Source organism: Gracilinanus agilis, chromosome 3 (genome assembly GCF_016433145.1).
Source record: "Gracilinanus agilis isolate LMUSP501 chromosome 3, AgileGrace, whole genome shotgun sequence".
NCBI classification, from domain to species: Eukaryota; Metazoa; Chordata; class Mammalia; order Didelphimorphia; family Didelphidae; genus Gracilinanus; species Gracilinanus agilis.
The window spans coordinates 75,795,691-75,936,670 of NC_058132.1; the positions used below are offsets into that span (position 1 = coordinate 75,795,691).

Genomic DNA, 140,980 nt, shown 5'->3' on the forward strand with positions numbered 1-140,980 from the left:
GAATGAGGAGTTTGGACTGGATGGTCTCTGAGGTCCCTCCTAGTTCTAGCTTTATGATTCTATGACTTGGAAGGAAAGACTATTGGAAGGAGTCACCTTTAGTTTTGATGTATAAAATGGCAGACCTTCCCAGACTCTTTTGGTCTCTTTTTACTTCATGGCTTCTTTTTGGAATATAATAAGGGGTGGGAGTGAGGGACAGGGAGGTAAAGGACAGCGAGGGACCATCGCCACAACATGAGGAAGTGGTCGATCAATATATAATCAGATCTAATCAGACTGTGTAAGTAATATAGGAAAGGGGGTTGCTTCTCTAGTGGGGTGTCCCAACCGTGGAGTACTGCTGGGTCAGAAGGATTTGAGGACTTTGGTGGAAAGAGAGAAAACCTTTCTTGCTCATGTGTGGGCTATTCTAACTTCTTTTCTGCATTTTCTACATTGGTTTATGAGCTGCTAGGATTCATTTATGGTCTCTACTTCTACGGAGTGGAACGCAAGCTGTCCTGGGCCTGATATGCATTTGTTGTCTCGCGTGCTTGTTTATAAACTAAGAACACATAATCCCCATTTGTGGAAACTTAACTCTTCACAGGTCTTAATGGGGACAATGAGTCAAAAGAGATATTGACCTTAGGGAGCCCTGGACAATTTGAAGGTCATCAGGAAACTGAGGCCTAGAAAGACAAAATGACTAGAAAGAATGAAAATCTTGAATCCAGGTCTTTTGAAGGACACCAAATTGGGAATCAGGAGACCTAATTCCAATTCCCAGCTCCTCTTCTAACTTGGCTGTGTGACCTGCAAGTTAATGCCCCACTCTGGGCTTTGGTTCTCCTCTATAAAAAATGAAAGAGGTGAACCAGAAGGCCTCTACGGATCTTCGAAGCTCTGATAACTTATGAATTTAGGACTTCCAAACTAGAGTTCCAGGATCCATCTCTGGTTCTACCCATAGCTTTGCCACATTTTTGTGCCAAGGGGAATGTCAAAATTGAACAGGCCCATTCCCCCGTTTTCTGACCACGAGAGTCTCTATCTCATTTACTCAATCCATCTCCAAACACCTGAAGGTGTGGAATTGGGGAACTAGACATCTGGGTCCCAGAACTCCCTGCTCCTCCCTGCAGCCTATCACCCCTCCTTTATTCCTCTGCTGAACTCAGCGCTTTCCCTATGACTGTGGCTGGGAACTGGTTCCTGAGGGCTGCCCTGAGGAGCACCGTGGTTGGGTTTCCACTGACTCAGCTCCCCCTAAGCCACTGTTTCAGGCTCCTCTTCACCCAGGGCTGGTCCTTTCTTCTTCCCATCTGGACTCCACCAGAGCCTCAACCACACAAATCAGCCTTAGGGTTCCAGGTTACTTCCCCCTCCCTGGTGCCACTGAGACTGCCTTCCCCTCTGGGGGTGGGAGATGGGCAGGATGACCTCATCATGGAGTCAAGGGGAGCCGGTACTCCCATTGGAATCCCCTTCTTCTTGCACACTATCTCGGATAGATGAGTGGTTTGAGAACTCCTCAATGGTTCCTCTGGGAAGATTTGGACCCCGGAGTTCATAGAACGAGCCCTCTCGGGGGAGAAGGGCTCCTGGATCCGGATTTGGGTTTGGGTCCTAACTTAGTCATTTCGTATCGATAGGCAGATTTCTTTCCTTTTTGAGCCTCAATTTCCTTACCTGCAAAATGGGAATAATAACAGACACTACCTACCTCAGGGGGCTCTTGTGGAGATAGCCTCGTAAACTCCAAAGTAATGCAGAAGCAAAATACAGAGACAATCTGCTATTATTACCACCGACACCCCCGTCCAGGCCCTCATTACCTCTAACCTAGCCTACTCCGTGGTCTCCTGATGATCTGTACAGATACGACTGTGTCATCAACTTAAAAAATTCTAGCGGCTTCCTATTGCCTCTCCGATCAAATGTCACCTCCTTTGTCTGGCGCTAGCAGCCTTCGCAGCCCGACTCCAGACAACATTTCCAGCTTTCCTTCCGGAACTCTTCAGCCCAACCAAGCTGGGCACTCTATTTCTCACACACAGCCTCCATCTCCCATCTCCGTGCTTTTGTCCCGGCCATGCCCCATGCCTAGAATGCACTTCCTTCCAAGAGGATTCCCCATTTCCTTTAAGATTTCGTTCTTATCATGGACGAGCCTTAGGCCTTCTACTTTTCCCTTCACCCCAACTTCCCCCATGCTTCCCCCATGGCTCCCTTGTGTTTCTTTGGGTTTCTTCAACTAGATTTGTATTCTTGTGCATTTCTGTATCTAGGTGGGCTGTATTTCGTCCCTGAGACTAGAGGCTGCTCCATTTTTGTCTGTCTGTGGATCGATCGGCGCCTTTGGGTGCCTTTGGGCAAGGCCCCTTCCCTCTCTGGGGCTCATCATTTTTTTAAACCTATAGGATGAGGCACTTGGCCCCCCCGGGGTGTTGAAGGCCCCTCTTGGCTCCAAATGGAGGGGGCTGGGACCTCTCTTGTCCCTGGTTTTGATCGGGGGCGTAGCAGACAGATAGAGGATTGGGAACGGGCTTGGGAGCCTTCGGGGAAAGAGTTTGTGGTTAGTTGCTGAGGTTGGAAAAACGCAGACCGAGGCGGCCAATGGCCACGTCATGGTTGGGGGGGGGCATAGAGCTAGAAATAGGGGCGGGGAATGGGGGGGTCTCCCCTGGAGACCGTCTTCTCGAGCCCTGGCCAGAGGAAGGGGGCAATCCTGGGAGCCAGCGGGAAGGAGGCGGGGAAAGAAAAGAGGGGGCCTGGGGATGACTTTCCAAGTTTCCTTCCCAAGTTCTTAAAAAGTCAGCACTCCCGCCGCCCTTGCAGGGAGCTGGGGGGGGGCCTTCCTGTGACGCTGTCTCCATGCAAAGTGAGACACGCCTGGAACTGTGGATGGGGATTCACCTGGCAGAGGAGGGGGAAGCTGGGGGGCAGGCTGGGGGGCAGGAGGGAAGGCAGGAGGAGAGCCCGGCCCCTTCCAGCTTGGCTTAGCCGGCCTCGGAGCCCCCCTCCTCGGCAGGCGGCCCCGCCACAGCTGGCTCCCATTAGCTGAGGGCCTGGCCAGGGGCCAGCCTCCACCCGCCTAGTCTTCCCCCTCTCAGCCGTGGGCCCGGCAGGCCCGCCAGTCCCAGACTCGCTCTAGAAGGGGACACAGCGAGAGCAGCAAGAGCGGGGCAGGAACCCCAGCCCCCAGGACAGATCGCGGGGGGGGGGGGACCCCTTGCCCACTACCTCCTGGTCCCCAAGGCCCAGGCTCTTGGCTTCCCTCCCAGCCTTCTCCCCACACCCGGCCTGGAAGCGGGTGCCCAGGCATCTGTCAGAACTCAGGCAGGTAAGTGGGGGACCCCCAGCCCCCAGCCCCAGCCCTTGCTGGGCCCCGGCAGCCGGACTCTTAGCTCTTTCTCAACTTTCTTCCTATGCTTGCTCTGGGGCTGGGAGTCCAGGCAGGAACAAGCCAGAGATTCCGTGGTTAAAGGGGGAGGGTCCTCCTCTCTGCTAGCGCCCCGTGGCCCTTCTCCCACCGTCCTTCAGGATCTGGGGGGATCTCCTCGTCCCCCCTCCCGGGCCCCCTCACCATCTATCCCTCCTCTGCCTCAAAGCCAGGCTTCGGGGTAAGGAAGGATTCTAGGACTCTGGGGAAGGCTGTGGGACAGGAAAGAGGCAGGAACTGGGAGGTGAAGGATGAGAAGAAAGGCTGCAGACAGGTAGGTGGAGAGGGTCCCCCCGAGGTCACGGCATCTTTCCATCGGCCAGGCACAGGCCAGAGGCCTCGCAAGCCCCCCAAGGGGCAGAGAGGGGCCCTGGAGGAGGTGAGAACCAGAGACAACCTGAGCCGGGCATGGGGACGGAGATAGCAGCTCAGAGGGCCTTAGGAAGAGAAAGCTCAGGAGGGGAGGAAGAGGAGGGAGAAAAATGATTTCTAGAGCCTTGGAGGAGAGGATGTCCCATCGCCCTCTGCCTCCCCCAGGGCTATCATGGAAAGCACATGGGTCCTTGGAGTCAGGAGACCTGGGTTCAAATCGGGACGCTAAAATGCGAGACTCTCCTTCTCTGAGCCTCAGTTTCTCTACCTGTAAAATTGGAGGGGGGAAAGATGTTTGGAGCAAAAGCTCTCCAGGGCGTCCTGCAGCAACGTGATCGTTCTAGGATTCTGAGAAGTGACTCCAGCCATAGGGGGTGAGATCAGACTTTGAGAAGGGCCCTCCCACAGCAGGACCTCTGCTCGGAAGGGGCCGGGTAGTTACTCTCCTCCTGGGCTGGCCGAGACCCAGGGGGTGAGACTTGATGACCTTTGCTGGAGCCGGGGAGCCGAGGGAGGGAGTCCAGGAGAGTGCTTTGGGTCAGTCCTGTTTGGAGGCTAAACTTAGGCTGATGATTTCCTCTCATCAATTTCCCTTTAATCAAATGACAAGGACCTTGTCTATTTCGGGACATTGACAGGTGGCCCATAGAGCGCCCCCTGGCGGCCCTGGGTCTGGGCCTGCTTCTCCCTGGCCTCACCTTGCCAACAGCTGGTGCTTCTATCGAGGCTGAGCCTGGCCCGATGGGCTCTCTCCTCTTGGGTGGTCACCGAGGGATGCCCGCATTCAGATCCACTGAAGCAGACCCAGGAGCTCCCCTCCTGGCTCTGGACCTGGAAGAACATAAAGTAGTGACACAGAAATAGAGGCATCTCTCTGGGAAGGACTCTCGGGGCCACTCAGACCCCAGCAACTTCCTCTTCTCTCTCTCATTCTAGACTTGTTTCCTTCTCAGGGGACGTCTGGAGACCAGCATGCGGGCAGCTTGGGCTCCGGGGCTGTGGCTGATTAGCCTCTGGGTCACCTGTGGCAGCCACGGAGCAGAGAGCGGCAAGGACTCAGGTGTGTCCATCCCCAATCCTCCAACAGAAGCGGGGCTGGCTCCCTGCTCCCACTGCATGAGATGTGTGGAAAATGCTCTGCAAACCATCAGGCACAACCTGAGGCAGCTCCGACAGGGACCTGAACATCTCTGGGTCCCTTTTGTGTGTGCATGGCTGTGCATGAAAGAGGCATCCCTGTGTGTCTGTACTTACAGGTGTACATGTACATTATATATCATATATTATAGGTAATATATTACATACAAAGAATATATAATAAACATATTTTAATATATAATATGATACATAGATTTAAATATACAATATATATAACAAATATATCTAAATATAATAATATATAATAAATATAGCTAAATACGATAATATATGATAAATATATTTTAATATACACTATTGAATGAATATATCTAAATATAATAATATAGGATAACTACATTTTAATATAACTAAATTTTAAGTGATATATAATAAATATATTTAAATATATGTATACACATACACTTAAAAAATTTTTTTAACCCTTCCCTTCTGCCTTAGAGTCAATACTGTATATGGGTTCCAAGGCAGAAGAGCAGGAAGGGCTAGGCAGTGAGGGTTAAGTGACTTGCCCAGGGTCACACAGCTAGGAAGGTCTGAGGTCAGATTTGAACCCAGGACCTCCCATCTCCAGACCTGGCTCTCAATCTACTGAGTCATCCAGCTGTCCCCTATATATATTTGTACATGTATGTGTGTGTGCATGCGTGTGTGCATGCATGTGTGTGTGTGTGTGTGTGTGTGTGTGTGTGAGAGAGAGAGAGAGAGAGAGAGAGAGAGAGAGAGAGAGAGAGAGTCTTTGGAAATGGGTCTGGGTGGGATTGGGTCTGGATCTCCTGCTGCATGGAAGTGAGTAGGGGAGAAAGCGGACCCTCCTGGCCCCCAGAGTGTGTCTGGGGCTGCCTGTGAGTGTGTCAGGGAGGGAATGGCCTTCTGCCAGCTCAGCCCAGCCCAGCCTCTCTGCAGCTGCAGACCAGTGCCAGTTGTCCATCGGGGGTGCAGGAGAAGCCTCACTACAGAGAGAATCTCAATCCAATGGGGACCTCCTTCTCCCCCTTCCTTTGCTCTCTGTGGGATATCAAGGGGGGGGCTGATCTAAGCAAAGCCTCCTGGGGAGGTCCTGTTGCCTCCTCAGCATGGCAGAACTCGGGGAAAGGAGGGGGGCTACAAAGGAGCCCAGACCTAGGACTAGACAGAAGGCTGGGCCATTCCCAGGGTCCGTGCCAGGGGAAATAGCTTTGGCATCATTCCTTTTGGGTGCCCGCCCAAGGGCCGGGAGAGAAGCTGCTCGGCTAGGGGATCCCCTAGTTTTCTGGGGGCCCCAGAGCCCTTGTGTCTCCCTGCCTCCAGGCCCAAGGAGCCCCTTGGGGCCAGCAACAAGAAGGCCGGGGAGTGGGCTGGCTCCATGTGACTGCATGCTGGTACCGAGCTTCACCGTCCTGGTGCCTGGGTGCGTGTGTGCTCCGAGATTCGTGTGGCTACATGTGCACACGTGTATGTGTGTGTTTCACCCATTCCCCTCTCCGTGAGTCTCCTCGGGGGCTGGGGCAGCAGATTTCAACATCTCTAAGGAATCCGGGCACTGTGCCAGGCGATGAGTCACACAGGCTGCCTGCCGCTGATGGAGATGGCCCCTCCGGCGGCATATGGATGTAGGGAGTGCCAGAGCTCCTGGGCCCAAAACCCAGGAGTCTCCTCTTCCGATTGAGCCCATTCCTCATCCAGGATGCCCTCCAACCAGTCTGGAACCCAGATTGGTCAGACTGGCCCAGACAGGGTTCTCTCACCCAAAGAGGCGAATGCCGTTCCTTGTAGCCATCCCTCTGAATCTGCTCTGAAGGGCTATCACACACGGCAGTTCTCCAACCCTATCCCTTCATAGGCTCACTGATTATGAGGAAACTGCTCTAAGCCTCTCCTTGTCCCACATCTCCAGCCTTCTACCACGCTTGCCAATGTCCAGGGGAAGAGCAAAAAGTGGGCTCCACAACTTCCCCTCATCGGGCCTTGGCATCCTCATCTGTCAAATGGGTCCAGTTACAATCTAACTGCTTAGTTTCTCCGATCTCTTCTGGTCTGCCTTTGCTCACCTCTGTGCCTGATTGAGGAAGGTCCTGTCTGGTTCTCCTGCGGCTATCAGGGCAGTGCCAAGGCTGGATTCCTATGTGCCTTCTGGGCACAATAAGCCTCCCAGGTGCCCAAGCTACTCAGAGCATGCCCGGAGCTCATGCCCGCTTTCTTCTAGGTGAACAATGCCCAACCCTGCAACAAGAGGGCCTGAGGCTAGAGGCCAGTGAAGAATCATCCACCAACATGACAGGTGAGTGCCGTGGCTCCCCCAGAATCCCCCAGTCTCCCTGTCCCTGGGCATCCAAGGCGTCTACTGGGCCACCCCTTCACTGAGCCACCTCGGTCCATCTTCCCTTCCCCAGGTTTCAATCTCATTAAGAGGTTTGCTCTCATGAAGACCTCCGCCATAAAGAGGATCCGGAATCCCAAAGGGCCCTTCATTCTGAGGCTGGGGAACGCCCAGCTTGCTCTCCCCACAGCGTGAGTGGCCCTGGGCGTCTCGGGAGGGATTCCGAAGAACGGAGGGTACCTCTGTAGGTCTTTACATCCATTTCCCCCGCCTCTGGGTGGCCTTTGCCACTGTCCCAGCCCCACAATGATTGGCTTGGACTTCAGTGCCCAGGAACAGGATGAATTTTCACAGAGTCAGAGCCACACACTGCCCAAGATGGCTATTGCAGGCTGGGCTCTCCTGGCCTCTCTAACTGTGCCCCCAGAAGATGGGTCCAGGCCTGGGAAAGCAAGAGAGATCAGAGTAAAATGGGGGTGCTATACTAGCAACAGGAGTGAGCTGGCACTTGGCTGGCACTGGAGGAATTGGCACTCGGTCAGCCCCAGACAGGGGAAGAGGCCCTAGGTTGACTAGTATGGGCATTCTCCTGGCACTTTGATGAGTTGGCTATCCTGAGGCTGGGGGGTAAGAGCATGTATCTGGCAGGCAATGGGGTAAGAGAAGACACAGGGGGTGTTCCATGGATTCTGGGAAGAAGCTGAGACCAGCAGGCCGAGCTTCGCACTACGGTAGAGCTCAGCTCTCTTTCTCACTCCTCCCTCCAGCCAGGTGTTCCCTGGGGGTCTTCCTGACCAGTTTGCAATAGTGCTGACCCTTCTGCTGAAGAAGCAGACAAGCAAGGACACCTGGTATTTATTGCAAGTGACTGACAAGGATGGGTACCCACAGGTGAGGCTCAGAACCTCCTCTTCCTGCTTCCCCTGGCCTCCCCCGCTTCTCCCCCCACCTCCTCATTCCTTCCACTTGGTCCTCTCATCTCCATTGTCTTTCTCTCTGCCCTAATCCTTCTCCCTGACCCTCCCTGCATCCTGCCCTGGCCCTCACCTTGACTTCTTGCCCCCCTCGCTTCCTTGGTTCCTTCTTCCCCTTCGATGGTCTTCATCCATCATGGAAAGCCTTCGCCTCTCAGTCTCGTCCCCATGCAGCCCTGGGAAGATTGTGGGATCTGGGGTCTGAGGACCTCATTTTGAATCCCACCTTTGCTGCTGACTCTCCGGGCAACCTGATCTGAGTCACTTCTCCTCTGGAGATCCCGGCTTCCTGATCTATAAAATGAGGGGGCAGACCACTAGTATCGGGGTTTCTGAGGGGACCCTTTGGCAATCTAGAAGCCTCGGGATGCATTTTCAGAAAAGTATTTTAAAAAATAATTTAAATGTCTACAAATAAAACATGTAAGATTACAAAAGAAACAATTATATGGAAATAGTTATCAAAATATTAAAAATGAAGTGAAGGCCTCCTTTCCTAGATGTTCTCTGAGGCCCCTCCCAACTTAAATCTATACGATTACATAGATGCGGGGCCAGCTAAGTGGCTCACTGGATTGATATCCAGGCCTAGAGACAAGGAGTCCTGGGTTCAAATCTGGCCTCCGATACTTCCTAATTGTGTGACACTGGACAAGTCACTTAACCCCCATTGCCCAGTTCTTACCGCTCTTCTGCCTTGGAACCATTACACAGTACTGATTCTAAGATGGAAGGTTAATATTAAAAATACATTAAATAGATTTTCCATCTCCTCCTTCCTCCTTGCCCTCTCTGCTCTACTTTTGGGCATAATTTTCAGCCTGTGTCCATAGTGGTGTTGGTGAACTTATGGCACAAGTCCTGGAGGAGGGGCTGCTCCCCTCCCCTTCTCCATGCATGCCTGAGGACATTCCTCACATCACCCACCCCTCTGCCCAGCAGCCCAATGGGAGTGCTTCCTCTCTCCCCTATCTGGAGTAAGTCGAGGGCTGACATGGGGCAGGAGGGGTTGCAATTTGGGCGCTCAGGGTCTAAAAGGTTCACCATCAGTCCATACACACCCCAAGACCTTGCCTTCCCTTGCCCTGTCCACCTCCTGTCTCCTCTGCCCCCCCCCAAACCTCACTATTTACCTGCCTGCTTTCCCTCCTCCTGAGAGTTCTCCAGATGTTGTCCTCTCTCATCATTGTGTCCTGACCCATGAGGGTCCTAAGGGGGGGGGGGCCTTCAGGATATCCCTGACCAACAGGGCCACCAGCTCTCTAGGTACTGCCCATCATGGGTCACGACAGCTTCTCTCTGTCCCCCTACTGGAGCATAGCCTGGAAGGAAGGGGATGTAGCTTGTGAAGGAACCTTAGGCTTGGCCAGTCCTGGGTACCTAGTGATGCCTGTTTCTTCTCTGGAAGATCCAAGGGGAAGAGCTTTCCCCTTTCATTCCTTTTTATACTTTTGGCCCCAACCCAAGCCCTGAGTCTTCTGGCCTTGCCATCCTCTGAGTCTGCTTGGCCCCTAGCTCTCAGACACCAGCAGGACCCTGATCAACAATTATCTCCACCCCCTTCTAGAAGCCACTGGCCATGGCTGCCTCTGCTGGGTCTCTGCTTCCCCTACACACCCTCCCAAAATGATTGCAATTATTAGAACTAGAAGGGAAATTTAGGGACCATCTGGGCTAATCCTCTCGTTTACTGATAAGGTGGTGAAGACACAGGAAAGGAAAGGACTTGCCCAAGGTCATATAGAGAGGAACTAGGACTCCTCCCGGGGCCTATTGACTCTTAGTGCAGCATCCCTCTGACAGATGAGGCAGCTGCTCTCTCCACCCATTCCCGGCCTTCTGCCTGCCTTTAAGGGGTTTATTTACAAGGGCAAAGAGAACATCCACATTCAGAAACGGCGCACCAGGGAAGGCCATCAGCTGTGTGAATAATAGAAAATTCCCCAGTCCCAGGCTGGTGAGAGCATTTAATTCCCTAACTCTCCTAGAGCCTTTCCTTCTCTTATGTCCCCAAAGACAATGGCATCTTCCACTCGAAACAGCCTTAGATTGGCTGCCAGGGCCTGCTGGTCCAAGCCTATTGGTTCAGTCTACTGGACCAGGCTCGTTTTCGGCCAACCAGGAGTGACCTCCACATCCGGTCCTCTGTAATTGCTGTCTGGTGGCAGGTAGTGAAAAGGGTGATTGAATCAGGACTAATAATATCTCAGAATCTAGATCCACGAGAGCCCTCGTTTTATGGCAGAACCCAGGTCTAGGAGGGGAAAGGACTTGACCAAAGGTCACTTGGGAGCGGGATTTAAATTTGAATTTGACTTCCGATCCAGCCCTCTTTCTCGTATAACTTCTGCCCCCCAGAAGCCAAGAGATAGGAGGCAATATGGCATAGGTAGAGCCTGAGACTGGCCTCTGGAGTCGAGGAGATCTGAATTTAAATCCTGCCTCCCACATATATCCTGCCTGAGTGATTCTGGGAGTGAAGCCGAGGCAGTTCTCTAAAACTATGATTTGTAGAGTAGATGCTAAACTGTGTTGGTAATTTATGAAATCCCAAGTCCAGGCCCCACACCCACTCTCACTTCTACCTCTCTCACCCCCTGTTCCCCCCCCACACACACAAAAGGGTTCAACAGGTCTAGCTTTGAGCCTCAACACTTAATGGACCTTGGTCAAGTCACTTAACCTCGTTTTGCCTCAATTTCCTCAACTGTAAACTGGGGATGGTGACAGCAATTTCCTCCCCATTGTGTTGTGAGGATGAAATGAAATGACATTTGTAGAGAGCCCTTAGCACAGTGCCTGGTATGGAGTAGGAGTTAAATAAATGCTTGTCTCCTTCCTTCCCCAAGAAATGGGAATTTTTGTGATCAATTATTAATCTTTCTTATGGTCACTGGCTAGATTACATAGTTCTCCTTCCTTTGCCCAAAGAGGGAGAGAGTAGAATGACTGCCATCGGGGTTCCTCATCACCCAGGTCCAAGTATTTGACTCGTATTGATATCCAAGTCCAGCCATTCTCAGAGATGGGGGGAAGACTGGAAACCAAGCCTTCCCTGTGAGCGATTAGTTTACAGGATTAGGAATGTGAAGACCACAGGAAGGAGAGCCTGGGAGGGGAGGGGGGCTGGGAACATGATAACAGCCTTCAGCCATTTGAAGGGCTGTCATGTGAAAAATGGACTGAACGTGTTCTGGCTGGCCCCAGAGGATGGAGCGAGGAACAATGGGCAGAAATCACAGAGAAACGGACGTAGATTCAGAGTCTAGAAAAACTTCTGATGCGAGCTATCCTAATGTAGAATGGGCTGCGTGGACAGGTAATGAGCTCCCCATTTCTAGAGGTTTCAGGCATTCATTGGGAGTGTTGGAGAGGCTATTCCTACTCAGATCTTGGCGGTCCCTCTTAACTCTGAGACTTGGCGAATTCCCATTTCTTCTCAGGATCTTGGTTTCCTTCTGTAAGATTAGGAAGTTGAGGGGCAGCTAGGTGGCTCAGTGGATAGAAAGTCATGCCTGGAGATGAGAGGTCCTGGGTTCAAATCTGACCTCAGGTACTTCCTAGCTGTGTGATCTTGGGCAAGTCACTAAACTCCAGTTGCCTAGCCCTTACCTCTCTTATGGCTTAGAATCCATACAAAGATAAAAAGAGTTAAAAACAGACAAAGATTAGGAAGTAAAGTCTCTTCTCTCTCAGTCCTATGATTCTACCATCTTGCCTCCTCAGATCTCCTTGGACGTGAACGGTCATGACAAGAACCTAGAGTTCCGGGCCCGTGGCTTGGACGGTGACTTTGTGTCCTGCATCTTCCCTGTGGCCCGGCTCTTCGACCTGCGCTGGCACAAGTTGGTGCTCAGCGTGGCTGGGCGTGTGGTCTCAGTCCATGTGGACTGCACGTCCGTCTCCTCCCAACCTGTGGGTCCCCGGCATGCCGTGCTTCCCGAGGGCCATGTCCTCCTGGGCATGGATGCTGAGCGGGGCAAGCCTGTCTTGGTAAGTGCCTGCTGGAGCTGGGGGCAGAGAGAAGCTCTCTCCAGCGCCAGGGTTGTAGCTGGCACCACCCAGCAGTGTGGCCTTCCAAGACTGGGGGTTCCCCTTGCTGCGACCCCCACCGTATTTCCTGTGTTCCTCTTACCTTTGTCTCCTTCCCTCCCAGTTTGATTTGCAGCAAGCTCACATCTACTGTGACCCTGCCCTGGTGATGGAGGAAGGGTGCTGCGAGGTATCACCAGCTGGGGTGAGTGTGGGAACCTTGGGAGTGCAGCCCCCTCAGAGGCTTGGGATCATCTCACCACCCCCAGGGCAAGGAACCTAGCCTAGTCGGGTGGGGGGAGAGGCATCCTGAGTCCTAAGGCCTAGTTCTTCCCTCTTCATTTGCCAAGCAGTGCCCTCAAGAGGCCTCCAAGGCCCGACGGGACACCCAGAACAATGAGCTCATCGAGATCAGCCCACAGGCTGAGGGCAAGGTCTACACTCGATGCTTCTGCCTGGAGGAGCCACAGGGCAGCAAGGTGAAGTTCCAACCCCATCCCCTACGTACTCCTCTTTATGTAGCATTCCTGCCAGATGCTACCTCCCCTACAGCCCCCCAGTGAGTTAGACTGAGCTGGCAGCTATCCCCGAGTTGTGAGGACCTCAGATGAGGGACCCAAGCGTGATGGAGAGGTGAAACCCTTAGGGTAAGTGGGGAGGGCACCTGATGGGCACCAGGTTAGATTCTCCTCTGAGAGTAGGACATCAGGAGCTGTGCCCATTATTATTATTTTTTAAAATTCCATCTTAGAATCAATATTTTTTCCTTCCATCCTTCCTTCCTTTCTTCCTTCCATCCTTCCATCCTTCTGTCCTTCCATCCATCCTTCCATCCTTCCTTCCATCCTTCCATCCTTCCTTCCATTCTTCTGTCCTTCATTCCTTCCTTCCATCCTTTCTTCCTTCCATCCTTCCATCTTTCCTTCTATCCTTCCTTCCATTCATCCTTTCTTACTTCCATTCATCCTTCCTTCCTTCCATCCTTCCATCCATCCTTTCTTCCTTCCTTCCTTCCTTCCTTCCTTCCTTCCTTCCTTCCTTCCTTCCTTCCTTCCTTCCTTCCTTCCTTCCTTCCTTCCTTCCCTTACTTTCCCTCTTAGAATCAATATCATATATTGATTCCAAGGCAAAAGAGCAGTAAGGACTAGGCAATGGGAATTAAGTGACTTGCCTAGGGTCACGCAGCTAGGAAGTGTCTGATGTCACATTTGAACCCAGGACCTCCCTTCTCTAGGCCTGGATTTCAGTCCACTGAGCCACCTAGCTACCCCCTAGTTGTGCCCATTATTCATTCATTCAAATATTCCACAAGCATCTAAGAAGCCCTGCTCTTAGGCTTGGGCTTTGTATCTTTGTCTTTAACCAGATACAAAATTCACTTAAGATTTGACAGTTCCTTCCCTCATAGAATTCAATCTAGTAAGGATAAGACACTAAGACAGAAAACTAGAATATACCATATCGCCCAATCAGTGCATTAGACCTGAGCAAACAAAGTGCTGAGGGAAGGAAGTGGGGAAGGAGGACTAGCCTAGTTCCATTGTGAAGAGAGAAGTCCTTTATCAGTTGGGGAATTCAGGAAGGCTTCTGGGAGAAGGAGGAGGAGGCAGAAGATCCGGCTTTCAGGATAAAGTAAGATTTTGCTTGGAAAAAAGGAAGGAGGAAATTTCAGGCACTGGGAATGGGATAAGCCAAGGAGCAGAGGCTGGACACCATAGGGTGAGTTCAGGAGACAAAGACTAGTTCCGTTTGGTTTGAAGCATCAGGTTCTCTGGGGCCATGACAGTCAGTTCTCTTCTCTAATCCCTCTCCCCAGTGGGTATGATTCATAGACTGGGTCAGGGGCTAGATGAGAATTGACTCCCCAAATAGGAAGACAGGCACCGCAGGAGGGTGCACCCCTAGGAAGGCAGGTGACCGGGGCCACCCTTAGCCCCTTGGCCTCTGGATCCTTCCCCAGTCCTTCTTGTTCCTTCTCCCTTCTCCTAGCCAGCCTTCTCTGATGGCTCCAGAAACATGGGGTCTTGTAGATTCTCCTCTCTCGCAGCCTCCTAGGGAGCAGGGAGGTGGTGAGCTGTGCCCCCTGGGTTTGCCATGCTGGTGGCACCCTGTGTGCCCTTGCCTATAGACAAAGAAGGGAGATGCCCATCTGTCTCTGGAGCTTCACGAACAGCCTGCTGATGCCTCCCAGAACCCAGCTGGGGAGGTGTACGTGTACGTGTGTGTGTTATGTGGCTCTATCTCTAACAAACACTCATTCATCAGGCATCAATAGTACCCATTGCTTCCCGAAGCCCCAGATTCACTCAGCTCTAGTGGATTTACTTGTCTAACCTAGGAAAAACAGTTTGACCCTGACCTGGTCACTAGATCCAAAGTCAGCAGAATTAGTGTTGGATCCAGACCTACCATGTAAAATCTGTAGGAGAGGGAAGCTGATTGGCTCAATGGATAAAGACGGGAGGTCCTGGGTTCAAAGCTGGCCTCAGATACTTCTTAGCTGTGTGTCCCTGAGCAAGTCACTTAACCCCCATTGCCTAGACCTTACTGCTCTTCTGCCTGGGAACTAATACATAGTATTAATTCTAAGATGGAAGGTAAAGGGTTTAATAAACAAAAAAATTTCTAAGTCTATAAGACCACTGGCAAGTCTCTCCCTGATTGTACATGTGCCCCCTGAGAGCCTTGGATTCCATCTTTGAAGTCGTCCATCTATGACATTCTCTGTTCTGTGCTCCCTGTGTTCTAATGCTCTGGGTTCTAAGCTCCTTCCAAGTTCCGACATCAGGGCTCTAAAGCCCCTCCAGGCTCCAACATTCTAGGATCCTGTGATGTCCTGCCCCAGGAATGCTAGAACATAGGCATCCCCATCCCATGGGTGCAGAAGCAGGAAGTGGCTTCCCCCCTTCCCCTTCCTGGGCCTCATTAAACTCCAAGGCTCCTCCACCCCTGCAGCATTGATCAGAGAGATCCAGGGACCAAAGGGGTTTGGGGGGAGGCCCCTGCCCCCCTTGCCCACTTTGGGCAGCCAGCCCAGGCTCTTACTCTGGAGAACACATGGCTCCATTCATTAGCTGGCTCCATTTTTCCAGCATCCTAGGGGCACAGGGAGGGGATTTGGGAAGGGAGAGGAGAGAGCAGAGGAGAGTAGGGGAAGGTGAATTTGGAAGACAAAAAATAGGGGGGACACAGGGAGTGAAGTTGTGGGGGGAGGGAAGAGGAGGAGCAGGACGGGTTAGTCATGTGGCCTGGGGGGTCCAGGGATGGAGAGTTTCTTTGGAGATAAAGGCTGTAAGTGTGAGGGGATAACTCCCAGCAGGGCTCATCATTCTGCCCTAAGCTGCCCCCCTTCCACGTTCCCGATGGTCTCCCTTCATGTCCAGGTCTCCCACTTTCAGGGGAAGGCTAAGACCACCATGGTAGATTTGATTAGCCTTAGAGGGACATTGGCCCCAGCACCCAACCCAGTGGGCAGCTCTGTGGAGAGACAGCTGTACTATCGTGGAGAACTTTGGAAAATTCTGCCATTGGATGCCCTTAGATAAGGCCTTTCCCCTCTTGAGGCCTCAGTTTCCAAATCTATCAAAATGGTAGTGTTGGACTAGACCTTCTCTTCCCCGTCCAATATGCTATGATCTTTGGCCCTCTTCCCCGAGTCCATTTTGATCTCTGTCTAGGTGAATGCTCAGCTGTCTGGAAGTTCTGGAGAAAAAAGAGAGAAAGGAAGCAAGGTAAGAGCTGAGTCAGTATGGTAGAACCCCCTTATGCCACCACCCCCTCACCCCCCGGCCTTTCCACTGTACCCAGGCCAAACTTTCCTAACCTGCTTCCAAGTATCCCAATACGCCAACTCCCTGGACTTAGGGAGCATTCTGGAAGGCAGCTGACATTGTCTTCTAGAGGGTGGGAGTAGTGTAGAGGCAAGACTGAGATTTAGAGTCAAGAGACCTGGTTTCAAATCCTGACACAATTTCTTGGCCATCTGACCTTTAGGAAGTTCCTCCTTCTCTACGGGCCTCAGTTTTTTCATTTGTAAGATGAGAGATCAGACTAGTTGGGTTCTGAGGACTTATCCACCTTGTCTCCTGAAAAAGTGTCAGGGTCCGTGGGCAGAGGGGTTGGGTCTACCAGGCTGGGAAGTCCTCACCAGAGGACTAAAACTATGATGCCCACACTGGCCTGGTATATGATATTGGGGTTCCATGAACCCCAAGTTCTAGATAAGGTAGACAACCCTAGGGCTTAGGGAGCTCCTATTTTCTATTCCTCCACCTCCCCTTCCATCCTCACAACCTATCCTTCTCTTTAGGATTCCTCCTGGGTACAGAAGGCTATGCCAGCCGATGAGGTAAGACTGCCTGGAGAGAAGGACAGAGAGAGGCCCATTGTGAAGGCAACCCCTGAAATAAGGCTCTGAGAATGCCTGGGGTTAGTAAAAGGGGAGCGGGGGCGGCCGGATGCCTGCCCGTCTCCCTGCATTCCTTGACAGGCCCTGGGCACTCTGCCCCTTCACACAGGGGTTACTGGTGTAACTCGGAGGCCTGTAGAGAAGCTGGCACATTGGCACTGAGAGGGCTACTGTGGGTACAGTGCAGAGCTTGGCCTCTCTGTCAGTGCCCGCACCATGAGGAGAGCTCTAGGTTCGGTGCGCATCTGAAGTTCTAATGAACCCCACAGAGGCAAGGAGGGTAGGGTCCCAGGCTCCCTTCCTTGGCTGTGCCCTCTCACCCTAGTGTTGGCAGAGTGGAAGCAGTCCTAAATTGGGAATGAGGAGGTCTGGGTTCAAATTCTGACTTAGGTACTAGCTATGTGACCTTGGGGAGGTCATATAATTGCCCTATGCTTCTGTTTCCCCACATGTAAAATTAGGGGATTGGGCATAGGCCTTGTTAAGATTCTTTTCATTCTAAATTCTACGATCCTATAATCTTGAATAAGTCTCTTCTCCCTGGACCCTGATCAGTTTCCTTGTCGGGGAAATGAGAAGTTAAGATTAGATAGACTTTGAGATCCATCCGTCCCTATGTTCTGTGATCCACTATGGAGCAAGCGACTGGGTTCCAATCGGGTGCTCCATGTCTGGGCGTCCCTTGCCTCCAAACATGCAACATTGGCCTGAGATTTTCTCTAAAGGGGAGTTCATGTAGGTGGGAGAGTCATGGAATGGTCCCCAAGGGAACACTAGCTGTGCCCAGCGGGCATATCCAAGGAGTCCTGCCCCTCTCTCAGCCCAGCAGGCTTTAAAAGAAGCTTCAAGCTGCCAGGATGGCTGCTCCCCGGAGGCTATTAAATGTTGAGGACATTGCAAGTTGGGGAGCCTGGGGGAGGGCTCACATGGGGCGTCCCCCAAGGCTGACTCAACTGGTGACTAGGCTTTCTTCCCCTAGTGCCCACCCTGTGCCAGCCGTGCCGTGGAGAACAATGTGAGTGACGACTGGGAGGCAGGGGTGCCAGGTGGGAGGGGAGGGCCCCAAAAGAGAGTCAGGGTGAAGATAGAGGGGGCCTGGGAGGAACACAAAGTCGCCCTTCCAAAGGCCCTTTTTGGATGTGGGCTGGCGGATGGGCATCCCACTTGGGCAAGTCCTCTCTAGGTTGGGCAAGTCCTCTCTAGGCTTCAGTCTTCTCTGTAAAATGAGTGGTGTGTCCTCAATGGCCTCTGAGGTCCCCTCCTAGGCACTGGCCATTCGTGGGCCTCCTGTTTCATAACTGAGAATGGGTCTGTCCATAGCTTGCTCTTCCCCTCCCGTCCCTCCTCCTTCCCTCTCTGTGGCTGCAGTGCCCCAAGCTCTGCTGTGTTGCAGCCCAGCCATGGCCAGAATGATTCTCTTTTGTCATATGTCAGTCTGGATCTTTTGGGGGAGAGGAGTATCTAGGACCACTTCTTTGTTCCCTTTAACATTCCCTCTTGGAAAAGACAGCCATAAATCAAAGATAGGGAAATGTAGCCAGGAAATGGGAATTCCTTCCTCAATCTGGTATGGAAACTAAGGGGGTTAAACAATCCCTGAAGTCCGTTCCGGCTAGAACCTTGGCTAAAGATGAGTCCTCTGACCAAATCTCAGCTCTGATCCCAGCCTGGGCAGCGGCCAGTCCCTTCTCAAGATTCTTGCCTGGAGGGGGCAGCTGGGTAGCTCAGTGGATTGAGAATTAGGCCTAGAAACAGGAGGTCCTGGGTTCAAATCTGAACTCAGACACTTCCCAGCTGGGTGACCCTGGGCAAGTCACTTGACCCCCATTGCCTACCCTTACCACTCTTCTGCCTTGGAACCAATACACAGTAATGACTGAAAAAAAAAAAAAAAAGATTCCTTCCTGGAGATCTGGCCTGATAAGGGGCAGTTCCATGAGTGAATGGCTGGGACCTTAGCCCGCTGCCCTGGGCAGGCAGCTCCTTGGGATTGGAGAGGAATAAAGGGGCCCCAGTGGGGTATACAGCTGGTGTACAACTGTGTCTCCAGCACTCCCACACCCACTTGTGGTTGGGTACCAGCCTGACTCATCCCTCTCCCACGGCTCTGATGTGCTCAGCTGGTCCACCCAGAATGCCCCCCGGCTCTGCCTCGGCTGAAGGGGCCCACAGGGAGGAGGGCTGGGCAGACCACCCCTAAACACACCCCAGCTAAACTCTCAGGGGATGATCCCTTCTCGGGCCCCTCCGTCAAAATCCAGGCCATTCTTCTGCCTCTGGATATCCCCTGAGCCCCCCGCTGTGGAGGGAGCTGGCTGGTGGGGTGCCTGGGTCCCTATTTATCCCCCTGACTTCTTCTGGAGCTCAGGGAGACTCGGCTTGGCTCCTGGCAGGTTATGGGGGTGGACGGTCCCATTAAGAAGGGCTCAGGGCCAGGACACACGAGGAGGGCCCAGGCACCCCCACACTCCCAACTTTCCATGACTCTGTCCCCCGTCTTTCCCGTCTGATTGTCTTTCCCCAATAGATTCTCAATTCCCTTCCCAGCCAAACCAGCCCTTAACATCTGGCAGGCCTACGGCTTCCAGATGTGTGTGAAGTTGCTATGGAAACGGCAGAATTACTATGGCAAATGAGCAGCTTGGGAAGGAGATAAATGGGAGAGGGGGGACCCAAGACTAGCCCCATTCTCGGTCCAGGGAAATAGAGACCCTGGAAGGGGAAGAGGGAATCCAGAGCCCAGGTTGATGCAAAGAGGAAGATGTAGGGGGTCGGTTTGTTTCCCTGCCTTGCCTCAGAATCCCCCTCTGGACGCTTGCTCCCCTTCTCCCCTTCTCTGCCTCCCTGTCCCCCTCGTGATCCGCGTCTGTGTCTCCTCAGGTCACGCTGGGTCCCCCTGGTCTCAAGGTGAGTCCTAAGCCCAGGGGACTTAGGGGGCGCTAGGGGACGGGGGACAGAATCTTCCCCACCTTCCCACCCCCAGCCACCCCGCTGCTGTCCTCGCCCTGCACGGTTCGGATTGTGCCCTCGACCCTCTGGGCAACCCTGCAACTGGCACATGGGAACATGTGTGTGTGTGTGTGTGCCTGCATGGCGGCGGGTGTGTGCGTGCAAATATCTGTGTCTATGGGGGGACGTGACGGCGGCCTGTCCATTCGTGTCTGCGTGGCGTGTGAGTGTGCATTTGTTGGGGGGCCGGCCTGCGGCTGTGGCGTGTCCATTCTCGGTTTACACATCTGTCCCTTCACTTAGAGGTCTGGGGCAGGAATCATTTCCCTGCTGGGGGTGAGTTGGGGGGCTATGCCCGTGCCCCCGTGTGAGGCGGGTTAGCCATCTCCCCCATTCTGGCTCGGCTTGGCTTCTGGCTGCCAGGCTGACTGCCGCTCTGCCCCCTGCCCACAGGGTGGAAAAGGTGAGCGGGGTCTCCCCGGCCCCGAAGGACTCAAGGGAGAGAAAGGAGCTCGGGTAAGTGGCCGTCTGTGTCTACCTCTTGTTCCCCTGACCCAGGCCAGTGCCCATGCCGGTGCCCACTGTTGCTCCTCAGGACAGTAGGGTAGTGGGGGGACCCCAAGACAATCCTCCTAAGGCCGAGGCAGCTGTCCTTCAGACACAGACTCGTGGAAGCCTGGAGCTGTCCGTCGCAGCCTCCTGGCTCTGAGAAATGGTGTCCTCTAGGTTCCCAGAATGCCCAAAATGTCCCCTTGTCTTCCAGGAAAGGAAGAGAGCCTTCTTTTCCCAGAAACTCCCACTTAATAGAACAGGGAAGATCTCTAACTCCCTCTGCAACTTGTCTCACCCTTGGTTCCTCCTCCCCCAAACCTTGGTCTCCATCCCCAGGACGGACTCCCCCCCACTCTGTCCCAGTCCTGGCCCCAGCTGGTCCTTTCCCCTGAACTCCCTCTTGCCCACAGGGTTCTGACTGTGTCCGTACCTCCCCGGAGGCCCCTCTCCAGGTAAGGCTCGGGGGAGCTGGATGGGAGTGGGGAGGTCCCCTCTCTGCCAGACGGGCTCATTGCCTAGGTAAGGCATGCGTCCCCCCGCTGCCTCCTTCATCCTTTCTCTTTCTCCCCTACCAACAGTGTGCCGAAGGTCCCAAGGGCGAAAAGGGAGACCGAGGAGACTCGGTGAGAGAGGAGCGCCTGGGGCTTGGGCAGGGCAGGAGGAGGACAATGGTGGAATGATAGCTGGGGCTGGCATCACAGGGCCCAGAGGCTCACCTCTTATCCTTCTCCCAGGGTCCCCCAGGAATTACTGGATCAACTGGGCAGAAGGTAAGCTTCCTCTGCCTTCTCTAGGGAAGAGAAGGCGTGCAATGAAGGTGGAGAAGCTCTGGCACTTTGTGACCTTGAGCAAATTCCTTCTCTTCTCCGAGTCTCAGTTTCCCTATCTGTAAAATTAAGAGACTGGACACAATGATCTCTGAGCTCCTTCCCAGGCATGACAGTCAAATGGAGGGGGGGGCAACAAGATCTTGAGTTCCAGAAACCCCAAGCTGTCAGGACCCCTAGGAGGTTCGGCCGCCCATGTCCCCTCTTTAACAACCATCCTCACCTCTGATCCAGCCTGAATAAAGAAGCATCAGCCTTGGATCTACTAAGAGCCTTCACTCTTCTCCCTCCCTTTCCACCACCCCAACCCTGCCCAGAGAGGGGGATTCCAGAGCCTTCTTCAGCCCTGGGGTTCAGTTTAGAAGTCCTTCCAGCTGTCTCCCCTCTCCCCATGCTGTGACTTAAGCCATCTTTTTTTCTGGGACATCATGACTCCATTGCTCCCAACTTTTTAACTCCCCCCCTACATTCAAGCAAAGGATGGCCTCAGTCCCATCTACCTTTCCTTTCAGCCACCCACCACCCCAACTCAGGGTTTGATGTAATAGATTTGGAGTTAAAAAGAACTCGAGTTCAAATCCAGACTCTACTGTTTCTTCATGACCTTGGACAAATTAGTTCCCCCTCTCAGCTTCCTTTTTTTTTTCATCTAGAAGATGAGAGGGTGGGCCTAGAATAGTGTTCTTGGGGTAGAAGGATGACTTCCAGCTCTAAGACCTATGACATAAATTCTTAAGTGGTTCCACTGAAGGAGCCCAGACCTGGGAATCAGAAGAACCAAGAGGTGGAATCTAAACTGTGTGACCTTGGGCAAGTCCCTTCCTTCTTGCAACCTCAATTCCTTCTTTCCTTCTTCCTCTACAATAGTAAAAACTGCCACTAATATAGCATTTGGAGGTTTGCAAAGTCCCATTTTTTTTCAGTATGCTTACTTTTTACCTCTGTTATCACTGAGCTAGGGACTGGCTTTCACTGATTTCACCAATATAGAAAACTCCCAGATGAGGAAACTCCCACCACTACTGTAAGTAAGCACTTTCTAGTCTTAGAGAATTGCTCGGAGCTCCCAGAAGTTGTCATTCACCCAAGGTCAGTCTGTACCAAAGGCAGAACTAGAACCCAGGCCTTCCTGGCTCTGAGGCCCCTCTCTATCCATCAGGACCCACCGCATCTTCTTTTGATCTCCATGAAATGAGCTCTCCTAAGATCCTACTATCTCTTCTTTTCTAGGGCCAGAAAGGAGAGAGAGGAGATGCAGGCTTCAAGGGTTCAGTGGGGAAGCCTGGCAGAGATGTAAGGGATGCTGGGAAATGGGGTGGGGGAGCCTGGGGGTGGCAGAGGGGGGAGGGACACTTGGGCTTCTGCTGCGGCTGCTGCCGCCTCTAGCATCAGTGCCCAGGGCTCAGAGGGGATGGCAGAAGAGCCCAGGCGGACGCCAGTCTCCCATCCTTCTCTCCCACTTTCTGTAGGGCCGACCTGGGGAGATCTGTGTCATTGGGCCCAAAGGGCAGAAGGTAAGGGGTCATAGAGTTCCTTCTGTGGGCTGGGGGCATGATGGGAAGAGTCTTCCCAGGTCCCACGTCAATTAGAATGAAGGCAGGGACTGGTTCACTTTTGTCCTTTACTTCTGTCGTCAAAACCTAGTGTGATGCCCTGCAAAAAGTAGGAGCCTAATAAATGCTTTTTTGGTGGATTGTGTTTGTCCCAGGGTGACCCCGGCTTTGTGGGACCAGAAGGACTGACTGGAGAGCCAGGGCCCCCAGGACTCCCAGGACCCCCCGGGATTGGACTACCAGGAAAACCTGTGAGTACCCTCAAACCTCTGTCCACCTCCTACGCCCACAGCATGGCCTTCATCACCAGTTCCTTCATTATGTCCCATAAATTTAGTGGGTTCCCATCACTCTAACCAGAGAGACCCTGAGAGCAAAGGACTGGGGCTGATGGGGAAGGAGGAGACGTAGCCCTGAGGAAGCCCCTAAGTCTGGCCTCAAGAACCCCAATTCTGAGTAGATAAAGCTCTGCTTTCAGGGACCCCTAGTTGGAAAGATAGACATGCCCCTGATCCCAGGACCTTCCATTTGAAGAGCCCCACTGCTCTGCCCCTGCTCTCAGAGACTCCTGGTCTAAGGGGAGACACAGCTCTGCCCTCCGAGTCCCCCAGCCTGAAGGACAGACATACCCTTAACATCAGAGAGCCTTCATGTGGGGAGACCCGACTCTGCCCTTGGGGACCTCCCTGCTCTCTGAGGAGTCACAGCTCTGCCCTTAGGAGGAGGCCTCCTGTCTCCTGGGGGAGATCAGGAGGAAAAGATCCGACAATGAGGGGAGGAGAATGGGCTTTAGGTGGGAGGTTGCTGAGCCTGATTTCTGCCTCTGCCTACAGGGGGATCCTGGCGGCCCAGCTGGTCCCAAGGGAGACAAGGTAAACTGAGGGGTTAAATTCAGGGCTAACCCAGCCACAGCTGGACACAGGAGGGAAAGGGTTGGAGACGTTTTTATGGAAACCCCAGACAGGCTTCTCAGTTGCTGCCCCCACTCCTGCCTCCCTCCCAGGAAAGAGGCCAAACCTCAGCCAGTCTCCGACTCAGGAGTCTGGAGATTAATCCGTAATAAGCTGGAGAAAATGGATTTTTCCTTCTCTTCTCTTCCCAGCTCCCGGCGCCTCTCAGCTGCCCCCAGGCCCCTGGCTCCCTTCCTATTCACAAAGCACGTGCCCAGGAAGCAGGGCATTGTTGGGAGAATATGGTCCAGGGCCCTGGACGGAGCTGAGGAGCCCCAACCAGCTCGTGCTGGGCCCTGACCCCGAGATGCTTCACGCAGTAACAGAGACTCTCCCTTCTCAGTCTTTCCATCTGAATCAGGAGGGTGGCTGACCCTGAGACGAGTGGCTATCTCTGGGGCTCACCCAGAACCCCCAGTCCTGCTGACACCGTCTCATGTACACATCACACAATTTTTGGCCGAGGGGGCCAAGATGATTATCTCCATTTTACAGATGTGGAAACTGAGACCCTGCCTGGAGTCCCCCATCTAGTGTGTGTCAAGAGACTGGATCCATTGCTCTTTCTATTCTAACACAGGGCTAAGGAGGCCACAGGCCACATTTGTCAATCAATCAATCAAGCAATCAATAATCAGCATAAATTGACTAAATGTCGGGCCGTGAGCTAAGTGCGGGGGGGATACAAAAGCAAAGCTACTCCTTGTCCTCAAGGGGCTTATATTCGAATGGGGGGAAGTAAGAATATACAATAAAAATAGAGAAGAGACAGAGCAGAACATTGGAGGGGATGAAACTAGCAGCTGGGGGAAAAAAAGGAATTAAGGAGAGGGGACACAGCCAGGGGTCTCAGTAGATAGTGCCAGGCCTGGAGTTGGGAGGTCCTGGGTTCAAATTTGACTTCAGACACTTCCTAGCTGTGGGACCCTGGGCAAGTCATTTAACCCCATTTGCCTCACCTTTGCCTTTCTATCCCAGAGTTATTACTGGATAGAAGGTCAGGGTTTAAAAAAAAAAAAAAAGGAATTAAGGGTTGACCCTAAGAAGGATGTATCAGAAACAGAAATGGAATCAAGTTGTGACCTTGATATTCACTGACAAATGAGGCAGACCCAAGAGGAGTGGCTAAGAGTGATGGACTTCAGAGTCAGGGAGACCTAGGAATCTTGCTTCCCTTAACAGTGTGGCCTTGGTCAAGTCATTTCTCTGTCTTTGTTTCCCTCTCTGAAAAATGAAGGAATTGGACTCCCTTATTAAAAATATTATATCATATCACTTAGGCTGCAGCAGGAGGGATCAAGGGAAGAACTTGCCAGTGGGGAGGGATGTTTGGTAAGGGAGCAAGGAGGAAGGGACTGGAGTGCTGAGCTCCCCCTGGAGTCAGTGCATCAAGGAGGACTCTCTGGAAGAAGAGGTTCAAGCCCTTGGCAAGTATATGGCACCATGGATAGAACCATGGACAGGAATCAGGGGGCCTGGATTTGAGTCCTGGTTCTGCCCTTCACTGGCCTTGTACCCTCTGGGCCTCAGTTTTCCCATCTGTATAATGGGGGAAGATGGGACCTGATGGTCTATGCTTTCCTCCTCACATTTCTCTCTCACATTTAATCCTTTACTTCTGGTTCTTCTCTGCAGGGAAGCTCTGGGACTCCAGGAAAGGAAGGTCCAGGGGGGAAGCCTGTAAGTGCTGCCTAGAAGGACATGGTGGGTGAAGGGAGGCCGGCTCTATCCATAGGAAAAACTGCTATAGATCTACCCTAGAGGGCTCTTCTTCCAGCCATGCCCACCTCCCTCTGCATGGACTGATGCTCATTATGCTTTTATTTTCCAACAGGGGAAACCAGGGACCCCAGGGCTGAAAGGAGAGAAGGTGAGGTCTCAGGGTGGAGGGTCCTCCTGAAGGCTGTCTGAATTGAGGGTCTGCCCACCCCGGGGACCAGGACTGCTGGCTTCTCCTATCTCCCTGGGGGTGGCGGGGGGTGGTGGGGGGTGTGTGAGGGTTGCTGAGCCTGGGGTGAGAGAAGAAGGTTGGGCAGGGCTGGATTGAGTGACTGTGTGAGCTCAGTAGGCTAGGTCTAGGGCTGTCTGGGTCCAGGATTCCCTCATCCTGTCTTTCCTCTTTCAGGGTGACCCCTGTGAGGTGTGTCCCACCCTGCCTGAGGGGCTCCAGAACTTCGTGGGACTGCCAGGAAAACCGGGCCCCAAGGGGGAGCCAGGAGAACCTGGCCTGCCCAAGGTGGGTCGGCACTTTGGACAAAACAGAGAATACACAGCTACTCACTGGCATGGCCATTTACACAGAGCGGCCTTAGAAAATGACTATTTGGGGGTCTGGGGCAGGAGTCAGTGGCAGCATGGATTTGAGGCATGGCCACCAGGGGAGGAGGAGGGCCTCAGGCTATCGGGAGGGTTCAAATCCACCTCCCACAGATGCCTCCTCCCTGGCCAGGACCCATTCATTGCTGTTGTGGGCATGGGCAGAGGAAGAAGGATGTCCCAGGAGAGTAAATTAGCACCTTCTCAATTTTGCACCCTGGGCAAAGCTCTGATGGCTTTTCCTGGGTGACTCAGCAGGGCCCTGGGCCTCCATTAGTCTCCAAGAATATGAAATAAATTCTATTCTAAACTAGTGGGGGCTATTTCCCCCCATTATTCCCCATGGACATATCCACTGATCTCCATGCTCTCATTTTCCATGGGTGGGGAACCACAGAGTAGGGAACAGTGGGGCCACAGCCTCTCCTCCAGTCTCTGATGGGGGGGGGGAGTCCCACCGTCTCTTTCTCACTGGGGGGCAAAACCACGGATTATAATGTTGACAAGAGAGCTGAGATGTCCCCATTACTCCAATGAGGGATGATCTGGGCAAACTCACAGATCATCCGTGGGCTAGTGAGGCCGTCCATCGGCTCCTGTATTCCATGGGCGGTCCAAGGAAGCTATATTCTCTCCCTCTTCAAGACTGCTGATGTGGGAGAAGTGGGCCCAGAGGACCTTGTAGTCTCCCTCTCCAATGGCGGAGCTAGCGGGCCCACGCTTTGCCATCTTTCCAAATGGGCGAGCCCACAAATGAGCCTGGAGAGGGCCACGTCCTTCTCCCTTTTCCGTGGACACAGCCATGGGTATAGTGTAGGCTAGTGGGACTATTTGTTACGGGTCGGGCATTTTTCAGTCCTGTCCGACTCTTGGTGACCCCGATTGGGGTTTTCTTGGCACGGATACCCGAGTGGTTGGCCATTTCCTTCTCCAAGGGGGGCCTGGGTCTCCATCACGCATTCCCTACGATTACAGGCTGGGCTGATGGGGCCATGCCCTCCTATCATCCTTCCCCAAGAGCAAGACCAAAGGCCGAGTTCCTAGAAGGTCCACATCCTTTCCCTCTCCTCCTGCAGAACCATAGATTAGAGAGTGGGCTAGAGGGGCCAGGTGTCCCCATTATTCCCCAGGGGCGGGACCATAGAGTGGACGCCCACCCTCCCCGGCATCTCCGTAGCAACGGCTCCGCCCTCCAGCGTCTCCGTGGCAACGGCCTCGGTGCCCAGGGAGGCGGCTGCAGCCGTGCTGGCAAGATGCCCTTCGGGGGAGCCGGGGTGGAGCCGACTCTCATCGTGAGCCGGGGCAGGCGGGCAGGACCAGGCGGGAGGGAGGGAAGGGAAGGGAAAGAAGGAGGACGGGGTGATGGGGGGCGGTCAAACCGCCCTGACCTCACCCCAGCCCGGCTTCTCTTTCAGGACTATCTGGGCAGCGCAATGGGGCGGAAGGGCGACAGGGTAGGTATTGGGGACCCGGCGCAAGGCGGCGCCTCAGCTTCCCTTCCCAGGTGGGAGTCTGGGTCTGGGTTCAGATTCTGCTTTGCCACAGTCACTGGGAGATTCGAGGCAAATCCTTCCCCCGTCCCAACTCCGGTGTCAGTTTCCTCATCTGTAAAGAAAGAGGGGGTTCTACCAGCTGACCTCAAAGACCCCCTCTATCCTCTGGGCAGACCTTCCTCCCGAAGTGCCATGGGGGGGGGGGGCGGTACTGACAGAGACCCTCCTGTCCTTTCCCCTCCCCCTTGGCTCAGATCTAGGGCTTCTGAACCTTGCCCCATTCCCCAGCCCAAGCCCTTTCTTGTCTCTGGGCAGGGAGAACCTGGCATCAGCGGAATGAAAGGTGAAAAGGTAAGTGGGACTTCCCGCCCCTTCAGTTCCACACAAGGAAACAAAGGATCCCAGCCCAGGACATCCCACCTTTTCCCTACATGTCTTTGCAAATTTGCAAATGCTTTCCAGAGAGCCCCTCCCCAGTCGGCTCCAAAAGGATTCCTCCTTCCTCCTCCTCACTCCCTCCTAGGCCCCCCTCCCTCCACTCTCCCAGCTGCCCTCTGCCTTCCAGAATAATCCCGACTCCTCTGAAGGCTCAGTTAGATGCCACCTTCTCAATGAGACTTTTCCTGGCCCGCACCCCACCCCCATTCTTCTTGGTACTCCCTCCAGCCCCCAGGTTCTTTGTAGTACTTCTGCGAATGCTTTATTTATTTGTTTGTTTGTTTTTAACCCTTACCTTCCATCTTGGAGTCAATACTATGTTTTGGTTCCAAGGCAGAAAAGTGGTAAGGGCCAGGCAATGGGGGTTAAATGACTTGCCCAGGGTCACATAGCTGGGAAGTGTCTGAGGTCAGATTTGAACCTAGGACCTCCCTTCTCTAGGCCTGGCTCTCAATCTCAGCTACCCAGCTGCCCCCCCCCATGCTTTTTTGATGTATCCATGGGCATGTTTCACCTCCCCCCCAAGTAGAATGCAAGCCACTTGAGGGTAGGGCCTGGGGCTCTGTATGCCTAGCACATGGTATAGTGGCTAGAGAGCTGGGTTCAAATCAGTCCTGCCTCTGATACTGTGGTGTGTCCCTGGGCAAATTGCCTGACCTCTCAGCACTTTCAGCAACTTCCTGAGCCTATTAGTCACAGAGAAGGGACTGAATTCCTGCTTATACCAGTAAAACCACAAGTCCGGCCTCTCTCCTTGGCACTGTGGCTGGCATAAAGTAGATGCTTCAGGAAAGCTTTCTGAATCGAATTAAATGCTTATTTTATGGCAGACCAAAACAGCTGGTACTCTGGGCAGGGTTCTAAACTTAAGAGTCAGAAAGACCCGAGTTCAAATCCCACCAGTGAACAGGTGCCTTTGAATAAGCCATTTAATGATTCTGAGCCTCAGACAGCTGACTGCCAGGCCTTCTCTACAAAGACTTAGGTGGGTCGCTTTTATCATCAGTGAGAGGAATCTGCATGCATATTGAGATGGATGAAATCACAAATATTCGGGGCATTTGCCAGGAGAAAGATAGCTGTTATGTAATTTCTACATTCAAGATGCTTAAAATAAAATGGCATCACTGGCTAGTTTTTCAGTCGTGACCAAACTCTTTGTGATCCCATTTGGAGTTTTCTTAGTAAAAACATTGGAGTGGTTTGCCATTTCCTTCTCTAACTCATTTTCCAGATGAGGAAATTGAGGCAAACAGGGTTAAGGGACTTGCTCAGGGTCACACTACTAACAAATGCCTGAGGCCAGATTTGAACAGAGGTCTTCCTGACTTCAGGCCTGTTACTCACTGAGCCACCTAGCTGCTCTCAAGGCAGCATAAAATAAGGGCAGATGAGAACCTGGGAACCTGGCTCTGGGAACCTTCTGGAAGCAGAAATCTTTCCTTTGGGATGGCCAGGAAGACTTGGCATCTAGATTGGACCTCAAAGAAGGGAAGGAGCATCAGACTCAGATGAGGAGGGTTCATTTTAGTCATGGGGGACAGAGAACAAATTGACAGAGATGGGAGGGGGGATGCAAATGGGGAATTGAGAGTAGTTTAGTAGGGCTAGAATATGCAATACTGAAAAGCTGTGAATGGAAATGACACAGGGCAATGCATTGGGAAGCTTATTCCAGTCACATGTGCAGAATGCCTTCGAGGCCGTTGGCAGAAAGGCCAATTGGGAGACTATTGCTGATATTCAGGTAGAAGGGAATAATGGCAGCCTTATATGTGGTAAGAAGAGGTCAGTTGGGAGAAATGGTGTGATGGAAGAGTCAAGAAATCTTGGCAACTGAATGACTGAGGTTGGTGGGGGAGTGGAGTGAGGAAGAGGGAAGAGTCAAAAATGAGTGACAGGGTCCCAAGTCTGGTTTCATGGAAAGAGAGTGGTACAATGGGGATAAATAAGGAAACTTTGGATATGGACAGTTTTAGCAAGGAAGGTGATGTGCTCTGTTTTGCATTTGTTGAGTTTGGGGATGCTGGTGGCACATTGAGGAGGAGATAACCTGTGAGCATTTAGAGATTAGAAACTGGAGCTGTGACAATGCCCAAAATTTGGCTCCATTTCAAATGAAGGGTCCACCTTAGCTCAATATTGATGAATCCAGAATTGGAAGGAGTTCAGGGTCACCCCTTCATTTCTTAATGCTCTGAGTGAATCTCGTCTACATGGGGAAATCCCTGTGAATTTTTTTTGAGAGAGAGAAAGAGAGAGAGAATGCAGGGCTGGAGAGAGAAATTGGGAGTTATTATGCATAGAAGTGCTTGTGGAAGCAATGGGAGCAGAGGTAAAAGAGAGAATGAAGAAAGAAGAGAGCCTCTAGAGAAGATGAAGCAGGAGAACCAAGAGAGATCAATGCCATGGAAGCCAAAGGAGGAAAGAGTTTCAAGGAGGAGGGAGTAATCCATAATATCAGCTACTACGGAAAGGTCAGGGAGAATGAAAATTGAAAAAAAAGGTTAATAGATTTAGTTAGGAGAAGGCAAGCTTAGATGATGAGCTTAGAAAGAAGATGATTAGTAGAAGTTGGGAGGGGGAGAAGGAACAGAAGCCAGATTATAGGAAAATTGAATAAAGGCAGGCAAGGAAGGAGAGGTGATGAATCTAGATTATTTTTGTAAAGTTAGGTAGTGGCAAGGAGGAGATGTCTATTGGGGTCCCCCTGGAGGTAGTATTTGTAAAATGCTTAGCACAGTGCTTAATAGTAAGCACTTAATAAATGTTTGCTCCCTTCTCTCCCTTCCCCACTTTGGCTCCATTTCTTTTTAACATTGTTTCAGTGATTTAAATCAGGGCATAGATGCCATGTTTGCAGATGACAGAAAGCTGGTGGGGACAACTAAGATGGTGGATGGAGGTTCAGAATCTGAAAGGATCTCAATGAACCAGGACAATGGGCCAAATCTCATCACACAGAACTGAATCAGGATAAATGTAAAGCTCTACACATGGATCAAAATAATCAATTTGCTGGTACAAGATGAGGGAAGCCCGGTTAGACACAGTTTATCTGCAGAAGATCTGGGGTGTTGTGAACACTACCGTAGAGTCAGGAGAAAGTCAGAACAGCCAAAAAAATGTTAACACAATCTTAGGTTAAATTAGAGGGTTTGGGGAAGGATGTTGACAAGTTGCAGTTCACCATCCAATTGGCAGTCATGCTTGGGCAGGAAGTAGAGAAAAATATCCCGTGTCATAATCAAATTGATTGGAGAAACTGAGGGCATTTAGAGAGTTTAGAGAAGGGAAGATTTTTAAGGAATGTATGTTGTGGCTTTCTTCTAGGATTTGAAGGGCTACACCATCCAGACAAGGGAATAAACTTCTCATTCTCGGTTCCAAAGGACAGAACTGGGAGTAAGAGGTTGAAATTACAAAATCCAGATATAGGTTTGATATAAGAAAGATCTTTTTATCAATAAGAGCTCTCCAAAAGAGGAACTTCTTGTTCTGGGAAGCCAGGAGATCTCCACCATTGAGGCCTTTAGGGGGAGATGGTGTGACCTCTTGTTGGGGAAATTGTAGTGGGGATTCCTACTCAGGTACCAGTTAGGCTGGGTGCTCCTAGGTGTGCCCATCTATCTCTTAGATCCTGTGATCCTTCCAAAGAATAATACCTTAAGGAAGGGCTAAGTTCAAGAGAAGGTCTCTGAGGAGAGTGAGGTGACCCCCTGTAACCCTTGGGCTTTTTTCCCCAGGGGGAGCCTTGTCTGTCTTGCAGCCCAGCTCAGAACATCCTGGGGATCAAGGAAGGTTTTGGACTGCCTGGATCCCCAGTAAGTGAATCCACCCCCTCAGAGCCTATGAAATTCCCCATTAATCCCAAATCCTTAAACTGGGTATCTGGGCATCCTTGGAGGACTCATTCCCTCAACCAATGTGAGAAGTCCACATTATAGGATTATTTGGTCTTCATCTCGGCATGCACGCCTTGGGGTGTTCAAGGAGGGCAAGCACCACTGGTATGAGAGTTTGATGAGCCCTTTTCAGGGCAGCTCATCCAGCTTTGGTGTTCATCTATCACTCAACTCCCATCTGCAGCTCCAAGAAGCTGTAGCAGGTGCAGCGACCAGACCCAGGCAAAACCATCTCCACAGATGAGCTAAACCAGGTGGAGGGTTACCAATAGACCTCAGGCTCATGGATGAGTTAGTGAAGATGGTCCCCAATGGAATGGGTGGATGAGGACAATTTGTTCCAAGAAACCATGAAGTTGGCTGAAGTAGGTACTGTGGAGTCTTAGAGGTTGGTCAGACATCAAAGACATTGCCAAGGCTATCTACTGCATCCCAGGCCATCACTAGTCATCCTGGCCTTTGTCTTGCCACTGGTCTTTGATGACTCTGGAAGAGAGAAGGAGTCCAACATTTCTGTGTAACTCTGCCTCACTTAAATCCAATTCAGGCCCAAGCCAAGATATCACCCTGCAATGCCACTGCTCCTCCTTGAAAACAAAGGATAAACAACAACAACAACATCTAGTGTAATTTAATATATGACCTTAGCTGAGTCAATCCCATATCTGGGCCTCTGTTTTCTCATCTATCACACGAATATAACTTAGATCTTCCTCCAAGGAGTTAGGGTCTTGCCATTCCTCGCTCCAGAATCCTGTGACATTTCTCAGCTGGGTAAGAAACTTCATCTTTTCTCCCTTTGGTGTATTTTCAGGGGAGAGCTGGGGAACCAGGCCCAACCGGAATTAAGGGAGAGAAGGTAAGTACCGAGGAGAATTGGGGGAGAAAATGGAAGTATGACTTGGGATGGAGGGAGAACTGAAGATCGAGGCCATATGCGATGTCCCTGGGGAACTCGGAACCTTTGCCCTAGTCTCATCTTAACTCTGTGGTCTCTCCTTTCCTCCTCAGGGTAATTTTGGTGAGATGGGGCCAGCTGGCCAACCGGTGAGTGGGTCTCAATAAGCAGAGGTGGGGCAGGTAGTGTTAGAGAGTCCAAAACCCCAGAGTGGAAGAGAAGAAAGGTGGAGGAGGGGGGAAGAAGCAAAAGATGGGAAGAGGGAGGAAAAAGGAGGAAGCCCTTGGGGAGTCGGTAACCCTATGGCAGACAAGAGAGCCGAGAGTTTGGGACCTGGAGGACCTCTTGGCACCTCTATTGATCTCTCACTGTCTCTTGTAGGGGATTCCTGGAGCCATAGGACCAGCTGGCATTAAAGGGGAGAAGGTGAGAGGGGAAGTTCCTGAGGAGGGAGGAGGAAAGGAGGGAACCATGTGTGTGTGTGTGTGTGTGTGTGTGTGTGTGTGTGTGTGTGTGTGCTTTCTGGACCTCATTTTCCTCTTCTGTAAAATTAGGGGGTTGGTCTTTCATGTCCTTTCTAGTCCTGTTTCCTATGACCGCCCCCCACCCTGTCATGGGATCTGCCCCAATAGTCAGCCAATGGGATATTGGGGCTGCTGTGCTTGGCCAAGGAGCCAGGAAGACCTGGGTCTCTAGCCTGCTTCTGAAGCTTAGTAGCTGGGTGACCTTGGACCAGTCACTTGCTCTCTCTTGGCCCGTCTTCCTCCCATCTCATAGTATGAGATCTATGCAGCATGCATGTGTCCTATATATTATATAGGGGGCATGTGTGTAACATATATGGTATGCTGTATGTGAGATCTATGTGAAACATGCATTATATATTAGAGACGAGGTTTATGTGTGACCTAATATGTACTGTATATATATAGGAGCTATAGTGTAAGATGTGCTATGTAGGATACGTGGAACGTGTATTCTATATGAACTCTACAAGAGCTCCATGTAACACACACGCACGTGGCTTCACACATTTTTAAAGCACTGCATAAAATGTCTAATTCTAGCCTTCCCCCATTGCAGACTCCAAGCCCTCGCTAAAAAGAATTTGTCCTGGCCCGTCCGGAGCGTGTCTAGTCTCTGCCAGGCTTGGCATGAAGAGGGCCTTTGGAAATGGGGGGTCGTCCCCCGTGCCCGCTTAACTCTGTGCCTCTGCCCACAGGGGGAGCCGTGTGAGCAGTGCCCTTCCACGTCAGAGGCTCCTCACGGAGCCCTCCCTGGACCCCCGGGCGAGCGAGGGGAACCAGGGCAGCCCGGCATGGGCCAGCCTGGGAAGCCGGTGAGTCCTCTGTCCCTGGAAGAGGAGGGGAGGGAGAGAGCTGGGCCGTGGCCGCCTTCCCCCCATCGGTGTTCCAGGCGGCTTCGGGACACGGAGGTGCCGAGGTCCCTCAGCACCGCGGGGGCCCCTGGGTGTGGAGACTCCAGGGGAGAAGTGATGACAAGCTTTTCGTTTCTGTGCTCCTTTTTTAGGGTAAAGCAGGGGAACCTGGGCTCAAAGGGCAGAAGGTGAGAGAAGGGGAGATTTGGGGCTGTGTTGATTGTAGGGGGCAGGGGAGAGGTTCTGGGGGGCAAAGCTGGCAAATGAAAGGCCTCTGGATTTGGAGTCGGAGGACATGGGTTCAAATCCTGGCCCCACTCCTTATTATCTGCATGCTTTGGGATAAGTCCCTCCCCCAGTCTGGGCTTTAGTTTCCTCATCTATAAGTGAAGAATGCTTTTTTCATTCATTCATTCTAAAGTCCCTTCTGGTGACCCCAGGAAGTCTGGTTCCTTCCAAGCCCCTGCTGAGGCAGGGATCCCCCCATTCTCCCCATCTTCTGGCGGGCCCCTTCAGGGGCTAAGTTCATGCCTACTCTCATCCCTAGAGATGGACCCGTTTCACTTTGCTTAAGGAATGCTCTCAAGCCCCGAACATCTGCCTTCTTTCTCCTCCTCTCGTCCCATCTCCCTCAGGGTGATGCAGGGAACCCAGGAGACCCCGGGAAGCCAGGCACCGAGGGACAGCCAGGGCTGTCAGGACAACCCGGGATCCGGGGGCGTCCAGGGCCCAAAGGAGAAAAAGTAAGTGCTGGACGGCGACGTCTTCAGTCATCAGTCATCACCTGGGGCCTCTCTGGGGCCCGGGCCATGCCGATTATTCTCTGACCCAGGCCCTAAGTGAGCTGAGGGCCGGAGCAGAGGCAGGAAGGGGAGTAAATGAAAGGAGACAGAGGGTCAGGAAAGAAAGGCTGCTGGGCCCTGGGCTTCACTCCGCACCTTTGATGGGATTTGGTCTGGGAAGGCGGCCAGAACCCGGACGGGGAGGGGCAGAGGCAGGAGCCCGGGTAGCAGTCCTAGCTCTGCCAGCTGCCAGCCAGGCCGGTGTGTGGCCCCTCATTCCGCCCTCATTCCGCTTCCTTCTCTATAAACTGAGGAGGACACTTGGATCCCCGGTTTCCCCTGGGGATGGTGGGGAGCGCCTAGGAAGTCCTGCCCATGACTGGCGGTCTTGGGTAAGGTGGAAGGGGGGCCTTTAGGCGTGTTGGAGCCGGGATCTCAGCCCAAGACCTGATCCTGCTACTGCCACCTGGGTGACTTCCCTGGGCCAAGGTTTCCTCATCTATAAAACCAAGGCGTCAGAGATCCAAGGACTTTAAAGGCCGCCGGCCTGTAGGGGATGGGGAGGACCCTCGTGAGCCACTCAGGCCCGCTGGGGCCAGCGGAGGGACAAGCGAGGCTCTCGGATGCCCGGCCACCTCTGGATGGGCACCATTCACCTGCCTCTGCTCCTCTGCCCTGTCTCTGCCCAGGGAGATGCCTGTGATGCCTGCCCCACGCTGCAGGGAGAGTTCGCAGATGTTGTAGGAATTCCTGGGAAGCCCGGTGCCAAGGGAGACCAGGGCCCCGAGGGCGTGGGCCGGCCTGGCAAACCGGTGAGTTCTCTCCCTTTCCCCGTGCCCCCTCGTCCTTTTGTTCCTTCCCCACAGGGTGGGCACCTAGCCGGGGTTCATCTTTATCAATTACTCATTTGTAAACATATGTAATACACCCATCAGCCCGGGTGCGATACGGATCTGGGAGGGGAAGCTAGCACAATAGATGAGAGAGATCTGGCTGAGCTGGAGTTATTGTCTGCGGCTAAGAAGATGAAATTTAAGAGATAAATGTCAAGTCCTGTTCTTGGATGGTTAGAAAGCCAGACTTGGAGACAGGAGGTCCTGGGTCCAAACCATTGCCTAGCCCTGCCTTGGAACCAATACACGGTATTGATTCCAAGATGGAAGATAAGGTTTTTGGTTTTTTTTACTAATTTTATTTATTTTTAAAATTATTTTTCCATGGTTACATGATTCATGTTGTCTCCCTCTCCTCTTCCCTCCCCCCTCCCGGAGCTGACAAGCAGCAGTTCCACTGAGTTATACATGTATGAGAAGATAACATTTTGAAAAAAAAATCAGCCAGATTTTTTGGAACTAGACCAACAGTTTGTATGAAAAAGATCTGGGAGTGTTAGCAGACCACTAGTTCAGCCTGAGCCTCCAACTTGACAGGGCAGGCTCCATCATTCGGAGCCTACAATCCAAAGCAAGGGAGGCCACCCTCAAAGGGAGGGTCCAGTCCGCCATTTTGGGGAGGACGTTGATGGGGTCGAAGTGTCCACGCAAGGAAGGGACCTGAGATAAGGACTTGGAGAGGGGAAGACTTAGAAGGGAGTGTGTTTGGGATGCGCCACTATTGGAAGGATGGTTCTGGCCAAGAGGGATTGAGCCGGTTCTCCCTGGCTTTGGAGGGCAGGACCAAGCGTGGCAGGTGGGTAGATGGGTGGAAGAGAGAACTCAATAAAGACGTTGTCCTAACCCCGAGAGCTGTGCCAAACTGGAATGAGTTCCTTCCAGACCTGAGCAATAGCACTTACTCTATCCTGTGGGCTTTGAAGAAAGCCCTTTGTGCCTGTGTTTTTGCTACTAATTATTAGTTATGAATACTAATAAGAGAAGCACGATGGCAGTTGTAGAGAGAGGGCTGACCTTGACTTTGGATTCAAGGGCTTGAGCATGAACTGTGTGCAGCCCTCACTGGAGGTCTTTGTGCAAGGAATGGGCGGCCACTTATGGGGTGTATCATGTAAGGGTGGGGGGCAGTCTTGTTCTTGAAGGGGTTGGACCAGAACACTTCTAGGGACCCTCCTTTCCAGCTTCTGTGATGAACCTCCTGTGTGTCTTTCAGGGACAGCCTGGCCTTCCTGGAGTGCAAGGGCCCCCTGGGCTGAAAGGATTGCAGGTAGGGGCAGTTAGGTGGCTCAGTGAATAGGGAACCAGATGTGGAAATAGGTTCAAATCTGACCTTGGACATGTCCTAGCTGTGTGACCCTGGGCAAGTCACTTAATCCTAGTCTCCTAGCCCTTCTTGCTCTTCTGCCTTGGAACCAATACCCGGTATTGATTCCAAGATGGAAGGTAAGGTTAAACAAACAAAAAAGAAAGGATTGTAGGTAAAAGGAAGAGGAGCAGGTGGGGCAAAGAGGGAGAGAATGATTAAGGAGAATAAAAGACCAAGAATGAGATGAGGGGGACCAAGGAGAGCTATAAGGGAAGAAGCAGAAGGAAATGATCCAGGGGAAATGATTAATCGAGGTTGGAGAACAAAGAATATGGTGGATTGGTGGGCTGAGAGCTGAAGAAGGTCGAAAGAAGGGGTGGGGCAGGAAGAAAAATCTGGAGGGAAGAGAGAAGCATCAGAGAGCAGAATGTCTTCTGTCCTTCTCCTCAGGGTGATCCAGGGCCTCCAGGGATGTCAGTCCAAGGGCCTCAGGTGAGTTCCTCCTCCCCAGCCCAGGCGGCTTCCTGCCAAGCCCCTGCCCCTTGGCCCCCTGGCAGAACTTCTCAAGCAGGAGCCCTGGGGTTCCAGACTCAGCTCTTCGATAGTGGGTGACTGTAAATCTTCATCCCTTTCTGGCCTCTGGGAATTCTTTTGAAGTGGAGGTAATAGCCTCAGGTTGCAAAATTGTGGTGGAAAAATTGCAGAATTGCAGAAGACCTGGGTTCAAATCTTCTCTGTGCCATGTAGTTCCTGGGTGAATTGGGAAAGTCACTGAACCTTTCTTCATCTGTAAAATGAGGAGGTTAGACTGCATCAGGCTTTTAAGTCCCCTTCCAACTCTAAATCTCTGATCACCCAATCAGTAAGCCTGGCTAAGATGTGGTCCAGCCAGCAGTATGTCCGTGGTGATGGACTAGCGCCTTATGGTATAATAATGCCTATTTTCTGGTCCACAGGGAGAGACTGGCGACCAGGGTCTGCCTGGCACAACGGTATGTCTGTCCCCTGGGCTTTCAGGGTGACTGGGAGAGGGGAGAGACTCCTTTCAGAGTTATAGTGTGACTGTGTTTCTTTCTCCAGGGACCTCCAGGACCTCGGGGACCACCTGGCTTTGCTGGTGAGAAGGGTGCCAAGGTGAGCTGATGCTCAGCACTGGACCTTTGCTCTGAGAGTTACTTACTGGCTGTGAAGCCTTGAACTAGTCAGTTCCCTCTCCCAGTCTCTATGTCTTTATCTGTAAAATGAAGAGGAGGGGGCTAAGTTATCTTTAAAAATACCCCCAGGGGGCAGCTGAGTACCTTAGTGGATTGAGAGCCAGGCCTAGAGACGGGAGGTCCTGGGTTCAAATGTGACCTCAGATACTTCCTAGCTGAAGAACCCTGGGCAAGTCACTTAACCCTCATTGCCTAGACCTTGCTGCTCTTCTGCCTTGGAGCCAATACACAGTAAAATATAATACACAGTAAAATATAATACACAGTAAAATATAATACACAGTAAAAAATAAAAATAAAAATAAATAACAAAAATAAAATCACTTCCTGCTCTCATAGGACCCGTGTCCCAAGAGCCACTTACTGGCTTGGCTCTGTGATCTCTGGTGAGTTGCTTAATTGAGAAAATAATGTTCACACTAGTTAACTCACAGATTTTTTTTTTAAGCCCCTGACATTCTTTTTGAGTATCGGGTCTAAGACAGAAAGGTGGCGAGGGCTAGACAAACAGAGTTAAGTGACTTGCCCAGGGTCCCACAGCTAGGAAGTGTCTGAGCCTAGTTCTGAACCCACATCCTCCCAACACCAGACCCGGTACTCTATCCACCGGGCCACCTCGTTGCCCCTACAGTGTTTAAGAAAAACACTTTAGAAATATGTCTTGAGTATTATTGGTAGTTAAGGAGACAGACTGGCACAGTCTTGCACGGTCTTGCCTTCAGAAGACAGAGGGGTCTAGACCTTGCTCTTGGTGTCCCTGGGCAAATTGCTTGACTTCTCAGTGCCCCCAGGCGGATCTCCCAAGGTGATAATCGGATGAATTGTTGCTCTGTTTTCCACGCTAGAAATAACCCAGACAGACCTTCAGGAGGTCAGGACGACTCCTAAGAATACCTTGTTAAAAATAATCATTGAAGCTCACGGTTATTAATAATTGCTTGTTAATAACAACAGTTCCAGCTTGGCGGTCACCTTGCCAGCAGAGATTCCGCCACTGGCACAGGAATCCCCCTTCTGTCAGTTCAGATTCCTGGCTGCCCAGAGTGCCCAGAGGCTCAGGGTCCCATAGCCAATGTGTGGCGGAGGCAGGATCTGAACCCAGACCTTGGGGGCTCCTAGGCTGATGTTCTGTCTCCTAGGCTGTCTTGCCCCTCTGGCGTGGCTGTAGGTGTTATTATTATGAAGCATCAGAGGAAGACTTGAGTGGACACTCTTGGAGGCTGCAGGGCCGTCTACGTCAGCCGTCATACTGGAGCTTTGATCTTCCTTTCTTCTAGGGCTCTGCTGGAGCAAAAGGCACCGAAGGACCCCCAGGACCACCGGGCCTCAGTGTCACTGGCCCCCCGGTAAGGGCACGGTCCTCAAGCCCAGAGTGAGGGTTTCCCTGCAGATGGGGCAAAGTGGGAAGAGACTAGAGAAACCTGGGGTGGTGCCAGCCAAGACCTCTTAACCTTTGTCTCTTGTCTTGTGTGGCTACCAGTGCCGGCCACATGCCTCCTCTCCAATCCCTCCTCCCCACGGCTGTCGGCATTATTGATCAATAAACTTCAGAGGCTCCCTGTTGCTTCTAGGATCAAAGACATCCTCCTGTGTTTGATTTCAAGCCTTCACCCCTTGGTTCCAACCAACCTTTCCAGCCTTACTATACACTCTTCTCCTTCACATCCTCACTAGTCTAGCCAAACTGGCTTGGGAAAGTGGATTTACTCTGGAGTCAGAAGACTTGAGTTCCAATCCTGCCTTTGAGACTTTGGGCAAGTCAGTGAGTCAGTCAACGGTCATCAAATCCATTAAATCAACAGGAATTTATTAAACACATACTATATTCCAGGCTAAGCACTGGGCTACAAAGAAAGCCCCCCTCCCAAAAAAAACCCAACCTGACTTAAAGAAACATGTTCTGATGAGAGAGGTAGCGTGTAAGTCACTGCGGTCATACAACATATATGTAGAGTAGACAGAAGGAAGTCTCAGAGGACTCCTGCAAGAAGGCAGGTTTGGAGCTGAGTCCTACTAAAAGGTCGGGTGAGAAGGGCAAGCACTCCAGGGATGCAGGACAGTCAGGGCAAAGGGACAGAGGTGGTGGAGGTGGCAGCAAGGATCCCGCTGTGTCTGGCTCAGAGAATCGACAGAGGGCAAGAAATGGGTGGAGTAAGAATAAGGAGGTTGGAAAGGTGGAAAGAGGCAGGTAATAGGGAGCTGCAGGAGTCTGTAGGACAGTGACATTGTCAGTCTGGTAAAAAAAAAAAATGGGGAAAATCACTTTGGCCACTGAGAGTGGTGTCTGTCTGTGTGAGCAGAGAAAAGGGAATAAAATGGAAGAGACAATGAGTGGGGAACCAATAAGACTTGCCAATAGTTCACTTGACTTTCTTGAGCCTCAGTTTCCTCACCTGTAAAAAAGGAGGGGACTGGGCTAGAATCTAACCTCTGAGGTCTCTGCCAGCAGTAGAACAATGCATCTGTGAGCCTCTGACCCTTCCCCTCTTTCCTCGGTGCCTCTGACCAGCCTGGTCCCCCTTGCCTTACTGCTTGCCACCACTTGGAATCCTGGTCTCCTTTGGTGCACCCTGAAACTTTTCCTGATCCCCCCAGCTGCTGACACCTCCCCGTCTGTAACCCCCACCAGCACTGCGAATTGTGTATATCTTGTATTTGATTGTGTGCATTTAAGCTCCTGGAGGGCAGCACTTTGAACTTTGATCTATGTACCCCAAGTTGGCACATAGTAGGTGCCACATAAATAATTACAGGATGGTAGATTCCAAGCTGGAAGGGATTGTAGAGGCCCTCTAGTCTAACCTCATTTTACAAATGAGAAGAAGGAGACAGTTAAGTGACTTGACTAAGGTCATATATGTAGTGTCTGAGGCAGGATTTGAAACCAAGTCTTGCTAACTCCCATGTCCAGCACTCTCCACTCCACCAAACTGTATTTGGTTGAATCATAGGAGATCTTCAGTAGCTATTAAATGGAGTGAAATGCTATGGGGCAAAAGAGCCCTGAGAAGTGGGAGGGAGGGGGGGAGGTTTCCTAGAAGGGGATGAGGAGACAGAGGAGCAGAGCAGAGACTTGGGTTCAGAGTCTGCTGACTAACTGGGACTGTAGGCACAGGCTCATCCCTCTACCACTCTGAACCTCAGTCTTCTTGTTTGTAAGAAAGGGGCAAATCCCTTCTACTTGTCACATTCTCTAGTTCTGGGAGTTCGCTCAGATGCCCCCCTTGAACCTTGCTTGGGTCTCCCTCCCTGGGCATCAAAGGTGCCCAATCTCCAATGGTGCCCAGGACTTTTTCTTTTTCTTTTCCTGAGAGAAGGACAGTGCCCTGGACCAGCACAGCCTCACCTGCCTTTCTTTTCCTCCTCCTCCAGGGCCGGGATGGGCCTCGAGGGCAGCCAGGGCTGCCAGGAGCTGGCGGGATGCCTGTAAGTAGCTTGCCCAGGGCTGGAGAGAGAGCTGGGTTTGGGCTGCCTCTACCCACACCTCTCACCATGCATGCTCTGTTTGTGTCCCCAGGGGGAAAAGGGAGCCCGCGGGGAAAAGGTGAGTGTCCCGGAGCTCTGCGGGAGCCTGTAGAATGGACAGAGCCTATTTGGATGTTGCTGCTGCTGCCACCTTCCATCACTCACATAAAAAAAAAGCATAGACACAGACACACACACACACACTCACACTCACACACACAGAGACACACACACTCACACAGACACACACACCTCCTGGCTTTACTGGAAGACTTAACCTCTGACAAACACTTCCCAATCCCGCATTGGTGGACGAGTCTCTTCCCTACTCAGATCCTCAGTTTCTTCATCTGTAAAATGGAGATGATAATACTTTTACCACCTGCCTTTACTCTGTAAACCTTAAAGGACTCCATAAGTTCTAGCTATGATCGCCACTAACAATAGCAGTAAAGAGCAGGATCTACCCCATGATTTCCCCCTTCTCAGTGTTTGGTTGGATTCCCCACCCAGATTCCTTCTAGCACATGGAGGTAGCAGGCCTGATAGCAGGTCCAGGGATCCTTGTCACCATGGAGACAGCTTATGCTCATCCCTGCAGCCTGGGGGTGGGACATCTCGTGGTACCAACATGGAGTGCTTTGTTGGGATGAGTCAAGTGGTTGAGGATCAAAGGAAAGGGAGATGCTGGGGAAACAGGGACTCCCCTGGAAAAGAGGGAAAGAGGCTGGGTGAGCCCAGCTGAATGGGGCCCGTAAAAGAAGGGGCTTAAGGGCGAGCAGCTGTCAAGGTCTAGAGGGTCACAGAAGGGCAATACTTCTAAAAGAACCTCAGAAATCATCTGTCTGAGGGCGTCGCTGTGGGACTCGGGGGGGTGGGGGGTGGGATAGAGAACCAGGCCTAGAGATGGAAAGTCCTGGGTTCAGATCTCAATCCCCATTGCCTAGCCCTTACCACTTTTCTGCCTTGGAAACAATACACAGTATTGATTTTAAAATGGAAGGTAAGAGTTTAAAAGAAAAAAAAAAGGAAATCATCTGTCGGATGCCTCCCTGACACACGCAAGGAAGATGCATCCTGTTCCTATTTCCCCTGCCCCTCTGTAACTTCTTTTATCTTTTTAGGGTGATCCAGGGGAGTGCTCCTGCCCCCCCGGTTCCCGAGGAGAACCTATCTTCTCTGGCATGCCGGTAAGTGCTGCCCCCCTGGGCCAGGGGAGCAGCCCGGCTGCCCACCTCACCCCTGCTGTGCCCGCTGTGCCAAGGGGTCAGTGGGGCTTTGCGCTCAAGCCAGCGGCCTCCCTCTGTGCTCCCACCCCGACCTCCTGCTTGGTGTGTAGATGTCTCCTGTAACCTCTCCCCTTCTTTTGCAATCCCCCTCCCCCAACCAGGGTGCTCCAGGACTTTGGATCGGCAGCTCTTGGCAGCCGGGCCCTCAGGTGTGTGCCGCTTCTCTGCCTCCTTTGTCCCGCCAGTGCCTTTGGCTCCCCGCCCTCGTTCGGCCATTACCAAGCCAGGGTGGGACCTTGTCCAGTGTCTGAGACTTCCTTCTTTCCTTTAGGGCCCCCCGGGAGTCCCCGGACCTCCAGGACCTCCTGGAATGCCTGGACGGCAGGTAAGGGGAGAAAAGCAGGATTACTGGGGGCAGAGGTTGTATAGGAAGGCTGACTCCTGGTTTCAGGGCCCCACTGCCTCTTATCCCTTGACCAAACTCATCTGGGTCCTCATTCCTCTGTTACCTCTGTTACCCAGAAGGCTTAGAGGATCTCCAAGGGCAAAATAATTCCCCTGTGACTGTTACCTCCCCCCTCTACCTAAGGGCATGCCCTCTGAGCAAGAGAAGAAATGGAAAATGATGCTTGCAATGGCAGCTAGAAGGCTCAGTGGATTACCAGGAGATCCTGGGTTCAAATATGGCCTCCTCAGATACTTCCTAGTGGTGTGATCCTAGGCAAGTCATTTAACCCCAATTGCCTAGCCCTTATTACTTTTCTTCCTTGGAATGGATACTTAGTATTGATTTTAAGACAGAATATAAGGACTGGGAAGGGAAGGGAAGGGAAGAGAAGGGAAAGGAAGGGAAGGAAAAGAAAAGAGGAAGAGAAGAGGAGGGGAGGGGAGAAGAGAAGAGAAGGGAAGGGAAGGGAAGGAAAAGAAAAGAGGAAGAGAAGAGGAGGGGAGGGGAGAAGAGAAGAGAAGAGAAGAGAGAGAAGAGAAGAGAAGAGAAGAGAAGAGAAGAGAAGAGAAGAGAAGAGAAGAGAAGAGAAGAGAAGAGGAAAAGGGGAGAAAAAAGGAAAAAAGGATGTTCTTTGACTTGCCTCACAATTTCGTATTGGTCAGATATAAGAGACCCTAGCTGTAGGTCAAACACCCCCCAGGGCATCAGGGGACTTGTGATCCTGTGTTAGAATTCACAGAGTATCTCCCTCTTAGCTTCTTAGAGGAAGACTGTGTATCATTTTACAGCTGAGAAAACTGAGGCTCCCAGAGGTTACCTAATCTGCCCAGGATCAGCCAGCGTACTAAGGATGGCCCTGAGACCCAGAGGCTTGATCCTTCTCCTTTTCCCCAGGACCTGCCAGCTCTCAGAGGAGGCCAGGCTTTCCCCAAAGTGCCACAAGGGGACAAAAGTCTGTTTTTGCCTGTCCCGATTCCCTTCCCCAGTAGCACTACACTGAGGTGGGAGCAGGGTTGGGCTCGACCTCAGGAGCCCAGCTCTTATTGCAATGGGCAAAGCACTCCTCTGGAGGCCTCAATTTCCTCACCTGAATTAAAGAAATTGGCCTTGATCTCCGAGGACTCTTCTAGCTCTAAATTCTCTGATCCGATAATCCCTGGAGCTTCCATCCTCTGAAATCCTATCAATAGCCTAGCATTCTGGCTCCTGGCCTAAATCCCAGGCAGTGACTTCGATGACTGAGCAGCCCCTCCTCATCTTCTGAATTGTTCCTCCAGCCCCACCTGCTCAGGCGTAGCTGCAGAGCCCCATCCTGGGGCTCCCCAGCCTAGACCTTGTGCCAGCTGCTCTCCTTCGGGGGCCACAAGGAAGACCCTTCCATCTGTACAACAAACTTAGACATTGCCTTAAAGAGAACATGGTGCTTTCTTCCCAATAATCTTCCTAATAAGTAAACCCAATAATTCCTAATAATCCCCCAAATCTTCCCAATAATCCCACAGGTACTGGTGCCTCTGTCATCCCCATTTTACATGTAAGCAAACTGAGAAGTGGGGGTTAAATGACAGATTCAAGATTACAGAGCTAGAAAATGTTGGAGCTGGAGTTTTCCCCTTCTCGTCTCCTGATGCCTTTATCTATACTCTGCCATAATGCTTTTTAAATTTTTTATTAATTTAGGTTTTTTTAACCTTTACCTTCTATCTTAAAATCAAAACTGTGTATTGGTTCCAAGAAAGAAGAGCAGTGAGGGCTAGGCTATGGGAGTTAAGTGTCCTACCCAAGGCCACATAGCTCGGAAGTGTCTGAGGCCAGATTAGAGCCTGGGTTGTCCCAACTCTAGGCCTGGCGCCCTATCCACTGAACCACCTGGCAAGCCTCATAGCACTTTAAAAAAGGTTCTTCTTTAAAATCTAGTTTCTTTTTCAAAAATCCTTTCCTTTTTCACTTCCTTCCTATGTTCTCCTTTTATTCCCTTCTCCTGAGCAACCGAGGACCGCCAAGCAGTAGGGTGAGGGTGAAAACAGAACATTTAGAATCAAAAGACCCAAGTTCTAATCCTGCCTCTGCCACTGATTTGCTGTGTGACCTCGAGCCAGTTTTTGTCCTTCTCTGGCCTCGATTGTTAAATGAGGGGATTAGACAATAGCCTCTCCAGAGCCCTTTCATTTCTAAATCTTAAAAGTCCCATGAATGGGCATGTGTAATTGGGACCTAAAGAAACCACAGTTGGGATTTGAATTCAGAACTCTGTGGCTCTAAGACCAGTGCTCTATCCATCCATGCATCTGCTTTTGTGCATCCATCTCCATCTTTCATGCCTAGCCCCAGACTCTCTAAAACTCAAGAAATACAACTGGAGTGATGGTGGCTTCCCTATATTTAGATGCCTCCCTGCCTCTGTGTTAACAAGTCTGCAGTGTCCTGCCTGGTCAGCAAGAGGATATGGACTCTTTCGAGACATCCTTCAGAATAAGATCCTTGGGGGCAGCAAGGTGGCACAGTGGATAGAGCGCCAGGCCTAAGTCAGGAGGACCTGGGTTCAAATGTGGCCTCAGACACTTTCTGTGTGACCCTGGGCAAGTCACTTAACCCCAATTGCCTCGCCTTGCCACTCTTCTGTCATAGAACTGATATTGAGACAGAAGATAAGGGTTCAAAAAACAAAAGAACCCCCCCTGGAGAAAGTGAGGCTTGGGCAGAGCCTTGAGAGAAATGAGGGACTGGAAGAGACCGAAGTGAGGAAGGAGGAGAGGCGGCGGGTCGTGTGTGAGGGGCAGGAAGATGAGCCACCATCTATAATAATGTGGAATAAGCCTGAGAAGGGGGAGATGGGGTCAGGCCAGATGGAGGAGTCATTCCTGCAGTCTCCAGGGACATGGGCAGTCGCGGGAATGCGTTGAGTAGTGAATGAATGCTCTGGGAGCACCCCTTGGGGAGCCCTATGGAGGATGGCTTTTGAAGCAGGGAGACCTCTCGGGAGGCTGCCGGAATAATTCCGGTCCGAGGTGAGGAGGACCGGAGCTGGCGTGGTCTTCCTATGGGCGCAGAGAAGCGGACAGTCAGCCAACGAGTTGTTATCGAAGTGCCTACTATGTGCACGGGACTGAGCTCTGGGGTTACAGGGGAGGCCAAAAGACAGCCCCTGCTCTCAAGGGGCTCGCGAGGGGGAGGCAGCAGGCAAGACCAACCGTGGACAAACATGTAGACAAGTGAGAGACAGGCCAGACCAGAAAAAAACCCACAGAGGGAAGACGCTGGAATTAAGGGGGATTGGAAGACGCTTCCCGGGGAAAGTGTCATTTCGGCTGGGACTCTGCCAAGGGGCAGTGCTGCAGGTTAGAGAACGGTTACAGCCAGCGTCTGGAGACGGAGCGTCTTGTTGGAGGAACGAGCCCGATGTCGCCAGACCGGACTGCCGAGTGGTGGAGGGGAGAGAAGGTCAAAGGAGGTTATGGAGGACTCTGGATGCCCAACACAGGATTTTCTATTTGGTTCTGGAGGTAATAGGGAGCCTCTGAAGGTGGCGGTGGGGAGAGCTGCGGCGTCACCTTGCTTTAGCAAGATCACTTTGACATTTTAATGGCGTTTTGGAGGATGGACTGGCATTCAGGCATTTGGTCTTGTCTGACTTTTGGACCATGCATAGCACATCATTTCAATGTCACTCTTTTAGTTAATTAATTAATGTTTAAAAACCTTACCTTCCATCTTGGAATCAACGTTGAGGATTGGTTCCAAGGCAGAAGAGAGCAATAAGGACTAAGCAATGGGAATTAAGTGACTTGCCCAGGGTCACACAGCTAGGGAGTATCGGAGGCCACCTTTGAACCCAGGACCTCTCTAGATCTGGCTCTCTATCTTCTGAGCCACCCAGCTGCCTTCCATCAATGTTATATCTTTTACCATTTTAATACTGTCCATGGGGTTTTCTGGACAAAGACACTGGAGTGGTCTGCCATTTCCTTCTCCAATGGATGGTCTCCAGTTGCCAGAACTCTCCACTAAGACCCGTCCATCTTGGGTAACTGCACAGCATAGCTATAGTTTCATTGAGCTTTTCAGGCCCCTCTGCCATGACAAGGCAGTGATCCAGGAAGAGATGGCTGGAATAGGCAGGGAGACTCACCAGCAGCCTATTGTGTTGTCCAGGTGCGAGGATAGATCCGAGAAATGCTCTGGCCGTGTGGTAGAGAGCGGGAAGTGGAGGACAGCATCAGGGATGGGAGCCTGGGGAGCTGGAAAGATGGTGGCGGCATTGACACAGATGGGGTGGGTTTGGAGAGGAAAGAGAATGGATTCTGTTCGGGGCGTGTGTTGAGCTCAGGATGCCCACAGGACAGACACTAGGACCTGACATTTAAAGTCAAGAGTTAGGTAGAGGGGCAGCAGGGTGGCTCAGTGGATTGAGAGTCAGGCCTAGAGACGGGAGGTCCTGGGTTCAATTCTGACCTCAGACACTTCCCAGCTGTGTGACCCTGGGCAAGTCACTTGACCCCCATTGCCCACCCTTACCACTCTTCCACCTAGGAGCCAAGACACAGAAGTTAAGGGTTAAAAAAAAAAAGAGTTAGGTAGATACGACAATGAAACCCTTGGGGTTGATGAAGTCATCGAGATAAAGAATGTGCTGAGAGGAGAGGGCCAGGGCCCAGCGTGGAGCCTTGAGCTCTGCCTCTGGTTATGGGTCATGGTATAAAGGATGATTCAGCAGAGGAGGCTGAGAAGATGTGGTCAGGTAGGAGGAGAACAAGAGAGGACAGAATGGGGAAGGAAAAAGTCCCCATGACTAAGTGGATAGAGAGCCAGGCCCAGAAGCAGGAGGTCCTAGGTTCAAATCTGACCTCAGACACATCCAACTGTGTGATCCTGGGCAAGTCACTTAACCCTCATTGCCCAGCCCTTACCACTGTTCTGCCTTAGATTTGGTACTTGAAATCAATTTCTTCTTATTAATTAGAAATTAATTAATAATATCAACAAATTAACAATTAATAATAAACTAATTAAGTAAATTTCCAAGACAGAAAGAAGGCAAAGGATTTCTTTGTTTTGTTTTTTAAAGAAGGATGAGGCTTGAAGAAAAGCATTAGGGTTAAGTTAGGAAACTTAAGTCTTGTCTGAGTTGATGTTTGAAGCCAGACTGCAAAATATTGAGAAGAAAGTGAAGGGTACAAGGTAGAGGCAACACAGGCGGATGGAGTTTCTGGGAGCCTAAGAGAGGAGAAAGACTTGAAGATTAGATTAGATAAAGTTTGGAGAGTCACAGATGTACATGTGGGCAATAGGGAAGGAACCAGGAAATGGGGAAACACTGAAAATAAGAGAGAGAGAAGATGATTGTGGGAATAACTGGCTGGAAAAGATGGGAGCTTTGGGATCAAAGGTATATGTATGCAGGTCATCTAACCTCCCTGAGCCTCAGTTTTCTCCTCTGTAAAATGGACATAGCAGCTATATCAGAGAATTGTTGTGAGAATCAAATGTGGTAATATGTGCAGAATGCTTGGTAAGCCTTAGAAAGCTTTATCAATGTGAACTGTTGTTATTGTTATAGAGCCTGGAAAGGCTAGGATCGCCGAGGAAGAGTATATAGAGAGAAAATGAAAGGGTCAAGGACTAAACCTTGGGGAATGCCCATTATTTTTGTGGATCAGAGAAAGTGTCTGGAAGAAGGACCAACTACAAGAGGTAGAAAGGAGAAACCGGGGCCAGCAGACCGTCAGGAATCCAAAGGGAGGAGAATTTTTAAAAGGAAGTGGAGGATCAGGCAGTCAGGAATGTCAAACACTGTAAGAGGCCAAGGAAAATCAGGCTGAATAATGAATGATTCCTTTGTACATCACTGAATGTTTCAGTGCACGGAAGGCCACCCGTCCATCACTCTAGTGCTTGTTGGGCTTCCAGTCCCTGCAGCAACAGAAGCTGAAGAGGCAGTGCGGGCTATCAGTTAGCTTTGTAGTCGCAAGACCTGGATTTGAATCCTGATGCTGACAGTCACTTCCAGTGTGACCTTTGGCAAGCCATTTCTTATCTCTTCAGACTTCAGTTTCCTCCTCTGTAAAAATAGGGGATCAAAGCTGAGAATCTCAACAAGATCTAAATTTCCCTGAGATCAAAATCAGAGAGAAAAGAGGGTATGGTGTAAGGCTCCTGGACTGGGGAATCAGGATCCCTGCCCTTCTGCCTCTGAGCTGAGCAAGCCATTTCAACTCCTGCGGTCTCAGTTTCCTCATCTGTCAAGTAAGGATAATCTTTCTCCCTCAAAGGGTTGTGCTATCAAAAAAGCATTTAAGTTTTCTTCTACTAGATTGTGAATTTCTCAAGGGCCAAGGATTATGTCTTTTCAAAATGGGCACGCTTCCTTTCAGGGCCCAACAGTGTCCAGCATGTAATTAGCACCTAATAAATATTTTGGTGAATGAATGGATGGATGGATGAATAGATGGATGAAGTGGTCTTGCCTGGAAAAACAGTGGTCTGGCCTGACTCTGCCTGTGACATTGTTTGAGCTACCACATTTCCACAAGTATTTGGAGATTCTCAGGAGTTAGGCCTATGTCGAGGATGAACATTAGCAATAGCAACCGTCCTAGGGTCCCCAAGGTTGGACTGGGTTGTGGTGAAGACAATAGAAATTCCCTGGGCTCTGGGTTCTGCCAAGAATAAAAATGATGAGGGGGAAAGAGAGAGAGAGAGAGAAAGAGAGAGAGAGAGAGAGAGGAGAAGGAGAAGGAGAAGGAGAAGGAGAAGGAGAAGGAGGGAAGCTGAGAGGAGAGGGGAGAAAAGGAAGGAGAGAGAGAGAAAGGAGAGAGGTGGGAGAGAGGAAGGAAGGGAGAAGAGGGAGGGGAAGAGAACAAAGGNCCTTCTTCCCTCCCTTCCTTCCTACCTTCTTCCCTCCCTTCCTTCCTACCTTCTTCCCTCCCTTCCTTCCTACCTTCTTCCCTCCCTTCCTTCCTACCTTCTTCCCTCCCTTCCTTCCTACCTTCTTCCCTCCCTTCCTTCCTACCTTCTTCCCTCCCTTCCTTCCTACCTTCTTCCCTCCCTTCCTTCCTACCTTCTTCCCTCCCTTCCTTCCTACCTTCTTCCCTCCCTTCCTTCCTACCTTCTTCCCTCCCTTCCTTCCTACCTTCTTCCCTCCCTTCCTTCCTACCTTCTTCCCTCCCTTCCTTCCTACCTTCTTCCCTCCCTTCCTTCCTACCTTCTTCCCTCCCTTCCTTCCTACCTTCTTCCCTCCCTTCCTTCCTACCTTCTTCCCTCCCTTCCTTCCTACCTTCTTCCCTCCCTTCCTTCCTACCTTCTTCCCTCCCTTCCTTCCTACCTTCTTCCCTCCCTCCCTCCTTTCCTTCCTTCCTTCCTTCCTTCCTTCTTTCCTTCCTTCCTTCCTTCCTTCCTTCCTTCCTTCCTTCCTTCCTCCCTCCCCTCCCTCCCTTAACCCTCCTGTCTTAGAACTGATACAAAGTATTGGTTCCAAGGCAAAGGAATGGCAAGGGCTAGACAATTGAGGTTAAGTAGCTTACCCAATATCAGACAGCTAGAAAATGCTTGAGGTCATATTTGAACCCAGGACTTTCCATCTCCAGGCCTAGCTTTCTATTCACTGACAGAAACATATAGTCTTTCAGACTAGATATCTCTCCCTCTTTAGGAGCAAGGGAATGACCAGTAGTACCGGGGCTCTGGCCCTAGCCCTATGCCTAGCCTCCCACTTGCCTTCCTGGCAAAGAAGTTGGGGTTCTGTGTGGCTAGAGCTTACTTTCCTCCCTACGCCTACACACATCTGCATCTCTCCTGAAGGACCTCCCCTGCCTCTCCAGGGCTGAGAAAAGCTAACCATCCTGGATCCATGCCATAGCAGGGCCTGGATGTAGTATGTGTGTCTGTCTGTTGTGCTTTTGTCTTGCTGTCTATCCTTGTGTGTCCTTGGTCTGGGGGTGGTGCCAGAAGAGCAGGGGCTGGCGGCTAGGCTAGGCAAAGGAGTCCCTGGGTCATGATTTGGGGGAAGGTGTGCCAAAGATCAGCTGCTGATGGTCCCTTTGCCTTCCTCTCCTCTCCTTGGCCTAGAACATCTGTGGGGACTGCGCACAGGCACAGACAGGCCTTCCAAGCTCTAGCCTGTTGAAAGGAGAGAAAGGCGACCAGGGCACCCCTGGTGTTCCAGGCATTGACAACTGCGCCCGGGTAAGAGATCGTGCGTTGGATGGGCACTATGGCTAGCCAGCCCCCTTACTCTCCTGACTAATGCCTCAGATTTCCTTCCCCAGTGCTTCCTAGAAAGGGACCGTCCCCGAGCAGAGGAGGCCAGAGTGAGTAAACCTTCATTCCCCCCTTCCCCGGGGAGCTCCCTGGCTGCAGCTCCCCTACATTCTTCTTGGGTGTTCTCTGGGTGTCTATGAGGGCCCTCCATTCTCTGTGTCTCTATTTTGTTCCCAGGGAGATGGTGAAGGGGATCCAGGATGTGCTGGGAGCCCAGGCCAGCCTGGCCCTCCAGGACTGCCGGGACAAAGAGGGGAAGAGGTAATAATATTGACAACGATGAAAATGAGTATATCGCCAATAAAGGCCACTCTAATTTCTGAAACATATGAATGTTTATAAAACCTTATCTTTATTAATAACATCATAAACTAGGCAGGGTGAGTTTTCTTATTCCCTGTTTTATAGAAAAGGGAACCAAGGCTCAGAGAGGATAGTGAGCCATCCACTGACACACAGCTCTTAAGGTGTTAGCACCTGGATTAAAAAACAGGACTTGTGATACTCGGTCATCCTTTGAGATCCTGGAATGTTAAAATTGATAATCCAGGCTGAGCTGTTTCATCTTTATGGAAAAGGAGACTGAGGCCCAGAAAAATGGGTCACAGGACTCATCACTCACAGAACTGATCCAAACCCAAGCCTTCTGTCTCCACGTCCAGTGCTCTTCCCACCTCTCTGGAGAGGAGGGATCAGAGACTTCCTATCTGCCAAGTCTTCCAACGTCAGTCCTGCAGGGGATGGGGGAGGCAGGTCCTTGCTTTATTACCATCAAAGCTTTTTAGAGTCAGCTTTTCAATTATAGGCAGGCAGATTATCCCTGGCCAATCTTCCTTTCAAGTCCTTAATGACATTAGAGTCCACTGGGCTTAGTGAAATCTCTTGTTGACATCAGTACTATCTCTGTTTACTTTCTCTGGGAGAGCCAGCTAGGGTGGGATCTCAGGCTTCTGACCTTGGTGCTTGGGGGCTTCTTTTTCAGGGTCCACCTGGAATGAGAGGCTCCCCAGGGCTCCCCGGACCCATTGTAAGTATCCCATGTCATCCGTTTGGGGCACCTGACCTCAGGCACTAAGGGTGCTTCTAGAGAATGGGGGAATGGACAGCCCAAATTTATGGCCCACTTCTAAGGCAAGCTGGAACCTTTTGGAGTCAGGGAGCCTACATCCTCAAAATGGCCCCAGGAAGACCCATTCATCTTCCTGGAGGCATGTGTCAGCTCTGCTTCCTGGGGCCCAGCTGGGTGGGGAACTGGGACCTCCTTAAGCATACCCTCTGCCCCGTACTGTGTGAGAGCCATCCCTGGACCCAGAAGGAAAGCAACGGACTCTTTGGCCAACTTTCTTGGTGACAGGTATCAGAGTAATCAGAAGTGTCCCCTTCCTCCTCTATATCATAGGACCTAGAGCTGGCAGGGTCCTTAGAGATCAAATCATCAAATCCAACCAATTCATTTTACAGAGGAAGAAACAGGCCTAGAGAGGGGAAACGCCTGCCCCAAAGTTCCATTGGGAGTAAGCACAGAGCTAGCTAGCCATCCCTCAAAGCCAGCACAGCTCTGGCAGATTGGCTGGAGAGGAGGCTGGACGAACCTAGAGAGGGCACTTAGTCTGGATGGGAGAAGGCTTGAAGGAGGCCACTTTCAAACAGCTTTTAAGACCAAAAGGGGCACAGCTAATCTCTACGTCCACCATGGACAGGGCGGAGGGAGCAGGCTTTAGTTGCCGGAAGAGTTGCTGCCCAGAAACACGAGAGAGGATTTCTGGGCCGTAGGGATTCTCTTTCTTGGCTCAAGACAAGAGGACTAACAAAGTGGCCTCTGGGGTTATTGCCCAGCCCCAGAATCCTCGGGGTCTCTGTTGTCCAGCCATCCTAGATACGGGACTCTCCTCAGCCTCAGACCTTGCTGTCTCCCCTCCAGCTCCCTAGGTTACTGTGCTTTGTGAGATATGACACACCTGTTTCTCCCTTCAGGGCCCCCCAGGTTTTCCTGGCGCTGTTGGTTCCCCCGGATTACCTGTAAGAACCTAGAGCTGCACGCATTCCCCCCACCCAACCCCAGGTCTCTGTGGCTCTTGTCGGTCTCTCCTTTCGTCACCCACTCACCTCATCCCACCCCACCCCACCCAGTGTTTCTTGTCCCACTTCAGGCACAGTAGCTAACGACAATGGGTACCCATCTCTGCCCTGGAAGACTAGATATCTCTACCTCTTTAGGAGCAAGGGAGGTGCTTGCAGGGATGTTTCTAGCTCCGTGGTTTCTTCTTGACATCTGTTCCTTATCATCTCTTTTACACTCTCTTCATCTTACCTCACCTCCCTTCCCCGTCCACCCCCTGAATTCTCATCTTCTGACACATCCATTGACCCGCTCCATGGAAGTCGTATTTCCCTGCCCCTGTCCCGTCCCTCTCCCCATTCTCTTTTTTTCTTCTTCCTGTGGTCTTGATGTCTTTGTTCCCGGTGGTTCTTGGGGGGCTTCCAGGAGTCTGGCAGAGATGCCAAAGCTCTCAGGATTCTTACTGCAAACTGGCACAGAGTCAGTGCCCTGCTGGCTGACTGGGCTGCCCAGTGGCCCCCGGCCACACCAGCCTGCCGATGACTATTCCCTTCCCGTGATTCAAAGTGGATGCCATTGTAGCCTCCCTACCTCCTTCTTCTCCACCCCCTAACCTGGCACGGTATCAGGCTTGGGGTGAGCAGGGACGTGCCCTCCCCACACCTGGCACACCTGCCAGGTGTCGTTAATTGCTCTGCCTCCGTCAGCCCCAGTGTTTGAGTCTCTCCCTGCCTGTCGGTTGCAGATGCTAACCCGATCTGCGCTTATCCAGCTCCACACAGCTCCTTTGCATTATCCCATCGTAGTCGCCTCTTTCCTGTCCCTGACCCTGCCGCCCAGGGAGCTGCGTTGGGGACTCTGGGAGTGGGCACCTCCCTCTTGTCGCAGTTCCATCTGCCTTTGTGTCTTCGTCCCCGGTGAGAAGCCCCCTTGCTTCCACCTTGTGTCTTTCCGCTTGCTTGGGTGAAGGGCCCATCTATCTGTCCACCCGTCCATCCTTGTCGTGTCGTCGTCGTCCTGTCATGTGAAGATGTGTGGGCACCGTGGGACACAGGTGGGTGGCAGAGGGGGGCACAGGGGGAGAAGAAACCGCCATAGAGCTCCAAGACAATGCTGTTGGCAGAACTGGGTTGGGAAGAGACCCAGACTTTGTTACCCACTTTACCTTCCATCTTCCCCCTGAAAAGTGTTGGGTGCTGCTCCCTCGGGAGCACCCCAGTTTTCTTTTTCCTCTGCCCTGAAAATTGAAGTGCCCGGGGTGTTTGGGAGATAGGACAGGTAAGTACTGGGGATGGGATGACAGGAGTGACGGAGTCACCTCTCTGGGGTAGGGGAGGAAGCCGTATGCAGCCATTATCTGGGGGGGAGTGAGCTTCAGGTCCCTCAGCATCTGGAGGAGGACGATAGATAAGCCCCGAGAATCGTTTCCTTAAGGGGGGCTCGTTGCTGAGAAGCAGCCCTCTGGAGGAGAGCCCTTCTTTTAATAGTCACTTCTTTGTGGGGAAAGTGGGGAAGAGTCGCCCCTCTAAGGAAGAACATCACAGACAGGCTATCCCGCTAAGAGTTCATCTGGTGTTCGGGGGGGGGGGGGTGGCATCCCTTGTGTTCCTTTTCTCTGGGATATTTCTTTGAGGTTCACCACTCCCATCAGACCGCCACTCCTCTCAACAGACCACTCAAAAACCAGTCTCTTGAGTATCCCCCCTCATGCTGACTCCTCTGTGGTGTATCTGTGTTTTGGGGAGAGGTTAGGTGTTGGGGAGGGGGCAGGGGTACCCGTTGAGTGTACCCCTGGGCAAATCAAGGCTAAGGCTTCCAGCTAGAAGTCTTCAACCTCTCCTCTATGGCCCTCACATTTCAGCCATTACCTTCTATCTCCCATCCCCAAGGGCATGGCCTAAGGAAGAGAAGGGCAACTTTCCCTGGGCCATTTGCCTGTTTCTTAGACGCTCTGGTTAAATATTAACTAAATATTACAATGTATGGCTTACGTGAAACTTTGGACTGGCTCCATGTACTTTCTTTTTTTTTAAAACCCTCATCTTCCATCTTAGAATCACTATTGTGTATTGGTTCCAAGGCAGAAGAGTGGTAAAGGTAGGCAATGGGAAGTTAAGTGACTTGCCCAGGGTCACACAGCTGGGAAGTGTCTGAGGCCACATTGGAACCCGGGACCTCCCATCCCCAAGCCTGATGCTCTATCCATTGAACCACCCAGATACCCTGGCTGCGTGAACTTGTTTTGATGACTTCAGTTCTTCCTCTCCCACCTGTGGATACAATTTCTGCCTCTATACTACTTTATAATCTACAAAGTACGGGCAGCCAGGTAGCACAGAGGACAGAGAGCCAAGACAGGAATTGGGAGGTCCAGGGTTCCAATCTGGCTTCAGACATTTCCTGGCTGTCCGGCTAATCCTGGACAAGTCTCTTAACCCCATTGCTTAGCCCTTGCCACTCTTCTCTCTTAGAACTGATTCTGAGGCAGGTTAAGAGTTTAAAAAAAAATGTACAAAGTACTTTCCTCATAAAAAACAACACTGTGAGGCAGGAAGGGTGTGATTTTCTCCATTTTATAGCTATGAAGATAGACCTACAGAGTTGAAATGACTTTCCCAGAGCCACACAGATAGTAACCAGCAAAGCCTGGGCTTGGACCGGGCCCTCCCGGCTGACCCCGGTACCCTTTGCTTTGGACCTTTCTGCGTCCCCCGGTATCACTCCTCTCCCAGGGTCTGGACCCGAGCCACCCATATTTGAGCACAGACAGGGTGGACAGCCTGTGGAGTGTAATTGTAGGGACAGATGTGTCAGAAGCCAACAGATGTTTGGCCCTGCGGTCCCCAACAGCTTCCATTTGGTGGCTACAAAAACTAGGTCATCCTTCCCTGGCCAGCTCCTTGGAACGCCGACCCTCCGAGGCTTTGGAAAGACAGCCCCAAATCTCAGAGGGCTCCCACCAGGGACAAGCGGGTGCGGGTGGATCAGGCCCAGGCACATGCCGGTGTGAGCTGTGTGCAGAGAAATGGGGGCCAGGAGGTGATGTTGGGGGGGAAGGGAAGGAGAACCTCCCGCCCAAGGGCCTCTTGTGTCTTTTTCTTTTCTAAGGGTCTCCAGGGAGAACGCGGTCTCACGGGGCTGACGGGAGACAAGGGGGAGCCGGTAAGCCCACAGGGACGCGGCCCTGCATGGTATTGGGGACCCCAGGCGGGCGGCCAAAAGGGAGAAGGCCGTGTTTGGCCACGACTGCCTGTCAGGACGACCCAGGAAAATAGCAGTAGATGGCACGTGTACCAGATTTGTGGCTGACTCAAAGCTGAGAGGGTAAACCAACACATCGGGTGACATCATCGGGAACCAAAAAGGCTCTGACAGATGGGGAGGATGGGCCAAATCGAAGAAGATAAAATGTAATAGGAGTAAGTGTCAAGTTCTATACTTGGGATTGCAAAATCAACATCAGAGATGCAGGACGGAGGAAATGGGACTAGATAGATTGAGTGGAAAAGGCTTGGAAGTCTGAGCGAAGGAATAAATGAGTAAAAAGAGAAAGCATTTATTAGATGCTTACTATGTGCCAGGCACCATACCAAGTGCTGGGAATACCAAAAAGAGGCAGGCCCTGCCTTCAAGGAGCTTACTTTCTAATGGGCTATATGGGGTGTGGTGGTCCAAAAAGCCCCGGGGATGGTGAATGGCACCATAGGGTAGCTGGCTGGCACAATGGCAGGGATTACTGTTCCCCAAGAAGGGGAAGTGGAGGCAAGGGGAGAAGCGGAGAAGAGATGGTACATGAAAGGGTGAAGCATGGTTACAGGCTAAACATAGGGGGGCTAAGGGCAGCTAAGTAGCTCAATGGAAAGAGTGCCAGGGCTGGAGTTAGGAGGAACCGAGTTCAAATCTGTGGAGTGTAATTGTTGGGAATAGTTGTGGAAGATCTGGGTTCCAATCTGGCCTCAGACACTTTCTAGCTGTGTGACCCAGGGCAAGTCACTTAACCCCAGTGGCCTAGCCCTCGCCACTCTTCTTTCTGTTTTAGAGTTGATCCTTAGTATCCATTCTAAGAAGGTACAGGTTTAAATTTTTTTAATTAAAAAAACATAACATGGGGGGCTGTGGGAATTTGTGCTCACTCCTTGGGCTATGAGAACGGCGCATCCTCCTCCCCTTAGCTGGCCATCCCCTTCTCCAGGAGCTGGTCTCTGGAGGTCCATAGTAGAGGAGCCTGGTCAAGAGGGTGTGGAGGCCACAGCAATGGCAGGCGGGCATGGGAGGGCGATGGGGCAAAGCGCAGGGAGACAGAGTGAGTATAGGACACTCCTGAAGGGGCGACCAAAAGCAGCTGGCAGTCCCTCAAGCCAAGTCAGAATGCATCTGGAAGAGAGAACTTCTGGCTGAGGGATACGACTCTTAAGGAAGGACACAGACAAACCCCAGAGCCCAAAGCAGGGGTGGTAGGGTGGCCAGGAGGGGAGGGGCAGGAGCCAGGCCTGGAAGCCATGCCATCTGCGCATCAGTCTAAAGCACCAGGTATGTCTAGCCTGGAGAAGAAAAGAGGGATGGGGGGACATAATGGCTGCTTTCAGATATTTCAAGGGCTGCCATGTGGCCCAAGCCGTAGACTTGTTTTGCTTGGCCCCAAAAGTGACTGGTGAAATTGCAACATGGCAAATTTTTGCTAGATTCAAAGAAAGACTTCCTAATGACCAGAGCTGCTTCCAGGTGGACTAGGTTGCTTCTTTCCCCCCATCAAGAGGCTGGATGACCCATTTGTCAGGGAGGGAGAAGAGATTTCTTTCTTTTCGATGGCCTCGGGGGTCCCCTCCGACTCAGATTCTGGGTGCTTAGCCAATCACTGCAGCTCATTTGGGATAGAGCCTCGGGAAGCAGGGTAGGGGATCCACTGCGGTGGTCCTCTTATGGCGACAAAAGCCCCCAATCCCAAGAAACAAAAGTCCCCAGCAGCAGCAAACGGTGGCAGCCCCCCTTTCTGCTTCAGTGTAACGGACTGCTCAGAGCTCCACACAAGGACTCATCATTTGGGTCAGTTTCTGTTTGGACAACCAGGGAGCTACGGGGAGGGGACAGGAGGACCAGGGAGGTAGTGAGAAGGGATCCATCCAGGGAAGAAGGAATTCGATGCAGGATGGACTGAGGAGTAGTGTGTGAAACTAACTGACTGTGAGATGGCTTCTAACGGGAACCAGTGGGGCTTGGCGTCCCTTCTAGTTTGGAAGCGATGGATTCCCTGCCCTCACCACCATCTCCTCTCCTTTCCCTCACCAGCGTCCTTGTCTTTTTCCTCCACCCTCGAATCCTCCTTCCAGCCTTCCCCTCCACCCACCCAGTGCCGTCTCCAGCCTAGTTCCCAGGGAGAGAGCCAATCTGGAACTTGCTGCTGGGTCCTGTTAATTAAGTCCTGCTGCCAGGCAGGCTGGCGGGGTGGGTATGGGCAGAGACAGGGAGCGCTGTATGTCCAGGAGGACGAGGATGGAGGCAGAAATACTGAGCCGGAGGCCCCGGGGGTGGAGGAGCCGGGCCAGTGGTTTGGTGTTCTAGTGCCAATAGGCTTCAAGAGCCTTATGTTTTGGCACTGGCTTTGGCAGCCTGGAATTCAGAGCTGAGCCTGGATTTGGGGAGAAGTTGCTGCATCATCTCTGCTTTCCTTTGCAGGGCCCACCGGGACAACCAGGCTACCCAGGTGCCATGGGACCTCCAGGACTGCCTGTGAGTAAGAACTGGACAGGGTAGTTGCTTCAGACTCCCATGGGCACAGGGTACCTGCAAGACTGGCAGGGGAAGATGAGGAAGAGTACACCTGGGCTGGATCAAGTGCCGTGGAAAGGATGGGCATCAAAGAAGCTTTGGAGATCCCTGTTCTGCCAAATCCTCCCTAGCCTTGTCCCCAACTGGTTTCCCTCCTGCCCTCCTGCCTGCAACTGTCCAACTGTAGACTTAATTTCATGGTTTGACGGATGCAGGGGCCGCGGGGACTTAGAGGGGTGTCGTGGCCCAGAGAGCCCCTCTGGAGGGATCCTGGCGTGGCTGGAGCCCCTCTCCTCTTCTCACTGCAGTGGGCTGACGGGGCTGCCAGTCTGGGCAGGCGTTCAACATATGTTCACTCAGCAAACATATAAGCACTTCCTGTCCTCGGTGCAGTGATGCCTCCATGCTGGGAGAATTGCAAAGTTTAGATAAGACACAATCCCTGCCCTCCTGGAGCTAATCAACGATAATAAGAGCATTAGAGAGATGCATTCATAATGCTCTGTGGGGCCTGAGGGGAAAAATCATTACTGACAAATCTTTGTAGAGCAGAGTGGCGGGCATTTGAATTGGGAGTTAGAGGATGAGTAGCTGCTCATTAGGGGAAAAGGACATTCTCGTTATTAGGAACAGCACAACAGAAAAGTTCTGCCTTGATTGAGAGAGACACATTATAAAGGGCCTTGAATTCCAGGCAACAGGGAGACAGAGAAGGCTCTTGAGCAGAGCAGTGACAGATTTATATCTACACAAAAGGATGTATTAGTCTGTGATGGACGGATTGGAGAGTGGAGTGAAAGGCCCTGCCCAGGGGCTACTGGGGGAGTCTAGGCCAGCCACGTCATGGGCATGGAGGGGGAGGCAGGCAGATGTAACAGATATTCCCGGGATGGCTTTGATGGGGATTTGATAACTGATTGGATGGGAGGGAAGAGGAAGAAGCAAAGAGCACTCCCTGGCAACTTCAGGGGAACCTGTGCAAAGGCTATAGCCTTCTCCGGTGCCATCTGCTTCAGGACTAGCCTGCAGACTAGCTGTCTTCTCCACCCCTCCTGTCAGAGCTATGCCGGGCTGTGGGGCTAATTTTGGTTTTTCTACCTGTGTGTCAAGGGCATCAAGGGAGAGCGTGGCTACACGGGTCCTGCCGGGGAGAAGGGAGAGTCGGTGAGTCACAGCCTTGGAAGGGGTTTGTTGATCCTCACCCCCAATCCCCTGGAAGATGATTCTGGAAGTTTGAGGAGACCATAACACCCCCTACCCTCGCTTCCTGCTGCCCCCTCAGTCTTCCCAGCTGTATCTCATCATGGGCTCCTTCAAGTCACAGCCGCTGGTGTGGGAGGGAGCAAGTGATGAGTGGTTTCCCAGAGTCTTAGGGGTACAGGGTCTAGAACTGAGAGGGGAGAAGCAGCTAAATTGGGTAGAAAAAGTCTTCTGGATTGAGTGTCAGAGGATCTCACTTTGCATCCTGATTCTGCCACTTAAAACCTATAGGGCTGTCTGCCAAATGTCTGATCCTCATCTATAAAACGAGTGGGTTGGGCTTGGATCACCTCTCCAGTCCCTTCCAGCTTTAAATCTACCATCCTGTGAGAAATCAACTGCCTCAATCCTTGGGGGACTGATTTCCCGGAGCAATTCATCTCGGGTCCACAGGTTACTCCCCAGAGCCAGGATGGGAATCCGGGTCTCCCAACTCCCATCGTGAGACTTGGCCATCCCACAAAGACATCTCTTTATTTTAGAGTTGCCTCCCTCCCTTCTTTCCTCTTTTCCTCCATTCTCCACAAAAGCAGAGCTGGCTAGAATGAAGGTCTGCTATGAAAAGGCCAAGGCTGATGGTTCTGGTCCTGCCTTTGCCTGGCTTGTTTGACCATAGGCAGGCTTCTTTCCTATTCCCCAACCCTAGTGTCCTCGTCTGTAAAAGAGAGACGGGGAACCAGCTCCGACCTTGGAATCAGAAGCCCCCACCTCTGCCCCTTTCTCCCTTTAGATCTCTTTGGGCCTCAAGGATCCCTGCCTGTCAGTAGGGCCTTGGACCATTGCAGCTCTGACATCTGATAACCCTATGATCCCACCTCTCAGGGAAGTGTTTCCTCCACTCTGGTCCAGGCCCAGTTTTGGTCTTCAAGACCATGTGTACATGCTCTTCTTCCACTCCAGCAGCTCGCACACCACTGCATTGCAGGAGATCATTTTGCAGTGGTTCCTAGGTCTCATCTTCTGGGTCTCCCTGAAGTGCAGCTGCCCAGCTCTGCCTGTTCCCGCCCCATTCCTCCTCAGACTGGCAGACTAATCAATTAGGTTTTGTCCCACACTTCTCTTCTGGACCAACCTGGACAGCCGAAGAACAGCTTCTCTGCCCCCCCCTTGACCCTACCCTGCGGCCTCTTGCGTTTCTCCCTTGAGACAAACAGGGTCTCTGGCTACTGGGTCCCTTCCTCATTTAAGCAGAACCAGCATGGGTTCTCCTACCTGACAGGGTCATAGTTCCTGGCCACTATTAACTCTCAGTCAAGTCAGGCAAGATCACTGTGTCCTCCCGCCATCCCCCAAGTCCTTCAAGTTCAACACAGTTAATCAGCTCACTTAATCCTGCAGAAATACTTCCCCTCCTCACCCTCCTCACCCTCCTTGAATCTTCAAGGTTATTCACTGGCTTTATCTCTGTTTCTAGGGTCCTCCAGGAGCTGAAGGTCTCCCAGGCCCCATAGGCCCTGCAGTGAGTATGGAAGGGGTCTCAGGGTAGGTGGTGGGGAGATGCTGACTTGTCTGGTCTTGGGACTGCTTCAGGTCCTGAGAGGAAAGACGGTGAGGGCAAGGCACCCATTTTCTTTCTTTTCCTGTGGGTTGACAGGGTCCCCGAGGAGAAAGAGGAGCCCAAGGTGGTGCTGGTGAGAAGGGAGACCAGGTGAGTGGGAAGGGAACAAATGTGTGTGTGTGCGCACATGCATTTATAAGAGGGGAAAAAGGAGAGAAGAAAATCAATCGACCAATATTTATTAAAATATCATCTGAGGGGCAGCTGGGTAGCTCAGTGGATTGAGAGCCAGGCCTAGAGACGGGAGGTCCTAGATTCAAACCTGACCTCAGCCACTTCCCAGCTGTGTGACCCTGGGCAAGTCATTTGACCCCCATTGCCTAGCCCTTACCACTCTTCTGCCTTGGAGCCAATACATAGTATTGACTCCAAGACAGAAGGTAAGGGCTTAAAAAACATATATATCATCTGAGCCAGGCCCTGTGGTAAGTACTGAGGATATAAAGGGAAAAAAGTCCTGCCATCAGGAAACTTATATTCTATCATGTGAAGGATGTGCATGTGTGGACTAGGTGGGGGTAACACAAGTAAATGATCAGCTTGAGATCAGCTTGAGGCTGATTATTTCTGATGGGTCAAGGAGGGGGTGACACTGAGTTTGGTGCCAATGAGTGATGCCAGTCATCACTCCTTTTTCTGGATGGGTCTCCCCTTGAATTCCATTTTTCAACCCCTTGGCTTCCATTGTTACCTGTTGGAAGCAAGATGGGGAGTGGAGGAAGTAACAGGACACGGGGGGACTATTTGGTGACTGAGGCAGCTTCCAGAAGATAATGCTGGAGAAATACAAAATGTATGACCATGTAAGATACACCCAGAGGGTCATACTATCTCCATTTGGCCAGGACCTCAGAGGTTCCCTAATCCCTCCTCCCAGAGCATCCTTGACTAGTGGGTATTTAGCCTCTGCTGTAAGAGCTTTGGTTATGGGGAGCCCCCCACCCCCCACAAGCAACCTGTTGTTCAACTTTGGAACATCTCTGTTAGCAAATTTTCATCTAAGTTGAGCTGAAAGGCTCTTGCCCTTATTGTTCTACTCCTTTCCTCTGGAGCCTTAGAGAACAAAATGAATCTGTCTTCTCCTTGGCAGTCCTTCACATAGGTTGGAGCTTACCATTCCTTGTTTTGTCCTACAGGGATTTCAGGGGCAGCCAGGTTTTCCAGGCCCACCGGTGAGTAGAATCAAATCGGGAAGGGATGCACAATGTTGCAGAAGGGCATTTGCCCTGATAGAAAGAATGACCATGAAGAGAGAGGGTGGCTAAAGTGGGTTTAAGGGAATGGGGCGGGATAGACATAAGGATAGGAAGCTAGGGGAATATGAGGTGGCTGGGACAGAGAGCTTCCTGCTTCCAGAAGATGGAAGCATAATGTCTAGGAAGAGAGCAGTTGCTGAGAGATTCACACAGAGAGATCATGGTTTGAAGTTGGTCCCCTTTGTTCTTATAGGGGCCCCCAGGATTCCCAGGCAAAGCAGGACCAGCTGGCCCACCTGGCCCCCAAGCTGAGAAGGTGAGCAGGAAGGACTGGTGGGAGCGGGGGTGGCTTATGAGCTAAGCTTCCCTTCAGAGCCACCAGAAGTTTGGCTGATTTCCTCTATCAGCCATTCCAAGTTATATAAACAGATACCAAGACACTTCCCCGTGGTATGCGAGGAAAGGCGAGGGAAGGAGGAGCGGGGAAGGGCCCTGGCGGATTAAAGAAACAGATGGATTCTGGGATGGATAAAGGAGGAAAGATGATAGGGGTGGGTGGGGGAGGAGGTTGTTTGGGTTAGGGGCCTCAAATCTTTGTGGCTTCCAACTGGAGGTGGGGGGGCAGCGTGGAGAAAGGGGGAAGGTAGTAGAAGGCCAGACATTCTGAGTGAAAAGGCTTCTCCTGCAAAGAGAAGGGGGTGGGATGGAAAAGTGAGGCCAAGCCCTGGGAGGTCCTTTTGGCTTGAGCATTAGTCCCTCCTTTCAGTTGGCTTCTGTGCCCCCTTCAGTTGGCTCCTTACAGGGTCTGCCTTTCTGCCCTGAAAGAGAAAAATAGAGAGGGGGAGGGATGGGCCTTGGCTGAGTCCAGTTTTTCCTCTAGGTCCCAAAGAGCAATAAGACCTGCTCTCTGAGGTCTTTCCTTAAGGGGTCTAAACATCTAGCTCCTCTGTCCCCTGGTCTGACCTACTTTTGGGGGGTGGGGTGGAGGGAGGACTCAATTCCACATTGATTAAACATTTCCTGGGTACAGAACATTGTGCAGGGTACTGGGGGAAATAAGAAGTTTAGATAGGACTGCCCTGCTAGAGCTTACAGTCTAGTATGGAGATGGGGCACCTCAGTAACGACTCATATTTATATAGTATGCCAGCCTTTATGAAGGGCTTCTGTCCCAGTAACCCCGGGAGATAGGTAATGCACAAATAGTAGTATTCCCATTTGAGAGAAGGCAAACTGAGGCTTATGAAGGTGAATGATTTGCCCAGGATCACATGAGAGTGAATGCCTGAGTCAGAATAAGAATCTGATTCTTTCCCAACTCTGAGTGTCCTGCCAAAATACCACACTGATTTCTGGCATGAAGTGTTACATAAGAGCATTCAAGGGAAACAAAACACAAATTGAGGATTAGATGAGTTCTAAGGCAAAAGGTTATTCTCAGCTCCCAAGATCAGGAAGGGCTTCCTGGAGGAAGAGGCATTTCACTTGGGCTTAGCATGATGGGTAAGAAAAAGTCCAACAGATGAAATCGGGGAAGAAGGGCTTTCTAAGCATAAGGAAAAGTATAACCCCCCAAGAAACACCAGGTCAGTATGGGAGATAAAAAAAGACAGTTAAGTTTAGCGAGAAAGGAAAATATCTGGAAAGGGAAAGGGACATGAGATGAAGCTAGAAAAGAGAATGGTGCTGATTGTAGAGAGCCTTCGATGCCAGGCAAAGGAGCCTGAGCTTTACTTTAGGTGGTAGGAAATTACCAAATGGTTGAGCAAAAGGTTAACATGAACGGACCTGTATTCAAGGAAGATTCTTGGCAATAAGAGTGGCCTGGAGGGGGGAAGAATGGAGCTGAGAAAATGTGTTAGGGAGCTAGTTTGGGCAGGAATCCAGGCTGGCAGCAATAAGGACCTGCAAGAGGGAGGTCATGTGAATGCAGAGTCAAGGGCTCTGTGATGGACCAGGGACAATCATCCTACCATGGAGGTAGGTGGAGAAGTAAGTGACCAGAGGAGGCTCCTGAGTCAGACCCTAAGCCAGCTAGGAGAGAACTATGTATGTAGGTATTTGGGAGTGGGGGAAAAGACAGAGACAGAGAGACACAGAGGGAGACACAGAGACAGAGAGGGAAGAGAGGAAGACAGACAGACTTAGAGGAGAGAGAGACACACACAGGAATGGGAGGGAGGGAGAGACAAAGAATGAGAGGGAGGAAGAAAGCCTGGGATGCAGGAAGAAAGATGGGGGAGAAAGAGGGAGAGACAGACAAAGAACAGGAGGGGGAGAAAGAAAATGGGAAGAATGGAGGAAGACAGAGAGAGCAGAGGAAGAGACAGAGGGAAGGAGAGAGAGATGGAGAGGGAAAGAGAAGCAAGAGACAGGCTAAAAGTGATACTGCAGGAAAAGGCTGCTTTTCTCTCTTTTGCAGTCATTTCTCCCAGTCTGTCAGCACAGAACCCTGTGACCCACCCATAGCATAAAGCTTTAAAAGCAGCCAAGCGGTTGGCTGCCTTGTGTCTCTATCATCAGCTCCCCTTTCCCAACAGAGAAGAGCATTTCCTTCTTGTTTTCATACTGTTCCCTCTCCTCCTCCTACTGGAGCACATTCTGCCCTGGGGTACCCTCTCGCTTCCCTCCCCTCTCTTTAGACCTTGCCCCTGTCTAGGAGGAGGAGGCACACGTTCAGACGTGTTGAGAAGAGTCACTCTGTCTATGTAGGGAGTGATTTGGGCTGGTGGATCCTCCATGCCTCCCTGGCTCCTACTGTAATCAAGAGAGTTTTTCAGAGAAACCTTAGCAGCTGCTCTCTGCCCCCTGGTAGGCCATGGTTTGGGGGAGTGAGCACCAATATTTCTAGAGTTGTGCTGCCCCCTCTCAGCTAGAACAGACATTGCAGTGCCTAACAGCACAGGCCCAGAGGAGAAGGGGGTGCCTTAGACAGGCACTTAAGGGACCTTGAAATGTAGAACACAGAATTTCAGACCCTCGAAAGGACCTTAAAATAGAGAATGCAGATGGTTAGAGCTAGAAGGACCTTGGAGAGCATCCAGTTACAAAACCTCAGATTTGGAAGTCAATTCAGCATATTTCTCTCCCTTTTCCCACTTCACCTCCAGGAGAGGCAGTCCTATCCCAAGACCACCCCATTCCACTTATAGACCACTCCTGGAGCCCCAATCTGTACCTTGTATTCATTGCCCCCACTCCTACAATCTGAGCCTACTCCAGCCTAATGCTCTTTTGGTACTTGAAGCTCTCTGCCATGTGCCACCTGCCTTCTCTTCAGGTGCCACATCCCTAATTCTTTCTGCTGATCTTCGGGCACCACATTCTTTGGTCCACTATTCTTCCTGGCTGCCCTCCTCTGGATTCACTTCACGAGCTTGGTGCTCTTCCTAGATTGTGACACACACAACTGAACATGGTATTCTGGAAGGGGTCTTAAGGTGCCAGAGTCTAGCAGAACAACTGCCTCTTCAATTTCTAGGTGCTAAGCCTCTTAACACAACCTGGAGTTGCATTAGCTGTCCCAGCTGTCATGTCACTCTCCTGCCAGTTCATTAACACCTCCAGATCCTTTTCGGATGAACTGTTATCTAGCCACACCTCCCATCCTTCACTTGTGTGGGTATTTTTTTTTAATCCTTAATTTCTGAACTAGAATGGATACCACCAAGTATTGGTTCCAAGGCATAAGAGCAGTAAGAGCTAGGCAACAGGGCTGAAATGACTTGCCCAGGGACTCAGCCACATAAAATATTTTTTAACCCTTACCTTCTATCTTAGAATGGATACAAAATATCAGTCCCAAGGCAGAAGAGTAGTAAGGGCTAGGCAACTGGGGTGAAGTGGCTTGCCCATGGTCACGCAGCTTCAATGTGTCTGAGACTAGATTTGAACCCAGGACCTCTCAACTCTAGGAATAGTTCTCTATCCATTGAGCCACCTAGCTGCCCCAGGTAATTTTTTTAAATCCAAGGATAAGACTTAATATTTACATTGATCAAATTTCATTTCATAAGATCTGGCCCAGTGTTGTTCTAGCCTGTTGAGATTTTTTTGGATCTTGGCTCTTATCCAGAACCATTTGCTACTCCTCCCAGATCTATGTCATTGGCAAAGTTGATAAGCTCACCACCTAATTCTTCATCTAAGTCAATAATTATGACATAGGGCCAAGGATAGATCCCCTGGGGCGCTCTACTAGAAGCCCACCCCAACTTGACATTTACTTGTTAATTGCTACTCTTTGGGTCTAACCAGTTCTGACTCACCTAATTATACTGTTATGTATTCTAGCCCATATCCCTTTTTCTTATTCACTAAAGACTACCAAATATTTTACTGAAATATAGGTATACCAATTATATGACACCCCTCTTCCCTACCAGTCTAGCAATCACATCAGAAAAGGAAACAAGGGTCATCTGGCATAACCTATTTTCCATGAAGCCATGCTGGCCTGTGGTGGTTACCACTGCCTTTTCTAGACATTCAGGAAGCATCCCATTAGCAATAAGTTCTAGAATTTTGACCAGAACCCAAGTCAACTAACCTATAGTTCTCAGACTCTATTACTCCTCCTTTTTTGAAATTCAAGATGCATTTGCCCTTCTCCAGGCCTTTAGCACCCCTCTCATTGCCAACCATCTTTCACAGATTACTAACAATGATGAAGCAATTATATCTGCTAACTTGGTACTGTAGGGAGTCCTTTTTCTGTGCCTAATGATTCAAACTTAATGAAAAGGCAGCTGTCTTACCATTTCCTCATTAATCTTGGGTCTCAACTCCCTTTTAACCATATTTGATCTATTCTTCCCATTTTTGTCAGTGGAGAAAACAAAAGCAAAATAAGAATTGAGTCATTCTTCCTTCTCTTTATTAATAAAACCATTATTATTCTTCCATTCATCCCTAGAGAGGATGCTATCCTTTTTGTGAGTTTTCTTATTCCCACAACATAGCTTAGAAAAAATAGAGGGGGTAGAGGGGCTGGGTGGCTCAGTGGATTGAAATGAGGTCTAGAGATGAGAGGTCCTGGGTTCAAATCTGGTCTCAGACTCTTCCTAGCTATGTGACCCTGGGCAAGTCACTTAACCCCCATTGCCTAGCCCTTACAGCTCTTCTGCCTTGGAATCAATATTGATTCCAAGTCAGAAGGCAAGGGTTTAAAAAAAATAGAGGGAGTTCATGCTGTTGTCTTTGGAATTCATCACCAACATCAATTCAGTGTTCTGGTAGCTAACTCAAAAGAACCATAATATATAGATATATTATCAGTTATCTGTCCCTATTTCCATTTTCTATTGTTTTTCCAATATCTGAATTAGCTAATGAATTCCCATTGCATACATTTGGACTTCAGAATTGCATTCTTGAGAACCTTCTATGCCTCTTGGGCTAATTTCTGGTGAATTTTTAGGCCTCTAGACTCTACTGATTCTTTCTAGGAATCCTTTAAAACCTACTTTTCCCCGAATCTAGGGTATGAGTCAAGACTATTGATCTGCTTTTTTTTTTAATCACCAGTTTTCAGGCCATCACCCCTATCACCACCAGATTCCCATCATTTCTACTTCAATAGCCAGTTAGTTCCCCTGACTGGACGAATCAAGTTCAGAAAGTAGTTCTTCTCATTGCTCCCTGATTTTTTGAACAATATTTTTATTAATCCCTACCCATAATTTTACAGATGATGAATTGAGGCCCAGAGAAAGAAAGTGACTTGTCCAAGGTCACAGACACCCTTAGGAGCTGTTTACACATGCTCCGTTTAGCTGCATCCTATGGTGGGGTTGGCTTGGGGGTAAAAGAAAAGTGTAAGTAATGTTAAAAAGGGGACAACTAGATGGCTCAGTGGATCCAGGCTTAGAATCTGGCTTCAGGCACTTCCTAATTGTGTGACCCTGGGCAAGTCACCTAACCTCCATTGCCTAGCCCTTACCACTCTTCTGCCTCAGAACCAATACACAATATTGATTCTAAGATGGAAGGTTAAAAAAGAGAGAGAAGGGAAGGTGAAGTAGTAAAAAGAGAGTTAGATGTGCAATCAGAAGACCTAAGTCAGAGTTCCAGCTCACTCTTACTAGCTATGTGAACTTAGGTGGTTTTTCTCCTTAGTTTCCTCATCTGTACAATGGGGCCAATAATATTTATTTACCCTACCTTCTTCACAGGGTTGTGTTGGGAAAAGAGAAAACTTTTAACTGTAAAATATTAGAGAAATGTAACTTAGTATTGCCCACTATTTAGAACAAGAACCCTGGTTTCCAGTAGTTCTACTGCTCCTGGGCCAGGCCCACCCCTACCAAAGGTAAGTAGGCTCTATTGACTCTTGCTGGGGTTTTGCAGGGAAGTGAAGGAATTCGAGGACCATCAGGCATGCCGGGACCTCCAGGACCTCCCGGACCCCCTGGCATCCAGGTAAGGGCTTCACTCGTCCCAGGATAGCTGGGGGAAGGGAGCAGAAGGGCCAAGTAAGCTTCGTTCCCTGTGGCCTTCCCACTCCTGTTACTGTCCTAGGCACGTGGAACACTTCACTTCTCTCTCCTTTTCAGGGTCCTGCTGGCCTAGAGGGGCTAGACGGAAAGGATGGGAAGCCTGGTTTGAGGGTAAGATGAAGCTGGTGTGGATAAGACAGCCTGGGAAGTCTTGTGGTCACACTTCCTCCCTCATTCCAGTCCCTCCCCAGCCTCAGAACCCTCTAGATGTTGGGGTTGAATCATGACGAGAATCCTTTGCCTTTGGCAAAGCCATGGGTTTCCGAGCCTCTGTTTCTCTCCTGATCCCCCCGGTGAGAGCTTCGGACGTCCTTGGGCACGTGGAAGGTCTCTGTTTTTCTGAGGCTTGTTGGTACTCACAGAGAGCAAGGCAAGGAGCAAGATGAATGATTGATTGCCCGAGTTACCAGAGAAACCAGACAGTGAGGCTAAACAAGATCAGGCTGTAGGCTTCAAAGGCCTGGAACAAACCCCATCTCCCCGTGTCTGGTTTTACTGGGCTCCCATCAGAGAAGCGGGACGTGGGATGGAATCCGAAAGCATTACAACTGCGAGGGACCTCAAAATTCATGCAGACCAGCTGCTTGCCTCCTTTATAGATGGGGAAACTGGGCCCCGGCCAGACGAGATCGAGCAGAGGGAGGGAGCGGCAAAGCCAGGGCCAGGACCCCAGTCCTTTGATTCCTAGTCAAGGCTCAAGTCATTCTCCATTCATCTCTCATTCAACCCCCCCCCACATCCCCTTCATCCAGGGGTGCAGGGAGGGAGGGAGCTCCCCTTTGGGCAGACCTTTGTCCTGATACCCTCGTTCTCTTTCCTTAGGGGGACCCTGGCCCTCCGGGACCCCCAGGACTCATGGGGCTTCCGGTAAGTTGAAAAGCGAAATAAAATCGGGTGGATCCCTGCAGAAGGAGGCTTGAAGTTGAGGCTGGAGGTCTCTCTCCAAAGACTGCCTGAGAATGGAGCCCCTGGGCTCTGGCCTTTCTGCCACCATCTCTTGTTGCACTCAGAGCCACAAGACATGCGTCCGGTGTTAGTTTTTGAATGAAAGAGCACGCCTAAGAGGGTCTTCCTCTTATCTGAGAATGACCTCTCTTTTTTTCCCCAGGGATTCAAGGGGAAAACAGGACATCCGGGCCTCCCTGGGCCCAAGGTGAGTAGTTGGAGCTCTCTTCCTGTTGGGAGTTCTTACGCTCTCCCTGGAAACCCAACACCATCCAGAGATGGTGACCTGACCCTGGGTCGAGGGGCCGGCCAACCCGAGAATGCCATGGCCATCCTTTAGGCCTTCTAGAAGATCTCTCTGCCTCCTTCTTGCCACCATGCCATGTGCAGCCTAGAATGTTCCCGGCTGCTTCCCTCACTGGCCGGAGCCAACAGGAGTCCCCTTTTGGAGCTCAGGCAGCTGGCCATCAGCCTCCGGCCAGGGCTAAGCATTGCCAGTGACCGGTGGCTTCTGAGGGAGGCCCATGACCCCCCAGGCCCGGAGGCCCCAGCCGCTCTCTTCTCTTCCAGGGTGACTGTGGTAAACCAGGTCCTCCTGGCAGCAACGGCCGGCCAGGATCCGAGGTAAGGCCTGGCTCTGTTCTGTTCAACTGCTGAATGCCAGCAGCGTCAGGAGGCACCCAGGATGTTTGCTTAGCCCTCCAAGGTAGCAGTTCCCCAGACCCAGATCCCTCGGCTTCTAGGCTCCCAGCGGCCTGAACTCGGCTGCTTCTCCAGGCCCCTCGGTGCTGGTGTCTTTCACCCACAAATGTCAGTGCTCTGCACCCCCTGTGTACCAGCCCAGGGTAGTGGAAAACGTTGGATTGAAAGGGTCAGAAAAGGGCAGTTCTTAGTCTACCTTGGCCGCTAATTCTCCCGCAGATCTTGGCAGAGTAAGTCCCTTTCCTTCCCTGGGCCTTAGCTGCTCGTCTGTAGAATGAGGAGATTTGACTAATGATCCCCAAGTCTCTGTTGGCTCTAAAATCCTGTGATTTGAAATCTCCCCTGAGAGAAGCTCGGCACTCCCAAACACGCCGGTCATCAGGTGGGCTGGAAGGAGCTCCTCTGGGGCCACTGGAGCACGTCCCCAAGTCTAGGGTCTGAACCTACCACTATTCTACTTTTCCACGGGAGAAGACAGTAGCCTGGGGCCGTATGGCCATCTGTGCTTGTCTGGCTGCAGAGGGCTGACCAGCCTCCTTTAGAGAGGCTTGGCTCGATGATATCGTCTGTCTAGTCTGGCGCTGCTAGCCGTACTCAGCATTTGCCTGGTCTCTCGCACTCATCACTCTGATGTACGGTGTAGTAGAAGAACTGGCTGTGGGTACGAATTAACGTTCCCGTTTCTTGCCTTTCCCATGTCCTGTAGGGTGATCCTGGCCCCATGGGGCCACAGGGAAGACCCGGACCCCCCGGTCATGCGGTAAGCTGGAATTTGATTGCTGCTCAGGTCAGAGAGGAGAGGTTCCTACATGTAGAACCCGGTGGAATTGCGTGTTGGCTATGGGAGGAGGGGAGGGAAAGAACATGAATCATGGAACCATGGGAAAATGTCCTTAATCAATAAAAAAATTAAAAAAGAGAGAGGAGAGAGAGGGTCCTAGCTTCGAGGAGGAGAGAGGGACAGCATCCTAGAGCAGAGACGGAGCAGCATCACGGCAAAATGGACAGCTTTGATGGTTCCAAGGCAGCGGTCATTAAAGAGCTCCACTTCTTCTTCGACCTCCCCAGCGCTAGAGAAGCCAGTGGAAATGTGGAAATAAGCCGTGGGCTTCGGGCTGGGCGGAAGCCCCTCGTCATCCTCCAGGCACTCAGGAACTGGGTGTCGTTCATTCTAACAGCGATGTACAGGCTTGTGCTCTTTCTCAGGCCTTGTGCTGGTACAGGGGGAAGTCTTTGTAGAGTGGGTGAGAAATAACGTGGCTGAATAAGCTTCAGGATAATTCAGAACATTCAGAACAAGCTTCCAGAAGCTCAGAGTGGAGTCGGGAAGATGAAACAGATGCATGCAATGGGACACCAATAAAAATTGGAAGAAGTCCAAACTTTCCAGGGAGCGCCACGGAGGTGGAAGCCCTCTCTCACCCCCCTAAGAAACTCCTGCTCACAGGCTTGGTTCTCCTACATCGCCCCTCCTGCATCTCCTGCATCATCCCAACTGAATGGTTTTCTAGAAGCGCCACAGGGCGAGAGCAAGTCCTTCAACCAATCTTGACAGGCTTCCTGTCAAGTCAAGTCAAGTCAAATCAGAAAGCATTTATTGAGCCTTTACCATGTGCCAGGCACACATCCATGTGCTAAGTGCTGGGAATACAAATACAAGGAGAAAGAAAGACAGTCCTTGTCCTTAAAGAGCCCACGTTCTAAAAGAGAGGGACCACGCATAAAAGAGAGCTGAAAAGGGTTGGGGGCCAGAGCGTGGACGGCCCGTGGAGACGGGTCAGCAGTGGACCGGACTGTCTCCTGAAACCGGAGCTGCCCGGAGGGGCCCGACAAGCAGAGGGGGAGGCCATGGGGGCAGAGGGGACTTCCAGTGGGAGAAGTCCTTTGGGTTTCCAGGTTTCTTGGAGATGAGTCAGCAGAGCAGCCCAAGACAGTGCCCAGGGCTTGTTCACACCTTGGGCTGATGTGTTCTCGCCTGCTAAAGGTCTCCAGATCTAGTTGCATCTTGAAATGTTGAGGTAACTGTCTAGACTGACCTCCACCCTTACACAAATAAGAAGCGGAATGTTGCTCTAATTACGATGAGAGAGATACAGAGGAGAGCCTAGGGGAGTCGGGATGGAGAGTTCACTTCCTTTTTTTGGGGGGAGGTCTTGAAATTGGCCATCTATTAAAGGATGGAGAAGGATTTCATCAATCATCGAACAAACTGGTGAGGGGCTACCATGTGCCAGGCATTATGCCTAGCAAGATTTTTCAAATGTGAACCCATCTCTGCCCTCAGGGGAGGAGGTTGTTTGCCTCTTCTCTCCCCCCGAGAAACAATACAGATATATATAAGCATATGCAGAATAAACCCAAAGTAATTACAAGATTGTTTTGCGAGGGAGAATCCTAGCAATGGGAGGATCAGGGAAGGCTTCAGGGAGCAAGTGGGGCTTGAGCTGAGCACTGAAGAGCCTTGGAGAGGACGGGGAGCATTCTAGGCACAGGAGATGGCTAGTGCAAAGGCACCCAAAGAAGAGGTAAGTGCTAGGCAGGAGGGACACAGAGAAGGTCCTTTGGGCCAGATGGCAGAGGGCAGGAATGGGGTGAAGTCAAGTATAATGGGACTGAAAATATAGGTTGGGGCCAGGTTGTGAATGGCTTTAGAACCCAAACAGGAGGGAGCTAGGTGACTCGGTGGATAGAGAGCCAGGCCTAGAGATGGGAGGTCCTGGGTTCAAATCTGGCCCCAGACACTTCCCAGCTGTGTGACCCTGGGCAAGTCACTTCACCCCTATTGCCTAGCCCTGACTGCTCTTCTGCCTTAGAACCAATGCATAGTATTGATTCTAAGTCAGCAAATAAGGGTTTAAAAAATAGTTTATATCTTATACTAGTAGCAATAGTGAGCCACTGAGGTTTGCTGAATAGAGGGATGACATGGTCAGATTTGCATTAGAGAGACCTCTGGATGGCAGTTGTATGGAGGGCAGACTGAAGAGGCATGAGACAAGGGGGACAGTGAGGAGGCCATTTTGACATGGCAGCAATGTATAGGACAGAGGACAGGTTGGTTCTGCCCCTGTGATTACCTTTTGGACCTTTAGCAAGTGTTCCAATCTGCAAAATGAGAGAATGGAGCCCAGATAGCTTCTGAGGCCCCTTCCAGCCTCAATGTCATCCAGTTCTCTGATTGGAGATTAGGTGAAACTAGTCAGAAGAGACTTAATATAATATTCAGTTAAATAATGAGAGTCTAAACTAAAATGGGACAGCAGGAACAGAGATAGAAAGGATGGATTTGAGACACTGTCAGCACTTCCCCTCAAGCCACCAGCATTCAGTCTTCTCCTTATTTCCTGATGCTCCTTGGAACTTGCCTACCATCTTCCCTCACCCAGGAGGAGGAGGAGGATTGTAAGGCTGATTCTGGTGGAGCAAAGGAAAGTTCCAAAGAAATTGGAATAATGAAGAAAGCAGTGAATTTGGAGATGAGCCCTGGATTCTAGTCCTACTTCTTTTCCTTCCAAGCTGGGTCATCTTGGCCAAGTGACCACAGCTTCTCCACCTGTGAAATGGAGTTGTATCAGAGGACCCTTAAATTCCCTTCCAGCTCTAAATCCCATAATTGGTGGGTGAGGATTTATATGATCTGTGTGTAACTTGGGAAAGATTGTTGTCAAAGTACACTCAGTGAGCCCCTCTCTCTCTCCTGGTTACAAGTTTTCTTACTCGAGCTCTCTGACTTGGGCTCAATGGTAGCCCCTTTCCCAATTGGGTAAGCCAATTGTGACCCAGCATGCTTCCCAGGAAGACAATGAGGAAGTCTCAGTCTGTAAGAAATGGGAAGTGTTAGGGTTTTTTTTTAGCCACAGTGATGTTAGGTATTGTTTTCATTATCATCAGTGCCTTCCTTTCCATTGCTAGGCCATGGAGTGTTCCTGTGAGCCTTCCCAGCTGGCCTTTTCCATCCCATTTCATTCTCTTTCTCTCCCTAGGGTCCCCCTGGTTCTCCTGGTCAGCCTGGGCCTTCTGGGATCAGTGGAATTGTAAGTACCAATTACTCCTGTTCATTTTCCCTCCCAGTAGGCCTGCCTAGCTCAGTTGTGAATGGAGAGAAGAAGAAACCTTTTGTCCCCATTCCACGCCATCTGGTGTCAGCTTCTGGTGTACCTCTGCTCCCCAATGTATGCATATTCAATCACACACAAGCACACATGCATGCATCCACTGATGGAGAAAATGGAGAAGAATTTGGAGCCCTGCACCATCTCCCCATAATCAGTCATTAGAAAATGGAAGGAATAGGAGTGGGACGTAATGAATGTCGATTTTCTCCCTTCTTCTTGTCTTTTCTTCTTCTCTTCTCCAGGGACTCAAAGGAGATCGGGGAGCCCCAGGAGACAGAGGTCTTGTAGGTCTTCCAGGTGAACCTGGCTCCCCTGGGCACCCTGGACCCCCAGTAAGTACCCGGCTGGGAAAGGGCCATGTGACTGCTGGGAAGTAAGGGTTGAGTCCATCTCTTAGTCTTCAACACCAAGAACATTTTGCAACAGCTATTACCAGAATAAGGGAAGCTGGACAGGGCCTGTGCAGTCAAATTTCTTTCTTTCTTTTTCTTTTAAATAACCCTTACCTTCTCTCTTAGAAGCAACACTAAATATCAGTTCTAAAGTATTTGAGTGGTAAGGGCTAGACATTTGAAGCAAGTGACTTGCCCAGGATCATATAGCTAGAAAGTGTCTGAGGCTACATTTGAACCTGGATTCAAAACCAGGAGCTACCATATCCTAACCAAGTGAGAGCACAGAAATAGTTTTTCTGAGCCTCATTTTCTAAGCTTTGTGCCTCTTATAGGGTTGTTGTTAGGAAAGGCCTTCATGAACTGTAAAACCTAGAAGAAACTGGAGTTGCCATTGGGATATAAAGGCAGATCCATGACCCAGTGTGCACCAGGGCCTGGGATGGGTAGGCATGTCACCAAGAACAGAAAAGGCATTTTCCCCTTGTTCCTGGAGAGCTCCCAGTCCAAGGGAGAGATCATCAGCTGTGTTTCTAACTGTGGAAAACCTTTACGGACAGTGAACTATCAGTAAACATTTGGGTGTCACAACTGCTCTGGGCTACATAGTTTTTTCCTGGCCTCTAGGCCACTGGACTCTCTTGGTACTTTAAGTAATCTTTTTTTGTTTTTAAACCCTTACCTTTCATCTTGGAGTCAATACTGTGTATTGGTTCCAAGGCTGAATGAAGAGTGGTAAGGGTATTAAAGGTCAAGTGACTTGCCCAGGATCACACAGCTGGAAAGTATCTGAGGTCATATTTGAACCCAGGACCTCCTGTCTCTAGGCCTGGCTCTCAATCCACTGAGCTACCCAGCTGCCCTCCTACTTTCAGTATTATTAACTCTCAGAAAGACAATAGCGGTTCCATGAACCTTTAGAATTAGGAACCTAGTACACAGCACCCCAGAAAACACTGGGGCCTCTGCTGGAATCCCTAGACAGCAGCCTGATGGTATATGAATGAGCCCACCATTCTAGGAACCACCAAACTATCAGTCATTCTGTCAACAAGACTTTACTAAAGGTTTACTCTGTGCCTGGCACAGTACCAGGAAATGCAAAGGGCAAGACGCAAAGTCCTTCCTCTCAAGGAGCCTGGAGACGCCATAGAAATAACTAGACGTACAAGATATAGACGTTGGAAATGGGAGGTCATTTTAGAAGGAAAGCCCTAGCGATGGGAGTGGAGGGACCAGGAAAGGACACATGAAGAATGTGGGATTTGAGCTGAGTCTTAAAGGAAGCCAGGAGGAAAACCATTCCAGGCATGGGGAGCAGCCAGTGAAAAGGCATATAGTTTGAAGTGTTCCCTCCATCGGGAAAGGGGCAGGCATGACTGCTCCCTTCTCACTCCCCTGCCAACCCTACAGCCTTCATCGTCAGTGAATGGACCCACGTGACATCACACACGGGTACGGAGAGCTGATAGGAAGATGGCTTTGGGCATGGGTTAGGCTCCTAAACCATTGCAGTACCCTGCTTTGGCAAATGAATCACAGACTCACAAACTGAGCAGGAATCTCCTCCCTAAAAAAGGTGATCATTGAAATTTTGTTGGAATTTATCCAATAAGGTGTAAAGCCCGGCCCCCCCTAAAGCAGCCTACTCCATTTTTGAAGAGCTGGAATTTTTTTTGTCTTATATTAAATGGAAATCTGTCTCCCTAAAATCTTTTTCTTTTGCTCTTATTTTGACTTTCAGGAGCCTAACAAGAAAAAGTCTAATATTTCTTCCAAAAGCACCCCTTCAGATACATGCCTCTGCTGTCTTCACCAGACTAAACCTCCCTGATCTCTTTAACAGATCTTTGTATGACATGGCTTTAGTCTCATCCTGGTCACCCTCCTCTGAACGCATTTGCCATTGTTTTTTCTCAGATGTGGCACCTAGAACTCAACAGTCATTGAACTGAGGTCTAACCAGAGCAGAAGGCTAAATTCTCTCTTGTTTGGGATAATGGATAAACATTTAATAAGCACTTACTATGTGCCGACCATTGGAGTAGGTGTTGAGGATAAAAAGTAAAAAATGAAGCAGTCTCTGCTAGTAAGGAATTGACATTCTCTCGGGGGAGACGGGTAGATAAATGGGTACATTGAGATAGACAGGAATCCTGAAGGGAGAAGGCATTAGCCTTTAGGGGAACCAAGGAGGACCTTCTGCAGAAGAGGGTGGTAGAGTCTTGGAGGAAGCCAGGGATTCTAAGAGACAGAGAGGAAGAAGAGATCATTTCAGACATAAGGGACAGCCAGTGCAAAGGCAACAGAGAGAGGAGTTGGAGTGTCATAGATGAGAAAAAGGGAGGAGGGATCAGTCAGGTTAGACTGTAGAATGAGTGAAGGGGAGGAATGTGAGCAGACTGGAACGATGGGAAAGGGCAAGGTTGTGAAGATCTTTGAATGACAAATGGAGGAATTTATGTTTAAACCCAGGGAGCCATAGATAAATCACCTGAGCCCTCCCAGCTTTATATCATAAGCAAATTTAAAAAGTAGTCATCTTGGGGGCATCTAAGTGGCTCAGTAGGTTGAGAGCCAGGGTTCAAATCTGAACTCAATCATTTCCTAGCTGTGTGACCTTGGGTAAGTCACTTAACCCCCATTGCCTAGCCTTTCTGCTTTGGAACTGACACATAGTATTGATTCTAAGACAGAAGGTAACAAAACAACCAAACAAACAAAAAGTAATAGTTACCTTGGCCATGAAGTTAGAGTAGTATTAGGGGAGGAATGCTGGCCTGGGAGTCAAGAGGTCCCAGCTTTGGTCCTTCAAAGTTGTTTGACCTGGGTAAGTCACTTTCCCTCTCTAAGCCTGTAAATGAGGATGATAATACTTACATAACTGACAACGAAGACTCTTTGTGAAGAAAGCAGTTCCTCTACCTTAAAATAATAGATAGATTGCAATCCATTATTCGGGAGGCAGTGGAAAGAGCACAGGAACAGAGCAGAGCCCTGTCAAGGGCTCGTTCTTTCCTTTGAGGATACAGCAATGGGCCTCAGCCCCACACAGGCAGAAGTTGGGGTGTTTTGCTAACCAGATCCATCCTAGGAGGGCAGAAGGCCAGAGATCTTGTTTCTAGGGTCTGTGTCCCAGGCTTAGGAAGCGTGTGGGCCCTGGGCTTTGGCTCTGAGTTTCCAAGCTCTTCCTCAGGGCAAGGAGGGGGCGGCCTGGGGCTGCCCTAGATCCAGGGGGGCTCTGGGAGGTTCCATCCATGGCTCCTGACTCTATCTTTACTCCTGTGCTCAGGGTGAACCTGGATCAGATGGAGCGACTGGCAAAGAGGTACGGTAACGATGGTTCCTCGTAGTTTCCCTTGGCTGAAGTGCGTGCTTCTCACTTGCCCCCTCTCTCCTCCTCTTGTCTTTTGCTCAGCCTTCCTCTTCTGCTCAGCCTCCCTCTTCTGCGCCACTTACCACCAGAACTCTGCCAACACATTCAAACCACAGCTCTTGCTCTGAGGCCATTTCTTGGAGTCCAGACTCGGCCTTCTTTCTCCCATCGAGGTCTTCAAACTCTCAGCTGAGGAAAAGGTCCTCTCCTTTCTCCCCAGACCCAGAACCTGGTCTGCAATGCCCGGGCCACTCGCTCACCAGGGCTGTCTCCAGTCCCCACTGTATTGCTGCATGCTTTATGTTGACTCCCATAATATCGTCTGTCTCTTGATCCTTGACTTTTATTTTCTTCCAGGGACCTCCTGGAAAACCAGGACCTTATGGCCCTGTTGGCCCAAAGGTAAGGCCAAAGTTGATGAGGTCAAACTCTTTATGACTGCTGTTCTGAGGGGAGGAGCAATCCCATGGGGAGACGAATCTGGGTGAGAAGAGCTGAGGTGCAAGACAGACTTGAGCACAGTTCACAGCCATTACTGGCAGCTTCAGAGTGGCCAGAGACAGATCAAGAGGCGAGAGAGAAAGGCCTGAGAAAAACTTTGGGCCAGGTCCTGCTCGACTGAGTCCCACATGGAGGATTGATATTGGCCTAGGCTTGGAAGGGGAATGGGCATTCCTCAGCTTTAGTATTGACAAGGAACTTCCTTTCCTCTGTAGGGTGACCCTGGGTCTGCAGGGCAGAAAGGCCAGCCTGGAGAGAAGGGGAGAGCTGGCATGCCAGGAGGACCCGGCAAGAGTGGTTCCATGGGCCCTATTGGGCCACCAGGGCCTTCTGGTGAGAGAGGGCACCCGGGTTCTCCAGGACCCGCTGGGACCCCAGGGCTGCCTGGACTGCCTGGAACGATGGTAAGGAGGAAGGAGGGCTGGCTCTGTGAGGGTGGTGGGATCACTCAGACAGATTTGGGGCATAGCATGGAAGTATCTGGTAAGCTCTTCTTTGAATTTGAGGAGGGAAAGGAAATTCAGAAGCTCACAGCAAGACTAGAAGTAGGGGTCCCCAATGAAATGAAATCTCGACCCCACAAAGTAGTGACTCAAATGAAAAACATGATATGAAGAAGAGACCTGAAATGAGATCTCTCTCTTTCTCCCTTTCTCCTTGTCTCTGTCTCTCTCTGTCTCTGCCTCTCTCTCCCTCTCTTTCTTTGTCTCTTCGTCTCTGTCTCCTCTCACTCCCTCTCTTTGTCTTACAGGCAGATGTGGTGAATTATGATGAAATCAAGAGGTTCATCAGACAGGAGATCATCAAAATGTTTGATGGTAACTGATCACGTATGGCAGTCAGGGTGGGAGAGGGGGTCCATTTCCATCTTTCGCCTTTCCCCAGGCCACCCTCCTGTGGCCTGCAGCAGCACTCTCCTTGGAGCCTTAAAGGAGTGGGTGGGCTTGATTTATATTGTTCAGGTCTTCTCCTTTGGGATCTGTGATTTCCCTCATCTGGATGCAGCTTACAGCCAGGCCATGTCTGCTTATCCTGTGGGACTCTTCTCCATGGTCTGCCCCAGGGTCCACCCAAATGTTCTGGGGGCCTTCCTCGATTTCCCTTGTCATTCTCTGCCTATGACCTCTTGCCCTCATCAGGCAATCAGACCACCATCTTTGTTCAGTTCCACTCTTCCCAAATCACCTCTTTTCTCCCTGGCTCTCCTTCAGAGCTCTTTTGCAGCCTGTTCGCATCCACCCACTCCTCTGCTTCTCCATTGCCCTCGGTGTGACTGCAGAACCTGTTGTCCTCTATATCTCACAGCTATATAATGATGCATGAGGAAGCCCCCTCCTTTGTTATTAATAACCACCACCTCCAGGGTCCTCAAGGTTCTCCTAAGGGCTTGTCCTCCTAATCCCATGAGCTTTGTAGTCGAAATGTTATCCCATTTTGCCATTGAACAAAGAGGCCCACGAAGAGGAAGAAAACTGCCAGAGTCACCCAGCCAAGAAGCATCAAACAGAGCCAGGTCCTTCTGACTCCAGGCCTAGAGCTTACGCCCCTCGACCAGGCTGCCTTCCTGAAGGGAGGGTTCTCCACTTAAAATCTTCTTGAAAACACAAGGTGTGTGAGGAACGATAAGCAGAAGCTTCTGGGAGATGGCCAGGTTCAGAATAGCCAACATGGAAACCAGGCCCCAGCTTTGCCTCTCCTATTCTCAACCCTCACCAGGGAAGGAAGGAGGTGCATCACACCCTCTTACGGTGTTAATTAATAACCTCCCTCATGTTCTTCTTACATCCAAATGACGGTCCCTCATCCTGCATTTACCTCTCTTCTTCTGATGTCTGGAGAGCTGGAGGCTAACGTGTACTCTGGGAACCCTCCAGACTGATCAACAGAACAGAAGGGACTTTGGACCCAGAATGTCAGAGCTCTCGTCTAGTTCATCCCCCTCTCTCTACAGAAGAGTAAAAGGAATGAATAATGTTGGACCAACTCCCTCATCTTAGTCCCTCTCCTGCTCTCTCTTTAAAGCCATTTCCATTGATCACCAGTTCACAGATGTCTGCAATGCCCCCAGGATGTCTTGCCACCAAAAATGATCAGGGCTCTCAAGTGCAACTCTGGGGAGTGACTGCAAATGACAAGCTTCTGCCTTTTCTTGCAGAGCGTATGGCTTACTACACGTCCAGGATGCAGTTCCCCGTGGAGATGGCTGCAGCTCCTGGCCGGCCAGGGCCCCCAGGAAAGGATGGGCCCCCAGGCCGACCAGGCTCTCCAGGCTCTCCTGGGCTTCCAGGACAGATCGGCAGAGAAGGCCGGCAAGGCTTGCCAGGAATGAGAGGTAGCTTTGCCTGCGATGCTCATAGATTCTTTGGAGATGTCCAAGCCCCGTCCCCAATCCCTGAACCCTTGACAAAAGGGGTTAGCATTTTGCAGATTTTATTTTTTTTGAACCCCCTTCTGTCTTAACAACTGTAAGAAGTTTAAAGGCCAGGCAATGGGAGTTTAAGTGACTTGCCCAGGGTCACACAGCCAAGAAGTGTCTGTAAGAATAAAAATTAATATCCAAATACTCCAAGTATTATAATTTTATATGGTTTTATTTATAATAACTTGAAGCAAAAGGGAAATTAGTAACCTCAGTAAAGAAAGGAAGGTTCCCTGATCCCACAAGCCGGAGAAGAGAGAGCGAGAGGGGCGGAGTTACAGAACTTATCTGTACATGTAAGGACGCAAACGTGGGGACGAAGGGAAAGGGATGCTGGAAGATGAAGTCCAGGGGTACAAAATTTCTAATTACACATGTCTGAGGCCACATTTGAATCCAGGTGGTCCCGACTCCAGGCCTGGCACTCTATCCACTGTGCCATCTAGATTTTAAACCCTGTGGATTTTATTTAGCTGTGCTTCCCTCCCCTCTTTGTGCCAATTCTCCTTGGGCATCTCCTCTTTTCAATTCGTTGGTAGCAGTATTGCTACAGGAGAGGCCCCTTGTGTGCATTCTCTCTCCCTGTCCATGACTTTGTGAGCACGTGTGAGTATGTGTGTGATGGAGAGGAGGTAAATGTGCAGTTCTGAGAAGTATGTGTGAATAAAGTATGTGAGAGTATATGTGTGTATCTGCGTAGAGCTGTTCCAGCCCAGCCAGCCTGGTGTGACATTTTCCCATGCAGGAATGTCTTCTTACTTTTATTTCCCTTGTTTCAGGGATGCCCGGTACCAAAGGTGAAAAAGGAGACACTGGCATTGGCGTTGCTGGAGAAAATGGTCTCCCTGGACCTCCAGGTAAAAAGAGGCAGCAGGAGCTGATGGGGGTGGGGCAGATGATTATCCTGGGATATCTGGGCCTCCTCCCTTCTTTCATCACACCTAGGTAGAATTTCACACAATCATGGCTCAGTCCATCAACCTGCACTCACTGAGTGCCCGTAGTGCCCAGAGTTCTAGTCGGGCACTGAGCCTTCGCCCATGGGCCAATTATCTAACTCATTTGGATAATAAAACAAGGTTTTCCTCACCTTTACTTACTTACTAGTTGAACCTACTCAATTTAATATCTACTAAGAGTAAGGAGGATAAAAAATGAATATGACCAATTCCTGCCCTTAAGGGAGAAAATAAGTTAATATACAAAGCTGGGGGTGAAGGTACAAAGCACAGACCACCCAAAGGAAGGGGTGGAGGGAAATAATTATAAAAGTTGTTTCATTTTCTGTAGGAATAAGCTGGCAAAGCACTCTCCTCTGCACAGCCTGGAGGAGTAGGTAGTACAAGTGCTGTCACCCCCATTTTTCAAGTGAGGACCTGAGGCTCAGGAAGAAGTAACTTAGCCATCCTTCTTTTTTTTTTTTAAACCCTTAACTTCTGTGTATTGGCTCCTAGGTGGAAGAATGGTAAGGGTGGGCAATGGGGGTCAAGTGACTTGCCCAAGGTCACACAGCTGAGAAGTGTCTGAGGCCGGATTTGAACCTAGGACCTCCTGTCTCTAGGCCTGACTCTCAAACCACTGAGCTACCCAGCTGCCCCCCTTAGCCATCCTTCTACCTAAAAAGCATTAGAGCCAGGGTCTGAACAATGTCTTCTGATTGGGAGTTTATGGCTCTCTGCCCTTTTTGACCACCCCTTTTCTCCAGGGAGTCACGCAGAGGAATCCCTTGCATTGGGTGAGAAAGGATGTTTCCTAATAATCTCTTCATTTTTCCACTCCAGGTCCCCAAGGACCCCCAGGGTATGGAAAGCTGGGCCCCACTGGGCCCATGGGTCAACAGGGGATTCCTGGCATACCTGGTCCCCCGGGCCCTACAGGCCAGCCTGGGAAGGCAGGCCACTGTAATCCTTCAGACTGCTTTGGTGCTATGCCCATGGAGCAGCAGTATCCACCAGTGAAAAGCATGAAGGGACCATTTGGTTGAGATGATGTGATGGCCATCGACATCAAGGACTCTGTTGGGACAGCCAAAGCTCTGTGGTCCTCTTGACTGGTTGTGAATGATTTTTAAGATTGCTGTTGATATTTTTTTAAAGAAAACACTTCCCCCAAAACACACACACACACACACACCCATCCCCATGGGAGCTTACCTCTCCAATCCCATGTCTGTCATTGTTCTCTGTCAGACTGTTCCACATTCAGGAAAGGAAATATCCCTTGTCATATGTGCTCAAGCCAGAAATAGTCCGTAATGATGTTTCTCTGCATGGTCTATGACTTCAGATTTCCTTTTTTTCAGCAGCTTCTGTTTTAGTTTTTCCTTATGTCTTATTCCATCAAGATGTCTCTGAGCCTCTTGCCCTCTCCTTCTTGGGATATTTCTCAGGAGTCCTGGAGAAGCAACTTAGCTCAGCCTTTGAGTGGCAAGGGAACGTAAGGAAGTATTGAAAATGCCACTTCTGACTCCTTGTTCCCTTGCCTGAAAACCATCTTGCCCTGATGTTCATCTCCATGAGTGGACTGTGACCAAAGTCCTGCCTGGTTTTGCTTTCCCCGAACCTTGGAGAATGCCAGAGTTTAGTCAGCTGCCTGGCAGTGCCTTCAGGCATGTTATCTCTTCTCATCGGTTCAGTAACTCACTGATGATTGAGGGCCTATGCAAAAGGGAGAAAGATAAGCTTATGTCCCTGGCAGAGACAACTAGGGAATGCTTGGGGGGGAAATGAGGTGGAACTTCCTGCCTACGATAATCTCTAGCCTTGTCTTTAAAAAAAATGCTTCTGACACCCCCTTTTCTGAACTGCAAAATTGCATCAGCTGGGATTCTAACTCACTGCCTATTTCTTTTATAAGGTAACCCGAGTCTGGTTTGGAAATCAGCTTGCACTGGGCATACTGGGGTCTCTGTCAACATGGGAACTATCCATTTTGTTTCTAAATCTGATGCACTAAATCTGATGGGGTTTGGTGTTATGTGTCTTGCCTGCCTTTGTAATAATGACCAGGTCAAAAGAAAAAAAAAGGCATTCTATTCTATTCCTGCCCCAGCTTCATCCTTATTCATTTTCCAAATGCTTGCGCCCTCTGACCCAGTGGGCTGGTTGCCCTGTGCAAAAATAACTAGCATCCAGAAGGGTTTCCAAAGAAAGTCACTGACCCTGACTTCCCAAAAGGTTTATGTAGTGATGGATGAACTTCAAAGGGAGCCCAGAGTCAGTAAATTCAGATTCTCATCTCAATCCCTTGGGGCTTTCAAAGAGGCTGGCAAGTTGTTCCCGTGATATTTCTGAAACTTTTCTATATGGGCCTGAAATACCATGAGAATTGACCATCTGGTGGCCACAAGCAGAGGTGTATTAAGATCCATCAGGTCCCTCCAAATTCCATTGTGTTTCTATTGGAAATCCGAGTACAGATGCAGCTGACTCTCATTTCATCCTGTTAGGGATGCTTCATTTACATGAATTCCAGTGTGAGCTGTTAAAAAACAAACACAATCTTTGCATTGAAGCATTGGCCATGTTCTTGGATACAGGAAGTAAGGAGACAGATATTGAAGCTCCCATTGGAAGACTAACTTCCATTTGCCTAAGTGGGCTTAGGGTATGGTAGCCAAAGACAAAGCACTATGAGGGATATGTGATGGAAAAGGGGAAAAAAAAAAAAGCTGGGTACCCACTGTTGTATTGAGTAGGTTGGCCTAGAAGGTTGGGCTAGAGAAACTCTACTAGGAATCCCACAATCCATTCCCTTTCAGAGAATCCCTTCCATAACAGCATGGTTCCTCACTATCTTTAATGAGTCGTCTCTGCTAGTCTATGGTAATTTTCCTAGAGAATCTAGATTTGAATTTTTTTATGTGACAATCTCTCTCTCTGACATTTGAAGTTGCTGCAACACCTTGGATGGACCACACAGGATTGTGGGGAAAATCTGAGTTTGCCTTCTCTTGCTAATGTGGTCAGTGGAAAATCAGTTGAACCACTCTCAAACTTGCTCATCAGCTATTCTGATTTGGGGTAGATAGTCTAGGAGTTGGGTAACCCCAAGAATGGAGATGGTCTCTGAAAGCTTAATTCCCCACACTGGGGTATTCTCTTCAGTTTTGTGTCTGCTCTGCCAGGGGTGGTTTTCTTCATCCCATCCAAATATCAAGGAGGCCATACTTGTTTGTCCATGTTGTATGAGCTTTCCTTAAGTTGGGAAATTTGAACATTCACAGACTGCTCTGTAAAATGGAGGAAAAAAGGCAGCCAGCTGCATAAAGAGAAAGGAACTAAATTTGGGGTCCTGTCAAATTCAAATCCTTGAGTAACAATTTCCCCCCATCATTGAAAACTAGCCAGATGCCTTTAAACCTTGACTTTCACTTATTGTCTGTTGACTCTTGCATGTCTGTGAGATTCATTGTTTTAGTTGTTCATTAATGGTTTCTGGAGAGGAAAAAAAATTTATAAATTTACTTTCCATACCCTCCCATAATGGAAGGGAAATATTGCAAAACTGCCAAGTTGTGGTGTTCTTTCTCTCTTGGTTCTTTGCCTCCACCCTCCTTTCCCCAACCTCCAAGTAGCAGTAAAAATTCTTCTGGATTTGATCTAGTTGGAGTCAGAATGAATCCATTCCCTGATAATCTAGGTGGTGGGTAATAGGATTCCTTCCTGATGCTGAGAACGGAAGCTTAGCCAGATTGTTTTATTAGGAGAGGGAGGCAGTGGGACTGATCTGTCTCCAGGGGTAGTAATATTTTCCAGAGGGTGAGCCTCCTATTACCAAGTTATGCTTTAACTCTAAAAGGGTCAACCCTGGAACTTTTATTAGGCCAGTAAAGCATTCCATGGAGGCATCTGCTCAAGCCCTCCCCTTTAGCTGCCACCCACATTTCACCACCCTCCCTAGTTGAGTCTTTAGAAAAGATTTGATTGTTTCTCCTCCTGTGAGAAATTCTTTGGTCCTCCTGCTACAGCCCTCTTGAAAATAAACAACCTAAGCAGAACAAAGAGCCCTCCATGCTCCAAGAATCACTGAACAGCTGTGTGGGGGCCTGGGCTCTGACCTGCTGCCTGGAACATGGCTCAGGTCGCTCCCCACCCCACTCTCACCCTGTCCCAGTGCTTGACGCCGGCCAGTCATCCAGTAGGGAGTTCACAGGACCATAAGTTGGGAGAATCCAAAGTCCATCTGCTCCCACACCCTTCATCTTATAGAGGCAGAAGCGGAGACCCAAAATGAGGAAGAAAGTTGCCCCAGGACCACGTTGCAGGTACAGTTCTAGCTTTAGGCCTAGAACCTGAGATGACTGACTCCCAACTAGTTAAAAAGAAGCAGAGACGGGAGGAAGCCGCCTCCTCTCCATGGTCCAGATGAAGAAAACGGGCCCCAATAGGGGAGTTCCATTGTAACAAAACCAGGGTAGTGATTCAGGACTCCTGATGCTTGGCAAGTTAGAATCAGAAAGTTATAATTGGAAGGGACTTTCCAGATCATTCCATTCAACAGACACTCATTTGCACCCTGCTTGGCTCTGGCAGGGATAAGATGAGAGTTCTGTCTTCATGGAGATCAGACTAGTTGGGCAAGCAGGAACATGGCAAACTCTATTTATATGGTAAGTGGATTAGATATGAACAGAAGTAAGTCTTCATCAAGGGGAATCTGGAAAGGTTACCTGGAGGAGTAAGTGCAGGCAACAGTGTATAGGAATTAAAAATAATATGAAATATTCTAAGTATTTTAAGATTTATTAATAACTAACTTTAAAAAAACGAGTAAAAAGCCACCTTTCTCAGCCCACAGCAGGGGAAAAAAGGAGAGATTACAGAACCATGTAAACAATGTAAAGATGCACATAAATGAAAAGGGAAAGGAATTTGGGGACAGGGAAAGAATTCTGGGAGATGGAATTTAAAGAAACAAAATTCCCTAACTATACAAGTGTCTGAATTGGGTTTGTTTGTTTTTTTTAAACCTTTACCTTCTTAGAATCGGTACTGAGTATTGCTTCCAAGGCAGAGCTATAAGGGCTAGGCAATGAGGTTTAAGTGACTTGCTCAGGGTTACACATAAGTGTCTGAGGTCATATTTGAACCCAGGACACCTCACCCCTAGGCCTGGCTCAATCCTCTGAGCCACCTAGTTACTCCCTGAATTGGGCTTTAAAGGATAGGTAGGAATTCAACCTAAGAGGTGGAAGGAATTCAAGGAATTTCCATTGTTCCCTTTAATGTGAGCACCAGCCTGATGGAGGTGGGGAGAGGACTGAGCATTGCTAGATCCAGAGAGAGTTCAGAAGGCCAAGAGGAGTGTTAAAAGGCCTGGAGGGGAATTGTGTGAAAGAATGCTGGAAGAAAATCATCTCTTCTAACCTGCTCATTCTCCAGAGGTGGGAACTGAGGTTCCCCAAGGGACAACTGGCATAAAAATCCTAGCCTAGCCCTCCCAGTGCCCTAGGGCTGGAGTGATGGGAGGGAAAGCAGGAGGAGGTAGCATGGAAAGTGACTCTACTGCCTTCTTTATGAGCTTCCCCTCTTTGCACCCCAGTGGCCACATCTGTAGCTGAACCTAAGTTTCCTTCCAACTAACAGTTCCCAAATAGAAGTCTAAACAAAGAGAATCTAGCTAGGCAGGTCCAACCTGAGTCAGAGACTCAATTTCATTGTGGTACAATGGAAAACATTGCATTTGGGGGTCAGAAGATCAAGATCAGATTCCTAGCTCTATGGTTTACTGCTGCTTGACCCTAGGCAACTCATTTAACCTCTTCCTCAGGTTCCTCATCTGTAAAATAATGAGGGTGAATTAGATGATCTCCAAAGTCCCTGCCAGCTATAATAAGCAGGTAGATGGCACAGGAGAGAGCCTGCTAGACCTCAGACCCTATCCTGTGACTCTGGGAAAGTCCCTGAAGTTCTGCCTCAGTTTCCTTATCTGAAAAATGAGGAAAATAGTTCCCAGGGTTGTTGTGAGCATCAAATATTTGTAAAATGTCTTGCATAACTTTAAACACCATATAATTGCTAACTTTTCTATTAAGCATCTAACAGGCACTAATACATAGAGACAAAAGACAGGACCAAAAAAAGGTCTTGTTTTAGAGTGGGTTGGCTTGAGGGCCCAGTCACTGGAGGAAAGGAGCTGATACCATCTCAGCCTATCTTGCAGGTCCAGAGCTCCACCAGGAGGGAGTAAGTATATCCCACGAATGAGAGCAAGCTTGAGGCCCAGCAGCAGTAGGGAACAGGGTCCCCTAGGCCAATTACCACAAGACAGGAATTGTTATTGTTCAGTGGTGTCTGACTCTCCATGAAGGTTTTGGGTTTGCTATTTCTTTCTCCACCTCATTTTATTGATGAGGAAACTGAGGTAAACAGAGTCACCCAGCTGGGAAGTGTCTGACGCTGGATTTGACCCCAGGAGGAGGAATCCTCCTGATTCCAAGGCCTGTGCTTTAACCCCTGTGACACCTAGTTATCCAAGACACTAGAGACCCTCTCCTGACTAGATATTCCTCACTGCTGGGGGGAGATTACCCAGAAACCTGATTGTGCACGTCAGGCCCACTACAGGCTCTTCCCAACAGTTGTATGGGATTATAGCTGCTCACACCATCTGCTTTAGGTTCAAGTCGCAGCTTGGTGACTTATAGGCTGTGCAACCCCCTCTTCTTTTCAAAGGTTCTGTTTTCTTATTGATGAAGTTGCTATGTTGGTCTAGACTAATAGTTGTGTAATTAGAAAATCTTGAACCCTTATACTTCATCTCCCAGATTCCTTTTCACTTCGTGCACATAGGGTCCTTACTGTAAGCCCACCCTCTCACTCTCTTCTCTCCCAACCACGGCTGGGTTAGCTCCCTATTAACTCTAGCTTTTTTATTTTCTCTTACTCCAAGTTATTATTAATAAATCTTATAAAATATAATACTTGGAATATTTGGATATTAAATTTTAATGTTACATAGTGTTAAACTCAAATAGAACCAGAGACCACTAAACCATACAAAATTATCCCTACCAGTCATATATTGGCTTAGAAAATCACATGTTACTATTATGTTCTATTGTATTTTCATTTTGTAAATATTTAGGCAGGTAGGGGAAGCAGTGGATAGCTGGGCTGGATTTAAGAAGACCCAAGTTCAAATCTGGCCTCTGACATTTACTAGGTGTTGACCCACTAAATATCTATGCGCCTCAGTTTCCCAATTTGTAAAATAAGAATTTCCCAGGGGTATTGTGAAGATTAAATGAGGTATTTGTAAAGTACTTAGAACTGTTCCTGGCACATTAGTATTAGTTGTTTGGCCAGTCATTTGTGTCTAACTCTATGTGACCCAGTGAACAAAAGTCCATGTGGTTTTCTTGGCCAAGATACTAAAGTGGTTTGCTATTTCCTTCTCCAGTATGTCCCTATCTTATAGATGAAGAACTAAAGCAAATAAGGGTTAAATGACTTGCCTAGGATCACCCAACTAACAAATGTTTGAGGGGACATTTAAACTCAGTCCTTTCTGATTCCAGGCAAGTACCATCTCGCTACTCTTGACTTGTAGTAGGTGTTTAAAAAATACTTGTTCGCTTCCCACTCCCACTGTCTGAAGAGGTAATGACTTATGTCACTTGCACCCTGTTGGCTTCAGTTTCCTTATCCAACTACAATTCTCTGGGTAAGATGGTAGATCACCTGCCCTTTGGCTGCTGCTCCTCTATACTCTTGGACATTACCATCTGACCTCTTCCCATACCCTAATGAGCAGGGACCATTCCAATTGTTCTATAACTTCTGCAAATGCTTTTTTCATCCATTCTAGTGAGCATATATAAATTAAATACAAGTTAATAATGAGGGCTGAGGGGAATAAGAGAAGGGCTTCATGTTGAAGGTAGAACAGAAACAAGAGGTTCTAAGAAGTAGAGGTGAGGAGGGAGTAAGTATATCCCATGCATGAGAGAAAGTCAGGACAAAAGTACAGGGGTGGGAAACCAGAGCCTTGTGCAAGGAAGAGCAAGGCGGGGTGATTGGACCCCAGAGCTGGAAACTGAGTAACTCATGATAAGGCTGTAGAGACAGGATAGGGCCAGGTTCTAGAGGGCTTTAAAGGCCAAAGAAACTGACATCTGATCCGAGTTTCCATGGGGAGACACTGGAGTTAAAAGCACAAGGGAGTGAAGTTGCTTTAGCAGCCCAGGTCACCCCTCTAGGATGCATTTGAGGCAGGATTGAGAATTAGGGCCAAGGGAGAGGAGTGGAGCAGTGGATAGAGGGTCAGGCCTGAAATCAGAAAGATCTTAACTGAAATCCGGCCTCAAATGCATTCTAGAGGGGTGACCCTGGGCAAGTCACTTCATCCTTTGGGCCTGTTTACCTCATGTTTCCTCATCTGTAAAATGAGCTGGAGAAGGAAATGGCAAATTATTGCGATATCTTTGCAAAGAAAACTCCAGATGGAATGACAGAGAATCAGGCGGGAGGGAAACTACTCAACAGCAAAAGAGAGAGGCCAGAAAGACCTGAACAAGGGCAGTGGCAGTAGGAGCAGAAAGAAAAGCCCTTTGTTGGAGAAACAACACGAAATCGCAAATGTAAGGTGAGAGCATTACTCCATCGAAATTTATTTTGTACGTGCTTGAGTGAATGAGTGAAAGAATGAATGAACGATGGGGCACTCCTGCTATCAGCCTCAGGAAACTCATTTTAGCTGCAGCTCCGCCAGCTTCCCTCCCGAGGGCTCCCGAGGGCTCCCGGGCGACTGCAGTCCCCCGTCCTGCAGAGGACGCTGCTAGCTAGACAACCCCAAGTCCTCCCCTGACGACTGCCAGTCAGGATGTGACGTCGGGTCCGCTGCTCCTTCAGCCTGAGTCAATATGGCTACCGCAGCCTCTGCTCCGGTTAATAAGGACCCCAGAAAAGGGCACTAAGGCCGGAAAGCCAACGAGGCGGCCCTGACCGCGGAACATAAGCAGAAAGGGAAGCTCCAAATGGATCTAACTGTCCTGCAAGGATGTGGAGGAAAATGAGTCTCTCCTCATGACGTCACATCCGCCTAAGACTACTGGCTGATAAGAGCCAATTCTCAGTTGCGCTCGCCTTCCCGCCTTCCTCTCGTGAGAACTTACGGATCGCGTCTCTACAGGGGAAGTCCCGCCTACCGTCAGAACGTCACAGACGCCATGTCTAGCTACCATTACGGACAGGTGAGTGACTAAGGGGGTGGCGAGGTTATGGGATGTGAAGGGCCCGGCATTCGGGTGGGGCCCGGAGGGGGTCTACCTGAGCCCGCGGCTGCTGGGAGTCGAGGTCCGGAAGCGCGAGGCCTCGCGCCGGTGATGTCACTGGCACTCCTGGTACCACCGCTGGTGGTGGCTCCGGCTCGAGCCTCCCACGCCCCCTTGTTTATACGATGAAGGAGTGTTCGAGATGGGGTGTCCTGGATCCATGAACTCACCGACATCCTGGGTTCTAGGGCCCCTTCCAGTTCTCACATTTCTGGGTTTTAGGGCTCCTACCTCCGATATTCCAAGTTCTAAGATTTTCCCCCACCTCTGACTTTCTAGGTCCTAAGACTCCCAGCTCTGGCATTCTGTGTATCATAGAATCAATGTTGTGTATTGTTTCCTAGACCGGAGAGTAGAAAAAGCTAGGCAATGGGAGTTAGGTGACTTGCCCAGGGTCACACAACTAGGAAGTGCGAAGCCAGATTTGAACAGAGGATCTCCCTTCTCCTGGTCCGACTCGCAATCCATCGAGCCACCTAGCTTCCCGGAAATAATAACAGGTTCTTTGAATTACTCTATCTCTAACCTTTATTATTTGTGGGATACTAAACAAATCACATGATTTTCCCAGGTCTCAGTTTCCTTATCTCCTAAAAGAAGTCCTACTAGATGGTTTCTCTTTTAACCCTAGTATAATAAGACTCCTTTCCAACTCTGAGACAGTTCTCTGACTCTATCAACCCCAGTCATAGAACTATGCAATGCTTGGATTAGCCATGTAAATCCTTATAAACCATCTAGTCCTCTCACCTCACTGGAGAAGAAACTGGAACCTGGAGAAGTTAAGGGATTTGTGCAAGTGAGTTAGTAGTATAACCAAGGCTAGAACTTCTGGCCTCCCAGGCTAAGGCAAAGCTCTTTCAACTCTTGATAATAATTCATGTTTATTTGGAATTGTCTTTCTTCACCATAGTTTTGTGAGGTAGGTAAAGATAATAATAATAAGCAAGAATAATATTAAAACCTGATACCTAAAGGTCTCTCTTAGGTCTGCATATGAAGAAATTGAAACTTCACTTCTTTAAGGAGAAGTTAAATTTCTTAGATATAGCAATTAGAAAGGGATTTAAGATTATATAGTCCAGATTTCAGGAGTTTTTTTAAACTTGGATGGGAAAACATTACATCTTTATTTCATTGTAATTGGTTTTGTAATTATCCTTTGTTAATCTATGTATTTTATTTTATGCATTTAAAAACATTATCCAGGAAGGGGAAGCACACAGGGTCTCAGAGCTCTCAAGTATTATAGATAAGCTTCAAATTTAGCATTCTTTGTACATCACAAGGTATATGGCCTCATCATTCTATCCTCTGACCAGGCTTGTCATTGTCCCTTTTCCTCTTTTATCTTGGTAAGATACAAAGAGGAAGGTAAGAGAGGGATCTGCCCTTAAGGAACTTCAATCTAGTGAAGACATGATGTCTACTCAAGAAACAGAGAACAGGACAATGTGTCCAGGTAATGTCTACCTGGAGACAAAGCAAACTGCATTATCATCTACCTTCTAAATTAGCCCTTCAAAACTTGCTGATTTTTGTGGAGGCACCACTGCCCTACCCAGGTTCATAACTTCAGAGTTCACCTTTATTCTTCTCTCAGTCCTTACAGCCAATCAGTGGTTAGGTCATATTAATTATGCCTCCATGCCTCTCACATCTATTGCCTTTCCCAGTCACATCTGCCTCCCTAGTTCAGATCCTCCTCACCTCTTATCTAGACTATTCTTATCTAGTTAAAGCCAAAATTGAGCTCCCTGCTGCCAGTCTCTATCCAATCCATTCTTCACACAATTACCTAAATAATCTTTTTTACTATATTATTACTTTGTTCAAACAGTAAGTCCCCATTACCTGTAGAATTAAATGCATCACCCAATGCTCAAAGGCTCTATTTCTGTCCTTATCTCATACTGTTTCCCACTTTGAACAAGTTCTATTGAGATCGAACTGATTCCTTGAACTCATTCTCTCATCTTTATGTATTTGAATAAGACTTCCCATTACTGGAATGCACTCCTCACTTTTTCCATTTTCATTAAGGCTCAACTCTTGGTGCCACCTCTTCCATGAATCCTTTCCTAGTTTCCCCAATTAGTCACATTCCTTCCTGCTTCAATTTTCTTTCTTTCTTTTTTTTTTTTAAGTCCTTACCTTCTGTTTTAGAATCAATACTGTGTGTTGGTTCAAAGGCAAAAGAGTGGTAAGGACTAGGACAATGATGGCAAGCCTTTTAGAGACCGAGTGCCCAGAATGCATCCTCATGCCACATGTGAGCCCCCACCTTACCCCAGACAGGGAAAGGAGGAAACACTCCCATTAGGCTGCTCTGGGGCAGAGGGGCAGGTGGTATGAGAAATGTACTCAGGTGAGTGTGAAGAGGAGGAGGGGAGCAGCCCCCTCTCATGCGTGCCATCGGTTCTCCAACATGGGGCTAGGCAATGGGGGTTAAGTGACTTTCCCAGGGTCACACAGCTAGGAAGTATCTAAGGCCAGATTTGAACCCAGAACCTTCTGTCTCCAAGTCTGACTCTATCCACTGAGCCATCTAACTGCTCCCTGGCAATTTTCCTTCTATCTAATTAGCCTTTATATAATGCTTTAGAGTTTACAAAGCACTTTACATCTATGATCTCATTTAGTCCTCACAACAACCCTATGAGATAACTGCTGTTATAGTTCCTATTTTATCATTAAGGAAAGATGAAGTGACTTGGCTGAAGGTAACTTAGCTGGTAACCATGCAGGACCTCTCAGCCCAGCTTCTATCAATCTGCCTTATATTCTGTTGTGTATTGCAAGGATGATTTGCGATATGTTAAAGTGTCCCTGGCACTTCACTGTGGCATCTTGAGCATTATGGGTTGAATTGTGCAGAGTGGAAAGTTGAAGAAGATTCTTTCATTCTTTTCATTCAATAAATGTTAAGTGCCTAATATGTGTAACAGACATTAAGTACTTGCTATCTGCTACATCCTACATCATGAATGAAAACAAGGGCAGGTCAGGCCTTCAAGAGACTTAATTTCAGTGGGGAAGATGTGTCTAGAAATGGGTACATTCAAGACACCCCTGGAATAGGCAGGCAGTAATCTGAGAGGAAAAAGAGCCAAGTATGAAGAAAAACCCTTAGCTCTGCCCACAAGTCAGAGAGCATGTCTTTAAGATAGCCTCAGGAACAGCCAGTGCTGAGGTGTAGACACAAAGACGGAGATGAGGCTGGCCTGGGACAGAGATGACATAAACAAGGGTAGGATGTGCCTCTTAGTTCACCTACTTGGGACCTTTTATTCTCTGTGCCCAGAGCATGGCAGAGCCTCTGTATCACTAGGGCAATCTGCCTCAGTGGAAAGAATGGGTTTTAGACTCAGAATCCCAGAATCTCATGGAATAGACATAGTGGTGAGTGGTAAGGGAGACTGCTGTCACCCACTGAGCAAAATTAGAAGCCAGGAATAAGAGCTGCAGGGAGGGAGATTTGGGCCTCTTACCTACTTCCACCATCATTCCTAGTTGACTTCTGGGACCAAGTGAACAAGGTGAATGTCTCTCACATGAGGCAGAATGCTGTAGCAAAAGTGTCTGGCCTGCTTACCTTACACAGGTGTAAAGATCAAAGAGAAAATGGCTGGGGAGACGCTTGTTAGGTAGTTGTGATCGATTATTATGGAAGCTCCCAGAATTACCCTCAGAGCTCAAAGCACTTACTGTTTGTATCCCTTACTATGGCATTGGATTATAATCACTTTAGGATTTGATTCATTTTATTCATCAGCCTCTATTGTTTTTTGTTTTCTTGATGTACCCTTAGTCTGCCTACAGTCGACCAAAGTCCAGCCCTCCATCCTGCAGAGCCTACTGTTTGGCAGCTTAAGTAAAGGCTGTTTTATGAATAGTTATTTAACTGAATTACTGTAAATTGCCTTTGAGCTCCAGTGTGACTGTTCATTGTGGGTAATCATGCTGGAGTGAATTTCTGAACATTCCAGATTATCTGAGAAGAGCAGGAGAGTAGTGATATGTTGACAATAGTGGTACAACCCAAGGGACTAAAGAAATTATTTTTCCCTGCCCCCTCTCCCCCTCAATCCTTTTTCTCTAAACCTCCTGGGCAGCCACACTCAAAATTTATTTCACACTTCACTAAGCCTTGTTCCTGCCCTCCCTAGCCCTGCCTTCCAGGCAGAACACAGTGGGACACTGGAGAATTCCAACCTGTTCCTGCATATTCCTGGTAACTTTCCACTCTCCTGGCATTTTGGACCCGAAAAGTGGTGCAGATGTTGGAACTCCAGTAGTAGGGAAGTCTCTTCTGGCTTCAAGATGGAGGGAAGAATATGGCATTGAGATCCCACTTTGGAGTGTGAAAAGATCAAAGGATCATAAAGGCCTTCTAGTCCAAACCTCTTCATTTGAGGACCCAGAGAAGCTATGGCTCACCCTAAATCACACTAGTGGTAGAACCCAGGATCTCTGATGGCACCCCAGTGCTCTCTGCTACACTATACTGCCTCACACATTGTGCCTTAGTAATAGTAATTGTCCCCACTTCTATAATGAATAAAGACCTAAAAGTACTTAATTATCCCTATTTTACAGATGAGGACACTGAGTCAGGGACATAAAATGACCTACTAGAGTAGAATTTTACTCCAAGGTCCTGAATCCAAGGCCAAAGTACTGTCTTGTCTCAAGTAGAATTAATACTTCCTAGGCCTCTGCCTCAGCAGGAGAGGTCCCCAGGTCACAGATGTGTAGCAACCACAGGAGTTTAGTGGTTTCTGAATTTGTGGCCTAAATTTATTAGAAGCCTCAGGCTGGTAATTTAGGAAGCCCTGCCTTTCTTTTCACTCATTTAATTACTTATTTTGACTCTTCATTACACTTGTTGACATTAATATAGTGCTTTTCAGAGCACTTGGCACATACTCTCCTTTGATCCTGCCAACAGCCCTGGGAGGAAGGTGCTATTATTGTTTCCATTTTTCAGATGAGAAAACTGAGGTTGAGAGAGATGAGTGACTTACATGGGCTAATTCATAGCTCATAAGGCTGAGATAGCATTCAAACCTAGATGGTCCTGGCTCCTTTAGCTACATGGGCCAAGATTTGAACACTGACTCTCATGTGTAGCACTCAATCCACTAATACTGTACTGCCCTCTTGAGGAGAATTATACCCATTTTACAGGTGAAATAAACTGAGGCTTAGAGCAGCTAATCAATTTTCTCAATGTCCTATTACAGCTAGTGTCAACCAGGACTGCAACCCAGTTGCCAGCTGATTCCAAATGGAAATTTTTCCCTTCTATACCTCATTGCCTCCTTATGTAAAATTAGTCTCTCCCTCACTTTTCTGGAAGGGGGTTCTACACACAGAAGGTGTTTAATCAATTAATGTTTGAATGAAGTACAGTAAGTACAAAAATACAATCCAAATGCTGGGAGAGATTTAGTTCAATTCAAATGTTTTGTCAATGGGTCACTGAGACCATGATGATCCTGCTCTAAAGGAGCCTTGATGTGTGAGGATTATAGTCTATTGGGGTTCCCCTTAAGAACTAAGGACAAATTTTTCTTGGCTAGTTTTACCCCCATTAGCATTTGTGTGTTTTAGATACAACAGCAAGGTAAGGGTTTGGTTATTGGACTTTTCCCAATGGGAAGACAATCAGACTAATCTCCTTGTCCCTAAAAGAGAAAGGAGAGTGGGAGTACCTAGTTGGAACACAAAGACCCTAGAGTATGGAACTCAGCTAAACTTATGGGTATATATCCCAGTTGAGGGGAGCTGGCTCTTGGCCTTGAGTCTCTTCTACCTATAACCTTTGTTCCTGGACTTTCTTCTCAGTTGAATACTTCCTGGTTTAATCTCTGGCTCATGGCTCTGGTTGCACACTGAACAATGTTGTGGTTGGACTTAGACCCCAGAAATCGGAAGAAGCCAGCTCTATATCCACCCTTACTTGATACCAGCTTTGACATCCTCAGTGGAAAGATCCATTCATTCATGCTCTCATGCCACCAATATATCAAGCAACTACTATACGTAGAACTCATTTTTCAGGGCTAGTATATAAGACCCTGCACTCAGGGAGTCTGTAATCGAAAAGGGAAAGAATGTTTGCAAATAAAAATGATCCAAGGAAAAGTGAGAGCTCTATGGGTGATTCTATGTGAAAAGAGGCATGAAGAACTTGAAGAGAGATTCTTTTCATTTGGTGGAGTCAGGAAAGGCTTCCCGTTGGAGGTGGTACCCGAGACGGGTACTTAAGGAGACCTGACTTTGAACCTTGGCCCTGACTCTGGCTGTGGTTCCAAGCCTGTTTCATTCTTTCTAAAACAGAAATAATGATACACAACTTCCTTCACAGAGTTGTTGTGAGGAAAGTGATCTGAAGGCCTTAAGTTCAATAGAGATGGAATTTCCCCTTTTGCTCATGATGGTTCAGCTTGAACCATTAAGTTGGTGCAGTCAGAACACAAGACTTCTCTTTTGTAGGGCAATGGGTTTTTTGTGGCACCACACTGAGTATTTCCTCAAGAAAAACAATCCTAAAGTCTCAGAATTGGAAGGTATTTCCAAAGTCACCTAGTCCAATCTGGTCCCCCCCTAGAATCCTTTCTACAACGTGTCTCCCAAATGACACCCAGCTTTCCCTCAAAGATCCCTAATGGCAGAAAATCTCCTACCTCAAGTACAGTCATTCTTAACCTTCTTTGTGACCAACTTCCCATTAGCAGCTGGCAAAGTCCTTCTGCAAAGGATGATTGTAACTGCATGAAATGAAATACATGGGATTACAAAGAAAGTCAATTATATTGCAATAGAGTTATAAAAAAAACTTTTTTTAAAAAAATTGAGGGAACTAGATTAAGAACTGCTGCTTTGGAGATAGTCCCTTATTTTCACTTTGGGATGGCCCTAATTGTTAAGAAGTTTTCCCTTCTATCTAGCCTAAGTCTACCTCTCAGCAACTCCTGTTCTGTCCTTAGAGCCAAGAAGAATAATACATGTTCCCCATTTATACAGCAGTTATTGTGTCTCCCATGAATCTTCATGAGTATCACCAGTTTCTTCCACAGAACCTCATGTTGTTTATTTTCCATTCTTTTCACTAGTCTGGTCCCTTGCACTTCTGGATATTTTCTAGGTTTGTCAAATGCCCTTCCAAGAATGTGGCACTTACTGACCTCAGTAATTGAATTCATTGACAAAAGAGATCATTGCTTCCTCGAGGTGTTAAATTTTGGGGTTCACATCACTGGGGACCAGTGAGCAAACTAGAAAGAGCCACAGGTTCAACTTGCTTGTCACAATGTTCAGTGATCCCTCTAGATTCCTTGAAGTCAATTACTCCTTGTTCTGCACTCTATAAAGACCAGGAGTTGGTGGGAATTCCCTTGAATAGATGGTGAGGAGACTTTCTCCCAAGTTTACATCCCTATTTTTAACCTCAATATCTTTCTTCCTTTCTACAGGGTTACCCAGGAGCTGCTGGACAGGCCCCAGGAGCCCCACCAGGCAGTTATTACCCAGGACATCCCCAGTATGGAGGAGGGCTGCCCCCTGGTGGGGGTTATGGAGGCCCAGCTCCTGGAGGGCCTTATGGACCACCATCTGGTGGAGGGGCCTATGGACATCCCAGCCCAGGGGGGCTCCCCTCAGTAGCTCCTGGAGGACCGTATGGAGGCTCTGCCCCAGGAGGTCCCTATGGCCAGCCTGCGACAAATCCCTATAATACCCCTCAGCCAGGCCCTTATGGGCAAGGCCCATCAGTAGGTAAGTGGAAAGGGATAACTTCCTCTGTTAATTTCTCCCTCTCCTTCACTCTTCCTGAACATATTCGCCTTTCAGTCCATTATCCCTCTTATGGCCTCATTTTCTTTGTTTCATAGTTTTGACTCTTTAAGTTAGTTCACCCGTACCCTCACCTGCCCTGAACCCCTAGACCAGGGGTTGGCAACCTTTTTGGCCGTGAGAGCCATAAACGCCACATTTTTAAAAATGTAATTTCGTGAGAGCTGTACAGTGCTCACAGTGCCGCTCCTGTAACAGCGCCTGAAAAAAAATGGACTTTATGGCTCCTGCAGAAAGAGCCATACATTGCCAATCCCTACCCCAGACTCTTTGTTCTGTTGCTGCTTGTACCTTACCAAGCCTCTGCCCCTATTCACACTGCAGAATGCCACAGGAGGAAGTGACCCAACTGTGCCCATTGTGTCCACTACCTGTTTAAGGGGATCTGATTTCAACCGGTCCCTCACTGCGGCATGTCAGTCCTTTTATTTTCCTGATCTACCATCATATTCCCCAATGTGGTAGTTCAAGACTTTTCCTTCTTTCCTTATACTCTATGCCCATCCTGTCCTCTCCCTTTGGTTCCCAATTCTGTCCTCAAAACCTCTTTATAGTCTATTCTTTCCTCCTTTGTTCCATCTCTGACATAGAAATAGGTCTTTGTCATCTATTTCCACCCCCAACCTTTAGTCTCTTCTTATATGCTATCTTCTTCCTTGCGGATAGGTCCAGGTCTCCCCTCATTCTAATAGACTGACACTACCTTGCTTGGCTCCAACATTCTTCAAACTGTCCTGCAACTCCTTTTGTATAGTCAGCTTCCTGGAAAAAGTTGTGTGTGTTCATTGGCTTCTCTACATGCCTAGCACTAGTAGGCATTTAATAAATGCTTATTATTTGATTGATTGGTCTGTCTTAAAGTCTCACCACTCAGCTGCTAATCAGGCATTTCAGAAGTGATAAAGCCCTTTTTTCTCAGTCTTTACCTTACTTGATTTCTCTTACTTTTTTTTTTTAAACCCTTAACTTCTATGTATTGGCTCCTTGGTGGAAGAGTGGTAAGGGTGGGCAATGCGGGTCAAGTGACTTGCCCAGGGTCACACAGCAGGGAAGTGTTTGAGGCTGGATTTGAACCTAGGACCTCCTGTCTCTAGGCCTGTTCTCTTTACTTTTTGACACTGCATGCCTTGCCCCACAGCCTTGGCTTTGATTCTCCTCCTTTCTGCCTTATCAGCCCTTTTCCTTCTTCTTTTGCTGAGTCATCATCCATAGCCTCCCATCTAAATGTGGGTGTGTACCCCCAAGTTCTGTCCTCATCCTGGTTTTCCCTCAGGGTGGTTTCATCTTCTTAGCAGGCAGTGGGGTTTGGGAAGGGGTTCAGTTATCTCTATACAGATAGATGGATTTCTGTATCCATATGCCCACCCTCATTCTTGTAAACTCGTCTTGCATCGTCAGTTGCCTGTGCTGACCATTTTCCCCAGTGTCCCATCAGTATCTCAAGTTAAACATATTTAATATGGAATTAATAGTTATCTTCCCCTAAAAACCTTCCCTTATCCAGATTTCCCTTGCTCTGTTGAGGCATCTACCTTGTCCCACTCACTCAGTTTCATAGCCTTAGAGCCATGTAAATCTGAGTTTGGATGCCCTTTAGCATTGCTTCTAGTTATACCATTATTGTATTTTTTGTTCACTTGGTCCTGTTTTATTTATTATGCATCAGTTCAGATAAGTCTGCTATGTTTTTCTGAATTTCTCATACTCATCATTTCTTAACAAGCAATGATATACCATTGCATCCTTACACCACACTTTGTTCTCCCATTTCCCAATTGATAAGGACCCACTTTATTTCCAGGCTTTTGTACCTTCTATAAATATTTTAATATGTCTGATGTGCTTTTCTTTTAATTTAAGATCTCTTTTCAGATTTTGAGATTAAGATGGTTACTTCCTTTGCCCAGCTAACACCAAGCCAGACTGTAGCTGGTTGCCTCGATAGGGTTGAAATAGTAGTGACTCTAGCAGTGATTAAGGACATGCATGATATAAGGCAGAGATGTCACACTAGCCTGTGAACCTGTAACACTGGAGTACTGCCCCGACCAGATTCAAATTGGGAAATACTTAACAAAATAAATAAGAATACAATAAAACAAAAATAACATCACGTTTTAAAACTGAAGTCAATAATGCAGCCTGCAGGCAGCCTTAGGGAGGGATTAGAGGCTTCTGTTTCTACTTGCTTGACACAATGGATATGAGGAGTACTGCGGGTTCCGTGTTTCCATATACGAGTGTAGCAGCAGCTAAACTGAACCCTGGGAATTGCCCAAACTTGGGTAATAGTAATCAATTACTGGTCAAAGAAGAATTCTCTGTACTCAACTTTCAGGTGCTTGAAAGGCTTAGTGGGGCAGCTGTGAAGATCCCTATGTTAACAACTGCCTTTGTTAGATCCACTGCAGGGCCAGGGAGCTAGAAACATGTCCAGCTAGGTCAGCGAAATCCTGCAAAGTACTGGAATCACAGGTGATGAGGGATTCATCAGTTGGGGTAGGGTAGGGAAAAGAACACTGATCATTCCTTTAACAAGCTCTTATGTATCAGGAAATGGTTTTTATTGTGTATATTTGTATACATCAACATCTAGTCATTTTGGGAGCATTGATTTTGTTTGTATAAAAACATTTTACTATTCTAGAAGGGAATTTGTCTATTTCATCTTTTACGATCTCGACCTCTTATTTCATTATGAATTCCTCCTCAGCCATAGTTGCAAAAGGCACCTGCTTTTAGTCTTCCCTTTTTTTTTTTTAAAAATGTGTCTTCTCGTGGATAGGTCATTTATCCATTTGGAGCTTATTATGGTATATAATGTAAGATGCTGATCTAATCATGTTTTCTAACATCCTGCTTCCAGCTCTCACAGCCGTTTTTGTCACGTAGAAAGCACTCTCATCTTGATTTATTGCATATTAGGCTGCTTTCTTTCTGTTAATTTCTTTCCAAGCCTTCCTTACCTAGTTTGTTTCACTGGTCTACTTTTTAACTAGTACCAAATAGTTTGGTCGTTACTATTTTCTAATGTAGTGGGGTTTTTTTTTCTTCTTTTTGTGTTTATCTTCTCAGTCTTTTCCTTGAAATTCTTGACCTTTTATTCCTCTGAATTTTGCTGTTTTCTTGTTCAGTTCTGTAAAGAAATCTCTGATTAGTTGAGGCATGTGTTGATTGACATGTGCGCAGCTTGGGCCTTGACCCTCTGGAACTTTAACCTTTAGTCTGAATCTTAATTCTTTCATCTCTTCTATGGGAAGAATCAGCTCTACCTGGTCTTGTTTCCTAGGGCTATCTTGGAATAGAATACGATCATAAAATAGGGGACGTTAGAGAGCAAAGCCCTTTTTGAGCTTTCTCTCCCTGCAAATCATTTAATTCTATTAGGAGTTATTAAAGCCAAAAGAGGGAGACAGCCAGGGAACAGTGAAGTAGGAGAATATAGAAGGCAAATTGCAAAGATGAAAGAGATGAGAAAAGGATGAAGGGGACACAGGGACTGAAGACCCTGAAAAGAAGAGAAGCCTTGGATTAGAAGACTTGAAGGAGAAATGAGGCCCACCCATCCTGAGTGTCAGAAAACCTGCCTTGTGCCTTCAATATACTTACCTGCCATCCATAGCCTGCATGAGCCATGGACACCAAACTACAAGCTTGGGGCTTATGAAGGCACCTTTTTCAAGGTCCCCACAGGGATGGTGTTGCTGGAGAGGCAAAAAAAAAAGTCTTTGAGACTAAGCCCTGGACTTGCTGAGCCTGCAGCTTTATTTTGCTGAAGCCCTAAAGCTCTTCTCTGTTTGCTCTTAACTCATCCAGCATCATATTGGATTTTATTTTTCCTCTTTTCTTCTCATTCTGAGCTGAGACAAAGCCTCCATAAAATCATCAGAGCCTCTCATTCATTTCCAATATGGTCCTCCCTGGGCATTTTGGCCTCAGTTTCCTCCTCCGTAAAGTGACAGTATCGATAAGCTTTTAAGCTTTCTTCCAGACCTGACATTGTATATTGCAGAGCCCCTTCCAGCTCTGACAGTCTCTGTTCTGAGGTCCTTTTCAGGTCAGATAGTGTTATAAGATTCCTTTTATCCCTGATGTTCTAATAATCTACAATTTTCCAAGAGTAATCTCAGGTAGCCATTTTCTGTTATGTAAACCATACACAGAATAGTCATTTTCTCCCCCTCTTTTTTGTTGTTCACTCTACCCCTCTCCTTACCTGTCCTCTTTCCCTTCCTTTCACTTTTCTACCCCCATGACCTTCTCCCAGAGTTGCTGTACTCAGGCATTAAAATCCTTCTTGGATCTCATAGAATTCCCTATCTATGGAAGCTAGATGTTTCCTCTGTCAGGCATGGATAGATAAACCTCCTTCCTTCAGTACCCCATCTCCTCTGTTTCTTATTTTGTAATCATTTAGATCTTCCCTTCCCCAGCCCCAAGTGGCATTTCTCTTACAGCATCTCATCATGGTATGGAAGTGACCTTGGCTTCTTGGAGGCTAGTAGAGTAGTAGAGTCTAGCAGGGCCTACCAGCTGGAAAGCCTCCCAAGTTGTGCCCCAGTGACAGATTCTGTACCTGTCCAGGAGGACCAGCTCAGCTGAATGCCCAAAAGCTCTTCCCTAGGGATAGTTCGTGAAGTAAGGAAATTTTTCAGTCACAGCAATTCAAAACTTCCTAGTAGGCATAAGAGGAATTTGGAGTTGTATATGTAGAGAGGGGTACCCACTGCAGTGGAATCATGTGGGCTCCAAGTAAAAATTCACACATTGATCCATAGTGAACAAAAAGTTCAAAATAAATAGCATCATTGGACTTTTAATTTTTATGTATTTTTACATAGCATAGACCTATCGTTATATTTTTATTTAGCTCATGCTTACAAGTCTATAAGCCCAACTTCTCCCTAAAGGAAGACAGATCTTTATCTTTTCACTCCCTTCTTTTTAAGATGTGAGCCTATGCTCCTATTAAAAGGCTGCTCAGGCTTCAGGAAATTCAGGTCAGACTTCCTCATTCCATGTCTAGTACTCTTAACCATATCATATTTAAATTAATCAGCAAACATTTATTAAGCTCCTACTGTATGCCAGACTATGTACTTGGTGCTAAAGTTACAAAAGGTGAAACAATCCTTACTGTCAGGAAGCTTCTATTCTGTGGAGTCTTTCTCTTACAAAGCAGGGAGGGATACATTATTCTTTAAAACTCAACCCTCCATTCCCTGGCCCTAGGGATTGACATCCAAGGCTTGACCCAGATTCTTCATTCTGCTTGCTCTTCCAGGTAGCATTCCTCCTGGTGTAGACCCTGAAGCATACTCCTGGTTCCATTCAGTGGATTCAGATCACAGTGGGTACATCTCTGTGAAGGAGCTCAAGCAAGCCTTGGTCAACTCCAATTGGTCCACATTCAACGATGAGACCTGCTTAATGATGATAAGTAAGTCCCAACATTTTTCCTCCATTCTACCCTTTCTGTTTCTGCTCCCTGAAGGGCAAACCAATGAAATCCCTCACATCCAAGAACTCTGAGGAAGTTGGGAGAGAGGTAGCTATTCTTTCACCATGAAAAGGTAGCCTACTGGCTGGGCTACATCTGGTTGGTGGATGGAGACTGGACTTCTGGAAGGAGAGCAGGGTTTGAGTGTTTGAAGATTGAGCCCTGGTTTGACCCAACTGACTTCTGTGTAGAACCTGGATCCTCCTCCTCATTCTAGGTGCTAGGTCTAAAGGGAATTCAGGAGACCTGATATTGAATTCCAGGGCAGAGGTGACACATGTCCTTTTGTGTGACCTTAGGAAAGTCATTTTTCCTTTCTGAGTCTCTGCTCCTACATTCATTCCTACCTCCAAGAGAACCTCTGAGGTTCAAAAGAAGTGACTTAGGTAAAGTGATATAGACATGTCAACTGTTACTATTTTAGAAACCCTAATAAGTTAGTGATAGAAACAGAGGCATGAAAACTAGAAGGGGCAACTGGGAAACCACCCAGAGAACCAGAGCCAGCATGTCTTGAGTCCATGTTTTAGCTCTGCCTCCATCTATGCCCTTTACCATATTGAGATTTGTCCTTCTTACAGGAGAAAGGTGGTAAGTTCCCAGTGCTTAGGAGACCAGGTGCTTAGGGGTCCTTGTTGTTCAGTAAGTACAGCCCTTCTTTCCTCCCTTTTAGATATGTTTGACAAGACCAAAGCAGGCCGTATCGACCTCTTTGGCTTCTCTGCCTTGTGGACTTTCATTCAGCAGTGGAAGAACCTCTTCCAGCAGTATGACCGGGACCACTCAGGATCCATCAATTACAATGAGCTGAAGCAAGGTAACTGTGGCCATTAGTACCTCTGCCCACCCCCTCACTCCTAAGGGGTTAAGGGAGTGGTATGTCCTTCTGCCTCCCCACACAGGCTTTTTACCCCATGACCCCTTGGGGCCTGTTATGTTCCCAGCCTGACCACAACAGTATTCAGGTGTAATCCTAACATTTGAGGCTGAGCTAGGAGAAAGAAATAACAACTCATCTGTAGCCCAGACCAGGAAGTTTGGGGCCACAGATTCTATCCAGCTCCCCTTGCCCTGGCTATATGGGTTAGCCTAAGATGCTGGGAACAAGTCCAGTCAAAGTGGAGGCAAGTTCTCATGTGACTCTGCCTCATCAAGAAGGAACTTGAGAGAGTGATGGTAGAAACCAATGGCCAAAGATGGGTTGGCAGAGATATTTGCCCTTTTGTGCCCCCTGCCCTTCCATAGAGACATGGTAGCTGGGGCAGAGGCTACAGACTCCCCTCATGGTGTTAATGCAGCAAGGAGGGTGGGCAGAAGAAAATGCTTTTGGGTTTATTTACTACATTTATTTGGCAAGAATTTAGCATCACATTCTTGGTTGCCTGTGAAGGGAATCCCAGGTAATGCTGTACTGCCTTCTATAGTCACCGATTTCAGCCCCTGATAAGTAACTTGATCAGCAGGGTTAAGTTCCCTTCTCTCCACCCCCTGGGTTGGAAAAGAAGTTGGGGCCTAAGTAGCTGATAAATTGGGTAAAGGAGAGTTATCTGCAAGCCCTCTGTTGTCACAGGGACCAGTGCTAAGAGGGCCTAATGAGGTTTGGGGAATGCTCCTGAACGTAGGGCTGCTCCCCCGAAGTGATCGTGACCCACAGTGTCTCCTCGCCCACTTCTGGGATCCCATAATTTCCCCCTTCACCAGGTGAGGATTATGTCTGAGGACAATGCAGTTCAGGTCAGCAGCAGCTTGGATTCTGTGTGCCCAGCTCTATATGGTAGGTGATGTGGGGGGATATTTGAGAAGGATTATAGGATTTAGAGCTGGAAGGGACCCTAGGGACTCTCTTAATTTCCCTCATTTTACAGTTGTGGAAAGTGCCACCCAGAGAGAAGTGACTTGCTCTAGTTCACTCAGTAAATTATTGCCTGAGATTGTTTCTCAATGCAATGTTCTTACTGCTATACCACAAGACTCTTCATGAAAGACAAGGTCCTTCATAGCAGAGAGTCTGCAAGTCTTGTTGGGGAGAGGACTCCCTTGGTCACTTCTGGGTGAGCCTCAGTTTCCACCACTTAAATTGAGAAGTTGGACTGAATTTGGGCAACCTTCAGGTAGGCACAGGAATGGAAAAGAGTGTAATTAATGGAAATAACACTGAACTTGCAGTCAGGATTCTGACTTGGGCTTTTGAGTCCCAGCTCTCTGCCACTTAATACTTTTGTGACTTTAGGCAAAGCCTTCTCTTCTCTTCATTTTTCCCATATGTAAAATAAGGTGGTTGAATTCAGTGATCTCTTTGGTCCATTCAAGCTCCTGACCCTTTGTCTGGCAGGACAGAAACTCTGATTGAATTGGGCAGGCTCTGGAGCCCCCTTCTGTTCTGTTGTGTTCTGATTATGTTTTGACCCTTGCTAGTCTACATGAAAACCAGTGAAGCTGCTAAGCTCTTGCTGTTTCCATGTGAGATGGTGGGTATGGGTCAGCCTGAATGTTGTCCCTCTTTGCAGCTCTGTCTCAGATGGGTTACAACCTGAGCCCCCAGTTCATGAAGCTTCTGCTCTCCCGATACTGCCCTCGTTCTTCCAACCCTTCCATGCAGCTGGACCGCTTCATCCAGGTGTGCACTCAGTTGCAAGTGCTGACGGAGGCCTTTCGGGAGAAAGACACGAGCATGCAGGGCAATGTCCGGCTCAGCTTTGAGGAGTTCCTCATCATGACAGCCTCACGGATGTTGTGACCTCAACATGGTGTGTGAGTTCTCCTTAGGGGCAGAGCCAGAGGAGATACCTGTCCTCGGAGATCCAGGGACCTTGAAGAAGCTTCCTCTGCCTCCCCACACTGGAAACAGTGGAGTTTTCTTCCCACTCCTCTCCCTTCTCTCCCCACTGCCCCCAAAAGAAAGTAGCGCTCCCCTTTCTTTGAGTGGTAACATTCTCAGAAAGGAGCCTTAGAACCTGGTCATGACTGCCACACCATGAACATGGGGGAGTAACCACCTCTGTAGGCCCTCAGCTCTAGAGCAGGGTGAGGAGTGACCTGTCAAGCAGCGCTCACCAGTGTGCTGCATCAGCTTGCCTACAGGCCCAGGACACAGAAGGCTCAGCCCCCTTTGGTTTGGTCAGCTCAGGCCTTTGTATCCAAGCCAATCTTATGGCCTTTCTTGATGGCCAACGTCTGCGTTAGCTCAGCTCTCGCCGCTGTATATATTTTCCTTACTTCCTTGTGTGTCATTCTATATTAGACAGATTTGGGTTTTCTGAAGAGAAACAAAGACCAGGGAAGGGCAATTCCCATGAACATCCCCACCCCCTGCTGCCCAGCCCCATGCTGTGCCCATGCTGCTCCCCAGCACACCCCTTGTTGCCAATGCATCTCTGTTGTTTTCAGTCTGTAGGGGCCAAAAGTCCAACACATCCATAAGCTTCAATAAAGGGGTGCTACCTCACAAATGCATCATCTCGTCCTCAGTGGGTTACCTCCACTTCCAGCAGCCCATAAACAAGAGCTTCCTGACCATTCAGAGAAGGGAACTGATGGGGATGACCATGACCCATTGGGAAGGGACAGTGAGTAGCAGGCCATCTGGCTTGCCTCTCTGGGACCTCTCCAGTAATTGGGGGGCAGGGGCTCTCCTGGATTCTGTAGCCCAGATCTGAGCTCAGTGCCTTGTACAGAGTAGGTGCTTCAGACATTTCTCTGGTCTTCCTTCTGCTTCTGGGTGGCTCTTTGTCATAGTATTTTTCCTAGCATTGAACTTGATTACAAACTCTTTGTCGTTGGAGGACAACCCTTATAAATTTTTTTCCTTTATATTGAGCTGAAATCTGCTTACCTAGTATATCTTCCTCCCTTCCCCCCTTGGTCTAATTATCAAGCCAGACAAGTCTAATCCCTCTTCCACGTGATGGCCCCTCACATACTTGGACATCAGTCACATCTGAAATGTTTTTCCAGGTCCAACTGCACAGTTGGTTAGAGACCCCGCCGATTAAGCCAAGCACATGGGCTTCCTCTCGGTGTAGCTTAGGTCTCTTCCCTTGTCCAGCCAAGTTCATAGCTGTTTGCCCTGTGACCCCAGAGGACTGGAGATAGCTCCAAGTGGACCTTCGAGACCATCCTCAGATATGGGCAGTGGCCAGGCTTTTGGGTTGGGCCCCATTGCCTCCGATTTGTGCTTTCCATTAAGCTGGCCATGCTGAGCGTCTGGCTCCCCTGGAGGGAGGGCTGTGTGCTAGTATTTGGAGGGCTGTCTTGAGAAAGAAAGCAACGGCAGACTTGTTCTACCTGACTCCAGAAAGCAAAACTAGCACTGGGTGATGGGTGGCTATTGCTAAGACAAAGATTTCAACCCAATGTAAAGGAAGATTACCTGAGAGCTATCCAAAAATCTGGCATATTAGCTCAATACACCACATTGATTCTAAGATAGTAAGGGTTTTCTAAAAATAAATAAAAACAAGGCACCAGGGAGAGATCGCTGGATCCAGAATCAGAGGATCTGAGTTCAAATCCAGCCTTAGATCCTAACTGTGACTCTGGAGAAGTCACTTAACTTCTGTCTGCCTTGGTTTCCTCAACTGTAAAAAGAACCTCCCAGGGTGAAGATCTGAAGGAAATCATATTCTCTTGGCACAGGGCCTGGCCCACAGTAAGCCTGTTACTTGTCTAAGCCTCGGTCACTGAACCTGTTGGGGTAGAGCCTTTCATCGGGGCTATAGCAGCAATCCCAAGGTCCCTCTCGACTAGGAATCCTGGGAACAAGAAGTGAAGCTTCTTAGCAGTGAATCTGGCCGTCCTCATTCAGGCAGCTGCAACCAGGCAGAAACAGTGAGGTCAGAGAGATGCTGCTATGGAGCAGAAGCAGTGGCTGGTGCTGGAGCGGCCTGTTAAGCCAGTTGTCCAGTGTTCCCTTGGCAGAGAGGGCAGCTCTTCTGTGAGGGGGGGATGCGGGGCTGCTTTCTCATAACCCACCTCACAGGCAGGAGTCTGGCTGGCCCCAGAAAGGAGGCCTTACAGTGGATGGGTGGGTCGCCCCACCACCGGCCAACCTAAGCCCTCCAGGGATAAAGCTGCCCAGACCATGCTCAGAGACAGGTACGCAGTCATGGCAGGTGCCAGCCAGGCCACGTCTGGTGACTGTTCTTTCCACAGTTCATAGGCACAGAAGCCAATCTTGTGGCTTGGCTGTTGGAACTGGCAGGTGGATGCTGGGACTTAGTCGAGACGAGGCAATGGCCCGTTTGGAGCACGGACTGCTGGGCTGCCAGGTGCTAGGCCCGAGCCAAGGCCATGTTTTCGGTCTTGCCCCTGCCCCCTGCCAGCCCACCTTGCTGCAGCCATCCCTGCCCAGAGCCTGAGCCATTCAGATCTCATGCGGCTCGGACAGAGCAAAGTCTGTGCCATCTGTGTATTGTATTAGCTACAACCAGCTTTTAATTAAAATAGCAGTCGGCTAGTGGCCAGCGCCTCAGACAGCAGGGAGGCCGCAAAGGCTTTCACTGGGGCAGCTGCTCTTATCTCAAGACAGGATGGGATTTGGTGCAACCAAAGTCTGGGGAAGGAAGGAGCCCTGGAAGACCCCTCAGAGTGCCACTGATCGGAGGAGTCTTTCCACCCATCATCTCTTCCCCCACTTCCCAGGGTAGCCCAGGCATGGAGAAGCTGCCTTGTCTGGAGCCCAGAAATTCCACTATGCAAACCTCTGGGAAGCTGCAGGCCTCACGGAAACCAATCAACAGACCTCTCTTAGCCCTCTACAGTTTGGAGGACTGGGCTAGACCCGAGGGTACAGAGACAAAAAGCAAAGGCCTTGTCTACAAAGAGCACGTAGGGGGCAGCCAGTGGCCCAGTGACTAGAGAGCCAGGCCTGAAGTCAGGAGGTCCTGGGTTCATGCAGCCTCAGAGACTTCCTAGCTGTGTGACCCTGGGCAAGTCACTCAACTCCCTTTGCCCAGCCCACACCTCTTTTCTGCCTTGGAACTGATATTTAGTGTCAATTCTAAGACAAAAGGTATGGATGAGCCCCTTCACCCCCATTGCTTAGCTCTTAGCACTCTCCTGCCTTTGAACCAATATACAGTATCAATCCCAAGACAGAAGGTAGGGGTTTTAATAACTAAATAGCGTGTATATGTGTAACTATGCAAAGCAAATACAAGACGATGTTGGGGAAGACCCTCCTGCTGAGTAGCACAGTGGATAGAGCGCCAGGTCTGGAGTTAGAAAGATCTGAGTTAAAATCTGACCCTGGACATTGTACCTCAGTTTCTTCCTTTGTAAAGTGGGGATCATACTAGCACCTACCCTATGGAAGAACAAACGGGATATTTGTAAAGTGCTTCACCCACCTGCCTGGCAGATGCAGTCGCCACTCTAGAAACGTTTGCTGTTATCAATGATTGCTAGCCGCCGGGGGATCAGGAAAGGCCCCTTCACTGGCCATGGGTGAGCAGGGCTCTGTAGGGAAGTAGAGACGGGGCTAGGGGAGCCCTGCAGGCGGGCTGGAGAGAGGAGCCCAGCGTCTGCCATCTGCCACAGTGCTCCGATCTTGTCTACAGCCTGGCCTTGGAGCAGCCAACGTGGATGAGCAGTGGAGCCAACAGAGATGATGCAGAACTTGGGCGGGGGATGGGGGAAGACCAGCCCCTTCAGCGTAGGGTGGGGGCAACGCCAGGGAGCAGCAGCGCTTGGCACCAGGGCTCAGGAGGTTGTTCTGTCGGCAAGGTCGCACGTCCATCCCTCAGCTGGCTGGGCCGGCTGCTCTCTGGGGAGCTGCCAGGACCCGAGGCGGAGACGTAGGCAGAGAAAGGAGCCTCCATTGTTCCCAACTTGCCTTGAGACAAAACACCCACCCGCAGATGGGCTCACACATCAAGGAGGCCTACATGTCGGGGAGAACCTTTGGCCTGGGAGCCCCAGGACCTTCTGTGGCTCTGTTGAGAGGGGTGGGGGGAAGAGGCAGAAGTCAAAGCTTGTTGGAGGTGCCTTTGGGGTGAAGTCCTGGCACCGCAGGAGGCGGCTCCCCAGAGCTCTTACTCTCCAAGGCTTTGTTTTGTTGAGCAGCTACTGTGGCCCAAGCATGGGAATAGGCAAAGTTAAAAGCAGGACTTACCTTCAAATAGTTTTTACTTGTGAGGAAAGCTTAGGTGGCTCAGTGGATAGAGTACCAGGCCTGGAGACAGGAGGTCCTGGGTTCGAATTGGCTTTAGACATATCCTAGCTGTATGACCCTGGGCAAGTCACTTAACCCCCATTACCTAGTCCTTAACCTCTCCTGTCTTGGAAACCAATGCATGGTTTTAAGATGAAAGAGAAGTTAATTTAAAAAAAAACACACACACACACACACACAAAACTACCTTCTAGCAGAGAATTATATTAAAGTGGAGAAATGGAGCCATGAATGGAGGTTCCTCTGGGAGGGGACTCCTAAACTGGGCTGGGTAGGAAGCTTCATTCCACAAACATTTATTAAGCAAGTGCTGTAGAGCAAGCACTGAGTTGGGTGCTGGGGGCACAGAGACAGCCGGGTCCCTGGGCAGATGCTCTGGGGCATCAGGCCTCTTCAATAGAGACATCACGTCGGCAAGGACACTAGCAGAGATCGGGAGAGGCAAGCGCAGCTCTTTGTTCTCCCCAGGATGGCGGGCTCTAGGCTGGGACCTCAAAGGGGGGACGTCTTGCTCTCCCACTCCAGGGCTCCTTCCCGGCTCAGGAAGACCCTGGTACCCCCGCCCTGGGCCGAGGGCGCTCCGATTCACACCAAACCCATCTCTACTACAGAGCGCCAGACCCGGAACGTGTGCCCGCTCTGACGGAGCAGCCCAGCCTCATTGGTCTGGGACTTGTGTCAGATGGAGAAGGGCAGGGTGTGCTTGACTAGCCCAGTTTGGAGCAGATTTCCTCTAGGACCAGCCCCTGAGAAGTTCTCACAGCAGAGTCCTCAAGGCCCCAGATGGCCACTAGGCTGCCCCGCTTCCTCGGTGCCATGAAGAGGAGCAGGTGGTAGATGGTGAAACCCACCATTCTGGGCAATGCAGGTGAGCTTCCGGACAGACGGGCATAGATGCCAACTGTCCGGCAGGCCTCGACTCAATTATCCCTGCCAATGGAATAAAGCTGTAGCTTGAGAAATACAGAATTGGATCATCCCATCTGGCACAAAATCCTCAGAGCCTGGATAATCCCAGTATCGGATAATCCTCATCTAAACAGATGATCTGAAATACTGGATAATCCAAAAATCCTTTCTCTCTGGCTCTGGGAGGCATTACGCGGTTCCCTTACCACCCGCGTCCCTTCCTCGGTGTGGCAGAGAGAATGCGGGGCACTGGGGCAGGGAGGAGAGGACAAGCCTTGGGAGCAGCCAGGAGCTAGCAGGCAGCTAGGCCCGACGTACTGCTGCCCAGAAGCAATCGCCTCGCTCCATCTAAATCCAAGGGTCAATGCCCCGAACCAAGGACTACAGAGAGGAGTCAGAGTTCCAGTGTGCCCCAGAGGGCCTGCGGAGAAGGGCTTGGCTGGGCGGCTCGGCATCTGGCGAGAGGATGAGAGGAAGGGGGATCAGAGAGACCCTGTCGAGGGATGGGAGATCTGGTTCTGGGGCTCGGAACGAAGTCAGTGACGGTCCCCAAGGGAGGTTAGGCCTCCTCCCTGTGCCCAGGCCCTCCCCCTGGACCCCGGCCCAGGCCAAGCTCAGAGCGTGGGAAGAGGGAAAGTCTGGTGGGATGGGCTCTGCTTAGCTCAGCTCCCAGACACAGCCTCCCCCGGGGCCGCAGTAGAGTCCTGGGCTGTGAGACCGGAGCCACTCGGACGCTGCGCGTGTGTGCAGACGTGCAGAAGGGCACCAAGTCTGCTCCCCTCTCCTACGTGGGATCGTGCACCTGCGGGCCTCTGCCCTGATGCCTCCCACCAGGGTGCCCCTCCAGCTCACATTCCACAGCAGAGTCGGCCTGAGTCATGTACCTTTAGAAGGGGTGCCCCCAAGGCCGGGTGGGGATGAGGGAGCATGAGCCCCCCAGGATCAGGGAAGGCTTTGGCGAAAAAAGGTGGCCCTTAGGCCTAGGCCTGGAGGAAACAAGGGGGGGGTGGTCTTCCTGGGGAGCTCTGTGTTTCTTTGGGAATAGAAACCTATATCTGGATGTACACCTGTCTGAATAGGTGTCTATACCCGTGCATGTGGACACACACATCTGCGTGTGAGACTGTGTGTCTCTGTCGTGCTAGATGTCTTCTGCCCTTTGGGGCTAAACTCCTAGAAGAGGCTCTCTACAAGAAGTGACTGCACTTTCTTCTCATGGTCTTTTTAAAAAAAAAATCTTATTTTCTGTCTTAACAACCACTCTAAGACAGAAGGCCAAGGGCTAGGCAAAAGGGGTTAGGTGATTTGCCCAGGGTCACACAGCTAAGAAGTGTCTGAGGCCAGATTTGAACCTAGGACTCTAGGCCTGGCTCTCAGTCCACTGAGCCACCCAGCTGCCCCCTGGCTATATAAGAAAATGGAACCACAAGGAGGGCCTTCTAGGGGCAGTGGGGGACAAGAGCACCTAGTCTCTGGACACTCACCGAGAAGGACCACGATGGCAGCAAGCAGAGTCACACCACAGTCACAACTAAATTAGGCACAGGAGCAGAGTCATTCAGCAGAAAGTAGGGAAATAAATGGCTCCAGGGGTGCAGAGACAGATGGGGTGGTGGAGGGAGGCAGGCAGGCAGATAGCATGGGGAAGAGAGTGGGAAAAGGGAAGGGTACCCAGAGTGACTTGATGGTCATCACCGTTGGGAGCCCTCAGCTAGCCAGCACCGGTAGCAGCTGGAGGGGTGCTGGGAAAGGGGGCAGGAGTTTGGGGGTCTCCTTTTTAGATGGAGGACAGACTCTCATCCTCCTGTCTTCGGCTTGGCCCATTACCATACCCACAGCACCTCACGGGCATCAGCAAAACCTTAGGACCAGTTCTTGAACTTAATGCTGGCTGGCGTTCTGCCGGGCTTACTTGGATGTCCAGAGCTTATCTGATGCTTACAGCCGTGATAATGAACAGGACGGAGGGCCCTTCCCCCGAGTTAGCCCCCAGTCTTAGGTGGGGGCTTTGCTTCCTTTATGGGTTCCCAGTGACTTCTACGTTCCCTCAATCCGTGGGACACCCCATGAGGGACTTCTGGGCTCCTCCTTGCAATCTGACTTGCTGCTCTTCTTACTTTATACTAGCTACTTGTAAACTTACCAGACTCACTAGGAGAAGAGAGGACGATCAGGGGGTCCAGGTTTTAACAGTACCCCGAAGCTTTCTTCCCACTTCCAGTCTCGTGCCCCCACCCAATGCAACAAGAGGGAACCTCATAGGTTCTTCCCTAAACCTTCCCCTTCTCCTGCCGTGCCTGTCCGTAAAGAAGGATGCTCACAGCCTAGCCCTCCCAGGCTGGGTTCCTGCCACCCTCTCACCCCCATAGCCAGGCTCACTGAGCTCACCCCCTCCTCTGGCCCTGCCGGGTGCCATAGCCCGCTGGAGGCTCTGCCGGCCTCTCTCCTCACCCCTAGCCGTCCTCCATTAAGCCATGCACGTGTCTGTTCTAGGGACCCATGTACAAAGTCACATATATGGTATATATGGTGTCATATAACAAGAAAAGAAAACGTTACATTTGGGTTCAGGGTCTCAGTTCAAATCTGCCGCTCCATTCCTAGGCGACTTTCCACACATGCCAGTTCTGCCATTAACCGGCTTTCTGTTGCTGGTCAAGCACATTCCTGTTTCTGGACCTCTGTTTCCTCAGCTGTAGAATAAATGGGTTGAACTCGATGATCTCCGAGGTCTGTTCCAATTCTAAGACCTGTGTGCAGCTGTGCACATCCCGTGTGTCGGGGCTGAAGCCAGAGCCAAGGCATCAGGGGGAGGCTGAGCTTCCATCATCCCCTCACCCAGGCTTGTCCATTCTGGCCCAGGCCCTCTCCCGCCCACTCCCGTCCCCTCCACCTGTCCACCCAGGCGGCGTCTCTTCCCTGCTCAGCCGCTTCCCATCTGCCTCGTGGGAGAGATTGTCTCCATTCTTCCTATTCCTCCCCTGTGCCTTTTCCCGCACTTACCTCTCCAAGACATCTTTTTAAAACCTTCGTTGGAAAGTAAAATGTTCATCGATCTGGAAATGGCTAAACCAAGTGGGGTTTAAAAAGGATGACTACGCCTGAAGAGAGACCCGATCTGGGGCTGTGCTTGTGACCGGTGATGTGTGACGGCCCTTCCCTTCTCAGGGCCCCGGGGCTCAAGGGGCAGGCTGGATGCCCCCCTCCCCTGCCAGGGAGATCTCCATAAAACTGCACTAAGGCTTGGCCACCTCCCACTCCTGAGTCCTGAGCCATCTGCTCACTTTTTTTATATTTGCCCGAAGGGCCCCGTCTTTCAGCCAGTCACTACATGTATCTTGTGGGCCAATTTATTCAATCGTTTTCCAGTTGTGACCAACTCTTCATGGCCCCATTTGGGGTTTTTTGGTAGAGATTCTGGAGTGGTTGGCCATTTCCTTCTCCAGCTCATTTTATAGATGAGGAAACAGAGGCAAACAGGGTGCAGTGACTTGCCCAGGATCACACAGCTAGGAGGTATCTGAGGGCAGATTTGAGCTCTGATCTTCCTCACTGCAGGCCCGGCATTCTATTCACTGAATCCTTTAGCCCTGTGGGTTGGTTGCCTTTATCCAGTGGCTCAGGCCCCTCGTCCTCTCCACATAAGTAAGGACTCCTTTACACCATGTTTTAGGCTTATAGGAGAATTTCATTGGAATCGTAGAAAAATTCCTTAATATCTCCTTTAAAAATGGAAACAATTCAGGAAATAAAGATTGAATTGGGTTAGACGGTGAACCTCTAACAAAAGGGCAAAGAGATACTTGTATTTGGGGATGATCACCTGTCCCTGACTATAGGAAGTCAGGAGAAATATCCAACCACCAGCCATGTGGCCACCTTTTTTTGGAGGTGGGTGATGATTGATAGGTAAGGGTGTGTGGGAAGTTGGCACTAGGAGGCAGCCTCTCTCAGGTCAGAGATTCCATGATGGTGAAATAGATGATTCTAAAGCGGAAGAAATGAATATAGATGTCATTGTCTAGTTCAACAGACAGAAAGGGGCTCTACGGAGGGTGGGGAACTACAGCTGGGAACTGTTCCCGCTATTCTCAGACAAAATGAATTGATGGGTTCAATGATGATAGCAGAAGAGCTAGTTTTCTTTTTTCTTTTTGATTCTTTGTTACAAAGGATGGATCACTGGATGGGGAGGGAGAAAGACATATTCAGAAATAAAGGTGATGCATAAATGAGATCGAGAATAATTTTAAAGCAAGGAAGAGACGGAAAGAAAGCAGACAGGAAGCCACTGCAGAAGAGGTAGGAAGAAGGGTGGAGGGAGAGTAGGAGAGAGAAAACAGGAACTAAAAGAGCAAAGGGGGAGAGAGAGATGGAGACAGAGAGAGAGAGAAAGAAAAGGGAGACAGTCAAGCAATGAGAGAAAGAAGAGAGAGAGGAGAGGGGGAACAAGAACAGAAGAGAAAGAAGAGAGGGAGAGACAGAAGCAGAGAGGAAAGGAGAGAAAGATGGGAAGAGGGAGGGGAAAAAGGGAAGGAAAGAAAAGAAAGGGAGACAGCCGAGCAATGAGAGAAAGAAGAGAGAGGAGAGGAAGAACAAGACAAGCGAAGGAGAGAAAAGAGGGACATAGAAAAAGAGAGGAGAGGGAAAGATAAGCAGAGGGGAAGGAAAGAGAGATGAGAGACAGAAGAGAGACGGGAGAGAGAGAAGTAGGAGGAGGAGGAGGAGAAAAAGGAGAAGGAGGAGGAAGGGAGTCAGGGAGAGAGAAAGACAGGAGGGAGAGAGTAGGAGAGAGACAAAGACAGGAGTTGGGGGAGGAGGGAGAAAGAGAGACAGAGAGGTAGACAGGCGGGGAGAGAGAGGGAGAGAGACAGATGGGAAGAGAGACAGAGAGAGAGTTTATTCTAGGTCAAGCTAAGAAAGCTGGGTGAGGAGTGAGCAGCTGCCCTGCTTTGGGAGCATAGGACTGGGTCAGGCCCTGGACGAGCAGGGTGTGTGTGGAGGGAAGGTGCCTGGGTCCCCGGTAGAGTCCTCCATCTCCTTCCCTCCCTGTCCAGGCAGAGCAGGCCCAGCCCAGGATCTCTTGGATCTAGGCTGACCCCAGGGCCCCCATGTCCCTCCCTTCCTCTCCTCCCTCCTACACTTTGCACCCCTCTGCTGCGCCTCGCCTCCCTCAGGGATGTGTATTTTGGGGTCGAGGCAAGAACTAGCCTGAAAGCTGCACCCCAGGCCGCCAGGTGTCGCTGCTGCTCTCCGCTAACCTCAGCTCCTCCTCCCTCCTCCCCAGGCCCGAGCACTCGCTCCCTTTGCAGCACTGGGCCACCCCAAGCATTCCCTGACCCTTGGGTAGTGGCTGGGGGAGTGGAAAGGGGCGCGCCTAAGCACCCCCACCCAGATCCGACTTTTCATGCACAAAGAGGAGGAAGCAAGGAGCTATCTTTTGGACCCTGTGGAAACACCATTAGATCTGAGTTCAAATCCTCACTGCTCTGTACCACTAGATCACATGTCTAGCCCTTTGAGGCTCTGGACTTCCTGTCTGGACCCTCACAGGTACCCGCCAGACAGGTGCTTCTGTCACCCCTTGGGGGAGAATGAAAGGAGCGGGTTAGTGACTTGCCTGTGGCCTGATTCTATCTGAACTCCATCAAAAAAGATGAAGAGAATGAGATGATGGTGATTAGAGCCAGCTTTGATATGGTACCTGCCGCTGTGCTGCGCCAAGCCTTGCACAAATATGATGATTATTAGTCACCAAAACGGACGTGGACGTCGTTCTTCAAAGTTCGTGGAATGTTTGACTTGGGTCCTCTCTTTGGATCCTTACGGCAGCCCTGGGAGAGAGGTGCTGCTATTTTCCTCATTTTACAAATGGAGAAACTGAGGCTAAGAGTGGTTAAGTGGCTTGTCCGGGATCACCCAGCTACTATGCGAGGCTGCATTCCAAGCCAGATCCTCTTGACTTTAGACAACAGGAAAGGCACCAAAATATGACTTGAGAATATACACGAAAACAAGAAGAGAAAGCAAAGAAACCCACAGAAAGCCACCAGAGATTGGACAGTTGAGTAAACAAGAAAATCTCCTAACCTCATGAAGAAACTCTGGAGGGAAAAGCAGAAGCCGCATTTGGAAATAGCCGTGGTCCGTCCCCTGCAATTTCCGGAATCTCTGAAGGCCAGAGAGAAGTCAAAATGCAGGGCAGAGAGGGAACAGCCCCAGTGTTTCATCATAAACGCATTAGGGAAAGGTCACATAACGCCGTACTGGGGCAGACTTCTTCATAGCAAGCATACCGGGCATACCAGAGAGACACGGCATGGACAACGAGTCTGTTTCGTGGGGTAGGGTATGTGTGTGTGTAAGGGGGGGGTCTCTGCTTTTCTGGGCATCCAGGGCTTAGAGACAGAAGCCTCGGAAACTCTTAGAAGTCTCAAGGATGGCGAGTACCCCAAGAGAAGCCCAGCAAGAGATGAGCAAAGGGCAATGTGGGACAATGCCAAGCAGTCCCTATGAGAAGACCAGTACAGCTCTGACCGTGGTGCCCATGCCTGCCTGTTGAAGCACCAGGAGCAGGAGAATTTGTTCATGTTAAGATTCTTGAGCTTGGAGTCACAGAATCCAAAATCAAAGTCCGGTTCTGTTACTTACAACCTCTGTGACCTTTGGGCAAATTATTTAAAATCTCTAAACCTCAGTTTCCTTCTCTTTAGTGAGGGGATGGGACCAGACAACTTCTAAAGTCCCTTTAAGCTCTTTCTATGATTCCTTCCTTCCTTCCTTCCTTCCTTCCTTCCTTCCTTCCTTCCTTCCTTCCTTCTTTCCTTCTTTCCTTCCTTCCTTTCTCTCTTCTTCCTTCCCCCTCTCTTCCCTCTTTTCCTTTCACTTTCCTTCCTTCCTCCCTCCTTTTTTTCTTTCTTTCCTCCTTTCTTTCCTTCCTTCCTTTCTCTCTCCTTCCTTCCCACTCTCTTCCCTCCTTTCCTTTCACTTTCCTTCCTCCCTCCCTCCCTTTCTTTTCTTTCTTCCTTTCCTCATTTCTTTCTTCCTTCCTTCCTTCTTTCCTTTCTTCTTTCCTTCCTTCCTTCTTTCCTTCCTCTATTCCTTCCTTTCTCTCTCTCCTTCCTCCCCCCTCTCTTCCCTCCTTTCCTTTCACTTTCCTTCCTTCCCCCCCTTTCTTTTCTTTCTTTCCTTCCTCCTTTCTTTCTTTCCTTCTTTCTTTCTTCCTTCCTCTTTTCCTTCCTTTCTTTCTTCCTTCCTCCTTCTCTTTCCTTCCTTCCTTCTTTCCTCCCTCTCACTCTTTCTTTCCTTCTTTCTTTCTTTTCTCTTTCTTTCTTCCTTTCTCTTAAGCCCTTACCTTCTGTCTTAGTATAAATTCTAAGATAGAGGAACAGTAGGGGCTAGGCAATGGAAGTTAAGTGGCTTGTCCACAGTCATACAGCTAAGAAGTGTCTGAGGTCAAACCTGAGCCCAGGTTCTCAAGACTCCAGGCCTCTGTCTCTATCCACTCTATCCACTGTGCTACCTTGCTGCCCCCCTTACCTCTCTTTCAAAGACTGAAAATGAAGCATTGGAAAGTATTTCCATAAAACAATCATTCAGGTGCACTAAAGATTCAGAAGAAAGATGTTGAAATTTGGGGCTTTTATTGGAGCACTTGGATGGCCAGCCGCGAAACAGTTCTGATGTTTTATCTTTTTCCTCTGTCTCAGCTCAGTAAATGTATTATAATCTATATTAAGAGTATGTTCCTTTGGGTCATATGAAGTTGGGAAAGAGATAAGGCTATTCATAGAATGGGGGTGGAGACATTTTGATAAAGTTATGAAGTATTGGATGCTAATTTGTACATTTTAAATCCTAGGCTAAACAAAGCAAGATAGAACTTGGGCAGGCATTAGGAGGCTGGGGGCTGGTTAGCAAGTCCCCAAGACCCAAATGGGATTCCTGCCCAGAGTTCTATAAAGGCAGACAGTCCACATTCATGAGTTTTCTTTTTTCCTTCCTTCCTTCCTTCCTTCCTTCCTTCCTTCCTTCCTTCTTCTCTTCCTTCCTTCTTCTCTTCCTTCCTTCCTCCTTCTGTCTTATAATCAACACTAAGTATCAGTTCCAAGACAAAAGAGAGGTAAGGTCTAGGCAAATGGGGTTAAGTGACTTATCCAGGGTCATATAGCTAGGAAGTGTCTGAGACCAGATCTGAACTCAGGGACCTTCCATCTGTGAGGAGTGAGCTGTGTCTTGCTCTCAAAATAGATTTTCTGAAAGTCCCTGGTCAAGCAGAATGCCAGCTTCCAAACATGCTGTTGAGTATATCATTCTAACCGTGACACCCCCCCTTCTGTTAAGCTGTACCCCCGAGTATGTCCCAGTATGCTACAAGTGTCAAATTGTGGTTACACTAACTGGCTCAGAAGCTTCTGTGCCAAGCTATAGGTGTTCAAACTTAGTTCGTACCTTTTTTCTGATTGGGTAAGACTAGCCTGTAAGTTTCAGCTCCCAGTTTCTGTGGGGCAGATGGGAAAAAGAGGTGGAGGAAGGAGGGGGAAGGGTTTGTGATTAAAGCTAATAAAAGACCAGGTCCAACCAGAAGAGGGTACATTTGCTTTATGATTAGTGGTGGTGCCCTCTTTCATGAAGGAGAAATAAACTCCATCTTTTCTGCTCATAACTTCTTACTCTGAACTTTCATTGTGAAAAGTGGACCTCCATGAGGGGTGGTCTCCACCCTGTTCCACACATATCTCCAGACCTGGCTCTCTTTCCACTGAGCCATCTAGCTGCCCTTTGCTAATGAACTTAAAAAAAAAAAACCCTTACCTTCCCTTATTGGGTGTTGGTGCCAAGGTAAAGACCAGTAAAGATTAGGCAATTGGGGTTAAGTGACTCGTCCTGGATCACCCAGCTGGGAAGTGTCTGAGGTCAGATTTGAACCCAGGACCTCTGGTGTATAGGCTGGCTCTCTATTCGATGAACCACCCAGCTGCCCCTTGCTAATGAACTTTTTTTTTTTTAAACCCTTCCTTTATTGTGTATTGGTTCCAAAGCAGAAGACTAGGTAGGCAAAGGCTAAGCAATTGGGGTTAAGTGACTTGTCCAGGACTCCTCTGCTGGAAAGTGTGTGAGGTCATCTTTGAACCGAGGACCTCTGGTCTCTAAGCTGACTCTCAACCCAGTGAACCACCTTGCTGCCCCTTGCTAATGGACTTTCAATGCTTACTTACTGCAAGTAGCTCCCACATACACTGGATAGAAATGCTGGGCCTGAAGGCAGCAGAGTCCAAATCCAGCTTTCCACCTTATGGGAGACCCTGAGGCAAGTCACTTGGCCTCTACCTATTACCTCAGTTTTTTTAAACCTTGACTTTCTGCCTTAGAGTCAATACTGTGTATTAGTTCCAAGGCAGAAGAGCAATAAGGGCTAGATGCGAAAGGCTAAGTGACTGGCACAGGGTCACACAGCTAGGAAGTGCCTGTGGCTAGATTTGAACCCAGAACCTCCATCTGAAGGCCTGGCTCTCTATCCCCTGAGCCACCCAGATGCCCCATATATGCATTTTCAAAGGGGAAATGAAAGAGAGCCAATGTCTAAGTTAGCTATGACTGCTCGACAGGCACTGTGCTAAGTGTTGTGGATACAAAGAAGCCAAAAAAAGAAACCCCAGTTTCCGAGAGTATACATTCTATAGGGCAGGATCCTCTACCATAAAGAGAATGAAGGTTAGAGGGGAAGGCACTGGTAGCTGAGGGGCCGGGAAAGGCTTCCTGCAGCAGTGGGGAAGCTGGAGCCCGAGACAGACCTGAAGAAGGCGAAGAGCTTCACGTGGGGGACTGTGAGAGAGAGCAGCTGTGAAGAGAAGACGAAGCTGAGGGCGGCAGCTGGATCAGTGCGGGATGGCAGTAGAGTGTGCGGAAGAGAAGGGCAAGGATGGCACCGGGCACTTCTCCAGAGCCCCCTGTGTGCCAGGCACTGGGCTGATGGCTCCGCGCTGCTCCCGGCACTTGATTCTCACAACAGCCAAGAAGGTAGCTGCTCTCTATGATTATCCCTACGGAACAGTAGAAAGAGGAGGAAGGAGCCAAGTCGTAAATCCAAAGCCTTTGCCAACGCCTGCCGGTTTCACCTTTGCAGCGTCTCTCAGACATGCCCTCTCCCTTTGCCTGGCACTGCCACCACCCTGGTACGGGTTCTCCTCACCTCACACCTGGATTATTGCAGTAACCTGCTCGTGGGTCTGCCTGCCCTCGGGCTCTCCGCACTCCAATCCATTCTCTATTCTGCCACCAAAGTGATTTTCCTAGCACAGGTCTGATCATGTCACCCTCTCACCCCCACTTAATAACAATAATAATAGGGCAGCTGGGTGGGTGGCTCAGTGTAAAGCGAGCCAGGGCCAGAAACAGGAGGTTATGGGTTCCAATCTGGCCTCAGACACTTCCTAGCTGTGTAACCCTGGGCAAGTCACTTAACCTCCATTGCCTAGTCCTTGCCCTTCTATCCCAGTGTTGTTACTAGGACAAAAAAGTAAGAATCATCATCATAATATATCCATCTGGGTACCACCTTATACCTGGCCAATATGGCAGTAAAGGAAAGTGATCAATGTTGGAGGGGATGTGGCAAAATTGGGACTCTAATGCATTGCCTGTGGAGTTGTGATTTGATCCAACCATTCTGGATATCATTTGGAACTATGCCCAAAGGGCTCAAAAAGACTATCTGCCTTTCAATCCAGCCATGCCACTGCCGGGTTTAAACCCCAAAGAGATCACAGGGGGAAAGACTTGTACAAAAATATTTATAACCAAGCTCTTTGTGGTGGCAAAAAACTGGAAAATGGTGGGGTGCTCTTTGATTGGGGAATGGCTGAACAAATTGTGGTATCTGTTGGTGATGGAATACTATTGTGTGCTGAAAGGAATAATGAACTGGAGGAATTCCATGTAAACTGGAAAGACCTCCAGGAATTGATGCAGAGTGAAACGAGCAGAACCAGGAGGAGATTGTACACAGAGACTGATACACTGAGGCATAATCGAACGTTATAGACTTCTGTATTGGCAGCACTGCAATGATCCAGGACAATGCTGAGGGACTTATGAGAAAGAACTGTGGGAGTAGAAACACAGAAGAAAAACATAGGATCAATCACATGGTTCAGTGGGGCTAGGATTAGGGTTTGGATGTTAAAAGATCACTCTACTTCAAATATGTATAACATGGGAATAGGTTTTGAACAATGATACACGTATAACCCAGTGGAACTGCTTGTCAGCTCTGGGAGTGGGGATCATGATCATGTAATCATGAGAAAACATTCCAAAGAAAAAAAGAAAAAAAACATTTTTAAATATATCCATCTGGGAGTCATGGGAATAGAAGTTATAATTGTACCTAAAGCTAGCTAGTATTTCTAGTGCACCTACCCTGTATCAGGCACCAGGTTATTAATCCTTACAGCAATCCCATCTGGTAGGTGCTATTATTATCCATTTCACAGTTGGGGAAACTGAGGCAATCACACATTAAGTGAGTTACCCAAGGTATACAGCTAGTAAGTGTCTGAGTTTAGATTTTGAACTCAAGTCTTTCTGTCTCTAAATCCATCCCTCTAAGCAGCGCCCACTTGCCACCCAACTCTCACCTGTGGATCCACAAGACTAACACGTGCAGTGGCTATACTCTGGTTAAGGTGTCTCAGCCAATGGGCTAAACCAGGTTGAAGATAACCAACAGGCTTCCACTCGTGGTTGAGTTAGGGGGATGTCTGCCTCAAGCATAAAGACTTTCCTGGTGGAATGGGGGGATGACACTAATTTGTTTCAAAAGCCATGAAGGCGGCTGAAGCAGGTGCTGTGGAGCGTGGTCAGACATGGAAGATGCCGAGGTCATCCAGTGCATCCCAGGTCATTTTTGTCCTGCCACTGGACTTCAATGAGTCTGGAAGAGAGAGTGAGGCTGATGACTTTGTGCACTCTGCCTCGCTTAAATCCTTTTCATAAGCAAGTCAAGACATCACGCCATAATGTCACTGGTCTTCTTTGAAAATGAAGGATGAAAGGGGGCAGCTAGGTAGCTTGGTGGATAGAGAGAGTCAGACTAAGACATGGGAGGTCCTGGGTTCAAATCATCAGATACTTTTCCGCTGTGTGTCCTCAGGCAAGTCACTTGACCTCTATTGCCTAGCCCTCACCACTCTTCTGCTTTGGAACCAATACTTGGTATGGATTCTAAGATGGGAGGAAAGGGTTTAAAAAAAAAAAAGAAAGCAAAGGCTGAACACCACCACCACCTAGCTATCTCAATAATAATAGCTGACATTTCTATGGCCCTTAACTTTATTCCAGGCACCGCACATTTATTTACTCCAGGATCAAATAGAAAATCCTCTCTTTGGCTTTTACCCCCTTCGTAACCCAGCCTCGTACTGCCTTTCCAGACCTCTTCTATCTTAAATCTAAATAAAAGAATTAAAGGATGCTACTCCCCCTCCCTCAGTCTGTGATCCAGTGACACTGGTCGTCTTGGAGCTCCTCATACCGGTGTTTTCACTGCCCGTGCCCATGCCTAGAATGCTCTCCCTCTTCCTCTCCACCTTCTGCTTTCTCTCATTCCTTTCTAGCCTCTACCAAAGTCCTTCCTCCTGGAGTGGGCCTTCCCAGTTCTCCACCATGCTAGTGCCTTTCCTCTGAGGTTTCCCCCAATGATTCTCTCCATAGTCTCTTTGTTTTGTGCACAGTTGTTTGCCTGTCATCTAGCTTCTCCGTCAGACCCAACTCCCTAAGAGCAGGAGCTTTCTTTTGCTTTTCTTTGTATCTGCAGCCCCTTAGCACAGCCTGGCACATAGTAGGTGCTTAATACGTGTTTGTTGCCTGGCTGACTAGAGAGCTTGAAAGGGCAAGCCAAGGGGGTTTCGTGTGATCCTAGAGCTAACAAGGAGCAGCTGGAATTAACTGAGGAAGGTAAAAGCCGGCCCTATGCTTTAGGAAAATCACTTTGGTAGCTATGCGGAAGATGGGTTGTGATTGGGGAGGAAACTGAGGCAAGGAGACCAGGTAGAAGGCTATTGCAATAGTCCAGGGGAAAGTAGAGGAAGCCTGAACTAGAGTAGTGCCTGGATGAGTGGAGAGGTATGTATAGGATGTATAGGAGAGATGTTATAGAGGTTGCTAAGGATCACTAGGTGGCGCCATAGTGCCCAGGTCCAGGCCTGGGGTGAGGAAGACTCATCTTCCTAAGTTCAAATCTGACCTCAGATGCTTACTAGCTGTGCGATCCTGGGCAAGTCATTTATTCCTGTTGGCCTCAGTTTCCTCATCTGTAAAGTGGGCTGGAGAAGGAAATGGCAAACCACTCTAGTATCTTTGCCAAGAAAACCCCAAGAAACCGAGAGGACACACACCTGAAAAATGACTGAACGTTAACAGCGACAAATGGAAGTTGCCAAGACTTGGCAGCTTTTTGGCTATATGGGATGAGAGAAAGTATTCAGGGATGACACTGAGGTTGAGAATCTTGGTGACTGAAAGGATGATGATGCCCTTGACAGTTACAGGGAAATAGATGAGTAGATTGATAGAGAGCCAGACCTGGAGATGGGAGGTCCTGAGTTCAAATCTGGCCTCAGACACTTCCTGGCTGTGTGACCCTGGGCAAGTCACTTAACCCCCATTGCCTAGTCCTTACTGCTCTTCTGAAGCCCTGGAACTGATACTCAGAATTTTTTTTAAGAAGGTAAGAGTTTAAACAAAAAAGAGAAATAGATTGAGGTAAGGGGAAGAATAGAGAGTTCTGTTTTGGACATATTTGAGTTCAAGATACCTGTGGGAAATCTGGTTCAAGATATCTAATAGGTAGCTTTTTGTTAGGGAATGGAGCACAACAGAATAGACATGATTGAGGCAGCTAAGCAGATAAAGCCCTAAACCTAAGGTCAGGAATACTCAAGTTCAAATCCTGCTTCCAATTCTAGACAATTAGTAAATTGTGTGACCCTGGGTAAATCATTTAACTTCTATCTGCCTCATCTGTAAAATGGAGATCATCTGATTGCCAGCGTCTTTGGGATATCTACATCTATTCATATATGTGCATACATCCAGATTTTTGTTCTGTAAGGCAAGCTTCAAGCATCATATACATCCTCGCTAGCAGTCGAGATACGGCAAAGCTGAAAATCCAGCAAAGGGGACTGAGGAGGAGCGGTCAGACAGGTAGGAGGTAAGCCAAGAGAGAGCAGTGCCCAGGAAAACCAGAGTAGCCAGAGGAAGAAAAAGATGGTTCATAGTGTCAGATGCTGAATCGGTCAGAAGGAGGAGATCCAGAAAGGGCTATTCAGTCTGGCAGGGAAAGGATCATGGGTAGGATTAGAGAGAGCAGTTTCAGTTGAATAATGAAAGCCTGATTACAGATTACAGATGATTTAGTGGAGAATGAGAGCAGAGGAAGTGGAGGCTCAGAATGGAGACCGCTTTGTTGAGGAGTTTAGCTAAGAACAGGAAGAGATATAGGATGATAAATAGTTGGAGGGGATGGAAAAGGGGGGAAAGGGCTGGGAAACACTTCTATCACATGGTTCCATTCCTGTCTCTGTCCTTGTCGCTTCTCTTTAATTTTTTTAAACCCTCATTTTCCATCTTAGAATCCATACTAAGTATTGGTTCCAAGGTAGAGGAGTGGTAAGGTCTAGACAGTGGGAGCTAAGTGGCCTGTCCAGGGTCACCCAGCTAGGACGCTGTGCTTATTTTTTTAAGGACCGAGAAGACATGGGCAGACTCAAAAGAGTCAGTAGACAGAGAGAGATTGAAAGTTAGAATAAGAGAGAAGACAATAGCTGCTAAGGGAGAAGGGCAGTGGTGTGGAATGCAAACACTGAAGAAGACCAGAGAGGTTGGGATCAAAGTACACATGGAGATTAGTTGGCCTTGACTTCTTAAACAGAGTCTCTGTTCCCAAAGATTTTACTCCGAGCTCTAGCCTAGGTAGAGCGGACAGTTTTGTAAAGAAGGGAAAGTACCTCAACACTTACCCCACTCCACCCCACCCCCAAAAAGAAAGAAGAAATTGCAGTGACTATAGCCAAGGCATCTAGGTGGCCCATTGGTTAGAGTGCTAAGTCTGGAGTCAGAAAGACTTAGGTTCAAAACCAGCCTCAGACATGTACTGGCTGTGTGACCCTGGGCAAGTCATTTAACCTTTGTTTATTTTAATCCACTAGAGAAGGAAATGGTGAATCCTTCCAGTATCTTTGCCAAGAAAACCCCATGGACAGTATTTTTCAAATTAATTAACTAATTAAAGATGTTTTTCCATGTTTCCATGATTCATTTTCCTCCCCTCTCCCAGAGCTGACAAGGCTGTAAATGTGGCCCATGGGCAGGATTGACAAACTATGGTCCTCAAGATTACGAAGAGTCGTACGTGACTAAACGATAACTATAGCCAAAAGGAGCCCCAGAAATGAATTGGGAACAAATGCAAAGTGATTAAAAAAATGATTTCAAAGCTAAGTAAAGGACTTAAGGAATGATGCAAGGAATGAAGTTAGAACTCTTAAAAGATTTCTAAGAGAATGGGCAACTTGGAACAGGATGTGGAAGACTTGTAAAGTAACAGGAACTCTGAAAAAGGCAGTGTCATGATGGGAAATAAAGATGCCGAAGCACCATTGAATGTTAGAACAAAGTCAGGAGATAGCACAGTCCCCAAACCATTCACAATCTTGACGGACTTCTCTTTAGCTCCAACTTTGTCCTTTTCTCTGTCCCTACGACTTTTTTTGGCCTCTTTTTCGATCTTTATCCTTGTCTGTTTCTGTCTCTCTCCGTATCTCTGGGTGTCTCTCTATCTCTTTCTCCCTCTATGCCTGTCCATGTCTCCTTACTTCTATCCCTACTTCTGTCCCTGTTCCTGTTTCTATTCTTGTCTCTGACTCCATCTCTGTCCCTGTCTGGACCTATCACAGTCTTTATCTTTCTCACCCAGAAGACCTTTGGGTACCAAGAGTCCATATTAGGAAGTATATATGGCTTAGGTCCTGACCATCCCCAGTGCCAAGGACACATCACTCGGGACAGGTTCTGCCCACTTCAAAAACCTTTGTCCCATTTCATTGGACATTCCTTTAACTGATTTTCCTTTGGCTGGCACAGAGGACCTTGGCGCCATGAGCTTGTGATGTAGAGGTACCTGGCACCATGGACTTCTTGCGCAGAGCCCTGATATATTCCTTATGAGCCTTTGGGGGCCTATCGAGGTGGGAAAGGGGGAGACTTTCACCTTGTCCCACATTTTGGAATTCTGGTCTATGCCCTTTGGAGCTCTCAGTAAAGCAGGGTTAACAGGTACACGGAAGGGATCAATCCCAACTTTTTCTGGCCTGTTCCAACCCCATCTGGAATGTTGTGACCAACGATGAGGGTCGGGTTATAAACTGAAGCTGAAGCACGTCCAGGGAACGTCACAACCAAGGTGACAAGAGAACTGGAGACTAAGTTATAGGAAAATCTGTTGAGGAAATGGGATATTTAACCTGGGGAAGACTCAGGGATGATATGGTAAGCCTTCAAGGTGCATTGTGGGAAAGAGACATCAGATTTATTCCTGTGGGTTGACCCCAGAAGGTAGAATCAGGACCAATAAGGAGAAGGTACAATTAAACACATTTTGGCTTAACAAAAAGAACTTCATGACCCAAACCAAGCTATCCTCAAGGGCAAAGGGCTGCCTCTACAGGTAGTGAGCTCCCTCTCCATTGAAGTATTTAAGCAGAGACAAGATATGGGAAAGGAGATTTCTATTCAGGTAGAGCAAGATGAGGTATCCTCTGAAGTCCCTTCCAGTTTCTCTGATTTTACAGTATTGAATTACCAAATATTACCAAGAAGTACACAGTGTTCCTTGGTGGTGACAGTGTTGCTATTATACACGAGTGAGCAAGCATGTCTCTCCAGAGAGGGGAGGGCACCCGGAGGACTGCCTAGTGAAGACCCACCCTCCTTCCTGTGCCTTGGGTCTGCTGCCTTCCCCAGGCCAGGGAGGACCTTGGCTCCTGCCCACTCCGGGAGTTTTCCAGGCTCAGGACGTCCCGAAAACAGGAAGTCAGACAATGGCTGCCCCTTATCGGCCCCACATTCCTTTCAGGTGAGGCCCAAGGGGGAGGGGCAGGTATATGTCTCTGCCTAGATCCCCTGGCCATGACCAGGCCATGGGGGCTGGGCCTCCAAGGCCGGATTCCACTAGGGCCCCAGTATTCACGCAAGCCATCCTCTTGACCTTCTAAGGCAGGGACCTCGCTAGCTTCCCGTGTTGGAAAAATCCCAGTCAACCTTCCACCCCAGGCAGAGTATCTTCCTGTTGTCTGTCATTGACTCCTCTGGCCAGCTTTTCCTTCTTGGCTTGCCTAGCACAGGAATGGGGAAGCTGAAGGCCACCTTTGAGGCAGCAGCAGAACACACTTCACCTATATAAATAATGTGTTACAGTTTGCAAAGTACTTTACAGATATAATCTCATCTTATCCTAACACAACTTTGGGAGTTGTTTTTATACCCATTTTAGAAATGAGAAAACTGAGGGTCAGAGGCTAAATGACTTTTTCATGGTCGTACAGTCAGGAAGTCAAACCCAGGTCTTCCTCATTCTAGTCTCAGTACTCACTCCACTATACTAATAGTAGAACTAACATTTTATTTTTTTAAGGAGAGATATTTAAAAGATGGAATATTAGATCCTAGAACATCAGGGCAGAAAGAGACCTTAAAGTCCATCTACTTCAATCTTCCTATTGTGTGGATGGGGAAACTGAGGCAAACAGAGGTTAAGTGACTTAAGAAGTTAAAACTACGTGTAGAGTGAATGACAAAGCTGGATTGGAAGACTTGGAGAGATTTTGAGACCCTCTCTCTCTTAACCAGGCAACCGGTGGTGCAGTGGATAAAGCAATGGACCTAGAGTCAAGAAGACCTGAGTTCAAATTTGACCATGGACACGTTAAGTGTGTAACCCTAAACAAGTCACTTAACCCTTGTTTGCTTCAGTTTCCTCAACTCTAAAATGGGGGGAATAATGCTGCCTACCTCCCAGGATTGTTGTGCAAGAGACTATATTTGTAAAGCATTTAGCACCATCCCTTGCACATAATAGGTGCTTAATAAATGCTTGTCACCTTCTTCCTCTCTTCCCTTCTCCAATGTCTGGTACTGACCGACTCCTCACCCTGTTGAGCCTGCACTGACTGCTACTGGGTATATGATACAGCTCATAGCAGTTACAAAAACCTGGCCAGGTCATGAGAGAGGCAGCAGCCTAACTGGGGATGGAAGGCCTGGGAAAGCTGGCCATTGCCCAGGCTTCCAGGGGAGCAGAGAGACATCTCTCAGCTCATCAGTCCTGAGAGGCTGATGTGTGGGGACAGCAGCTCAGACCTCCTGCTCCTCTCCATCACTACCCCTGAGCATTTCTGCCCGCTCAGCAGATTCCTGCTGGAGTACAGGAGGGGGACAAAGGTGAGGATCCCACCCATCCCTCCCCTCTGACCTCTTGGTCCCAGCCCCATGTCTAGCCCCATCCAAATCTGAGCTCTAAGCCAGGATCCCCTGCTTTCTCCTCAAGTCATTTCAGCATGGAATAGCAGAAAGAACCCTGGGCTAGGTGTAAAGACATCTGGGTTCATATTTTGACTCAGACACCAACTCAATGGATCTTAGAAAATTTTGTCACTTCTCTGGGCCTCAGTTTCTTCATCTGTAAAGTAGGTACATTGGACTAGATCAAGGGTTCTTAACCTAGCGTCATGAACTTAAAAAAATTTTTTTGATAACTATTTCAATATAACTAGTCTCCTTTGTGTTTTATCTTATGTATTTAAAAACTTGATTCTGAGCCAGAGGTCATGGACTTTACCAGGCTAAGTGCCAAAGGGGCTGCGACACAAAAAAACTTAAAAGCCTTCGTTTGGGCTAAAGGATTTTGAAAGAAATTCTAGAAAGTCAATAGCCTGGGAATAGGGGGAAATAAAACTTAAGCAAGCCAGGAGAGGCAGGGCTGGAAAGTAGATAGACCACTGGACTTGCGGGTCAGAAAGACTCAAGCTCAAATAATCCCAGAAAGTCAGAGCTTAGAAGTCTTATGGTGAAACCCTTGTAGGTAACTTAAATATTACTGGGTTCAGAGAAAGGGGAGAAGAAGAACTGTTTGGACAGGGATAATAGACTGGAAGTAAACTGGGGAAACCCAAAACTCCCCAAAGTACAAGGAATGGGGAATTATGGATTGGCAGTTGATACCAACTGCTACCACAGATCCACCTAGCCTGGGAGTCTGTGAAATGAACAAGGGAGTAGACTGGGACCAAAGAATTATAAAAATACAGGTTTAATACAGACTATAAGGTTAAAGATGATGGTTGAGGTCACACTTAACCTAAAACACTAAGGACCAAACTCGGGGTTAAAAGTTGAAGATCTGGGAAATCCCTACACTACATTAAGCAGGCAGCTGAGACACAAGGGACAAATGGGATCTCACGTAGATGGAACCTCAACTCCTGCCTGCCTGTCTAAACTTCCAAATCTGCTTTAAAACCTATTTCCCTCTTACATGGTTCGCATGGACTAGTACAGGGTTGCCAGCAGGCCCCAGGCAGCCCACCACCCTCCAGGTTTTGCCCAAAAGAATCAAGATAAGCTGAACTCTCTAGAAATCCTCACTACTAACTACAAATGAAAAGTCAAAGATGTTCTCAAAGACTGACTGAATCCAACACCTTTAATTTACAGATGAAGAAACTGAGCCACAGCCATTCTTTAAAACACTTTGGAACTCTTCCCTGCCCCCCCCTCCCCAATGCTAAACTGTGAATACTGTATTTAGTAATTTCTGGCTGCTTTCCCAGATCAATATTTGCTATGACTTCCCTTTATGGTTCAGGAAGTATCCTGAGGCATTGGGGGGTGGGGTATGGCTTGAGCCCCAACCAGTTATGTTCTCCCCATGTTCTCCTCATAGATGCCAGTAAGTAGCCAGTTCCATTTAACATCAATTAGCAGGGAGGAGTGGATCTATACTTCAAAGCTATATAGAGATTATTTCCCCCACCCCCGCCAAGACCTCAGAGACATCCTCTCCCCTATTTCCCCTTGGTTTCTGGGAAGAGTGGGCACAAACTTAGTTCAATTTCATCCTAGCCTGAATCCCACTGAGTTCAAATTCAGATTCAACCTGATGGTCAAATGAGTCTTTGTCTCCGCCACTGCTGGGCTGGCTCCCAAAGGTAAATCCCAAAGGCCACTTCCTGCTCCTTGCAGCTTTGATGCACGGCTGACCACGACACCTGGATTCTGCAGTACTATTCTTCTGAGCTTTCAAAACCCACAAACCTGGAGCGTGCCCTCCCACAAATATTCACAGGGTCTGCAGGAAATGGGGGCACACACATAAAGCCTACAGGCGAGACACACACGTAAATGCTCATGGCCAAGGCAGCTCACATGCCCAGCATGTCAGGGTGTGGCTTTTCTCTTCTTTTTGTGAGCTCCTCATACTTCTTAGCCTGGGTACGGTGCAGTATCTCCACCTCTGCTAGGCTCCCCGTGCCTCTCGACAGTTAGGCCCTCCAAGATTCCTCCCTGGCTGTGCTGGGCATGATGTCTCCTGCTGGATAAACTGTTCTACTACAAGATGCCATTACCAAAGGAGGATTTTGAGGAGAGAAAAAATTCCCTCTTCCTTTCTCCCTCCCCTGCTCTTGGGAAGATTTACAAAGGAAAATGCAAAGAACAATTCCCTCTCAAGAGTTGGGTTCTATCTCCACATTCTGGTGTCTCCTTAACTATTTGAAGGATTCTCAGAGTTTGCTCACACTTTTATTTTTTTTTATTTGTATTTGTATTTATTTGAAACCCTCACCTTCCATCTTAGCATCAATATTGTATATTGGCTCCAAGGCAGAAGAGTGGTAAGGGTGGGCAATGGGGGTTGAGTGACTTGCCCAGGGTCACACAGCTAGGAAGTGTCTGAGGCCAGATTTGAACCTAGGACCTCCCATCTCTAGGCCTGACTCTCAATCCACTGAGCCACTCAGCTGCCTCCTTTGCTCACACTTTTAAAAATCAGCAAGGATGGGGTCAATTTTTTGGCTAGCCAATGACTAGCCCACCACCACCACCACCACCACCCCGCTACAATAATAGCTAGTGAACGCTCTTTTAACGTTTACAAAGCACTTTGCAAATATTGTTATTATGTCCTCACAACAACCCTGAGAGGAATTATTATTATCATTCCCATTTTACAGTTGAGAAAATGAGACAGACTGCAGCTAAGTGACTTGCCAAGGGGGCCACAGCTACTAAAAGTCCGAGGCTGGATTGGAACCCAGAACTTCCTGACTCCAGGCCCAGCACTCTATGTATGGCACCACCTAGCAATCAAGTTGATTCAGGAATGACTAAAGTAAAATAAAGAATATTATTACGCCGGCCCATCAAAACCTGAAACCAACGGGCCACTCCCAATTTCACACCCTTGCTGGTCTGAGAAGAGGTCATTCTGGGTGTGAGCCACTCCAGGGTTCCCCGCTTTTATAAGCATAAAAGCAACGAGATTCTAAGCGAGACAAAGCCATCCCACCTCCTTGTGTCTGTTCCCTGCCCCTTAGACACCCACCACCCGCGCCACACTATCCTGTATCCATTCTGCGGCTGATAGACTCTGGGAACTCCCTAACACCAAGGAAGGAAGGAAGCAAGGGAGGAAGTACACACAAAAGCTGGTTCTCCTTTTCTCAGTTGCCTTTTGGGCCTGAGATTCCCCCCACACTAATAGCCCTCCTTCTAGCCTTTCCTGATTCCTCTTAATGCTGGCGCCTTCCCTCTGTTGATCATCTCTGATTGAATTGTACACAGCTGTGTGTACAGGGTCTCCCTCTTTGGACTGTGAGCTCCCTGAGGGCGGGGACTGTCTTAGCTTGTCCCCAGGGTTGGCACAGTGTTTATTGACTTTTAACAGATGCTCCCTGAATCCACACCTCAGCACCCGACCCACTGGGCTCCCTCTCGTGCTATGGACAGTGCTCTAATTCAGGTGCCAAGTTCGTCTTGGGGCTCAAAAGTCCTAATGGTACTAAAAAGTACCATTTCTGCCCAATCAGGGTCGTGATACTAGAGGCCAAGTGTGATGATTTCGTTGTTCTTGGTGATGAAAAAAGCTCATATTAACATTTCGCAGATCTTTCCCATCTTCACCTCTTGTCTTCCCAGGTACATCCTTAATTGCCCTCCGGATAACTACATAGCCGAGTCTGTCTTTAACCCTCTCTCTCTTCTCTGTTTTATGACGTTCATTTTTATGACATAATTTATGACATTAACATTATGATGACGATGGCGCGATCCTTCATCGCTACTATAACTCCATTATCAACTCACTATTCCACTCTCCTCAGTGACTCTTCCAAACCTTTCAGGAGCCTCTTTCAGCTCCCATGGCTCCTCCTCCTCCAGTTCTTTGCCTCATATTTTACAGAAAAAAAATTAACACCGTTTGCTATGAAGGCCTTCTTCTCTTTCCCATCATTTGTCGCTCAGACGCCTTCTGCCACTCTCTCTTCTTTACTTATGTCTCACATGAAGGGGCCTTCCTCCTTCCCAAAGCAACCCCTCTACTTGTCCACGTGATCCCATTCTGTCCTCTCTCCTCCAACAGATTGACCCTTCTGCCATCCCCGACTCTATCACTTATTGTCATTCTCTCCCTTATCCTGAAAAAACAAAACCTGACTTGATCCTTCCATCCCTGGTAATTATCATCCTATTTCTCTTCTGTCCTTTGTGACCAAATTCCTTGAAAAGCCATTCTATGATAGATAGGTGACCTCCAGTTGCTCTCTTTACACTCTCTTTTTAACCCTTTGGACTTCATTCTACAGTAACTGCCCTCTCCAAAGTTTACAATGATCTCTTCTTTCTTTTCTTTTTTTAAATTTAAACCCTTAACTTCTGTGTATTGGCTCCTAGGTGGAAGAGTGGTAAGGGTGGGCAATGGGGGTCAAGTGACTTGCCCAGGGTCACACAGCTGGGAAGTGTCTGAGGCCAGATTTTAACCTAGGACCTCCCGTCTCTAGGCCTGGCTCTCAATCCACTGAGCTACCCAGCTGCCCAATGATCTCTTCTTGATGGCCAAATCCAGCGACCTTTTCTCAGTTCTCCTTCTCCTTGACCTCTCTGCAGCCTTTCACATGGTGGATTGCTCTCTCTACCCCCATATTGCCTCCTCTCTGGGTTTTGGGGATACCACTCTCTCCTACTCTTCTTCAGACCTATTTGGGTGACAACTCCTTGTCCATGTCCTTTGCTAGATCCTCATCCAGGCCATGCCCTCTAACTGGCGGCGGCGCTCAGGGGTCTGTCCTGAGTTGTCTCCTTCTCTTCTCCCTCTACATGACTTCACTTGGTGATCTCATCCGCTCGGGTGGATTGAATGACCATCTCTATGTCAGTGATTCTCAAATCTGCCTTTACCACCCCACACTCTCTGCTGACCTCCACTCTTGCCTCTCCCACTGCTTTTCAGAAGTCCTGAACTGGATATCCAGTAGCCATCTGAAACTCAACATGTCCAAAACTGAACTCATTATCTTTCTCCCTAAACCCTCCCCCGTCATCTTCCCTATTACTGTAGAGGGTAACACTATGCTCAGATTCACAGCTTAGGAGTCCTCCTGGATCCCTCACTGTCTCTCATCTGGCCACGTCCAAGACGTGGCCAGGGCTTCTGAGTTGACTCTTGCATTCTTTTGTAAACATGCTCCTTGCTCTCCTCTGACACCACCATCATTCTAGTAGTGCAGACACTCACCCCCTCACTCCTGGACTCTTATATACTCTTATATACATTACTATGTGCATTATGTACAGTAATAGGCTACTGGTGGATTTGCCTGCCTCACATCTTTCCCTATTACAATCCATCTTCCATTCAGCCTCTAATCCAGGGGTTCCCAAACTCTTTTGGCCTTCTGCCCCCTTTCCAGAAAAAATATTACTTAGCCCCCTGGAAATTAATTTTTTTAAATTTTAATAGCAATTAATAGGAAAGATAAATGCACCTGTGGCCATCACCACCTCCTGGATTGCTGCAGCACCCACCAGGGGGCGGTGGTGCCCACTTTGGGAATCACTGCTCTAAACTAATTTTCCCAAAAAATCATTCCCTACTCAATAAACTCCAATGGCTCCCTATTACCTCCAAGATCAAATATACTTCTTTTTTCCTGTTTTTATTTTTTTCAGATACACATAGAAACAATTTTTGAGAATTGTTTCATAACATTTTAAAATTCAGATTTTCTCCCTCCCTACCATCCCCCTCCAAGGTGATGAATAGTCTGATTTATGTTATGCCCATACTTTCATGTGATACATAATTCCAAATTGCTCAGGTCATGATAGAAGACACATCTCACATATACAATAGAAATCTCCTGAAGGAAATATAGTGAAAGATGCATATTTTGATTTCAGATTAGTTTCCAGCAAGTCCTTCTTTGTCTGTGGATAGCATTTTCATCATGAGTCTCTTGTAGTTATCTTGGAGACGTGCTTTGCTGATAACAGTTTAGTCTTTCCCAGTTGATCAACATACAATATTTCTGTTACTGTATACATTGTTCTCCTGGTTCTGCTCACTTCACTTTACATCAGTTCCTAGAAGTCTTTCCAGGCTTTTCTAAATTCATCCTGTTCCTTCTTCCTTATGGCACAATTGTATTCCATTACAACTATCTACCACATCTTGTTCATCCAGTCCTCAAACAATGGACAACCCCTCAGTTTCCCATCCTTTGCCATGCCAAAAAGAGCTGCTAAAAGCATTTTGGTCCAGGTGAGTCCTCTTCCTTCTCTCTGATCTCTTTGGGCTACAAACTCAGTAGAGGTATTGCTGGGTCTGAGGGCGTGTGTAGTTTTGTGGCCCTATACTAACAGTAATTCTTATATCTTATTCCCCAGCAGTTCCACAAATGAAAGACTCCATTTCTCAGCTCCAAGCATTTTCTGTTCCTGTCCTCCATTCTGTGATGTTCTGTCTACCTCCTCTCTTCCACCTACTGACCTCCTTGGCTTCCTTTACATCCCAAATAAAATTCCACCTTCTACAGGAAGCCTTCCTCAACAATTCTTAATAATCCCACTGCCTGAACCAGGAGAACCTTATACACAGAGACGTATATACTGTGGCACAATCGAATGTAATGGACTTCTCTACTAGCAGCAATGCAGTGATCCAGGACAATTCTGAGGGACTTATAAGAAACAATGCTATTCACATCCAGAAAAAGAACTGTGGGAGCAGCAACACAGAAGAAAAACAACTGCTTGACCACATGGGTCAATGGGGATATGATTGGGGTTGTAGACTCTAAGCAATCACCCTAGTGCAATATCAATAATATGGAAATAGGTCTTGATCAATGACACATGTAAAACCCAATGGAATTGCTCGTAAGCTATAGGAGGGGAGAGAAAGAACATGAATCATGTAACCATGGAAAAATATTCTTAATAATTAATTAATTAAAATTTTTAAAATTAAAAAAATAAAAATCCCACTGCCTGCCTGAGATGTACTAAGATTTCACTTTATTTCTTCACTTTTCTTTTGTTTGAGTTCTTTCACAAAATGTCCAATATGGAAAGATGTTTTTACACTATTACACACATAAAATCTATATCTGATTGCTTGCCATCTCAGAGAGTGGGGAGGGGACGAAAGGAGGATGAGAATTTGAATCAAACTTAAAAAGATGTTAAAAATTTTTTTTCATGTAACTGAGGGGGAAAATAAAATAAAAAATGATTCTACTCCATTCCCTCTGTTATTTCTTTATCTTTTATATCTAGCTTTGTATTTATTTGTTTGCATCTTGTCTCCCTCATGAGATTGTGAGTGCCTTGAGAGCACAGTCCCGAGTTTTATCTCTTTTTGTATCTCCAGCACTCAGCACAGTGTTTGGCACACAGTAGGTGCTTAATCAATGTCTATTGATTGATCCATCAGCCTCCTCTGTAAGACTTTACAAATAATTTTATATCATAAACCAATATTGCCCTTAGCTGCCATATCTCTTCCCTTTGCAAGTAAGTCAATTAAATAATTAGAGGTTAAGACTCTTTTAAAGTTTATTTAACTTCCTTCTTTTGACAATTGACTCATATAAATGAAGCTTCTCTACACAAGAGGCATCAGTGTCCTTTATTCATCTCTATTCCGATTTTCAGCATCAGTTTCCTGTCTAAATGGATCAGGTGGGAGTTGTTCTCAATGTACATTATTATTTGTCTGATTTTCTTCATTTGCTCATACTCCTTCGTCCCACCTGGTCCAGTCCCATAGAATCTGGATTTTTGTTTTATTTTCAGTCATTCAACAAGCATTTTTGAAGACACGGCAAATACTCTGTGAGAAACTGGGGCTATAAAGACAAAGAACAAGACAATTACAATGGGCTTTAGGCTAATTTGGTGGTGTGACTATATACAGAAGCGAAGAGATAAGAGATAACTATGTTCACATCAACAAATAGTAATTTCCTGTCTATTAAAGTATAATAAGTTTCACTTTCTGTGATATGATTTGTTGCTCGTCATGTGATTCTTTTCTGGATGGGTTAGCCTGAACTTAGAAGGTTGCCACATTCCTCCTCCCTGGTCCACACATTAAATTGTTTTATGTCTTTTAAACTCTTATCTTCTATCTTAGAATTGATGCTAAGTCCTGGTTCCAAGGCAGAAGGCTAGGCCATGGAGGTTAAGTGACTTGTCCAGGGTCACACAGCTAGACAGTATCTGAGGCTAGATTTAAACCCAGGACTTCCCGTCTCTAAGCCTGGCTCTCAATCCACTGAGCCTCCCAGCTGCCCCCAAATGAGACATTTGTAAAGTACATGGCACAGTGCGTGGCATA

The 140,980-nt window shown here is 49.0% G+C and overlaps 2 protein-coding genes and 1 long non-coding RNA gene across 4 annotated transcripts; 2 read left to right on the top strand and 1 right to left on the bottom strand.

Annotated features, from left to right (window-relative positions):
* Nucleotides 1–4,771: 4,771 nt before the first annotated feature.
* On the top strand, nt 4,772–85,367 carry COL16A1 (collagen type XVI alpha 1 chain). Its single transcript, XM_044668774.1, has 68 exons — nt 4,772–4,847; nt 7,143–7,217; nt 7,330–7,447; nt 8,024–8,147; nt 11,957–12,223; nt 12,387–12,467; nt 12,616–12,741; nt 15,940–16,008; nt 16,142–16,153; nt 17,650–17,685; nt 19,551–19,577; nt 20,073–20,135; nt 20,582–20,623; nt 20,750–20,794; nt 20,906–20,941; nt 22,229–22,291; nt 22,468–22,512; nt 22,707–22,802; nt 23,385–23,423; nt 25,137–25,181; nt 25,336–25,371; nt 25,627–25,737; nt 27,626–27,661; nt 31,495–31,572; nt 32,468–32,512; nt 32,665–32,700; nt 32,933–32,977; nt 33,774–33,890; nt 34,082–34,117; nt 34,565–34,672; nt 35,401–35,523; nt 36,818–36,871; nt 37,361–37,402; nt 37,867–37,902; nt 37,991–38,044; nt 39,402–39,470; nt 41,497–41,550; nt 41,642–41,668; nt 42,714–42,779; nt 42,980–43,027; nt 43,150–43,203; nt 51,331–51,447; nt 51,531–51,572; nt 51,700–51,783; nt 52,505–52,549; nt 53,497–53,541; nt 56,690–56,743; nt 59,255–59,308; nt 60,458–60,511; nt 62,022–62,066; nt 62,202–62,255; nt 63,302–63,337; nt 63,615–63,677; nt 69,710–69,781; nt 69,916–69,969; nt 70,681–70,725; nt 70,967–71,011; nt 71,374–71,427; nt 72,212–72,265; nt 75,489–75,539; nt 75,863–75,952; nt 79,305–79,340; nt 79,746–79,790; nt 80,105–80,293; nt 80,641–80,707; nt 82,045–82,221; nt 83,088–83,165; nt 84,090–85,367. Exons 1-68 carry the CDS (start codon nt 4,772–4,774, stop codon nt 84,290–84,292), a joined length of 4,713 nt encoding a protein of 1,570 aa, XP_044524709.1. The 3' UTR covers nt 84,293–85,367.
* A 7,112-nt stretch (nt 85,368–92,479) lies between these two features.
* Nucleotides 92,480–109,393, top strand: PEF1 (penta-EF-hand domain containing 1). Of its 2 annotated transcripts, none has more exons than XM_044671452.1 (5): nt 92,480–92,503; nt 100,066–100,366; nt 105,729–105,884; nt 106,618–106,761; nt 108,452–109,393. In XM_044671452.1, exons 1-5 carry the CDS (start codon nt 92,480–92,482, stop codon nt 108,679–108,681), a joined length of 855 nt encoding a protein of 284 aa, XP_044527387.1. In that variant the 3' UTR covers nt 108,682–109,393. The 2 variants fall into 2 exon arrangements, with proteins under 2 accessions (XP_044527387.1, XP_044527388.1); XM_044671453.1 differs by having other exon boundaries at nt 100,066–100,354.
* An 8,298-nt stretch (nt 109,394–117,691) lies between these two features.
* LOC123243236 lies at nt 117,692–119,844 on the bottom strand. The gene is made up of 2 exons (XR_006505850.1): nt 119,729–119,844; nt 117,692–118,011 (listed from the first exon to the last, which is right to left on the bottom strand). It is a non-coding gene; the product is annotated as an uncharacterized LOC123243236 (long non-coding RNA).
* Nucleotides 119,845–140,980: the final 21,136 nt, after the last annotated feature.

Bases quoted from the DNA above. Each gene is read 5' to 3' on its own strand.
- COL16A1 (XM_044668774.1), top strand. From the start codon at position 4,772: ATGCGGGCAGCTTGGGCTCCGGGGCTGTGGCTGATTAGCCTCTGGGTC. The intron at 20,136-20,581 runs GTAAGTGGCCGT...TCTTGCCCACAG, and splicing joins AGGGAGAGAAAGGAGCTCGG to GGTTCTGACTGTGTCCGTAC. The intron at 25,372-25,626 runs GTGAGGTCTCAG...TTCCTCTTTCAG, and splicing joins CAGGGCTGAAAGGAGAGAAG to GGTGACCCCTGTGAGGTGTG.
- PEF1 (XM_044671452.1), top strand. From the start codon at position 92,480: ATGTCTAGCTACCATTACGGACAG. The intron at 92,504-100,065 runs GTGAGTGACTAA...TCCTTTCTACAG, and splicing joins CTAGCTACCATTACGGACAG to GGTTACCCAGGAGCTGCTGG. The intron at 105,885-106,617 runs GTAAGTCCCAAC...CCTCCCTTTTAG, and splicing joins GACCTGCTTAATGATGATAA to ATATGTTTGACAAGACCAAA.